General features: G+C 40.1%; 1 protein-coding gene across 1 annotated transcript; it reads left to right on the forward strand.

Annotated features, from left to right (window-relative positions):
- Nucleotides 1-22,225: 22,225 nt before the first annotated feature.
- LOC126241777 (uncharacterized) lies at nucleotides 22,226-87,695 on the forward strand. The gene is made up of 5 exons (XM_049948034.1): nucleotides 22,226-22,417; nucleotides 25,080-25,204; nucleotides 51,496-51,643; nucleotides 74,905-75,506; nucleotides 86,973-87,695. Exons 1-5 carry the CDS (start codon nucleotides 22,399-22,401, stop codon nucleotides 86,976-86,978), a joined length of 900 nt encoding a protein of 299 aa, XP_049803991.1. The 5' UTR covers nucleotides 22,226-22,398; the 3' UTR covers nucleotides 86,979-87,695.
- The last annotated feature ends 56,484 nt before the right edge of the window (nucleotides 87,696-144,179 follow it).

Genomic DNA, 144,179 nt, shown 5'->3' on the forward strand with positions numbered 1-144,179 from the left:
CTGATCCTTTTTGTGTACCATGTGGGATCAGTACCAACACTCATTACTTTCTGTGGTATGTATCTCTCAATTGTTGTCGATACTATTTCTTTTTGATGGTTGTACATGTTACGGCATTCAGCCCAGCAGCAACTGCCTTGTGTTCGCTAATCCCTGTATTCGTCATGATATTCACTATTTGTCCAAGATTATTTGTACCTAAGAGGTGAAGTATGCTTTCGCAACCATTTATGCTTCGAGTGGTCTCATGAACTAATTGTTCAAAATAATTTTCTCAGAAAGCATTCAGTACAATTTCGGATGATGTTTCGTGCCTGCCACACTGTGCGGGGTAGCCGCGCAGTCTGAGGAGTCAGTTTGCGCAGCTCCCCCTCTTGCAGGTTCGAGTCCTCATTCAGGTAAGGCTGTTTGTGTTGTCCTTAGCGTAAGTTAGTTTCTCAGATTAAATAGTGCCTAAATGTAGGGACCAACGACCTCAGCAGTTTGGTCCCAAGTCCTTACCACAAATTTCCAAATATGCCTGCCGCCGGCTTTAAACGTATAATTTTTCCAGCATATCGAGGGTAGATTGAAGTCACCATCGAATATAACCGTATAAGTGGGGTAGCTATTTGAAATGAGACTCAAGGTTTCTTTGAACTGTTCAGCAAGTATATCTTCTGAGTCAGGGGGTCGGAAAAACGATCCAATTAATAGTTTAGCCCAATTGTTAAGTGTAACTTATACTATTTCACAGGAAATATCTACTTCAATTTCTCTATAAGGCAAACTGCTTCTGACAGCAATAAATACTCCACCACCAATTGTATTTAAACTGTCCTTTCTGAACACTGTTAGATAGTTTGAAAAAATAAATAGGCTGAACTTATTTCCGGCTTTAGCCAGCTTTCTGTACCTATAACTATTATAACTTCAGTGCTTTCTATTAGAGCTTGGAGGTCTGATTCTTTCCCATCACAGCTACAACAATTTACAACTACAATACCGATCGTTTGCACAACTAACTTACTGCGTTTTACCTGGCCCTTTTAGATGGATGCCCTTTTTGTGGTTCCCTGAGACCCTCTAACCTAAAAAACCGCCCAGCCCCTTCCATACAGCCCCTGCTACCGATGTAGCTGCTTCCTGTGTGTAGTGGACTCCTGACCTATTAAGCAGAACCCGGAAACCCGTGACCCAATGGCGCAAGTCAAGGAATCTGCAGCCAACAGGGTCACAGTACCGATGAGCCTCTGATTCAGACCCACCACTCGGCTCTGCACATAAGGACCACAGTCGGTTCTATCAACAATGCTGCAGGTGGTGGCCCCGCCTTAATCTTGCAAGCAAGACTGACAGTCTTTACCATTTCCGCTAGCCGCCTGAAGCCAGACAGATTCTCCTTCAGTCCAAAGCAACATACGTCATTGGTACTGATATGAGCCACCACCTGCATTTGGCTGCACCCTGTACTCTTCATGGCAACCAGAAGCACTCATTCCACATCTGGAATGACTCCCCCCCAGTATACACATGGAGTGCACTGAGGCTTCCTTCCCCTCCTTGGCAGCCATGTTCCTAAGGGGCCCCATTATGTGCCTTACGCTGGAGCTCCCAACTACCAGTAAACTCACCCTCTGCGATTGCCCAGACCTTGCACGCCAAGAAGCTTCCTCTGGAACAGAGTGGATAACTGCATCCAGCTCAGAGACATTGTCAGTCACAGATAAAGCCCAAAACCTGTTCGTCAAACGAACCGGGGAGGCCCTACAATCAGCCCCTCAGTAAGTTTTTTCACTGCCTGCCAGACTTTGGGATGATTTCCCACTCAACCAAGGGTGAGGAATCAACCTCAGCGCAGGCAGTGCCTGGGGCAGCCACACCAGTGGGCCGATTGGGGGACATGTTGGATGTGATTGACGTCCCTCTCATCTCTGCGTCCAACCCCCCACAGTGATGCACCTTGGTAGCAGCCTCAAGCTGTGTGATGGAAGCCAACATAGCCTGGAGCTATGAGCAAAAGAATGAGAAGGTTCTGTACAAAATCTGTGAAGAAAGGAATATACAGCAAACACAGACAACGAGGAGGACTGGGTGATAGGACATGTGTTATAACATCAGGAAATTAACTTTGTGGCACTAGAGGGAGATATAGAGTGTAATAACGTAAGGGAAGACATGTTGGATTGCATATACCAAATAATTGAGGATTTAGGGTACAAGTGCTGCTCTGAGATGAAGAATGTGATACATTAGAGAAATTCATGGTGGCCTGTATGAGATAAGTGAGAAGACTCCTAAAAAAATAAAAATAAAAAATCCTCTTCCTTGTATCCAGTTCGACGGAATACGTCGATCTGTTTCCTGTTTCAAACAAAATTAATTTTAAATCGAAATTTTACGTACCCTTTTGATATAGCTTACAGAGTCGTCTAGCACGATACTCGTTTTACTAGTATGTATTAACAGGGATACTAAAACACAAGGAATAATCAGTACTCCAGCAACGATAGCATTGCCCTGTCCCATGCTGACTGCTACTGCCTTGCACAAGCGTGCTGCTCAGCCTCTAATGGATTATTGTTTATTCTTCGTGTTTTACTGTTAAACATCGATAAAACGAATATCACACTAGAATCATCCATGGCGCTATATCAAATGGAGACATGAATCTCCAATTGATATACCATTTTGTTTAAAACAGGAAACAAACCGACGCATTCCGTCGACACTAGGCCTCGCATGAAATATGTGATGAGCAGTATTTATCTGCGCTGACACCAGCGACAGGTGGCAAAACGTAATTACAAATACCTACTGGAACATCAGAGATAATGCACCTGACGACTCTTAGGAGATAAACCCGGTATAATAGCGTCTATATGCATATTATGACACACCGATGAAATTGGAATAGTTTGACACACATTTTTACTTGTTCAGTAATGGTAGATGAAAAGTATGAAACATGTTCAGCATTTCAAAGTAAAATAAATGAATTCTTTTGGAGGCGAAGGATAGTTATTCAATAAATAATTGGTTACTCCACGGTATGGAACGTAAAAGATATCTGGTGTACTTTCAAATATAATCTTTTCAATAGTCATAAAATACATACAAAACAAAACTAGTATTCCATTGTCAGAAAAGCAGCTATTAAAAGTAAGATGAAACTTTATGTATTCAATGGAATAATGTAATTTTATTTCTAATACACCTGGCTCTCAACTTTCTGATTGATTACTGAGAACAAATGTGAGTGTGGAAAGATTCGAATCTTTTTTTATGCTGACATTTCATAACACCGAAACATGGTAGGTATTACTGTGATTAAAAAAACCATGAAATTAAAGTTTCTACCCTGAATTTCTATTTTCACCTCTGTAGGTGACCCATCACAGTCTTGGACTGTCATGTTGATGATCTGGATTCAATTTGTGGTACTGTTAGTGTTTTTTTTGGGGGGGGGGGCGGGGTGTGAAGCACTCAGTCTCGTGAGGTGAAGTGAGGAGCTTTTTGAAGATAAAATACCTGCTCCAAAACTTGAAAAGTCGACAACAGCTGAGAGAGTGGTATGCTGATCACGTGCCAATTGATACCACTTCCAAATGTGACACTACTGGAGGATGATATGGCAGATGGTCAGTGTTTCGGTTGGCAGGAGAGCCAACACCGTGTTACTAGAAGGAGGCCGAAAGGCACGCGTTTTAGCTCACGCTGGCTGGCGTGAGGTCTGGAACAGGACAAGGAAATTAGAATTTAGAAAAACGGACGTAGCTGGTGGAATACTTAACTGTAATCCGTTAATGGTGAACGTCGGTCTTGGCGGTATATGAATCAACATCAATAGTAACTGATAATGGCGCCTTGCTAGGTCGTAGCAAATGACGTAGCTGAAGGCTATGCTAAACTATCGTCTCGGCAAATGAGAGCGTATTTTGTCAGTGAACCATCGCTAGCAAAGTCGGTTGTACAACTGGGGCGAGTGCTAGGAAGTCTCTCTAGACCTGCCGTGTGGCGTCGCTCAGTCTGCAATCACTGATAGTGGCGACACGCGGGTCCGACGTATACTAACGGACCACGGCCGATTTAAAGGCTACCACCTAGCAAGTGTGGTGTCTGGCGGTGACACCACATTCCTCCCCCGCAAATCGGCGTACGGTTGTGGCATAAGGCTTCCGCCCGCCGCGGGGAGGACCCCGTGTTGACGTATGCGACGAGGTGGGGAGCCTAACAACAGGTGAGGCTGTGCCACCCGCACCCTGCCATTCGGACCGCTGGGAGCTAGGAAACGCCTGAAAACCTGCTCCAGGGTGCACGCCAACATGCGGTGTATGCGCGCGTAGAGAGACAGGAGGGGCCGAAGGGTTGACCTCCATCGGGCCGGGGCACCCGACGGGCGAAGACGACATATGGTCCGGAGCGGGCAAGAGTTCCATGTCGGAGGACAACTGGTCACGGGAAGCGATCGGCAGCGTGTGACCCAGGGAGGCGCCCGGCGGTTGCAGCGACGCGTCCACTGCGGGCGTCGCCGGCGGGAGAACAGGCGGCGGCGGCGGTGTCGGCGGGGCGTCGCCATGGGGCAAAATGGAAGGTGGCGTCGGTAACACCTGGGGATGAGGCGAGCCAGTAGATGGGTCCCCAGGGCGCTGACCGGACGGCACCGTCGCTGAAAGCAGACGGCGAGCGGCAGATCCCATGCGACGACAGAGGCGCAGCTGGTTGAGATGCCGGCGTACCCCACCAGAGGCCCCCAGATACATAGCGCGTCTGAGGCAGCGAAGAATGCGCCCTTCGAGCCAACGCCGTGAACCTCGGTAGTGACGATAGTAGACAACGTCGCCTGGAGCAGAAGCAGGTGTCTGCCGCTGCACAGGAACCTGATGCGGCGGATGTAGCAAAGACATCAAAGTTCGTTGATGACGACCGTGGAGCAACTCAGCCGGCGAGCGACCATCTCGGGGCTGAGAGCGATACGAGGACAAAAAGAGCAATAACGCGTCCTCCCGAGAATGCGACTCTTTCAACTTCAACATCTGTGACTTGAAAGTCCTGACCAATCGTTCAGCGGCACCGTTTGACTGTGGTGAAAACGGCGCGGACGTCAGATGTTGAATACCATTGGCCTTGCCGGCCGCGGTGGCCGTGCGGTTCTAGCGCTGCAGTCCGGAACCGCGGGGCTGCTACGGTCGCAGGTTCGAATCCTGCCTCGGGCATGGATGTGTGTGATGTCCTTAGGTTAGTTAGGTTTAAGTAGTTCTACGTTCTATGGGACTGATGACCTAAGATGTTAAGTCCCATAGTGCTCAGAGCCATTGAACCATTGGCCTTGCAGAATGACTGAAATTCTGCGGACATGAATTGTGGGCCATTGTCGGAAACAATAGTCTGTGGAAGACCTCAATGCAAAAGATAGCAGATAACGCTTGGATGGTGGCAGATGACGTCGTGGAAGACATCCGGACAACAAAAGGAAAATTACTGAATGAATCTACCACAACCAACCATCGAGCATTCCAGAATGGACCAGCAAAATCGATGTGTAAGCGTTGCCAAGGGGAAGTGGCTTTTGACCATGCAAAGAATTTCCGCGGTGGGGCTGACTGTTGTTCAGCACACACCATGCAAGAAGAGTACATATTCGTAATCGCGGCATCGATTCCGAACCAAGTACAGTGCTGACGAGCAAGTTGTTTCGTTCTCACTATACCCCAATGTCCTTGGTGGAGAACTGTAAGACAGAGGACTGTAACGAACGTGGGACCACGACCCTGGACTGATCATTATCAGAACGCAACAGCAAAACACCACGTCGAACAAAACGTTTCTCCTTGTGAGCAAAAAATCGGCGAACCAACGGATCCCCGATCCGTGACTTTGATAAGGGCCATTGCGTAGCAACAAAACGCAGAATGGTAGCAAGGACAGGGTCGCCAGCTGTGGCAGTAGCTACACGACGAAAATCAATCGGAAAGGATTCGACCACGGCATCGGTTTCCGAATCAATGAACATGCAAGCAAGTTTGGAGGGATCGAATGCTCTATCCTCAGCAACAGGCAAACGGGACAACGCATCGGCGTTTCCGTGCTTAGCAGTGGACCGATACAAGATATCGTAGACGTACTGTGAGAGGAAAATAGACCAGTGAATGAATTTCTGTGCTGTACGTGGAGGTACAGGCTTGTTCGGATGAAAAAGCGATGTCAAAGGTTTTTGGTCTGTGATTATGGTAAAGTGACGACCATACAAGAAATCATGAAACTTTGTAACACCAAATACGAGAGCCAATGCTTATTTCTCGATATGTGAATAATTTCTTTGGGCAGATGAGAGCAATTTGGACGCAAAGGCAATAGGGCGATCGTGCGATCCATCTTTGCTCGCAAGCACAGCACCGATCCCGAAATCCGATGCATCCACCATCAACAAAAGGGGCTTCTGGGGATCGAATGGCGTAAGGCAAGTATTGGAAAGCAACTCCGATTTCAACTGGCGAAAGGCGCGTTCGCATTCCGTCGTCGACGAACGGAACACCTTTACGGCGTAAGCGATGAAGCGGAGCTGAAATGGAAGAGACATGCAGCACATATTTATGATAATAGTTGATTTTTCCCAGCACACTCTGTAGCTGCTTCAAATTCTGCGGCGAAGACAAGTCTTGTATGGCACGGAGGTGCTCGGGACTAGGATGTATGCCTTGGGCATTGAGTACATGTCCCAGGTAGGGCAAGTCACGAGCAAAAAACACACATTTGTCCTTCCGCAAGCGAAGACCATTTTGTCGCAAGACCTGAAATAATGTTCTGAGATTGGCTAAATGTTCTTCTTCCGTCTTTCCGGAGATCACAATATCGTCTAGATAGTTTGCTGCAGTAGGGACCGACGCACAAACAGTTTGTAGATATTGCTGAAACAATGCAGGGGCGGATGCACACCCGAATGACAGTCGTTTGAATCGATACAAACCAAGATGCGTGTTAACCACCAAAACGCGCTGGGATTCTTCGTCAACCGGTATTTGCAAGTACGCATCTGCTAGGTCCACTCGAAAAATATTTACCCGGGCACAGTTTGTCAAAAAGATCTTCCGGGAGGGGAAAGGAAAAGTTGCAATCACTAGCTGTGAATTCACTGTTGCCTTGAAGTCCACACAAAGTCTTAATTTTCCGGAAGGTTTTGGCAATATTACTAAGGGTGATGCCCAGAGAGAAGCCTGCACATGTTCAATTACACCTTGCGATTCCAAATCGTGTAATGTTTTTGCGACCTCATCACGCATTGCGTGGGGAACATTGCGCGCTCTGAAAAATTTCGGTTGCGTGTTTACTTTCAGTTCCAAATGTGCTTTATAGTTCTTAGCGCAACCAAGACCTGGTGCAAAAATGTCTGCAAATTCGTCACATAGACGAGAAACACTGTCTGAAGGCACAGTATGGTTCACTGATAGGACCTGATTTACTATAGACAAGTTAAACAACTGAAATAAATCGAAATCAAACAAGTTCACTGCAGAAGAAGAACGAAGGACGTAAAATGACACAAGTTTCGTGTGTCCTTTGTATGTTGCAAGAAGGCTGCACTGTCCTAACACAGGGATCTTTTGACCTGAATAGCTAGTTAGCTTAACATTTGCGGCATGCAACGGAGGTGTGCCCCGCTGTTTGTACGTGTCTTGATTGATCAGTGAAACTGCAGCTCCGGTATCGAGCTGGAATGGTATCAATTTGCCGTTAATGTCCAAGTCTACAAAAAGTTTATTGTCCTGCTGACGACAAGAGCGACTGTCTCGTGCAACGTGAACTGACACTGGTACAAAATCACTTGCGACTTGACGGGATTTCCGGCGATGTCGACGCACACTGTTTGTGGGACGAACACAGTCACTGTTAGAGAGAATGGAACTGAGTGGGGTGGAATGAACTACATGAATTTCCATGGGCGAAGTTTCACGAGCCTGAGTATCCTTGGTTCGAATTCGGCGCGAAGCAAAGGGCCTGGAATGGTTGTGAGTTTCCGATCTGAGCTTTTTCTGGCAAACACTCTGAACATGTCCTTTTTTATTACAGAAAAAGCAAATAGCCTGGCGTGACGGGCAATTCTCATGCGAATGTCTAGTAGCACACCGCAGGCACGATTTTAGCACTGCATTTGCTTGCCTGCGCGGCACACGTGGCTGAGAGCCTGGCGGCAGCGGCGCAGCGGGGCGCGAGGGCTGTTTACTGCTCCGTGCAGCTCGCCCGGCGGGCCGGTTTACCTGACACACGGCTGGTGAAGTTTCAAATGATTCCTGAGCAAAGTCAAGTGTGTCCTGCCGATCCAATATGTCCAACACTTGTTGAAGGGAGGGATTGACTAGTTTCAAAATCTGTTCCCATATACGAACATCAGAAACGTTCTGTGCAATTGCATCACGTATCATAGTATCTGAATAAGGGAGTCCACATTGACACTCAAAAGCACAATCCCTAGTAAGGCCTTGCAAGGTTGCAACCCACTCCCGATTAGTCTGACCTGCCGTACCTTTTGTACGAAAGAAGGTATACCTTTTCGCAACTACATTGACTGATTCTTTGAAATATGCATCTAATGCAGACAAAATTTCTTTGTAGGACAGAGTTGCTACGTCGCGTCGGGGAAATACACTCCTGGAAATGGAAAAAAGAACACATTGACACCGGTGTGTCAGACCTACCATACTTGCTCCGGACACTGCGAGAGGGCTGTACAAGCAATGATCACACGCATGGCACAGTGGACACACCAGGAACCGCGGTGTTGGCCGTCGAATGGCGCTAACTGCGCAGCATTTGTGCACCGCCACCGTCAGTGTCAGCCAGTTTGCCGTGGCATACGGAGCTCCATCGCAGTCTTTGACACTGGTAGCATGCCGCGACAGCGTGGACGTGAACCGTATGTGCAGTTGACAGACTTTGAGCGAGGGCGTATAGTGGGCATGCGGGAGGCCGGGTGGACGTACCGCCGAATTGCTCAACACGTGGGGCGTGAGGTCTCCACAGTACATCGATGTTGTCGCCAGTGGTCGGCGGAAGGTGCACGTGCCCGTCGACCTGGGACCGGACCGCAGCGACGCACGGATGCACGCCAAGACCGTAGGATCCTACGCAGTGCCGTAGGGGACCACACCGCCACTTCCCAGCAAATTAGGGACACTGTTGCTCCTGGGGTATCGGCGAGGACCATTCGCAACCGTCTCCATGAAGCTGGGCTACGGTCCCGCACACCGTTAGGCCGTCTTCCGCTCACGCCCCAACATCGTGCAGCCCGCCTCCAGTGGTGTCGCGACAGGCGTGAATGGAGGGACGAATGGAGACGTGTCGTCTTCAGCGATGAGAGTCGCTTCTGCCTTGGTGCCAATGATGGTCGTATGCGTGTTTGGCGCCGTGCTGGTGAGCGCCACAATCAGGACTGCATACGACCGAGGCACACAGGGCGAACACCCGGCATCATGGTGTGGGGAGCGATCTCCTACACTAGCCGTACACCACTGGTGATCGTCGAGGGGACACTGAATAGTGCACGGTACATCCAAACCGTCATCGAACCCATCATTCTACCATTCCTAGACCGGCAAGGGAACTTGCTGTTCCAACAGGACAATGCACGTCCGCATGTATCCCGTGCCACCCAACGTGCTCTAGAAGGTGTAAGTCAACTACCCTGGCCAGCAAGATCTCCGGATCTGTCCCCCATTGAGCATGTTTGGGACTGGATGAAGCGGCGTCTCACGCGGTCTGCACGTCCAGCACGAACGCTGGTCCAACTGAGGCGCCAGGTGGAAATGGCATGGCAAGCCGTTCCACAGGACTACATCCAGCATCTCTACGATCGTCTCCATGGGAGAATAGCAGCCTGCATTGCTGCGAAAGGTGGATATACACTGTACTAGTGCCGACATTGTGCATGCTCTGTTGCCTGTGTCTATGTGCCTGTGGTTCTGTCAGTGTGATCATGTGATGTATCTGACCCCAGGAATGTGTCAATAAAGTTTCCCCTTCCTGGGACAATGAATTCACGGTGTTCTTATTTCAATTTCCAGGAGTGTAATTTGACTATCACATGGTACGTGTTCACCCTGACAGATGATAACAAAAAAGGCTGCCACTCGTTACCTTTAATTCTGTTGGCGGCGAGATGGAATCCAAATTGGCGTGACCACTCCGTCCAGCTTTCCAGTGCAGCATCAAAAGGTCGAAAAGTTGGTGCAACAGCGTGTTGTGGCTGCATTAGCGGTGGAGCGGCGGATTCCGCATCGTTTTGCATTGCCCGTTGATCCTGGACGAGCTGTCCAAGGGCATCCAGCAAGGCCTGCGTCTGCTGATTCTGTAAGCTATAAAATTCGGACAGTAATCTGGAGATTGTGGCGAAGCCATTACACAAGTAAATCAGGGCAATATCGATAAGAACGCGGTTGTGCCTCGTCGCCAATGTTTTGGTTGGCAGGAGAGCCAATACCGTGTTACTAGAAGGAGGCCGAAAGGCACGCGTTTTAGCTCACGCTGGTTGGCGTGAGGTCTGGAACAGGACAAGGAAATTAGAATTTAGAAAAATGGACGTAGCTGGTGGAATACTTAACTTTAATCCGTTAATGGTGAACGTCGGTCTTGACGGTACATGAATCAATATCAGTAGCAACTGATAATGGCGCCTTTCTAGGTCGTAGCAAATGATGTAGCTGAAGGCTATGCTAAACTATCGTCTCGGCAAATGAGAGCGTATTTTGTCAGTGAACCATCGCTAGCAAAGTCGGTTGTACAACTGGGGCGAGTGCTAGGAAGTCTCTCTAGACCTGCCGTGTGGCGTCGCTCGGTCTGCAATCACTGATAGTGGTGACACGCGGGTCCGACGTATACTAACGGACCGCGGCCGATTTAAAGGCTACCACCTAGCAAGTGTGGTGTCTGGCGGTAACACCACAGTCAGCATCGTAGAGTCTTCTAGGTTTGATCAGGAAGTTTTTTTTTAGTTTGTATCAACAACCAATATACTATCACAAATTCGTAATGGAAGGCTGTAAAGACTGGCCAAAGCCCACGATCCTATGGCCTATACCAGAAGATATGTTGAACAGAGGCAAACCTACATTTATAACTTATAGCTTCAGAAAAAACCTTTTGACTATGTTGGCCAGATTGCAGTCTATCGAATTCCGAAGTTATCAGCAAAAGGTTAACTACAACTGGCATCTCTACGATTTTGAGCACATCAAAGAAAGGAAGTAACTCAAAAGAGAACAGTATAAGACTGCAGACTTGCTCCATGTAAATCAATCTGTACGATAGCCAAGCAGTAAAGGAAACCAAGAATTAATTTCGAAGGAAATTAATAACCAGGAAGAAGAAAATCATATTTGAGGTTTGCCAACGATATTCACTTTTTATCAAAAAGAGTAAAATACTGCGGAGATCAGTGGAATAAAATGGATAGTTGAACATCAACAATAGTGAAACAAGGCTAATGAAGTGTAGTCGAATTAATCAACTGAGGCTGAGCTTATTAAATTAGAAAATAAGAAACCAAAAGTAGCAGGTAAGTTTTGTTAACTGATGAGGTACTAATCTGAAACACTTCCATAATAATAGCATTTCATTCACTCTGACAATGGTGACACATCGTCACTCCACTGACATCATAAGACAACAGAAATTTTAGGGAGGCAGGCCTATCCATGATCACTCATTGCTCACAAACACGGATTTTGTGTGAAGGTTACAGAGAATTGATGGTTTTAAAAATAGCATGTCAGGTGTGCTGAGTACTATATTATTGGGGGTCAGGCTACCTTTGGTGGCAGGCATGTTCTCTCAGATCACTGATATGAACCATTTGGACTCAGTATTATAGGATTAGAACATTGCTAATCCTGAATATCCTGGACACCTGTCCTAGTATAACATGATTTACCACCAAATCCCTGTGTTAACTAATTAAGAAGGTTACCTACAAATGGTTCTCATACTGAAATATATACCACAAACCTAAACTATACTCTCCATCCTCTTCTCATCATTCATGAGCCTCATATACTTTTCGGTTGCCATTTCTTTAAGGACCGTATGCTGTGATTTCTTTGCTCTACTCACTTTCTGTGACATTAATTGAAAAGCTGATTTGTATCCAGAATTTACTGGCCACTGTCTTGATACAGATATTTTCACTCTCTTGTGGCATCTGTAGGTCTAAATTGTGACCAAAAATTTGTGTAGTGCATTATTTGTTATGCAGAAGCGACTTTGTGTTCTTTTAAAGGTTTTGGCTGTCAGTCAGGCCTACATTTAGCTTAATGTTGGCCTACGTGGGAACGCTCCCCAAGATGTAAAATAGTATATATATATATATATATATATATATATATATATATATATATATATATATATCGTGATATATTTTCCCATTACATTTCCTATTATATAAAATAGAAAATGCGTTTAAGAACGACATGCAATGTAGATGTAAAGTTATGTTACCATAAATTGTAGTTAAATACCAGTTTTGCATGGTCCGAACACATTAACCTCCTCCTATGTTTGACGTCAACGTGCGGTAAACACTCACAGACGGCAGGTGGCAGCACTAGCAGTGGAGGGTACCGAAAGTCTGTTTGGGGGGACATGGAAAAACAGTGCAATCATTGTCATATTGCGGAAACAGACAGATGGGCAGACAGATGTGCAACAGTTGAGCAACTGGCTACCCAGATGAACCACACACCTACAAAAAGAGTCTCCTCAACGACCATTCAGCGAACATTGCTACATATGGGCATGTGCAGCAGGTGCTCTGTTCATGGACGCCTACTGACAGCTGTTCATTGGTGATGAAGGCTAGAATTTACACTCCAGTACCGCAAATGAACGTCCACTGAGTGGCGATAAGTGGTCTTTCCGAACGAACCCTGATTTAAACTCCATCAGACACGTGGCCATCAGCGTGTAAGGCATGAAACATCTGACAATAAACATCCTGCAACCAGGAGCATATATCTATCCTTAGGGAACATGCCACCCCTACATGGAGTTTGTTTTTCCTCAGCACGATGGCATCTACCAGCAGCACAATGCGGCCTGTCAGTTTTATTTATTTATTTAGTATCCATATCACTGTACAAACGACACTGGACTAGTCACACATAGAAATTAAAAACATTGAATGTACAAAATGTAACATATACTAAAAATTAATAATTTCTTTGCATGGTGTACAATAAGTTGTTTCCCAGTAATAACTACATATGGAATAAATAATATTATAAAGTAGTAAGGTATAAACTGAAACATACAGAGATAGAAACTTCTCATAAGAGTTATCACACAACAGCATTACATGTATTGGAGATTACTTTGCATCCTTTCCTAGCTCATCAAGATTTTCATTTGCTGAGCAGCAACATTTAACAATTACAAATTTTCTAAGTTCTGATTTAACATTTATATCATCATTTAATTTTTAATGATTTAAGGCACTGCATTGTGGAGCTTAATATTCATATAGCTTACATGGTTCTGAGTTCATGCTCTTTTTAATTGTGGTAAGAGGAGATCATACCTGTTCCTTGTGTTATATTTGTGTTACTTGCCATTTGTGTGGAGACTGCTTCGCGTTGCTTTCGTTAAGAGTACACATTTAACTATATAGAGTGATGCCAAAGTAATTATTCCTAATTTCCTGAAAAGTGATCTGCAGTGAGCTTGTGTGGGACTGTGGGTAATTATTCGAACTGCCCATTTTTGTAGGGCAGAAATTTCATTTAAATTAGATTTTATGCTGGCCCAGAATTCTATTACATATGAGGCTATGTGTAAGGAATCTTACAAGATGTTTCCAATTCATTACTTCATATATGCACATTCCTAGCAGTTTTGCAAACTGCACTCTTTTTACTCATCTGTCATCCAGTTCTAGTGTGTCTTTGTCCTGAATCATTTTACCAAACTGTCTGTTTTCTTTGCATTCTGTATAAATTTATTTCCATTGAAACAATTCTCAATATTTCTTACGATTTTATCATTAGTGGAACATAAGGAGTTTTTAAAGTCACTCACACATGTATCATCTGCTTGTAATACAGTTTTGGCTGTATCACATTGTAAGTGTAAATCTTTCACATATATGGGAAAGAGCAGTGACCCTAAAACGCCCGCTCTGGGGTACTCATAAAAGAACTTCCTTTGCTTGAAACTAACTTTTTTATTTCAATTATAAGTGGTGAGCTCTACAATCTGGGATATGACTGAAGCTGCATTTTAGCTCTTTCCCTAATAACTATTGCTTCCAACTTTCCAAGGGGTTTTCATGGCAGACAGTACTGAAGGCATTAGACAAATATAAATTGATTTCTACTACTCTCTTGTTTTTCTCCAGATTTTTAATTATTTCCTGGGTATAGTGTATGACTGCAGCTTCTGCACTGCATTTTACACGAAAACCATGTTGATTATAATTCGAAATCAAATTGCTGTTTAGGTAACTAGTGACTACTCTCAATTTTTCAGTTCCTCTAATATTTTGGAAGAAGCAGAGAGAAGTGATATGGTACAGTAGTTTTCTGTTTTATGTCTGTCTCCATTTTTAAACTGTGCTGTTACTTTTGAAACCTTTGTTAACTAAGGAAACTCATCTTCACAACTGTATAAATTTGTAACATGTGGTACAGGTTTTGCAATCTGCACTGCAGACTTTATTATGATTGGAAGTGGCACATCATCTATCCCTGTTGCCTTTTTTTGGTTTCAAGCTCCTAGAGGGGTTCGTGGTCTGCACATTTGTTGAAAGTACTATCCTGCAACTTTTCCTGTCCTGGGGTCGCCATGGCTCCACATCACTTTTGGTACCTTCCAGAACGTCAGTGAAAATCTTCCTATACGTCTTGCACTGCAATAGGTAATTTTTCAGGCATCTGACAAGTGGTCATATCAATGAGACTGAACAGTGTACAGCACTTAGTGAATCGAAGTGGATCTCATGCTACTGCTTGTTGCCACATTGTACAGATGAGCATAGACATCGCGATAATATTATATTTAAGAAAATTAAGGAAAAACAGACAATTATGGAGTAGTATACTGCTGAGAAGTAATTTTTATTCTCTATAACAGACGCAGCATCACGTCAAATAATATTGCTTAATTCTGCAACCACCAAGCACAGGGAAAAATTACACGTGCCCTTTTCTTTTATTGAAAAATCATAACAAATATTGTGGGTGGTGGGTAAAATTTATATAACTTTATTTTTGTTGTTAGTTTACATAGTACACCGTCGTTCTCACGTGAGGCTGGTAACTACTTTTGTGGTCAGCTGGAAAGCAACTGAGAACATACTGACCATAGTTTCCAGTCTGCACGTCCACATTCTGCTCCAGCCCACGAAACAAATGTTTCTGTTCTCTTTCTAGTTAGCGGGATCAGGTCTATGATTATAAATGAAGGTATAAAGTTCTAGTTCATACATATATTTAATAAAGTATCTCATGCACAATGATTTGAAAGTTACTATGTTCAATTGACAGTAAATCTTTCTATCCTAAACAGCACTATTATCAGTTCACAGGCGATCTATACAGTATGTTCCTAACGAATTGTCTTTCTCCCTGACTGCTAATACTCAAATAAATGTTCGCCACAAAAGTGGAAATAATAGTCACTACTTGCCACATGGATTTGTAATTATCACGAATGGCACACTAACAGATACATAAGCAAAATCTAAGCAATCCAGGATGGTGTACAGTCCTCGCAAGTTCACTAATGGTTATTACAGAAAATCACCATTTTGTCACAGTCCGTCCCTGACATCATCCAAGACAGCGTGCAATCTGGTGTTTGACAGACATGGATCTTAAGTAGCTGAATGCGAAAAGAATCTTTTTCCTGCCTCTCGGACTGTATTTATATATGTGCCGCAGTGCACAGCCAAGGGAACACCAACTGTCATCTGCCTTACGCACACAGCAACAGTCCCTGAATGACCGCTTTCTTGGACACATAATCTTTAATAACAAAGTTATGAATTAATTTAGAATGTTCTTAATTTTTACCTGCATTCAGGTAAGTTGCTTGAAATCACAGAAAAATTTTCAGCTTTCTTGAATAAAAAATTTGCCTTCTAGAATTTGTAGAGTGGAACTGATGGTAGAAGGTTACCTTTGAACTATAACTTTAAAAGACCTTATATTGGTTGTTATTAATATTTCGGTCCTAAAATTTGTTATAGCTGTATTACTTAATAAGTTTTCTCATGTGCTGTAACCAAAATTTTATACCATTAAAATTACACGTACTTAATCTCCTACAAATGGGTATGTTTTAGTTACAAATTTGGCTTTCATTAAATTACTCTAAAACTATTTGAAGTAGCTTAATGTGCTCTCTTAGTTATTATTTTTAGGTTGAACTGAAGCATCATACAAACTTTTACTTTTCTGATATTTAGCGACTTCAATTTTTCTTAAAAATATGGATTCTGACTATAAATTTTATTCTATCCTGTTGACATGCATTGGCATATTATGACCAAATTCTGGCTTTCTATCTTTATTATTTAGCGACACTTATTTTTTCTTAAAATGGTATTTTTATGAGAACTAGTAATTTAATTACTTTAAGACTTGACATTTAAAACATTATTACATTAAGTTACATACTGACAAAGTTTGAGTTAGAAATTTTGACTTTTAATTTTATACTTAATTATGGTGCAAATACTTGTGCACTATGTGCAGATGCATTAAGGTGACACGGCGCTACTAGCAGTAAAGTGGGTACGTCCCAGCACACTCACTCGCCTCTGTATCTCACACGCTATTCAGCCCTGTTTTGCTTCACCTTTTGTGTTTACAGGCCATTTATATTTGTCTTTCTCCTTATAAAGTACTATACTGAAAATTTCAATGGTTAAAATTTTGAAAATTGCAAATAAAAAATATAAATTTTATGCCCAAGTGCATATTTTGCCCTGGGTTGGTTCTACTTCCAACCTTGATTTTATTGTCTGCCCACAACCACGAAGCATGGAGAAAAATTGCCCATACATTTTTCTTTTATTCAATGTCATTTAGTAACCTTCAATGTGAGTATTGCAGTACCTTTTTAGAGTCTAACTGTTGGTGTTTCATTTGCATTGTTGATTACTAACCATTATTATTAGCAGCTTCTCACACTAGAGCATACACTATCCTTGTAAAGTACTTTTTTCTAAAATGAGTTATACAGGCTTGACCAACGCAGAAATTCTATTTGAATTTTTAGTAGACAACGAATTATCAGATTCCAATGATTTTCAGTTGGATCACTCAGCAGTAGGAGAGAATTCAAATGAAGAAGCAGAGGAAAATTAAGAAACAAACCATGCAGGCAACACTCAAAACAAATATGTTACAAGTTCTGGTGGAGCATATCTCGCAGAAGATCTGTGACATGGTAAAAGGGATATTGCCTAAACAGTTCATGAACATCAGGATATGATTAATGCAGGTAAAGTAACAAGTGTATGTGAACACCAAGAAATTTTTCACTCCTGAAATAATACATAAAATTGTTGACCATACAAATGAAGAAGCTAAGAGAAAACTGTGTTTCCTGCTAGTATTTCTGAAATAAATGCTTTGATGGGAATTTTAATTTTAATGTAAATTTACCAGGACAGAATATTTCGTCATCTGATTTATGGTCAAATTTATTGAGAAGAGTCATATATAGAGGAACTATGAGTAAGACATGAGCATATTAGCTACTGAAAATTCTTCACTTTGACGATAAAGGCACCTGGGCAGAAAGACGTGTAAGTGACTATTTGTGCCACTGTGGGGAAGTATTTTAAGAACTGAATGGAATCTTCCCAAGATACTTCAGAAGTGGAACTCACAAAACAACTGATGAAATGCCATGTCTTTTCAGAGGTCGTTGTCTTTTCAAAGGTTTCCTCATAGCAGACATGGAAAATGTGTAATACTTGTTACAATTCTTACTGGTGCAACTGAATAATAAATAATAAAAATAGAAGTGTATGCTGGAAAAGACAGTAGACCTGCTTGTGAACAAAGTCCTTTTGAGATTGTGAAGAGACTGGTGGAGCCAATAAAGAATACAGGCTACTATATCACGACTGACCGTTTTGTGTAATTGGTAGACATTCTGTATGAAGATTGCAAACTTACATTAGTTGGGACACTCAAATCCAACAGAAAATACACACCACAAGAACGTAAGATGATAGGAGATGGTGAACTGTACCATGTTCCTCCAAATTTTCATTCACAGATTCATCTACTATGAAGCCTACAGTAACAACTGTCTGTCACATCACACAGGAAAATAAATAAATAAAAATCTGTTGATGCTGTCAACACAACATCGTGATGCAGGAGTAGAAGTTGATACACCAAAAAAGAAAACCCATATAAACTTACACTATAATTCCGCTAAGTGAGGAGTGGGTGGCATGGGTCAAACGGCTGGGGCATATTCTATAAAAAGGGGTATGAGATGATGGCCACTGTCAATGTTGTACTGTCTACTTGATACAGCTACAGTAAACTCATGCATGCTATTCAGGATGAATGTGCCTAAGTGGAATAAAAGGAAATCAAACATGAGAAAACTGTATCTCCATAAATTAGGCCTTGAACTTTATGAAACCATATATAGAAGAGTGATCCAAGAACTTGAAAGGACACCAGTTGATCGCAGAGATCCTTGGAAGGAAATTAGAGGTAATTAAAATTGCTCCAAATGAGGAACTAATTAGCAAAACAAAATGCTACCGTAAAACAGGGTGAATATCAACAAATTTGAACTTTGGTTGAAAAATTTACTTGCTGTTTTTCAAGTTTAAACAAAAAATACTACACAAAACTCAGGTCTGTATTGCTCTTATCAGCTTAATCACCCTACAGATAGGGGTGAATAGAAACAGTGTTATAAAACTATCACTGTTTCTTTTAAAAGCAAAGAGAGGTTGATAAAAGCTATGAAATATATTTTTTCTATTATTAAATAAGCAGACAAACATTTATTTCAAAAGATAATGTTTTATTAATTTTAAAAGTAAGTAAAATATAGAAAAATGTTTGTGTCACATGGTTAATCTATTCAAATTTAAGGTGATCAAACAGAACAAAGCTGTTTACCTTGAGCCTAGTACTGTGTTATTAATAAATGGTTAAATAAGACAGATCATCCACAAAACATATCATGTCTTTGTAAAGAGCATTTGAAAAGAGCACCGGCGACAATAATTTTAGAATGACATCATTTCTTGAGACAAAATATCCTTCTTCAATCATTGTGAACTTTTAGGTTTGAGGAACTCTTTTTTAAAAATGTTCCAACAAAACCATCGTCAATAAGGGAATTAGCTTTGCAAACATAACCTCAAAAATATGTTTTACCATTTACTTTGATCACCATATAGTCGTCTTGGTTTATGGAGATAACAGTACTTTCTTCTTGATCTGAAGAATCTGAAGAAGACAAAATCAAGTCTTCATCACTGTCGTGTACTGAGTATGCATCTTCATCCTCTGATGATGAATCGAGACGTTTTCTGTTTTTATTGGTATTTTTTTCGTTGTTTTGGCTTGTTTGGATGTACATGGGCTTGGACTACTGTAAAGTGAAAAATCTGGTGTTACATCTTCCCCATCCACGTCCTGAAAGTCATTAACACTAACATTTCAGCCATATTGGACATTAACTTTTGTCCTTTTTCTCCTTTGTTCAGGAGTCTGGTCTTGTCTAAGGCTCTGGAAGAGTCACTTCAAACTGTTGTCAACAGCGTTAGAGGATTCTTCAAGATTGTTCTTATCCTGGCTTTCATTTACTGGTATACCAGTACCAGTACCTAGGAGCGCAGACAACACTTTATTGCGGTCTAGAGGCACAATCCGACATTTCCTGCAATAACATTTTGTTCCTTCAAAGAGTCACACAACTTTTTCAAAGCAGAGGAAATTTATCCTTGGGAACTGTTTCCTCATTTCTTCCTGGACCTTTCTTCCATTCTTCTAATATTTGGCTCCAAGTAGTTTTAAGAAAAAATGCCACATCCCATGGTTGTATCAAGTGTGTTGAATTTTCTGGTAGGAATATAAATCATGTTATTGTCCTGCCACAGCTTACTGTCCAACTTTTTCAGGACAGCAACTATAAGAACCCAATCGTCGAAGCAGAACGAATCGAACCAATCAGATTTTGTCCGATTGTATCTTGCATATTTTGGCCCACTTTCGGTCCAGCTTTGGTATAAATGCAAAGCCTTATACATGACATAAGGGGACAGTATAGTGCCATCTGCAGCAGCTGCAAACATTATGGAGATTGATGCCTTTGAGGAGTTCATGACCCTTTCAGGATATTTAGTTCCTGTCTGGGTGACTACCTTTCATTTTCCTGGATTATCTGTAAGGTTCATCTGATCATAATTTATTATATTAGACAATGGCACATTCGCCAATTCCTTTGACAGTTCATCAAAGTAACTGTCGATAGTTGGTGGTGTATCACCATCTCTGGAGCATTTTATGTTTTGGCACATTTGCACTGCCAATTGATCTTTGTGTTGCCTCATAAATGATTCCACAAAATCACGACCAGGGAGATTATTCGTAAACCCTCTCACTTCCTTCTCCCTTCTGTCCAGAGAATCCTTTAATACATGTCTTAAGATAGCCCCATTCGCTGCATATCTTCAATCTGTCTACAAACAGCTTCTCTTCTTCAAAAGACAAGGCAATTTGTCTGCCTGAAGTTTAATGTTGGCACCTCTTTTTAGGTATCTGTATAGTACACCAAAATGAATCCCATGTTTTCAGCTGCTTTCCGCAAGCTAATCCCCGATTTGATGTCAGAGAGAGCATTGTTCATATGATTAGGTGTGTGTTTTTTGTAACCACCTCCTGTGATGGGTTTGTAATTCTGTGGCATATTTGAACAGCAACTTTGAAACAAGGAAGATATATTACTTCTGCATGTAACATAACTATAGAATTATATAGTATTAATATGGCATACTAATAGATTTTTGAGATTATTATTTACGGGTGAATAGAAACACCAGAATTCGTATGTTTCTATTCACCCCGGGAAGTTTATAAACATAAGCTAAAAAATTTGAAAATTCACAGACCTGATTTCATTGAAAGTGAAACAGAAACCAACCCTTATTGTTTTATATAGATGTTATACCTAGTACTTAGAATGCCATTAATTGTCGTATGTAGAATACGTATTTACTTACCAGAGAATTTCGAAGTAGATAGGAAAACAACTTAAAAACTATGGACACAGACACAAGGATAAACGTCAACCTACAATGCTGCCAACCCCACGAAACATAATTTCCTTGTTAGTCTGAAGTGTTGCCAAACCAAAACCAATAATAGTTAACATTAATGTCTTGTACAACCTTATAGTTTTCAAAGTAATTGCGTATATGAAGTTTTGTTTCTGTTCACCCTGCTGTTTCTATTCACCCCGTTTTACGGTACAAATACTTGAAGGATGCAAGTAACCAGAGAGCCAGAGACAACATCACGAAAACCACCGGAAGTTGTGGTCTTCATCTGTGTAAGCGTCATTCAGAATCAACCATTTTGTGTGCAGGAGGTAAATGTCATCTGTAAATGACAGTATTCTCTCCAAGCAGTGAGCGTTTTCTTTGAAAATCTTGAATGTACCATAACCTATATTTATGCATGTGTTTTTATTTCTGTTTTTGAAGCTTTCTATCAAGGATAAAACTGTATTTATCAAAGAGTGCATAGAGATTCTGGACAGCCTGTGTACTCAAGTACAGACTTTATGTTTATACTTTATATCAACTTTCATTGTCCAAGATTCGACCACTGTTGCTTGTTATATTCAAAATATATGATCAAAAAATTAAGTTTTTAGTTAGGTTGTCACTATTTGCTGTTAAACTGATTTCACAATGAAAACTCAGTTGCTTAAATTAAATGCATAATACAGGATTTACAGCTTGTTGTGACACGGGAAAAATTTTCGCTTGGTTGCTGCTCCGAATAACCTAAAATACCTTGGTTTCCTAGGGTTAAACTAAACACACTTTATATCCTGGAGATCTAATTTCAGTACCCAGTAACTTTTAATATTTTGTTATTGGAGGCAAGCTACCTTTATTGAAGTACTTTGCTTCTATCAAATAATAATTCCGTAGCTTACCAATATCTATGCAATTAGATGCGTAAGATCTTTGAGTAACAAGGTACAACATGTGTGTGTGGGAAATACGAAATGGTGTTTGTAAACTTGCAGTGTCAACATATTCTTTCTCAGGTATTTGAGTTTCATTTAGGGAAACTAAATACCCAATGGCTCTGTAATACAAGGAAAGAAATAAACTGTATTTGTAAAGTCTGTGTGTGAAGTTTGTCAGCATATAATATGTTTCAGAACCCATCCGGTAAGTTTAGCTTTTAAGAGCTACAAATTCTGTAACACAGTGCGGGACGAATATTTTTATTAAGTTTCTCGGTGTATGAAATTATTCTTCACAGTGATATGCTACTTGAAAGTCACAGCGCGTATAGTTCACGTGCATATTGGAATTTTTTAAAACCATTTACTGTTTTGGACCCATACTAATTTATGAATTCCGAGACTTGGGAAATTATAGAAAAATTTAATGTCCTGTGGTACTGGCACATTTTCATTAAAAAAATCTGTGATGATAGCTTTATAAGTATTGTAGAGCAGGCGCTGTTTCTAGTGTTTGTATACCCTTCTGTAGTCAAATACTATTGCTTTTGTTATCTTCTTCGATACTCATCAATGAGTTTATGAATGTAAAGTTTTTTGTATTTGCATCCAGATATTAGTGAATATTCCCCCGTATAAAATGAACAGTAGATGCTGTAGCATTATTTTGTGGTTCTCACTTGAGATTATATCTGCCTGTTGGAGATTATTTGCCCAGAACAAGGTGCTACGTCATGCCTGTCATGAAATTTTCAATCTGTACACAAATGTAACCGCATTCCTCACAGTAGTATTGTAGTTGTAATGAGTCACAAACTTGGCGGCATTAAAAACCTAACATTTCTCATGAATAAATTCAGTATGTAAATTTTATGACAATGTAGAATTCAGCTGTCGAGTGATCCATGTTTGCATAATTTCTGTATGCCTTTATGGACAAAGACATTATGTTTGAACCTAAAATACAGTGTACACTTTCATGACAAAACACTGTTATTGGTAAAAGAAAGTCGTTTCGTATAGCGAAATTTTTCATCTTTATCGCCATATTATATGTATTTAGATGTCTCCTTTAGTTAATAGGAGAAAGGCTTGCTGTTGATTTTGATATATAGTATGGAGTTTCCATGTAGATTGTATAAACATCCAGAGATGATGGAGAACGGTATGTGTGCCAATTTGAGGTCAGGGACCCTTGTCTGGAAAAGACAGAGTTGAAAGTTGCAGGTGAACATTGTTCTGGTACCTCTGACAGTGGGCCTCTTGGGATAACGGTAGCATCCGATTCCACCCCTCTGCTTTGACCAATGACGTCACCAATATGGCGGAAACGACCATTCATAGCAGCTCCCATAGCCTCCTATAACGTCATCACGTAAACATGGCACCAAACACGAAAATAGATCGAAAAACCACCAAACAGATATTTATCCAAAAATATAATGAGAATAACGGGACAAGTGGGGGAGATTGGGGGTTTTTGGGTGGGGACAAACTAAATGTAAATACACGCCACTACACCAAACGACAAAAAACACTAAAATAACAAGACTCTACAGCCTTCTCAAATTCCACTATACACAAAGTCCACTGGGATCGATCACTTCCGTAGACCGATATAGGTCAACATAAACTACCGATACCACACTATAAACCTCTACACTTTCAACACCGTCACACTTAATCCTACCACAAAAAAGGGCACCTAGAAAATCAAAATTGGAATCGAACACTTCCCTTGACCTGTTATCCTTATGACAAATCCACATATAGCCATCCCTGGTCTGAGACGCCGGAACTTTAGTAAGCCTCATTTCTTCACGACACACTGAATAGTTCTTGACTTTAGCCAATAGCTGAAGAAATTTTATTAGTGACAACGCACTGTCCCCCATCATCGCCGACAACCGAAAACTGTTGTCCTTGTCAGTCATATCAGTACCTACCAAAGACATAAACAAAGCAATTTATCAAAATTTACACTCGACGAACAGAAAAATAAACTACAATTACGTCGACATAACAAAACCAAAATCGTTAACTCACTGAAAAACATTCGCTGAAAGCACAGTCACCACCAACACCACACACGTGCAATGCTACCATGGAAATGAACCCCTTATGCCACATAACACACTACCCATAAACACACCACCAGAGAGAACCACCGACCAAAACAATACACCACCTATAAACATGTCACACGCAAACTAAACCAAAAGCATCATCAATCACACCAAAACACCCACAAACACTCTCACAAACTAAACTCCGCGCCATTGTGATATCACAAACCACAACAGCCTTACGTCATCGGTCAAAGTCAATGGGTGGAATCGGACGCTTCCATTGACCTGGTCTCTTCTACTGCAAGCTCTTTGCTTTCCATATTTTGGTAGGAGGTAGTGTGGACCAAAAGGAGAAAAAAAATGTCTAGTAAACATGAGCTCCAAAGTGCATACCTCAAGAGACTATAATTTTTGACTTGGTCTTTTCCAGACAAGAGACCCTTACCTTCAAGTGAAACATGTACACTTCTCCATCATTCCTGAAAGTTTGTAACATCATCACGAAGTATGCTGTATATTCATTGCAGTTCTGGGAGTGTAGGGAAATAAACATTCTTCGGTGCCTCTGCCAAAATTAATAGGTGGTCAGATTTATGGATCAGTTAATAACAGGATATTTCAGAAGCATTGATAGGTATTTTCTGGAGATTATAGATTAAATCTTACTGTTTTCTTTGTCCTGCAGAAGTTGGGATGTAAAAGTGACTTAATAATGTGCACACTATTTACTTGTAAATGTTAGTCACTTGCATTGTTTACTTACTAGTATTATGTATTCCTTTTTTTGTCTGCTAACAGAAGAACTGAAAGAGAGGGTTAAACTTGCCCTTGCCATAGCCATAGTCAGATCAAAACCAACAAATATCACAGCAAAACAAGTAGCAGTATCACTTAAAAAGAAGCTTGAAACTGAACAATCTACTGTAAGTACGTCAATTATAATTTTTTTTAGTAATTATAAAGTTTTAACACAAAACATTGTTTGTCTCTTGAAATGAAAATATTCATCAATTCGTTTACTATTACTTTGTTTCTAGGTCTATGTCATTTACAGTCGTGACTGGAGAGGGTTACAAATATAAGATTTGGTTACAGTTTTATACAACATACAGAAAAGTATTCACAATAAGGGCAGATATAACATATTAAGACAATATTATTTTGTCCATTCACATTGGTCAATATTGAGAAATTCTCCAGTGGAATATAATGAGTGTTCTTTCAAGTCATGTGCAGTTGTCCTTTTGAACAGTCCTAGCGGCAGTGACTGCACTTCTCGGTCCAGTGTACTGAACATTTTTAGGGCTACTACTGGAAAATTGTGTTGTGTTCCAATCAGTCGACAACTTGGTACTTCAATGTTCCTCTTGATGCAGGTTTACTGATTATGAATGTCTTTCCTTGTGCTGAAATCACCTTGGTTTTCTTTTACACTGCAGAGGCATAGAAACACATATTGGGCGAATACGGTCATTATCCCTAACCTGGTAAATATAGGTTTGCAGTGCTCCTGTTTGTTTCTTGCTGTAATGATCATGACAACTTTGTGTGAGCATTAACACTTCCTTACAACCTGCAGAGTGTTCCCATAACTGCAGACCATAATTAATATGGCTACGAAAGAGTGCATAATAAACTATTATTAGGTATTGGTCAGTTAATACACCTTTTAGTTTTCTTACCAGGTGTATAACATGAAAGAGCTTTGAATACACATACTCGGTGTGCTTGTTCACTGTCAGTTTGCTATCTATCATGAAACCTAGTAGTTTGACAGCCTCCATGTTATCCTGGCAGCCTACATTGCTGATGTGACTTCTGAAATTTTCCCGGCGTATTTCGTATATCATGTGTTGAGTTTTCTGCTGCCAACAGAGCTCATTCAGCCGTTTTTCCCTTTGCAAAGAATGTGGTATCAGCAGCAAACTGTAGAATGTTGTAGGTACAACCTATATTATTGACATAAATAAGGAACAGGAGAAGTCCTATGACGGATCCCTGGGGTACACCATTTTCCGACTTTTGCTGTTGGGAGTTTGCTCTGTGGACTGGTACTATTTGTCTTCTGTTTTCAAGATAGGATTGAAGAGTAGCTAGGACCGCACCTTCAATACCATGACACTTCAGCTTATTAATCAGTATCTTGTGTGAGATGCAACCAAATGCTTTGCTCGGGTCGCTGAGTGTGAATGCCACACTCTCTCTATCTTCAAACCCCTCCCTTATCTTGGTGATTAAGTCCAGTACCACTGTGACTGTTGGCATTCCCTTGCGAAAACCACGCTGTGTGTCCTGGAAGTGTTTATTGTTTTCAAAGTAATTTTGTATCTGATGTTTCATTACGGACTCCGTGACTTTAGCAAGAATGGGTATTATTTAAATAGGTCTGGAGCTGGACACTTTGCATGGGTCGCCTTTTTTGTAGACTGGTACTGTCCATGCCACCTTCAGGAAATCTGGGAAGACACCAGAAAATAAACACTTGTTAATTACTGTGGCTTGTGGCTGAGCAAACTCTGGTATTATTTTCTTCAGTACTGTGCAGGGCACACCATAGATGTCTGGAGTTTCTGAATGCTTATAGGACTTCACGATTTTTACAAGGTCCTCAGGGTCTATTTCCTCCCAGTTTTTAAATGTGCAGCTTACATTTTTTATATTGACCGTGGGATCTAAACCTGAAACTGGAGTTTCCTTTACCATACTTTCCACTATGCTAACAAAGTACCGGTTGAAGGCATCAGGACTACTGGAATTTAAGATGGAATTAGGGTTCTTCCTGTACTCATTTACCAGATTCCCTGCTGCTTTACATAGATTATGAGCCTCTTTAATGAGCTTGTCATTGTGTCTCTTTTTTGAAGCCTCCACTGCCTTTCTGTAGATTTTTTTTCCCTCTCTCTCTTAAATAGTTACTGTGAAGCAGGTCTTTAGTTGGAAGATCTACGGCTATATTTGTATGGTCTCTGAATATTTTGGTGATGCATTGTAGTTTCTTTATCTCAGGTGTATACCATATCTTCCCTTTAATGGGTTTTTCCCTTCCTCGCGACTTATTGCAGGGTTCATCTTGGGGACTTCTGGGAAAATGTCATCAAATTTTGTTCTTAATGTTTGGAACAGACATTCAAATGAGTCACTGTACCCCATTTCTGTAAGTTTCTGTTGCCAGTTTGCACTAGACAGTGCTGCTTTAAGGCCATTAAATCTTTCTTCTTTGATAATCCTTTTACTGATTGTGTAACTTGAGTGCCATGAGATTGGTTGCAATTTACTTTTACTCTCCATACTAAGCTCCATTACTAATGCACTGTGGCCTGCAATCATTGGTTCAACTACACTGATATTATATTCACAAGTACTGAGTTTGGTGACAACTGTGTCTAGACAGGCAACACCTCTTGTTCGGAGCTGGTTTGCTACAAACATCCCATAGCTGTTCATTAAGTTCATGAAAACCCTCTCTTTAGTACTTCCACTTCCTATGTGTATGTTGAAGTCACCACACGATGCGAGTTTAGACTTAAGGTGCATAGGGTAAGATAAACAGTTAGCCATCAGTGCAATAAAGTTTTCGAAGTTATCATCCGGTGAATGATGTACAGAGATAAAAGTGAGATCAATGTTTGGTAACGAACGCTCAGCTGCATGGCATGAGTCAAGATATCCATTGGAGAAGTGAATCAGCTGTTCAAAACTATCAATAACTGACTATGGTTCAATTACTTTAAACTATTTCTGCTTACTGAAGCTAAATTTAACATTCAAAAACTGATAGAAAAGTTCCTACTGTGAAAAAGCCATTGCTTTTACAGTGAAATAAAATGCTTGTTGGTGATCTAGAGCCTGTTAAATATCTATGTGATAACACCAATATTTATCATAGTTCTTTATGCTGTTGTAAACTGCTAAGACTTTTTCTTCCTTAATTAATTCGAGTGTTGTATTAGGTGAAGTTTTCCATACTGTTTGGCCTACTTACAACCAAACTATCACCTTTCGATCTAAGCTACATGTTGGGCTGTGTTACAGATCAGCCTGCCACCGCAACCTAAGTTCAAAATATTAATACAGACTCAAAATAAGTATTGTAGTGTTTTCTTCTCATAATGTTTATGCACATATGAGATCACATGATCATTATGTTGTAGAACGAAGCCAACATTCATTATAGTTATGTTCAGTTGCTCCTGATATAGCCTGTTGTTATGTTATTGTCTTTTTCTCCTCAAAAATTTGGTCAACCTAAGTGCTTTCTCATAGTTTCATTCAAAAAGTTACTGGAAGACATGAAGTACAGATTACTGAATTAAAGATTTTTCTTGTAATGATGTAAACTGCTATACCTGTTCATAATTCTACCACTTGAACACTCTCCATTATCAACAGTGACTGCTTTTTTCTGGCACTCCCTCAGTAAAAGTTTAAATATTTAAAATCACATGTGCTTATTACTAATTCTGTAAATCCCATCTTGAAGGAGAGCCTTTAGGAATGTGGAGTGAGCTTTAGGAGATATAATGCCATCAGCAGTGTCACAAATACTTTTCTAGAGCAACCCGAGATCTACGCATTGTTGAAGATTCATGAGACATGTTATTTTTTCCAATCATTAATGACTGCAACTGTTTGACACGTTATAATCACAAAGCCTGTCAAAATGGCTCACTTATTAAGAATTGTTTGTCTTAAGTCCGAAGACTGGTTTGATGCAGCTCTTCAAGCTGCTCTATCCTGTGCAAGCCTCTTCATCTCTGAATAACTACTGCAATTTACACCCCTCTGAATTGCTTCTGTATTTGTCTCTTGGTCAGTTAATCTACAAATGTATTTTTTTCACATTTGGCACAAATAGATACTGTGAGAACATCATAGAGGAAACTCATGATAAACACAAAATAACAAAGAGAAAAATCAGTGACAGATTGTGTTCAGCACATGTACAAATATTTGTGACACAATGGGAACATTTATCCATGGTTTCACTACATGCAGGGTTAAATGTTGTTCTAATATACATGTAAGAGCATGAGATGAATGAAATTTTAGTGACTGAGTTTCTGGAAAAAGTTAAAGGCCGCAGTTGCTTGTGAGACAAGGTCTGTGATGAGTACACCAGTAGAGATGCATGAAATGAAGCACTTATTTCATTTTTTGACGAATCCATGATGGTTTCATGTTGTACATAGAGTGAGTAAAAGATTTCTATCATATGAATAAAAGTCTCTCGACCTTCTGTATTTCAGTTTTCAGGTTTTCTTAATAACACTTATTAGAAGTGGAATCTAAACACTGAAATACAGACAACCTAGATCTTAGATTTGATTTTCAGTATGTTTTGGAAATAAAACCTAAAAACCAAAATGTAGATAGTCAGTTGTCTTTTATTCATAAATGCTCTATATTTGCTTCTTTGTTACAAGTGTTTAAAAAAATCCAGTCTATATCCAAGCCTTCATCTATGAAGAGCAAAGGGTAGAATTTTTTGTACAGTTCTAACAGTTGCTAAGTGCTTCATTCCCTGTATATCTGTTGTTATATTTGAGTTGCAGACAACCATGCTGAAAAATACTTTTACAGATGCGCTTTCGGCCAAAGCCTTCATCAGAAAGGAAAACCCATTCACACAACCAAACAAATCTCATGCACACACGACTGCTATCTCTGGCCTATTTAGCCAGAAGGCAACTATGTCGCAATCAAGAGTGGGGCACAAAGGGAGGAGGGATAGTAGGGTATGGATGGGGGGGAGAGAAGTCATTGATGCCTGGTGGAGCATGCAGGGACTAGATGGTTGGGGGGAGGGCAGAATTGTAGAATAGCAGTGAAGGGGATAAGACTGGTGGGTGCATTCATAGAAAGTGGTGCACAGCGAGGGTAGAAGGACGTGAGCGTGGAAAATATGATAGGACATGGCGGGGGGGGGGGGTTGGAAATATTTGGGTGGAGGCTGTGAGGCAGTAGGTTTTAGGTTGAGGCCAGGATGATTTCAGGAATGGAGAATGTGTTGTAAGGATAACTCCCATCTGTGCAGTTCAGAAAATTGGTGATGGGGGGGGGGGGGGGGGCAGTTCCAGATGGTGTAGGGTGTGAAGCAGCCATTGAACTCAAGTATGTTGATCATGTTGATTGGAATACTCTCTTTCAAATTCTAAGGGTGTCGGGGGTAAAATACAGGGAGTGAAAGGCTGTTTACAAGTTGTACAGAGTTATGAGTCGAGGGGCATAAAAGGGAAGCAGTGGTTAAGGGAGTGAGACAGGGTTGTAGCCAGTCCCCGATGTTATTCAATCTGTATATTGAACAAGCAGTAAAGGAAACCAAAGAAAAATTTTGAATAGGAATTAAAGTCCAGGGAGGAGAAACAAAAACTTTGAGATTTGCCAGTGACATTGTAATTCTGCCAGAGACAGCAAAGGACTTGGAATAGCAGCTGAACAGAATGGACAGTGTCTTGAAAGGGTGATATAAGATGAATATCAACGAAGTCAGAATGAAAATAATGGAGTACTAGATGAGTTTTGTTATTTTGGCAGCAAAATAACTGATGATGGTCAAAGTAGAGAAGATATAAAATGTGGATTGGCAATGGCAAGAAAAGCGTGTCTTAAGAAGAGAAATTTGTTGACTTCGAATATACAGGGTGTACCAAAAAGAATCACCTATTTTTTTAAAAAATTTGTAACTATTATGTTATTTGAGATATGTGTGTGAGCAACATACTGTTAGAAAGAGCAAACTCTCAAGCTTTACATGGTTCCCGCTAGGTATCAACAGTGTGCGCCACTTCAGTTCTAGTAAAAACAGTGTTGGAACAACAGAAAGTGTTTCGTGTACTACGTTTTGCACAGTGCGGGTCAGTAATAACAGTTCATTGTAACTTTTGTACAGCATGGGTCTTCCTACAGCACAGAGCATTAGATGATGGCATGAACAATTCCAAGAAACATGTTTGTGTAAAGGCGAATTGCCATGCTGTCCCTGATGTTTGACAGAGACATTGAACGATCCGCCATAGTTTCACAAAGAGTCCGCAGAAATCTATTTGCTGTGCAGCTCCACAGCCCAGCAAGCCCCCAGTGTCCATTTGGCATGTGTTGCATTGACGTTACCACGTGAAACCATAAAAAAATTCAGCTACTACAAGCTCTTCGTGAAGGTGACAAACAACAGTGTGTGGAGTTCTTTTATTTCGTCCTTGGCAAGATGGGGGATGATTGGTTTTTTTCCATGCTTAGTGACGAGGCAATATTCCATTTAAATGGAGAGGTGGACCATCATAATGTGAGAATATGAGGTATGGAACAACCACCATGAAGTTGTACAGCATGAGAGGGACTCTCCAAAAGTTAATGTGTTTTGTGCAGTTTCATGGAAAGAGGTGTATGGTCCATTTTTCTTTGCCGTGAACACTGTTACAGGGAGCAAATATCTTGATATGCTGGAGAACTTTCTTTTCCCACAATTGGAGACTGATTCTATCTACTTCATTCACTAACAGGATGGGGCACCGCCACACTGGCATCTGGAAGTTCAGGAATTTTTAAATCAAAGTGTCACTGAACAATGGATTGGTCGCACTGAACCAAATGATTAAGCCTTATGAAAAAATTTTTTGAGTTTCCCGTTCATCAAAAAACAGAATTCACTGTATGTGTTTATTAGTTTCAGAAATATAGACATGTTAAATCAGATGGTTCTTTTTGATACAGCCTGTAAATTAAAGTCTCAGGAAGTCTTTTCTGAAAGTATTTGTATGGAGCACAGCCATGTGTGGACATCAATGCTAAACAGTTTAGACAAGAAGATAATAGAAGCTTTTTAAATGTGGTGCTACAGAAGAATGCTGAAGATTAGATGAGTAGATCATGTAACTAATGAAGAGGCACTGAATAGAATTGAGGAGAAGAGGAATTTTTGCACAACTTGACTAGAAGAAGGGATCGGTTGGTAGGACACGTTCTGAGGCATCAAGGGATCATCATTTTAGTATTGGAGGGCAGGATAGAGGGTAAAAGTTGTAGAGGGAGATGAAGAGATAAATACAGTAAGCAGATTCAGAGGGTTGTAGGTTGCAGTAGTTACTCAGAGATGAAGACGCTTGCACAGGATAGAGTTGCATGTTCAGCTGCATCAAACCAGTCTTCGGACTTAAGATCGCAACAACAACAAAACAACAGTACCATTGTAAATTGATAAAGTGTACAGGGAAAATATCATGCACACATGATAAAATAGAGAGCTGGAGTAGCACCTATAATATTAAATTAAACAATGGAAAATCCAGAATGGAATGTGACAATATTATGTAGAGGAGATGCTGAGTCACAGATAGGCACAACAAAAAGTCTGTCAGAAAGTAAGCTTTCAGCTAAGAAGGCCTTCATCAGAAATAGACAAAAAACACAAACACAACTCACACACACATGGGCACAGCCTCTTTCCCAATCATGTAAACACCATCTTGGTCAGTGTCAGGAAGTCCTTCACACTGTCTGGATAAGATGTTACAGTTCACTGTTTCACAGCGTGATGAATCATCTCGGGTCTCTCACTCTGACTGCAAGATGGGCTGGGCATCTTTTTCCATTTGAAAGGAAGTCCTTGCTTACTTCATGGTTTGAGCAGATTATTCTAACTGTCTCCCTTATTTTCCAAGGCAGATCGAAGGACTCTGATTTAGTCAGGTTAGGTCAATCTATTCTCCTTATGTTGCTTGCCTGATCTATATTTGCTCCCAGTAATATCTTAGCCCATGAATAAGTTACACAACTGTTTTTATTGCTTTCTCTGGATATCTGTTTGTCACATGTAACACATCTGGCCAGCTTGGAGTTGACTTGTATTTTCTTATAGTCAGTATTAAAGCTTCCTACTTTTTGAGTTTAGGTGGACACCACGTAGCCCCCCCCCCCCCCCCCCCCATGCAGTATGGAGTACGTATCCGAAGGCGGGGGGGGGGGGGGGTGTTGGCGAGAGTTTAAGTGGATTACAGTGAATTCCTCCGCATCTAACGGCACGGGCCGTGTGGGAGGAGAGTGTGGAGCTAACCCTGGAATGCTGATGCTGAAGTCTTGAAGCGACGTCGGCGGTCGTAGTCGGCGGCCAGTGTGGGAGTGCTGGTGTGGAAGGGTGTCGTCGGCAGGGAACCTAATGATCACCTTTCCACTAGGCCTAATGTAAGCACATAGGTTGCCACACGTAGCACTTCAAGAGATTTTGAAACGCATCACTACACGTTGTGACACACCACCTAACGAGTCACACGAATCGTCACACGCAAGCAGCACTAATGCAGTATCACCACTAACTATGACAGATAAACCACAAATGTCATTAGGCTGGAGGTGGGTAGAGAGCTCATAAGTGGCAACTGCTAACGGAGAGGTATGCTGAGCCGGTCGGGTGGGGAAACCGTAGCACGGTGAGGGCGGTGTGCTGCGAGTAGAGGGGTGAGTGTCAGACGGTGAGGTCTGAGTGGGCATGGCAGGAACCTGCAGTCTGCACCAGTTAGAAGAGCGGCACGGTGTGCTGTCGCACAAAGATGGAACTGTTATATTAGAGCCCTAGGAGCTGGGGCCTCTGCTATGGGAGCCGGGAGGTAGAAAACTCCGGAATGAGTGTGGGCTCGTTGACGGGGCCGGTGGAGGCATGAGTTTACTCGAATCATGAGCAGAGGAAGAAGACCAAGGGTGACCAGAGTGCGTGGTCTCTTCAACAGTGGGTGAGGTAGGGGAAAACTTGATGCGAGCGGGTTTAACCCTGCTGAAGGAGACAGTAATTACTGCGCCCTTAATTACGATGTCCATTGTATTACTGGTTCGTTTGACAACTCTGTACGGGCCTGTATAAGGGGGCTGTAACGGGGCATTTACAGTGTCGTCGCGAAGGAACACAAATTCGCAAGTGTCGAGCACCTTGAGAACATATGCGTACAGCGGAGTGTGGCTGGAAGGGGGCGGGGCTTGAAGCTTGTTATAGTGTAACCTCACCCATTTTATCAAGGGCGGCAGTTCGGACGGTTTGGTGACTGGAGTAGGAGCAACAAGTTCGCCTGGCAGTGTAAAGGACTGGCCGTAGACGAACTTGGCCACTGAACCTTTAAGGTCTTCCTTGAAAGTGGTCCACAAACCGAGTAAGATGAATGGCACGGCTTCTGTCCAAAGGAGGCCATGGCAATGTAGGACCGTCTTAAGCGTCCTATGCCAACGTTCCACGAGGCCATTGCTTTAGGGGTGGTATGCTGTCGAATGAATTTTCATGATGCCACACAGCCTACATAGTTTACAGCAAGTAGCACAGTTTTGTGTAGTCGAATCTTTTCAGTAGCAAGACAAGATGGAAGTAGGGAAACATCTGCGCCCGTGTTGATGAGAAAGTTTGTGCCAGAGTTAAAGTTGCGGACGTAGACTCCTCCATTCGAAGCATTAGAGTTGGACACCGAATGGAGCGTGGGACGGTGCCTGTTGTTTATGTCGCAGGAGGTGGCACCGCTGCCTACCTGCAGTTGAAGTTTGGGTAGGTGCATGCCGGTTTACAATTGCGTGCTTGTTCTTTGAATTTTGAATGGAAGAAACAGTATTTATGGGCGGACGTCTGCTCCTGCGAGTGGTCAAACGGCGGCAGCCCAGAATCTTCTGTGGAGTCAGATGTGCTGTTGTTGTGTGGAGATGAAGGTGCCAGTAGTTCCACGTTGGGGCCCTGGTTGTGGTCGGAAACTGGTGTAGCTGCCGGACTGCTGGGCACGGCGTTCACGTAGTAGAGCGGAGTAAGCTCGGTCGGCGGCACACAAGCATTCGCTATTTGGTCTATCTTTGTAGGTGGAGATGGCCGTTTGGACAGACAGCGGCAGCTTTTCCATCCAAATCTTAGTGAGCGTACGTCTGGCATGTTGCATTCACCGACGAGAAGTCGAAGGCATCGCCACAACTGGGACGGAGATCTGTCGCCGAGGCGTTCTTCATAGACGAGCTGTCGAACATTTTCTCTTCTTGTCTTGGAGACACGTTCCAGTATTGCTTGTTTAGCTGTAGCGTACTTCTCGTTCGGAGGAGGTGACTTAACCAGGTCATAAATTAAGTTGACATGGTCGTGGAGGTGGTTCATGAGGCATGTGAAACGGGCATTGTCATGAAGTGCACAGACACTGAAAGCTTGCTCGACCGGGTTGAACCAGAATTCCAGGTGGACAGGTTTGAATGCCGGAAATTTCGGTAGATTCGACGAACTGGCGGTCGAAGAATGCGGTCAGCCACTCGCCAATGCAAGAGTAGGCAAGTCAAAGCTAACTCTGCATCATGAGGACGGTAGAGAGGAAGCAGACGTGCCAGCTGTGTTCATAGTAGCTGGAGGGGAAGCGAAATCTGTTAGCAGGAAGCCCGGCATGGAGCAAAGCGGGACCGGTTGTTGCGGCAGAAGGTCAAAGTGGTCATGGCGGTTGCTCGACAGGTTATTATGCGATTGGTCCTCCACATCTGCAGCGAAATTGTCCATCACAGACTCACTGATGAGCTTGGTGGAACCTGACACGCTCAAATTACTGCACTGATGAACACTCGGAGTAATAGGCCGGCGAATATCATTCACGTAGTGTGCAACTGGCGCGGAGTGATGCACACATGGATCTTGCACATTCAAAAAGGCGTCCTGTTGTGGCACATTATGAAAACTATGCTCCCCCCCCTATTTACAGTACTTGCATTAAAGTTCGGTATCATTGTGTAGTGGTTTCTTGTACTGCTGTGCGGTGAAAACTGAAGCACTTCAGGGCTAACAAAGCCGGAGTCGGAGATCGCTGGCATCATGTTCAAAACTACTGCACCTGACGAGGTCCCTGGGTTCTAGAGGCTATAGGACTGAAATTCACGTCAGGCACCGACTACAGCTGGCGTGCTTGAATTTAGTTGCTGTTGCTGGTGAAAACCGGGCAGTGACGGCGTGTTGTAGAAGGCCATTGTATAGCGGACAAAGGTCCATGCGGAACGCGGAAGCCTGCGCGGTAGTCACTTTGTACTCGATTCGACGGATTATTTGAACTTCGGGGTCACCACTGAAGGAGATATCAAGGTGGTAAGGTAATGACCATGGTTCTCTCTTCTAATCATCAATACTTTTACTACACGACAAACGTACAGGTCGAAGACTGGGCGGGAACTGAGGTCCCGGAAGTATGCAAAAACAAAGATCAACTCGAACACATAATACACATATGATGTTTTGGCCTATCGATCCGTGGATCGACGCCACACCTTAATGTACATGGAAGTTTTAATTAAAAAAATATCATGTGACTGACGGAAATGATTACTGCTGCAGAACCAGAGTTGCTTTACAAATGAATTGTATTGCTTTTTCTGATAAAATAGATATATAATTAATACTCTTTCTGGCTGAAGCCACACAAAAATGGTAGTCGTAAAAATATACTAATATGTTCTTAAACTAAATCTTGGATTTTGTTAGACTCTATTTTTGTGACACATCATCTGAGTAGATGTATGTCATACATCCCATGAGCACAAGTGTACTAGTGTTGTTGTAACATATGAGAGACATCTGTTTATTATGAGTGTTGAGATTGCTAATGCCAAAATGCAAGCAGAACACATCTAAAAGCCACAGTCCTGGTATGAGTAGGTTGTGATTCTAGTCAACAACTATCAAAGATAGTCTGTGGTAAAATCTAAAGTGGAAACAAGTACGCACTGAAATGCTTGGTAGAGAATTCGAGGTGAAGTGTATGGTGCAAGCAGGTCAAATAACAATATTGTGAAATACTACTCTCCATCTGGGAAGGCAATAATCAGATGGCTGCTTTTCTGTGCCACCCTTACGTACTGTCATCAGTAAAGAGTTGATTTAGGAGCACCCTTTTGATGGTAGCCATCTCTAATTCAGCACGGTTATTGTAGTATTGCTGGATGCTAAATCTGTGCCATCACATAGGACTGCAAGCTTCCCACCCATTGGTGACTTCAGCAAAGTGACAAGGATTCGGTGCATAGATTTTCAGATTCGGAACATCATCCTGAACTTCGGAATCAATATGTATGGAGATCTTATTAGCATAGTCAAACCACTGATCAGAAAACACATTATTGCCTCTGTGTAGTATCACACAGAGGCAATAATGTGTTTTCTGATCAAAATATCAGTTTGCAGGAGCTTGTTTTGGTTTAAAGGGCCATGTGTATGGTACTGTGTTCCTGTGGGTCATGATGTCTTGTGCCTGGGAGTGCTGTCTATGGAATTTTCTTTGGTGATTCTTGTTATAACCTACTGCCCACAGCAGACATGAGTCATGTCACTATGGCAGGCGTATTGCATACCAACATTCAAACAGCATGCTCACAGCTACCTGAAGTGGCTGCCAGGTGCAGACCGATCAGCAATCGCAGTCCTGTCCCGCCATGTGTGCGCAACACGACTTCAGTGACACCAGAGAGAGCCAGTGTCTTTATGATGCCATGTCTGGGCATGTAGGCTCTCATTTGTCAAATATACTTATTACTTGTAACTACATCCAGTGTATTCTTGTTGTTGTCACTCCATGACCTAACAAACCATAACTGTTTTATTATTATGTTTTTCCTTATTATCTTATTTAGAATATAAGAGGTGACAAGTGAGGGTAGGATTTTTGTGTGTTTCAGACCCTGTGATTTTTCTTCCATTTGGCCCTTTCATGGAGGCTTTACTCCAGTCACTACTGCAACAACAGTAGATCAACATGGCTGACAAAGTTTACAAGTCAGTTGTCCATTCTGTTACATAGCTGGTGATTAGTGATGCGAGTACCAAAAATTTGTTTGCTACTTTCATCACAAATTGGGTTCCTTGTATTCTGAATTTTGGACCAGTTCTGTAAAGTGTTACGTTGTGCACACAAATTTGCTGAACACATCACCTATAAACCCTCTACCGGCCCTCGCTTTTTACAGGCACGACCAGTACCAGTAGCTTCCCGCAACCAAGTCAAGGTGGAGCTACATCACTTAATTGGGAGAGCTTAGACAGATTTCCTCAAGTGACTTGGTTGCACTATTAGTGATTGTGAAGAAGCCGTCCTGTCATCTTTATCCCTTGGTGACTTCAAGGTCACTATTAATGCACAGGTAGTCATAGACACATACCCCCTACCTTGACCGGAGGAGTTACTATCAATAGGGGGGGGGGGGGGGGGCAATTCTGTTTGAAAATCGACTTGGCCAAAGCCTATCTTTAAACTCAATTGTACAAGGCATCAAAATAGTTGCTTGTTATTAATATGCCTTTCAGCCTCTGTAAGTATCAGTGGCTAATGATTTGGGTTGCTAGTGTGTGTGCCATCTTTCAAAATTTTTTAGAAGACATTAAATCAGTTGTCTGTCAGTGCATTAAGTATCTTGATGATACCATTGTGACAGATGCTACCTTGGAGGATCACCTCCATAATCTCTGTTCTTTGTTTACTGTTCTGCAGACTGCAGGCCTCACATTAACCTTGCTAAATCTCACTTTTCCAACCTTCCATTGTTTATTTGGGTAATGAAATTTTGTGGCAGGGCTCATGCTCCTTGGTACATGTCGCCGCAATTATGGCTTTACCCCATCCATCTAATCTGTGAGAACTTCAGACCTTCCTCGGCATAGTGGCATACTACCACTGGTTTGTTCCCAGGGAGGCAAGTATAACCCACCCTTTGAATCTGTTGCTACAGAAATGTGTTTTTTTGTTTGGTCATGTGAGTGTGCTTTGATGCAGAATAAGGATATCCTTGCTCCACATTGAGTCTTGCAACTTTTCACCCTGGCAAGCATCTAGTCCTGGCCACGGATGTGTCTGAGTACAGGGTGGGGTCGATCCTGGCCCACCGTCATTCAGATGGCTGTGAACATCCTATTGCCTTTGCATTGAAAATACTCAACTTGGGTCAGTAACATTATTCTTAAGTGGAAAAAGAAGCTTTTGGTGTTGTCTATGCCTTAAAGAAACTTCATGTGTTCTTGCATGGTACAAAGTTTGATTTAATTGAGGACCATAAATCCTGGTTTTCCTGTTTAACCTGTTGATGTCCTTACTTTATAAAGCTGCTCGTTGTCTTCAACATTGGGGTGTATTTTGTCCTGGTACAATTATGAGATTCATTTGTGCCCCATGTCACAACATGAATACACGAGTGCTCTGTCCCAGCTTCCCATTGGCCCTGACACCTTGGTAGATCAGAGGAACTGCTTTGTTTTCAATTGAATACAGAGATCAGGCACAGGTTGAACGGGTTCCCCATCACCAGCTCTCATATTACTCCTGCTGTGGTGCAGATCTGGTGCTCTGGCAGGTCATTTTCATGATAAAACAAGGGTGTCCTGACCATCCACTGGGCCGGGCTTCAGACCAGCTTCAGAATTTTTACGATCTGCGCCATCGCCTCTCCCTCTTGGATGGTGCTATTCTCCTTTCAACAGAAAAGTTTGACTCCCTGTATCGTGCCTCCAGCAGCTAAGGTGGGCATAGGTCTTACCCTTATTACATCTGGTTCAGTGGGTAATCTCTCTCACAAAACTACTGACACACCACCATGTATTTTGACCAGGCATCACTCAAGAGGTGAAACACCTTGTCATGGCCTGTCACCAGTGTTCAGTCAGCAGGTGATGCCGCGCACTGTTTCTTTGCTGTGGCTGGCACCTACACAGATGGGAAAAAGTCCATGGTGATTTCAGTGGTCCTTTTTTTAGATGCTTCCATGTTACTAGCTATTGATGCTTTTTCTGCTTTCCTGATGTCATTTGCTGTTAGTCTGCAACAGCAGATGCAACTGTTAAGACCCTGTCGAAGTTATTCTCAGTTCAGGGCTTGCCTTGCACCCTGGTTTTGGACAATGGTCCTCAATTTGTGGTGCAGTCTTTCAAGGACATGGCAGATGAACAAGTAGGTAAGATGATTTCCTGGCCAAGGAGGCTCTCACATTTTTTTAGAACTCTTATAGAACAATGTCAATTTGTGCCAAGAGTCCCGCCAGACTTCTCACCCTCGAGCTGCTGAGCAGACATCCCTCAGCAGTGCTGGTTTTGTCGACGTTTGTGCCTGGTGTGCCAGTCTTAGCCAAGGGATTTGGATGGTGCTCTCAATGGTTTCCAACTGTCATCCACAGCCAGCGTGGTTACTGTGTCTTCATTATTCGCACCAAGAGCAGGCTCAGCCACACTCAACTAACCCAATGGTCGGGGTTCTGTCCGCAGTGACGATAGGTTTGCTTTCTGTGACCAGTGTCAGCATGTCACAGTGTATTTAGCTGATGCTGCCATCAGCAAGCATGGAAACACGTCTTCGTTTCCACAGGCTCTCCTCTCCAGTCTGCCATCGTCGTTATCCGTACCAATGGCCTTCATTGTGGACTAATGTCCAGATGCCTCCTGCCCCCCTGTTCCATCCTGCCCACCATCGTCCCAGGATCAGTTGGTAGTGGGGGCTGCCCTCGTCCCAGTCACTTTTGTTCACACACGGCAATCCAAGTGGTTCTGGAACTTTTTGCACCTTTGGTCCCTCCCCCCCCCCCCCCCCCCCCCCCCCTCACGTTGCCACAGACACCATGGACGTCTCTGCAGATGGTAACACCTGGTGATGTTGCCTTCTGCACAGTTGTGATTGGATTCCTGTTACTGTTTGTCTGGAATGACCAGCTAATGCTTCAGTATTCACTTTTTAAGTAAATCTTCTGGGGAAAAATTATTAATTGATCTATTTGATTGCTACCAATTGGTACCAACAGTTTAATTTCTATGTTTGGGGGGAGTAGCATAGTCATACTTATCTTCATGTATTTCCTGCCATATTAAAATAGTATATTGTGCCAGGGCTCAGAACCCGGAACCTTGCCTTTCACAAGCAGTGCTCTTACTGACTGATCTATCCAGGCATAACACACAGTCTGCCTTAAAAGCCTCAATTCCATCTATCCCTCTCGCTCATGTTCCAAATTTCATATAAGCTCTCCTACATATCTTGTTGTACTACCTTTCCTGGAAGAAAATATCTCACAGAGAAATCTTCTCTTGAAGTGTGGAAAGTAGGAGAGAGGCATTGCTAGAATTGAAGTTGGGACAGTAGATCGTAAATTGTTTGGATAGCTTAGTTGTTAGGAATATTGTCTGCAAAGAGCAAGGTCTCAAGTTTGAGTCCTGGTCCAGCACACAGTTTTAAATTATGAGAAATATTCAAAACAGTGTACACCCAATTGCATAATGGAGGATTCATTCTGAAAACAACTGCTAAGCTTTGGCCAAACCAGTCTCTGTGATATTCCATCAAACTAGGTGGCACAGTGTTAAGTCGCTGGACTCTTACTTATTTCCTTCCCCAATCTGAGTTTGAGATCCATCTGTAATGAGCTCATCATCAATGGAATGTTAAAACCCAATCGTCCTTTCTTCCAGGAATGCTAGTCCAGCAGGATAAACAGGGGAGTTTGAATATCTAATGGCATTAAAATGTTGTATAGGGGAGCTGTCTCATATGCTAAGGACAACACAAGCCCAGTTACTGAATTTCATCACAGACAAACTGCAAAATGGGGAAGAATGTCATTAGGCATACTAAACAATGCTTATTTTAGGTTGATAAAATCAACATATTACTTGTAGGTAAAAATTATATTTGCTGATGCATTTCAGATATCTGCCAAATGAAACAAAATTGCCATGAAAGTACAAGGTCAGTATATATATATGACAGTAAGAGTAATTTACCATTAAGTTTACATACCATATTAAGTGTCTTTATATGTATTACATTGTGGTATAATTACATTTTCAACATTGGCACTCAGTGATGACAGTTTGACATTTCAAAAACAAACTACTAATACATAGATGTAGTGGCATTAAAAGTAGAGTGATAAATTATAATGAAAACAATATTAGTAAAAAATGTAAAGATAACAGGAACAAACACATAGGGAAAATTAAAAACAATAGTCAAAACTGTATAAGCAAAAGTATGTCATTGCATAACATGATTCATTTGGAGGCTGATGGGAAGGAAAGGAAGGGCGGGAGGAAGGAGGGGGGGGGGGGGGCTACTGGAATGGTCACAAGCCAGTCGTAATTCATATAGATGCCAGTATCATTCAGCGAAATCAGATCTAATATTATAGAAGAAAGAATCACTCTGAGCTCTTTAGGAAACACACACAATCCACTGTGGGGAGAGGGAGGAGGGGAGACATCAGACAGCGGAGAAGTATCTTTCTTGACTTATGATGCTACTGTATTAATAAAATTTTCAAAATTTTGATATATCATAAATTGTCAAGTAGTTCATGAATTTGAAAATATTTTTTAAAAAGTGTTGACAATATTAATCCCACAATGACAACCATAGGGAGTCACTTTTGTTTGATAAACCACCTCATTCATATTGGAGAAAAATGAAATTATTGTGATATCAGGATAGGAGGGGGAGCAGACAAAGCTGCCTCAAAAACTGGGATCTAGGGGAGGGGAGGGATGGATGGAATGAAACATCTTTAGTCATTTGAATGTCATTGCACCAACAAGGTTAATACACAATACTTACATTTAAAATATGTATAAAAATGTTTACTAAAAACAAAGCAGTAATGAAAAAGGCATAATGTTTAACAATCCTTATACTATTGAACAAATAAGTACAAGGGAAATTATGTACATTTGTGAAACTCTACAAAACATGCTAATGTTACAAACAATCTAAGGTTTGGCAAGCCCACCAAGCCACATAACATTTCATCAATAATCCAAGAGGCTAAAAACCGGAGCGTGCTTCAATTTGATTGGATACATCCTAAGTTAGTTTCATGTTGCTTGGATCATTTTGCACAATTAATCGTAAAAATGTGGAATGAGTCATTTTACATTCACATTGCAAACTAATTTGTACGTATGGTTACATACTGAACAATTCTCAGCATTTTTTTCACCCTCTCTAGTTCAAATTGATGTGGATACATAAGAATTCTGAAGTTTCCTCATTATTTATTATTTCATCACCATGTGTTACGGTTATCATTGGTATAGTACCGCTAGATGTGCAGCATGAATATATTGTGTCTTTTTAAAATTGAGGGTTATACTATTCCAGAAAACCAGTCAACGATACTTTTAAGAAATTTGATTATAATATCTTATGTTTCTGTATGCATGCTTGGATTGATTAATATACCAGTGCCATCTGCAAAAAGAACTATTTGTACTAGTTGTATATTTCACAGAAGATCGTTTACATATATGAGGAACAGTAATGGACCCAAGATTGAGCTTTGGGGAACCTCATATGTGATTTTTCCTAATCAGAATAATATCCCCGGACTATATTGGTTGAGTTACTAAGTACAAATGTTGTGTTCCTTTGGTTAGATATGACTTTATCCATTGATTGGCCATACAACCAATTCCATAAAACTCCAAATTACCTAGGAAAATACTGTGAACATTGAAATGGCATTCTCAGTAGAGTAATTCTTCTGAAAAGCAAACTGTGCTTTCTTGAGGATATTACTGTTGTGAAACCATGTAGGATCAAAGGGATCTGTAAGGGCATGTTAAAAGCAGGTTGAGCTGACCAGTATATGATCATGCATATAGGAATGTAATAGACGTACTAGGTATGATGAAATATATTCTGACAGAAAAGAAGGACACAAGAATGCGCCAAGGAATCAGTTAGGTAATGTTAAAAGTCCCCTATATGGTGAAACTTAGCCAAAATAGTGATGCAAAATGCGTTGGAACATTTTGCACAGCTATAGGGTTGACCAATTATAGATACTAGCTCCAAATGTGAGCCTGTCATTCCATTGCTTGGATGGGTTAGGCACCAGAACATGATGTACAGTAGATACAATGGACATTAGGACTAAATCAATTAAGCAATCATATATCATTAGTGAGGAAACTAAGGGAGAGAGACCACATTTTGTCAGAAACTCATCAAACGTATTAAAGAAGTAATGTTGACTGGAGCCTGCTAGTTCATTGCTAACTGCATTAGGATTGGTTGGCCAGTGGTCAAGAATCTCTAATTCTTATAGAAGTTCTAGAACCCTTCCCTTAGGCTCAGAAGGCAAGATTGTCACATCCTCATCTACAAGACACATCACATATCCTTTGCCCCTTAAGTGGCACCCAAGAGCAGTGTTACTTTTGTTTGTATGTTATCTCTATCTGGTCGCAAAATCTCTACCCATCAGGCCAATACAGACACTGTTTTAAGAGCCACAGTGAATTCTGTGGACTCCCAAATTTTTAAATTTGTCTATTTTATCATCAAAGCTTTGGCACAGAATCAATCCAAGTTTTGTGGGTGCAAAAATCTACTCATACCCTAGCATTCTTAAAGGTGTATGCAACAAGGGCTGTGGTAAGACATGGATACGTATTTAAACTTGTCAGTACTATTGAGGCCAGACACTCCTTTCTATTAAGGATGTGCAATCCTGTTTCCCCGCTACATTTTTTTCATCCATTGACCACCCTTCCACCTGTATGATGATGTCAATTTCTGTATTATTATCTTCCATATTAATCCCCAACTTAGTTAACTGACTAACCATGTAAGCAAAATAGGCACACTTACTGGTGTCAGAATGTCATGAATCTACACCAGTAGTCATATCAGTGGCGGTAGGCTTACAAAAATTTTGTCGGTGACAACTCCTTCAATAAAATTCTTCAGGGTATCAGACCGCATCGTCATTATTTTAAAATGCGCCAACGTTTCGGCCAGCGTTGCAGCTAGCCTTCATCAGGGCCTTACGTTAACTGCTAAATGAACACACTTGGTTCCTTAAATAGCTGCACGAGAAAACCGTGTCGTTACTTGATTGGCTGTAAAAGGAGGAGGAGGAGGGGTGAAAGGTATGCTTTATTGGTGTTTCCTTTATTATCAGTCATTGGCTGAAATAGCTGTTTTCTATTGGTCTTTATATTAATCCGCCCCATTGGAGGAGACGGACGAATAGCGAACAGGTGATGGCTGTGACATCACACTGTTTCCATGCTGTCCAGAAGCCGGCTGCGGCGTGCCATTGCTTTGTGTGCTCGCGACCACTACTGCGGCTCTCCGTGTGTCTGCATGGGCCGCCACGGCTCTGCCGCCGCTCCGTAGCCCTGCTATTGCAGGCAGCCAAGACCTCGGAAGCTTCTACCCATCCTCTCTATTCATGTTGGCGGGTCTTTTGGCTATTTCTATCGCCTCTCTAATCTTTCTTTTGAAAGTGAGAGGCTGTTTCACCAGGACGCGGGCTTCTTGAAAAAATATTGGTTTCCCGCACTCGTCTCTGTGTTCCGCCACTGCTGACTTAGTGTGTTGTTTCAGGCGGATGTTCCGAGAGCCTTGTGCTAATTGGACGTCCCGTCTCACCTATGTAGACTATTCCACACGCACAACCAATTTCATACACGCCAGCTGTGTGTAGTTTGTCAACTGCATCCTTGGTAGAACCGAGCATGTCTGATATTTTCTTTCTGCTTCGGAAAATTGGTTTGATGTCGGCTTTTCGTAGAATTTTGCCAATACGTTCGGTGACCCCTTGTACATATGGTAACACAGCAATGCTCTGTGCCTCCTTCTCCTCTTCCCTATTAGTCTTCTCCCTTGTCGACATGGTGCTGTCTATCATCTGCTTCCCATAGCCATTAGTTCCGAAGATGGACCTGAGGCGTTCAAGTTCTGTCTTCAGATGTTCTTCGTCGCTTATCCTGTACGCTCTCTTCGTTAGTGTGTGCAGGGCGGACTTCTTCTGCGTGGGGTGATGGTGGGAGGAGGCGTGAAGGTACCTGTCCGTATTGGTTGGTTTCCTGTACACTTTGTGGCCAAGTTTACCATCAGGTTTTCGATAAACTTCCACGTTGAGAAAAGGCAGCACCCCATTCTTCTCTGTTTCCATTGTAAACTGAATTTTCCTATGCTGTTGGTTAAGGTGCTTGTGGAAGTTCTGTAACTCCTCTTCTCCGTGGGGCCAGATGACGAAAGTATCATCGACATAGCGAAGCCAACAATTTGGACGTAATGGTGCGGACTGGAGGGCTGTTTCCTCAAATGCCTCCATGAAAATTTCTGCTGCGATAGGCGATAGGGGTGAGCCCATAGCTACACCGTCAGTTTGTTCATAAAATTGACCTCTCCACTTGAAATAGGTGGTCGTCAGACAGTGGCGCACAAGCTCACATATATCAGGTGCCATGCGTTCTTCTAGGATGTTCACAGTATCTGACACTGGGACATTCGTGAATAGGGATTTGACGTCGAAACTAACCATCAGATCTTGGTCCGTAACACGCATTTCCTTTAGGAGAGACATGAAGTGAGTGGAATCCTTAACGTAGGACTCGGTTTGATGCACTAGGTGTCAGAGCCTAGGTGCCAGTTCTTTCGCTAGGTAGTAGGTCGGCGAATTTATACTGTTTACTATGGGCCTTAAGGGGAAGTCGGTTTTGTGTACCTTCGGTACACCATATATCCTTGGTGCCTGTGTCACTTGCGGGATGAATCTTCTGGCCTTGTCGAAGTTGATTCTAGAGTGCTTGAGCAGTGCCTGCGTCGTTTTGATTACCTTGGCCGTCGGATCTCCCTGAAGTTTCTTGTAGATAGGTTCTGCGAGAATATCTTCCATTCGTTTGTTGTAATCAGTTGTGTCCAAGACTACAGTCGCGTTGCCCTTATCTGCCTGTACCACTACTAAGTGGGGGTTGTCCCTGAGTTCCTTGATGGCATGGTATTCCTCAGCGTTGATGTTTTGCTTCAGTGGCTTAGCTTTATTCAGAACTCTGACCGTTTCCTGCCGGATCTTCTCCGCCTCGGCCTGTGGCAGATGACATACCGAAGCCTCTACGGATTCTATGATATCTTCTTTTGGAACTCGCTTAGGTGCGACTGCAAAATTCATCCCCTTGGCCAGAATTGCTGTGGTTGCTTCGCTCAAGGTGTGGCTGGAGAGGTTGACCACTGTCCGTCGCCTGTCCAGCGTCAATGTTTCGTCCGTGGAAATAGCCAAAAGACCCGCCAACATGAATAGAGAGGACGGGTACAAGCTTCCGAGGTCTTGGCTGCCTGCAATAGCAGGCTACGGAGCGGCGGCAGAGCCGTGGCGGCCCATGCAGACACACGGAGAGCCGCAGTAGTGGTCGCGAGCACACAAAGCAATGGCACGCCGCAGCCGGCTTCTGGGCAGCATGGAAACAGTGTGACGTCACAGCCATCACCTGTTCGCTATTCGTCCGTCTCCTCCAATGGGGTGGATTAATATAAAGACCAATAGAAAACAGCTATTTCAGCCAATGACTGATAATAAAGGAAACACCAATAAAGCATACCTTTCACCCCTCCTCCTCCTCCTTTTACAGCCAACCAAGTAACGACACGGTTTTCTCGTGCAGCTATTTAAGGAACCAAGTGTGTTCATTTAGCAGTTAACGTAAGGCCCTGATGAAGGCTAGCTGCAACGCTGGCCGAAACGTTGGTGCATTTTAAATTATGACGATGCGGTCTGATAACCTGAAGAATTTTATTGAAGAAGACAACGGCCGTGGAAGCCTACGCTTACATTTGTCGGTGACAAGTTTTGACACCTCCCTCATAATCTTTAAATTGGAAATGTTCCTTCCCAATTTCCACTTTAAAATGTGTGTTTCCATGCACTCCATTAACGGCATACATTGAAAGTGGCTGCTTGGCACTAGAGGTGTAGGTGGCACAGTAGGTGTTTGTACTGTTTCAGAGCGGGGGGAGGACTTTCTGTTGTGGAATGGTGCACGTTGTCAAAATGGAAATACCCCGTCAGTCCAAATAGTTTCAAGACTTCATTAATAATAAACAGAGGTAAGTCAAGATGGGGTTTTAATGCTTCAGGTGTTCTACATAGTCTTCCTCTACTTGACTACAGAGCACAAAATGTTCATAAAGTCATGTGAAACTATCAGAAAGGCCTATCATTGGGATTTTGTTCAACTCACGCATCACATTGGTTGAATATCATTTATGTTGTCAAAGTGTTGACACATCATGTGTTTCTGCACTTCATCATTTTCCGGTAGGTTTGTATTGATAACACCAAGCCTTGTCACCCAATGTACATTATACTAAAAAAGAATTGCCTCCATTTTACATTTCAATCAAATTGTGGCTGGTGTCCACACATTGATTTTGTTTGGGAGTGAAACTTTACATACATTTTTCTTTTCTTCAAAACATTCTGGAAAATGTCTTGATGTTTGATTTACACTTCACACTGCATGCTTACAACTGACTGGATAATCAGATCTGTTGTTTACAGTTATTAGTTTGAGCTGCCACTATAGCTACTGTGCGGAAGTCACGTAAACTCCAGGAATAAAATCAGTCTTGGAACTTTTCCAAGGGACAGTGTGTTGTTGATGATAGATATGTTTAATGTGAATTGAACCTCCTGTGGAACCACCCATGAAGTGGAGGTAGTCATCCAGAAATTTTTCTTACTGAGACAAGGAAAACCAGGTTAAACAAATGAGAGAGACATTTTGAGATTCTAGAAGAATCAGATCATAAAGGTACCATCAACAAATCTGAAACTGTTGATGGACTAACAGCTATGGGTAGAAGTCATAGATTCTTCTAGATACCATGTGAACAGTGTTTCCATAATTATTTTAATGAAGAAATGACTTTTACTGTGTAATTTGTATAGAATGCTGTAGCACGTTACAGAAAAAGTAAAATGATAACAGCATTATTTATAGCCAAATAATTAAATTAGTCCTCCTCCTTGATTTTCTTGGAAGCTAATGTGACAAGTTTCTTTCCACCGACAAATTTTTAACTTGTTTGAATAACAGTTGGAAGATTTTGACACTGTGGCGTAATTTGAATGTAACATAAATATTGCAGTCAGTCACTAGCTGACTGTGTTTAAAATGACTTGTTTATGTTTGATTTCTTCATCTGTCTGAAAAATGTTGAATGGTTGACTTCATGTTCTATAAACATCAGGTACAGTCCTTAGAGTACACGAACATCACAAAACACTGATATAACAAATGTTTGAGTTGTAGGCACAATTGAAATACTCACATGTTTTAATTTTTATTCCAGTCTTTTCTATCATTGTTCTCTTGATCTGGATCTTTTGACAGATTTTCGCATTTTATTATATAAAAATAGCTAATTGATGTTTCATTTGCTCCTTTCCTCTCTTCACCAAAACTTTGGGTCTTAGCTATCGTAATTTATGCTTGTGGGGCTCCTTTTCTGTTGATGTGTTGTGTTTTTATCACCTGTTGTTTATTTGACAATATTATGAAAAGGAAAATTGCTCCTCACCGTATAGCGGAGTTGCTGAGTCGCAGATAGGCACAACAAAAAGTCTGTCACAAGTAAATAAAACACACACACACACACACACACACACACACACACACACATATGACTGCAGTCTCAGGCAACTGAAACCACATTGGGAGCAGCAGCACCAGTGCATGGTGGGAGTGGCGACTGGGTGGAGGTAAAGAGTAGGCTGGGGCAGGGAGGGGGAGGGATAGTATGGTGGGGGTGGAGAACAGTGAATTGCTGCAGGTTAGACAGAGAGCAGGGGAGAGATGGAGAGGGTGAGGGGGGGGGGGGGGGAGGTAGTGGAAAAGGAGAGAAGTAAAAAGACTGAGTGGGATGGTGGAATGATGGTTGTGTATGTTGGAATGGGAACAGGGAAGTGGGTGAGGACAGTGATTAACGAAGGCTGAGGCCAGGAGAATTATGGGAACATAGGATGTATTGCAGGGAGAGTTCCCACGTGCGCAGTTCAGAAAAGCTGGTGTTGGTGGGAAGGATCCATATGGCACAGATTGTGAAGCAGTCATTGAAATAAAGAATGTCATGTTTGGCAGGGTATTCAGCAACAGGGTGGTCCACTCGTTTCTTGGCCACAGTTTTTCGGTGGCCATTTACACTGACAGACACCTTGTTGGTTGTCATGCTCACACAGAATGCAGCACAGTGGTTTCAGCTTAGCTTGTAAATCACATGACTGGTTTCACAGGTAGCCCAGCCTTTGATAGGATATGTGATGTTCGTGACCAGACTGGATTAGGTAGTGGTGGGAGGATGTGATCTACAAGCTAAGCTGCAATCATTGTGCTACATTCTATGTGGACATGACAACCAGCAAGCTGTCTGTCCATGTAAATGGCCACCAACAAACTGTGGCCAAGAAACAAGTGGACCACCCTGTTGCTGAATACCCTGCCAAACATGACAACCTACATTTCAATGACTGCTTCACAGCCTCTGCTATATGGATCCTTCCCACCAACACCAGCTTTTCTGAATTGCTCAGGTGGGAAATCTCCCTGCAATACATCCTATGTTCCCATAATCCTCCTGGGCTCAACCTTCATTAAGGACTGTCCTCACCCACTTCCCTGTTCCCATTCCAGCATACACAGCCATCATTCCACCATCCCACTCAGTCTTTTTATTTCTCTCCTGTTCTGATACTTACCCCCACCCTCGCCCTCTCCATCTCTCCCCTGCCCTCCGTCTAACCTGCAGCACTTCACTATCTGCCATCCCCACCATACTATCCCTCCCCATCTCTGCCCCAGCCTCGTCCTTATCCCCACTCAGTTGCCACTTCCATCATGCACCGGTGCTGCTGCAGTGTGGTTTCAGTTGCCTAAGACTCCAGTCGTGTGTGTGTGTGTATTGTTGATGAAGGCTTTGATGGCCAAAAGCTTTATTTATATGTGACAGTCTTTTTGTTGTGCCTAACTGCATCTCAGCATCTCCACTATGTAATGAGTAGCATAATTTTTATAATATTATTACATTCCATCCTGAATTTTTCATTGTTTGATTGTTGTTTATTTAGATTATGTCTACATGATTTTGTTACAACTGGTTACCAAATAATGAATTTGTTTGTCTAACTGAAGACTTTTTATATTATATACAGGTTTGAGAGTGATTAAAGGTAGTAATGACGTAATTTTATATCAAGATCATGTCTAAATAGTCATAAAATAATTGTAAATAGACTGCTAAGGGTCACTACAACCATTTTATTTGGAGGATTAAAGAAAGTCTGAAGACTGCTGTACAATTATACATTTTCAGTAAAGCAGTCATAGTAGATCAAAAAGTCTTTTTTTGTATTCTATAGGTTAAGCAGTGCTATATATTTTGGGAAAGAAACATTACTTTAAAATATTATTATCTGCCTCATTTGTTAGGTTTGGAGGAGGAAGACAGATTTAAATCTAAGACAGAGAATACACAAGCTGAAACATGAGCTACTTTACAGTGCTCTTCCATCAGAATCAACAAATGTATCGGATTTCCCTTTGGGTGGAGACATTCCTGGTAAAGATATTCCAGATGGTAAGTATGTGAAGTGTGTTTCCTTTTACCTCAAATCCATGCAGTGGTTTAATGGCCACAGGCTGCTACATTCACCAGTCTGAATGTGCAGTTTAGGCAGTTACTCATGCTCATTTAGGCAAAGCTGAGATTAGTCCCAAATTATGCTCCAAAGAATATATTATACAAAAAAAGAAAATGCGATAACACACACAGCAAAGTTTACACAGTTCACAGACAGATGGTGCATATTGCTTCCCTCCCTTAGGTTAACTTGACAATTGTGGCCCCAGGAAGGGCATCCAGCCACGGTGTGAAATACAGCAGAACTACAATTATCCAAACTACCACTATCTGAATCACCACTTATCCAGATAGCTTTGAGGAGAAAGAAATTTCTACTGTACGACTAAAATTTATAGTTATTTGGTATACAGTACACTTTGCATTTGTTTATCATTCTAAAATCAGTTAGCAGCAAAAATAGTAAAGGGCCAAAATCTTCCAGCGAACAATAAATACATTATCTGCATTGTTGTACATGCATTATTGTACATGTAATACATACACTGTTGCATTTATGGTTTCTGTCATTCAGTGCAGCCTACATCAGTCTGTGTCATGATTTTAACAGATACATTGATTTGTCACTGTAGTTCTTCCTTCCATGTCTTTTTTGGTTTTGTGTGTATGTTTTAATTTAATGTGTGGAATATGTCTTCTAAAAGGAAATGTGTTGTCTGGAAGACAGAATAAAAGTCCTTGAATACTTAGACAAAGGTGTGAGTGGTAAAGCAGTTAGATGAGATGTTTAGCATGGGAATATCAACAATAGCAGACATACAAAACAAGTCCTTAATTGTAAACATTGTGTTTGTTCTTGAGAATGCAGTGGGAGTTCATCAAGAAGGGTGATAAAAGTGGCAGAGAACAATGGGCTTGAAGAGGCTGGGTGGTTTCTGCAGCAGCAGGCATTGGAAAGACCTCTTCCAGGGCTGTTTGTTTGTGAGAAAGCATAACTTTTAGCCAATAAAATCAACAGTTTGTCTTCATTTAAAGTGAGCAGTAGCTGGCAATGGAATTTGAAGGCACGTCACAATATTTGTGAGTTGGGTTTAAGTGGTGAAAACCTATCAGCAGACCCCAAGCAGAAAATTTTATTCAAAATTTAGGCAGGATCTTATGACCCCGAATTTTTAAGCAACACAGATGAGACAGGACTTATGTAAAAAGCATTGGTGAAAACATCTGTAGTTTCTAAAACGGAAACTAGTGCTGTCGACCATATGGTTATTAAAGACTGGGTTACTATGCTGAACTAGGCAACGGCCTTGCTGCAGTGGTAACACCGGTTCCCATCAGATCACCGAAGTTAAGCACTGTCGGACTTAGCTAGCACTTGAATGGGTCACTGTCCAGGTCTGTCGAGTGTTGTTGGCAACTGGGGTGCACCAGCCCGTGTGTGGTCAATTGAAGAGCTACTTGATTGAGAAGTAGTGAGACAAATCGCGGAAACTGACAATGGCTGGGAGAGCAGTGTACTGACCACACGCTCCTCCATATCCACATCTGGTGATGCCTAAGGGCTGAGGATGATATGGCAGCCAGTGAGTATCATTTGGCCTTCAGGGCCTGTTCAGATCATATTTGTTTGTTTTATTATGCTGAACTGTGCTAACTCTATGGAAAATTGCAAAATACCCCTTCCCTCAATAATAAAAACGAGAAACCCCCAGGCTTTGAAAAATGTTAAAAACTTTGCATATTTTACAATAATCAACCAAAGGCCTGAATGACTGCACTTTGTTTTGGTACTGGCACAGTTCAGTTTTTGTACCTGATGTAAAAAGAATAAAATACCATAAGGCCATAGGGAAAGAAGGTAGTAAGGTGATGTTAATTCTGGACAGTTCACTCACCCACCCCACAGAAAGCCTTCTCGATAGAGAAGATGGCTGCAGCCAATGGACGAATCAGTTATTGAAACTGTGAAGCAACATTACAGAAGACAGCTGTTGAGGAAGCTTTTGATAGAAGATGAAATTCAGAAGGCATTGTCTCTTGTCATCAAAATTGAATTTAAAAAAAAAAAAATGCTGTCTCATGGTTGCGGAAGCAAGGAATTTGGTCAAGACAGCCCAGTTTAAAAAGACTGTGGACTAAATTAAAAGGCATTTCAACCAAAATTGAGGTACAGAAATATGAAGATGAAAAGAAGAAGTGTGGAAACAAAGGGGAAGAAAGAGAAGCGACAGAGGATGAAATATTACTTGAAAACATAAGAAAGATATTAAATTTCCTGGCAGTTTAAAACTGTGTGCCTGACCAAGACTTGAACTCGGGACCTTTGCCTTCCGCAGGCAAGTGCTCTACCATCTGAGTTACCCGAGCACGACTCATGGCCTGTCCTCACAGCTTTTACTTCTGCCTGTACCTCCGCCTCCTACCTTTCAAACTTTATAGAAGCTCTCCTGTGAACCTTGCAGAACTAGCACTCCTGAAAGAAAGGATATTACAGAGACATGGCTTAGCCACAGTGTGGGGGATGTTTCCAGAATGAGATTTTTACTCTGCAGCAGAGTTTGCACTGATACAAAACTTCCTCGAAGATTAAAACTGTGCCTAGGCAAAGGTCCCGAGTTCGAGTCTTGGTCTGGCACAGTTTTAATCTGCCAGGGAGTTTCATATCAGCGCACACTCCACTGTAGAGTGAAAATCTCATTCTATAAGAAAGATACTTTTTAAATTCCAGGACATTCCAATAGCAGTGCAGGGCTTTGCTTGTGATTTTTTGGACTTGGATACCAAATTCTCATTGACGATGAAATCGTTGAAAGGATAGATTGATACTCACCATGTAGTGCAGATGTTGAGTCAGACAGGCAAAACAAAAAGACTACTAAACAAATAAATCCAAAAGGCTTCCTTCTGAATTAGACAACATAAATGCACACATTTATGCAAACTCAGCACACCACTGTCTCTGGCTGCCAGATAAAATGTTAAATGCAAACATCCAAATGTGGACGCATTGAGTTGTGCAGGTGCTGGATGTCAGCCTGTTGCACTTGGTCAATCAATACAGGGATGGTTTATACTGTTTGTGGATAATGCTGGAGCTGTTCGATGATGCCCCATAAGTGCCTGAATTGGAGACAGATCTGTCCTCAAGCAGGCCAAGGCATCATGTCAAAAATCTGTAGAGAATGTTGGGATACAACAGCAGCATGAGGGCGAGTGCTATGCTGTTGGAAAACACCTCTTGGAACGCTATTCTTGATTGGTAGCACAACATATCAAATCACCATATTGATGAACAGGAACCGTGAGAGTGCTCCTGCTATCATATGAACTTGAATCTCTGATCGTAACTGCAAGTGTAGGTCCAGTATGTCTAGCACGCAGGCAGGTTGGTTGTGGGCCCTCAACTGACCTCCCCCTAGCCAACACAGCAGCCATCACGGGCACCAAGGCAGACCCAGCTTTCATCAGAAAACTCAACAGACCTCCACTCTGTGGATATGATGTTGGCATTTTTGAGATCATTATATATTATTATTATTACCACCAGCAGCATCAGCACCTGCATCATCATCCAGATTCCAATTAAGAACAACTGTGGTATTTTCCTGTTAGGCAGAGGCACCACAAGATCTTCGTTTTCCACAATGCACAGAGCCACTCTCTCTCTCTCTCTCTCTCTCTGCTGATGTTAGATGTGAGAGATGCCATACCACCTGATCACACTCCACTAATGAACTCCACAATAGGTACGTGTAGGAGCGAAATTCAATCCATTAAGGGCTGAAATGGCTCTTTGGTCCAGATCCTTGTTTAACAGGTTGATGACAATGTGTGCCATTCCATGAGAAGTTACTGATATTTACATGGTTGCAAGTTGCTCAAATTACTTTTGTTTCTTTTATATTGCTATGGTGAGCTCTTTGATCAGCTGCCATCGACATTTTGACCCACTCCCAGTTGACAGATGAGAAAATGGTAGGTTAAAAGAGATGGCAATTCTATAAACTGCATGCATTGCTACCAAGTTTGTACCTTGTGTGTTGTATCCTTTCTGTGACGATGACCAGGCAGTCTTACATAAAATATTATTCACTCCTGCTGACCTTATGTGAGCACAGATTCACAAACAAACTTAAAATACTGTTTGAATAAACAAAAGTTTTGTCCCAGGCTCCTCCATACTGGTATTCTTTAATTAAAGAGGCTGTAGAAAGAAGAATGTGTGAGAAAATCTTCAACTGTGACAGCGGATGTAATCTTAGTGTTTCATGGGATGAGCTCTTGATTCAGAAAAGAGCCAGAGATATTCTTTTAAATGTTTACACTTTGGTAGGAATGGTGGTGCCACCAACACAGACATTGACACCACCTGCAACACCATGATGTAATTGTCAACCAATCAAAAGCCATCTTTGGGCTATATAAGGCCATCATAGCAGTAGTTTTGACAGTCAGTTGCGCCCGATAAAGATGGTGGATGTAATCGTCAAAAGCTCGAGGTTTTACCGTGAATTGACACGACAACAAGTCCAAGAATGTTTATACAACAGTGCCATCACAAAAGACTTCATTCTGATACATCAAATGTTGCTCAAAAGTCTCTCATACTCTACTCACTAATCCTTAGAGAATGTTTCACTTTTCCCATGGCTCACTTAGGTGGAATATTGAAACATGAAAGGGGCATCTACCTGCTTCTATTCACATAGTCTGAGCCTAATTGGTGAGCCCCGTCCCACACTCTCTTATTGTTAGATTTAAATTTGGAGTAGGTCTACCTAACTCTTTAACTCTCACTTTCCCCTCCAAAGATCTACTGGGAAAGGTCCTCTTTAGCAGATCATCTGCAGAGTTCACCATGTTGCTTGCACAAAACTTTAGATGACATTCAAAGAAAAATACTGACATGCTGCTGTGAACAGTGTAGCACTCTGTGTCAGCAGGGATTACGTCCCATCAGAGCATGCACAGTTAAAACAGACAGCTGTGTTCCTTCTCTGAGTTGATCATAATGTTGCTGACTATCATTTCACCATTAGACATTGATTTCTAGTTATTGCAGAGACAGCACTATAAAACTAATTTTTGTCCATTTTATTTGCATACAAGCCTGCATTCAAAGAGAATGGCATAATTTTAGCATGATTTCTGGTTCATATTCTAAGGTACGTGGCATAACTTTAGTGTGATGTTTACAGTGTGCACTAGCACTTCAGTACATGCTCACTGACCATCATTGATCCTATCAACTGGTCCCTTCTGTTAGTCAAGTTGTGCCAATTCAATTCAGAACCACCTCAGTAGTTATTTAGTGTACTAATCAAATATTCAGCATATTTCAAAAGCTTCTGTTCTCTTTTTGACTGAACTGTTTATCATCCACATTTCCCACCCATACAAAGCCACACTTGTGACATTCACCTGCTTTGTTTCTTCGTTGATAGTCCTCTATGTCAACGTACTGCATTGTTATACTGGCTGAAAAATGGGGGGTGGAAGTTCAACACTGACTGCTGTAAATGATGTAGCCGACAGTTGCACAGTTGCGTTTCACAGTTCTTTACTTTAACTGTTCACAACCCCCTCAATATTACACAGTTACATGGCCAGTTCACTATTGGTTAACTTTTGATTAGCCTCGTTAATAATTTGCAGGCAAACGTCAGCCTACTGCTACAATAGTTAATCGTTGTACATCTATGAGCAGTAAAAACCTAACTACAGAGTTCACAGGCTTTCGGAATAATACGGTACGTGTGACACTATTGAACAGACAGTCATTATTTTAACATACAGCCTATTTGTGCTGCATTTATTTCACGGTCAAGTTGATGGATTGTTATTGCCCCTAACCAATACAGGTTCCTTGTCTGAAAATTGGCCATGGACTGACTGACTCAGGACCAAAACTTCGGCTTTTATATATCCTCACAATAATAGGTACTGAAACTACACATTGTTTGATGTTTTTAGTTACAGAAATTACAATTAAAACATAACTCATTCAATTAACTGAATATATAGAAAAATTCCTTCTTTTTAACAGTTTCTTCTACTACAAGGGTTAGACCAAATTATGTGTTTAAACGATGAAATTAACAGATATATTTACTCAAACAGTGCTTTTGACAAACCTGGTAATTATTTTGGAATTAATTAAGGGTGGCTTTGCTAATATTTTTTTCAAATAGAGCCAAATAAATACTTTAAGAATGCTAGTGGTGCTTCTTCTTAATGTTTATAATTAGTACACAATTTATATTTGTTTGTAAGTCAACAATAGGAATCTAAGCTATGAAAAAATTGCTGATTTCACCCTATAACAAAGTAGTTACCCAGGAATAGTCAAACAAAATTAGGAAATTAATTACCTACACAAAACTAAGCACAAAATTAGATCTGCTTCTATATTTCTTAAAACTGAGGGCCAACCTTTCTCTTTTATGAAAATGCAGATTATACTCATTAGTCAAAAATGGAAAAACCAATTTAAGGAGGCAAATGGCTAAACAAGAGAGAAAGTGAAAAGATCCCAGCTTACTTTGTCACACATTCCACACAGATACCTTCAGAAAGGACTTGCTAACACTTAAACTGATATTAGATGTTAGCAAATTGTTCTATTTCAGAAATAATTTTCTTGCTGTTAACCAATTTGGATTTTATATCCTCTTACGTACACTATCATCAGTCATTTTGCTGCCCAAATAACGAAACTCGTCCACTACTATTAGTGTTTCGTTTCCTAATCTAATTCCCTCAGCATTGCCAGATTTAATGAGACTACATTCCATTACTATTGTTTAACTTTTGTTGATATTCATCTTATAACCTCTTTCCAAGATACTATCCAATTACTATTCAAGTTGTTTGCCTCCCTGATAGAATTGCAGTTTCATCAGCAAACCTTAAAGCTTTTTTTTGTCTCCCTGAACTTCAGTTCCCCTTCTAGATTTCTTCTCGATTTCCTTCACAACCTGCTCATTGTACATATTGTCTTACACTGGTGATAGGGTACAACGCTGTCTCCACTCCCATCTCAACTACGGCTTCCCTTCCAATGTCCTTCACCTCTCGCAACTGCAGGCCTTTTTCTGCATAAGTTGTAAATAACATTTCTCTCTCTGTATTTTATCTCCACTAACCTCCACACTTTCAGGGAGTGTATTGCTGTCAGCATTGTCAAAAGCTTTCTCTCAGTCTACAAATGCTGTGAATGTAGGTTTGTTTTTCTTCAGCGTATCTTCTAAAATAAGTCATAGGGTCAGTACTGCTGTGCTTCTTCCTACCTTCCTCTGGAACATAAACTGAACTTCCCAAGGCTGGCACCTTCCAGTTTTCCCATTATTCTGTAAATCATTCATGTCAGTATTTTGCAGTCACGACTGATTAAACTGGTGGCTTAAACAATGGAAACTCTTGGTAGGATATCAACAATAAAGGAAAAGGTAGATTGCTATGTATCATAAAGAAGATATGTTAAGTTGCAGACAGGCTCAATTAAAAGACAATCACACAAAGCTTTCAGCCACAGTTGTCATCAGCAAAAAAGAAACAGAGAAACACACACCATTCATATGCACAAACAAGCACACCTCATGCATACATGACCGCCAATTCTGGCAGCTCGGGCCAGAACGCAGAATGCCTCGTGCATCCTCTTCGTGCCCTGAAATGAGAAATGTCCTATCCACACTCCTTCCCCCCTTCCCACAGTAATATTCCTCTGCCCATGAAACCTACACAATATTCCCATCCATCCCTTCATAACTCCTTCTCTCAACCCTTGCCTCATGGATCATAACCCTGTAATAGACGTAGATGCAAGACCTGTCCCATACACCCTCCCACTTCCACCTACTTTAGTCAAGTTGCAAGCATCACCTGTCCCATCAAAGGCAGGGCTACATGTGAAACTAGTCGTGATGTACAAGCTAAGCTGCAACCATTGTGCTGCATTCTATGTGGGCATGACAAACAACAATGTTCACATGAATGGCCACCAACAAACTGTGGCCAAGAGACAGCAGGACCACCCTATTGTTGAGCAAACTGCCCAACATGATGTTTTTCATTTCAATGACAGCTTCAGAACCTCTGCAGTCTGGATTCTTCCCACTAACACCAGCTTTTCTGAACTGTACAGATGGGAACTCTCCCACCAATATGTCATACGTTACTGTCAGCCTCCTGGCCTCAACCTTCATTAGTCATTGTGTAGCGGTTCTGCCTACTTTGTTTCTTCTTTTGTTGTCCTCGGTGGCGACATACCGCGCTTCTACACTGGCCGAAAAATGGGGTTTGTAATTCCAACACTGACTACTCTAAATAATGGAGCCGACTGTGGTCATGTGTGTGAGTTGCATTTGCGTGAGAGTGCACGTGTGTTTTCTATTTCCAACAAAGGCCTTGTTGGCCTAAAGCACACTTTCTGACAGTCTTTTCGTTGTGCCTATCTGCAACTCAGTATCTTCGTTACATGGTAACAATTATTCTTTTCATAGTACAAGAATTTATTAAAACATTTGCATAGGTAGATTAGTAGAGAATTGTTTGTAGCTTGTTGGGGTAGCTATCTGGTGACAGTAATAGTAGTTGATCCCTGTTGTTATCCTAGTTGAGTGTAAAAGTTGTTTTGCCATCTTATGGTTTACTGCTGAAGTTGTCTCAGATATTGTGACTGGTTATATTTCAGAGACAGGTGTTGTAAACTGTTAATATTGTAACCCAGTCGTGTTATTATTACTGTCACCAGATAGCTACCCCAACAAGCTACAAACAATTCTCTACTAATCTACCTATGCAAATGTTTTAATAAATTCTTGTACTATGAAAAGAATAATTGTTACCATGTAACGAAGATACTGAGTTGCAGATAGGCACAAAGTTTGGATTTTAGTTGTTTTATTTAATGGAAGACAATTTTGTATTTATTGTGTGGAGCCCTGTTTAAGGACCTTTACAGACTACAGGAATATTTTGTTTTATTCAAAGTGTATCTTTATTACATTATCAGAAGCATTCTGATTTTTAATGCTGTAGTGAACGACTGAGCCAATATGATTGAATTGACATTATTTTAAGCACGTACCTGTTAGATTTCACAGTTTGCTATAATTCTGCTACAAATGTGACTCGTTTGTGACCAAGAAATTTTGGAAGCTCAGAAGGAAGAAATTGCTCAATATCTCACTTCGCACTTTTTTCTTGGTAGGATGATTATACTTTATATCAAGATTATTTCAAAAATTGAAATCCATCAAAGAACTGAAGTAAATATGAAAAATAAATCTTTAAGCTTGGCCCTTTACCGAATGTACTACTCTTGAAAATACATCAATTACTTATGTGCCAGTACTGCTTTAAAAAAGGCATAAATGGCTGGTTTCCTAGGCCCAATATTCTTGTAAGTGGCCTTTCTTCAAACTGTTAAATGTAATGAAGTTGTTGCTGTGGTCTTCAGTCTGAACATTAGATTGATGCAACTCACCAAGAGCTAGTCTATCCTGTGCAAGCCTCCTCATCTTTGCATAACTGCTGCAACCAACATCCTGCTCAACCTGCTTGTTGTAGGTAAACCTTAGTCTACATCTACAATTTTTATCCCCCCCCCCCCCCCCCCCCGACACTTCACTCCATTATCATTATTCCTTGATGCTATGCTATCTTGTTTTGGTTAAGTTGTGCCATAAATTTCTTTTTTTCCCAATTCAAGTCAATACCTCCTCATAAGTAATTTGATCCAGCGTATAATTTTAGGCATTGTCCTTTAGTGCCACATTTCAAAAGCTTCTGTTCTCTTCTTGTCTGAACTATTTATCATCAACATTTTTCTTGTGAGCATAGGGCCACCCACACCCCAGCCAAATACAGCAATATCTGTACTCCACAAGCCATTTCCTTTAGTGCCACATTTCAAAAGCTTCTGTTCTCTTCTTGTCTGAACTATTTATCATCTACATTTGTCCTGTGAGTATAGGGCCACACCCCAGCCAAATACAGCAGTATCTATAATTCACAAGCCATTTTACAGTGTGTGGCAGAGGATACATTTTATAACACTTTTTTTCCCACCTTTCCTGTTCCACTCGCGAATCGTACATGAGAAGAATGATTGTCAGTAAAGCTCCATATCAACTCTTAATTTATCTTATTTCTCATTGTGATTGTTTCCCAAGATATATATGGGAGAAGGTAGTATGTTCTCAACTCTGCTTGGAATTTTTCTTGAAATTTTGACTACAGACCTCTCCATGATGCATGAGGCCTCTCTTGCAGTGTCTTCCACTGGATCTCATTGAGCATCTTCATAATAGTCTTGCATTTACTAAACAATCCCATGATTAAACTCACTGCTCTTCATTAGATCTCTGCTATCTCTTTTATTGATCCATGTAAGGGCCCCAAAGAGATGAATAATATTCAAGAGTCACATCTTTCATGGATGAATTACATTTTCTTAAGATTCTCCCACTGAATCTTACCCTGACGTCCCCTTTTCCCACTATTTGCTTTAGGTGGTTTTTCCACTTTCATTTGCTCCAGTTGGTTATTCCTAGATATTTCATGGTAGGAGCAGTTTAGTGTAATCGAACTGTTAGGGGCTCTCATGACCTATTAAAGCACAATACATTACATTCAGGTTCAACTGCCACTCTCTGCACAAATCATCAGTCCTGTGAAGGTCTTCCTGTATTTCACTGCAGTCTTCTGTCATTGCAAACTCATTATATACAACAACATTGTCAGATAATTTGAGAAAAAGTTTATGTTAAAATTTATTGGGTGCGTCTCATATTTCTCTTCTTATGGTCATTTTGGCATCAAACACCTTTCGTTTGTCAAATAGACTTTGACTTCATTTAAATCTCTCTCTCTCTCTCTCTTTCTCTTTCTCTCTGTCCACTGCAGCTTTCTAACATGGCTGTTGAATCATGGTGAGTCTTTTCCATCCCTCATAACCTTGCTCAGTTCATACTTGCCTAAGGGATATTGTACAATGATTTTGAGTTTTATCCATTTGCAATCTATATCTTCATCCTCCAAACTAAATATTCAATGTCGACTACTTAGATCTCTGCAGTTTGTATCCTGTCTCCCATGCTAACCAAAAGTAATTTTCTACCTATTGCAATATTCCTTGTAACATCCATAATCATTGATGTTATGATAGCCTTGTGAGGACCAATTTCTTCCTCGACCTTCAGAAAAGACTTCCTAATGCTTAAAATTATATTTTTTTCCACAAACACTTTCCCTGCTATGCACAGTCTGCTTTGGCAATCATCAATTATTTTATAGCCCAAATATCAAAGCTCATCCTAATCTAATTCCCCAGCATCACCTTATTTGTTTCAACTACATTCCATTGCGCTTCCTATAACTCTCATTGACGTTCATCCCAAAAATTCTAATCAGCATACTTTCCAGTCCCTTCAACTGCTCTTCCAAGTTCTTTGCCATCTGACAGTGTTGCATTCAAACCTCAAAGTTTTAATTTCTTCTCCCCAATTTTCCATACCCTTTCCAAATTTCTCCTTGGTTTCCTTCACAGCTTGCTCAGTTTATGATGGCTGTGGCCTGTATGTTTAAGAAAACAGAACAACATGTAAATTAATTACCTTGCAGGTCTATGTAACATAGATCAGTGGATACAATGCAGGATCAGGACTGTACATAGTTCATCACATGGTAAATACGCTGGAGGCACCATTCTTCGTTCTCTGGTCTGATACACAATATTGAGCGCTGCGGCACATTGTGGCCTAGAGCAAGTGTGTTTTTTCGTAGTAGATGACATTGGTATGATGCTAGTTAAGATGAGTGGTTTTACGGTTGTTGTTTTGAAACTTTTTAGGTAATGTTACCTTTTATATACATCTCATTTTATATAAAGGCAATATTGTAAGAAGCCTATGCTATTTTATAGTAGCAATGCCTGCAGTAAATTATTTTAAAACTGAGGCTTATTAGAATATATTTAGTGAATTTATGTAATTCAATGGGAGTTTTTTCAGATTAAATACAAAATGCATGTATCTACACAGTTGCAAAAATGTAGTCCATAGGCCAGCTGTTAGTTGTGATGCTAGGGCACATAAGATAAGTTCTAATTTGGATCATACTAAAAAAAACTAATGTTGTGATGAGTTGACTAAGTTAAGTGACACGGCATAGGGCTATGTTCCTCTTAATTACTTCCGTGCTGTCTGTTAGCAAAATATGGGCACAATGTAATTATTATTATATATGAAAGGCTGTACAGCATAGAAATTCCCCGTAAGTGCTTTGGCATCACTAATGTGACAATAAACACATTTTTCTATAACTATTTTTTTGGTGGTAGCTGTCCAGATTAGATGTAGAATGGAAGAGCATTTAGACTGCAATATGAAATCATAGGTTGAACTATGGAACCGGTGCAGGGGCACGTGAACCGAGAGCTGGATCATACTTTCACGATAATCAGATGTGCCAGATACCCATCATATGGTAACCATAGGAATGACAGCTGTGTGACAAGGCACTGTTGTGGAAATAACACTATTCAGATGAATTGTGTGTTCAGATTAATGACATATTTGAAAAGGATATAGACAGGCAAAGAAAAAAGAAAAAAAAAACTAAACTGTCAAACAAATAAGCTTTTGGCCGAATGGTCTTCTTCCGAATGACACACATACACTAAACTCCCATTGACATGACCACTGTCTCTGACAGTGAGACAGCTGGAAACAGTGGTCATGTGTATGAGTTGTGTTTGAGACACTGAGTTGCAGATAGGCTCAGTGGAAAGACCATTGTGCATTTTGACTCTCACCCAAAGGCCTTCTGAAGCAGGAACACACACACACACACACACACACACACACAAGCACAACTCACAGACACAATCACTGTCTCTGGCCGCTGTGGCCGAACTGAGTTGTTACTGTGGCTAATGGGAGCAGCAATGTGGTGATGGTGATAGAGAGAAGCTATGGGGCAGGGAGGGGGGGGGGGGGATTGGATGGGGTAGAGAAGGTCTAGTGCTGCTTGTGGGAGCATACAGGGACATGGAGAGAATGGTATAGGGCTACTAGGTGTAGTGGGGAGGTTTTGGGGAGGGGCAGGGATGGGGAGAGAAGAAAAGGAGAGAAGTAGAGAGGGGAAAAGGACTGGTGAGAGTATTACGTGAAATAGAAGGCTGTGTTGTGCTAGAACGGGGGCCCGGTACTGGATAGTGCGATGGTACCTAATCTATTATAGCTGAATGGTTGCTCTTCCAAACAGCAGTCCAGCTGCAAACCAGTTGCATCTTTACCTGTAGTGACTTATACTTTCCAGTTGCATCTTTACCTGTAGTGACTTATACTTTGGGTATTTGGACTTTGCATGGCTCTGTTTAAAAAGAATAGACGTACGGTCAAGTCACGCACATCTGCTTTTGTACCCACAGTTAATTTGCTGAAAATTTTCACGTTTGGCTGTGATTCTGCAGTCAAGTATTTTATGCCTTGGCTAGAATTGTGAACTAATAAAATACGCAGATCTACAAAATAAAAGTTAAATGAATAATTTAATAACAAGGGTTATATTCTAACATTTGTAATTGATGTAGACGACAGAGAATTGTGTTGAATAATTTTTATTCAAAAAATGACTACTCAAATAAATGGGAAACGGTCCTACGATATTCAGTTAAAATACAGACAGAAAATATCCTTATCAAATGCAGTAAAGTTACATTAAGAGTGGTATGAGAATGGTAGCAAAAATCCCCAAACTAAATAGTCATCAAGTCCATCTTGTTCTCACAACACATGCAATATTCATCAGCTCAAAACAGGTCAGTGTCCAGTATGATGTTTCACAAATTAACACACACGATACCAATAATAGTAACTCATACTCTTTCTATTGTCAGTTCTGGAGCACATTCAGACCTTTCGAATTGTAAAGTCCCTTGAGAAGTATGATTGCGGCCATTCATCTCCCAGAATCAATCACCTGTACGACCAAATCATGCATGTTACCGCAGGCAAGTCAGCCTTCTTCCAGAACTCACATAAACATGTCTTTCAAGATCTAATCAAAAAGTGCCCTAAAAAGTTAGCCTCATAGCGGCTGCTCACAGTCCAAAATCTGTCACCCAGTCCAAAATGTGTCACCTATAAGTCCGAATTGCACATGTTACCATAGATATGTCCGTCTTCTTCAAGCACAAAAGTAAAAGTGTACAGAATCACTTCCTTGAGCTCTTCACTAGAAACATCACAATCTCCCCTTGATTCCAGCAGTGTTCTGCCACGGTCCAACTCTCATTGGCTGAAGGCCAACCCCAACAAAAATACATCATTTTCAAGCTCTGCGGACATTATTTGAGCTACTTGACAACTTTTCTGCACTAAACTAATATAATATAACAATGTTTAAGTAAAATAAATGTTATGAACATTCGGTTACATTCAGAGCATTTACAATAAATACAGAGTGTTTCAAAATAAATATATGGGTTTTAAGGCTTTGTAGTATATATTACATTCACCTTACAATTACAAATAATACAGCAAATGAAAGAGAAACACAAACAGTTTTTCTTACAGTTATTCAGTGTGAACACAGATCACAGATGGAGTCTATAGGTAAGTTGTTCCGAAACCTTTAGCAATGTGTCAGGAGTAATTGTTGCAATAACACTGTTTTTAGACTCAGATAGATCAGCTGGTATCGGAGGCACATACACATGGTCGTGTCAGATCGTGTGTGAACGTGGTCATGCATAAAATGTGTCAACTGGCCCCTTGCGCCCAATCCACCAGTCGGATACATCATCATTTAACCAGTCGCGTACTGAGCTATGCCAGTGAGGTGGTGCACCATCTTGCTCCTAAATAAACATGTGTTCAGTTTTTTCCCATTGAGGCATGGGCCATAGCTGTAGCACGTCAAGATAAGAAACATCAATTACAGTTGATTCACTGAGAAAGAAAGGCCCATAAACTTTCCGCAGGGATATTTCTTGGGGCTAAGCGTGAAAGACACGTACTTGTTCAACACATTTTTGACTCAGTCTTTGTCATTCCATACCCATCCAATTGTGCACAGGTATACAAACAAAACTGTTTGAGTTGCTCTTTCATTTGGTGTATTATTTACAATTTTAAGTTGAACGTAATAAATGCTACTGTGCCTTAAAACCAACCGGTATGTTAATTTTGAAACACCCTGTATAATACATAATGGTTGGTTCATAAACAAATATACCAACATTCTTGTGCAGGTGTGCTCATGTAAATGATAGTGATTTGTCATTAAATATAGTTTAAACAATTGTTTAGGCCTGCTTGTCAGGAGTGTCTTGTGGCATTCTTTCACAAAGGTGCTGTCTGCTAACACATGTGATTGGCCACTTTTAAATTGCCACAAGCTTTTAATAGCACTTGGAATCGCCATTTAAATAAAATTACTGGCAAAATAGTAAAGTATTCATTAAATAAAATCACAAGTATGATAAAATATGAGGTACGCATGCTGCATTCATTTGCTGTTCTGACAAACATTTTCATAATGAAAAGATGTGTAATATCTCATAAATCAATAAATAAAATAGATAAAGATATGAAGCGTTCAGAGATGATAGCCATAATGCAGTGCCATCATCTGAGATAATGTTTGTTGAAATTTCACGAAGAGGTTAAAAGTTGTTAATTCAGAGGTCATTGTGAAAATTTTTATTTGCTGTGAGATATTAAATTCTATAGTTTTAAAAATATTGAGATATTATTGTGTGATTGGGTGCACTTTATTTTTCTCAGACTGCAAGTGTATTCAGATTTGCATTAATATTTGACATGAGTTGTTGTTGAATCCCAAAGAGCCGTAACTTGACCATCTTTAAGAGTGTCTGAAACTCCACCATTTCCTGTAGCATATTCTGCATAATGACAGTGTAAACATCAGTTGTCAAAATTCCCAGCACTGGGATTTACCCATTTCCGGTGACATGCTCATTGTCTCTGCACCTCAGCTCACCTGGGCGCAAATGTTCAACTAGCCAGGCTGGTTGCAGTGCGCCCTGTGGCCTGGACCTGCTAGTGTTCAGCTGTTCTCCTCTATATCAGGCCTAGGTGCATGAATAATTTGCCCAGATACTCGTAATGATTCATTAGGTAAGTGGAGGACAAGAACTAGCAAAGGTGGAGGCCAGGCATGGAGGGGGGGTATGTGAATGTAGGATACGATGCAGGGAGAGTTCCCCTTGTACAGTTCAGAAAAGCTAGTGTTGATAGGAAGGATCCAGATGACACTGGCTGTGAAGCAGTCATTGTACTTAAGGAGATTGTGTTGGGTAGCATGTTTAGCAACTGGGTGGCCTAGCACTCTCTTGGCCATAAATTGTCGGAGGCCATTCATGTGGACAGATAGCTTGTTAGTCATCACACACACATAGAAAATGGTGCAGTGCTTGCAGCTTAGTTTGTATATCACATGACTGCATTCACAGGTAGCCCTACCTTCGACTGCACAAGTGGTAGTTGGATGTATGGGACAGATCTTGCATCTAGGTCTATTGCAGGGATATGATGCAATAGTTTGGGAGTAGGGATGGACAACGACATTGTGTAGGTTTGGTAGGTGGCAGAATATCACTGTGGGAGTGATGGAAGGATAGTGGGTAGGATACTCTTTATTTGAAGCCAGCTATCATCTACATATCTACCATAGGGCTGCAAAGGATTACTCTCCTTATGATTGAGTACCACCCAGGACTGGAGAAACTGAGTTACATTCTCCACCAGGGTTTCAACTACCTCCTGCTGTCCTTCCCACCCCTCTCACGGTGATATTCCGTAATATACTTGACCATTCCTACTCCACCCCTGCTCCCAATCCCCTTCCTCATGGCTCATATCCCTGTAATAGCCTCAGATGCAAGACTTGTCTTGTACATCCTGACACCACCACCTACTCCAGTCCTATCACAGGCAACTAGGGTCCCATAAAAGGTAGTCACGTGATCTGCAAACTAAGCTGCGAGCACTGTCCTGTTTTATATGTGGGCATGATGACTAACAAGCTGTCAGTCCATATGAGTGGCCACTGACAAATTGTGGTCAGAAGACAGTTGCATCACCTAGTTACTGAACATGCTACCTAACACAATGTGCTGAACTTCAATGACTGATTTACAGCCTGCACCATCTGGATTTTTCATACCAGCACCAGCTTTTCTGAATTTTACAGGTGGTAACTCTCCCTGCAAAATATCCTATACTCATTAACCCCCTGCCCTCAACCTTTGCTAGTCCCTGTCTTCAACATACCTATCCATTCCCTTCTCTCATTCCAGCACAACACAGCCCTCTGTTACACCAATGCACCCACTAGTCTTTTTACTCTTCTCTACCTTGCTTTTTCAAACCAACAGCTCAATTCATGGAATCAATACTAGAAATAAGAATAATCTTCATTACGATTTAAAGTCAGTTACTCTTGTGTAAAAAGGTGTGCATTATTCAGGAACACACATTTTCAGTAACTTGCCAGCAGCCATATAAAACTTAACAAGCAATGAAATTCATTTTAAGAGAAGCCTAAAGGATTTATTGGTGGCCAACTCCTTCTACTCCTTTGATGAATTTCTCTGTAGAACCAACTGATTTGTGTGTGTAACTTCTGCAGCATTGTGAACCCCTTTTTGTGCTAAAGATGACCTCAATGTGGAGTAATGAATGTCATTTTTCCTTCTGGTATTGTAATTATGCACATCATTGTTCCTTTTGAACTGTTGTGGATTAGTTACAATACACTTCATGGATGAATAAATGTACTGTGAAGCATTAGTCAAATGTCCAACTCTTTAAACAGATGTCTACAAGAATATCATGGCTGAGCAAAACATATTATTCTTACAGCAAGTTTTTAGGTAGTGAAGACATTCATTCTTAAAGATGAGTTAGCCGAGAAAATTAATCCATATGAGTTTATTGAATGAAAATATGCAAAATATGTCAGCTTATTGATTTTCCTCTCCCCAAGAATGGAAATGATTCTAATTGCAAATGTTGGTTGCATTAAGTTGTTTTAGGAGTTTCAAAATGTGCTTTTTCCAGTTTAAATTGTAATCAATACGGACACCTAAAAATTTTGAAGTTTCCTCCCTATTTATTATTTCCTCACATTGTGTTACCATTATCATTGGTGTAGTACCTCTAGATGCAGAATGTAATATGTTATGTCTTTTTAAAACTGAGTGTGAGACAACTTGCAGAAAACCAATCAGAGATACTTTTAAGAACATTGTTTACCATTTCCTCTGTTTCAATATGTGTGCTTGGATGATTACAGTACTAGTCTCATTTGCGAAAAGAACTAATTCAGTGTGTTGTAGATTGGACAGAAAATCATTGACATACGTGAGAAACTATAGTGAACCTAAGATTGAGCCTTAGGGAACCCCATACATGATTTCTCCCCAGTCAGAATTACGTACCTGGACTACATTTGTTCAGTTACTGAGTGCAACTTTCTGCACTCTTTTGGTCATATATGATCATCCATTGGTTGACTATACACCATCAGTCCCTTAAAACATCAATTTGTCTTGGAGAATACTGTGATTCACACAGTGAAATGCATAAAAAGATCACAGCAAATATCAGCTGGCACTACTTTATTATTTAACGCTTGTAAAATCTTGTGAGTGAACATGTAAATGGCATTCACAGTAGAGCAACTCTTCTGGAATCCAAACTGTGATTTGCTGAGGATATTACTGCATTCAGGTGAGATACTATTCTTAAGTGTGCGGCTGAACCTTGACTGCGGTGAAGCAGGTGGTGCTGGTGGCCATTGCTGCAGCATTAGAGATACTGCAAGTGGAGGGAGCTGTGTCAGTGGCATCGCGGGACTGAAGGGAGTGGGGAGTGATGATGAGGATACCGTTTGAAGACAGGTGTGATGATAGGGTCACTGTGTGTCAAGAATGAGATCATTATTGACTGTTTTCATGCTGAGGTTGTCCTAATGGAATTCATGGACACTGATAGTGATGACTGGTGCAGAGTTGTCACAAAGTTTAGTTGCCATTGTCAAGCAGTGACGTGTTTGAATTCTCCACATCAGTGTCGGCAGGTTCTTTCAATACCCACACTGGCTTAAATATGTGGAGGGATACTGTAGTCACGTTTCTCTTGATAGCAATGTTGAAGGTGCGTGGCCCTCATTTGATGACTCAGAATGGTCCCATGTAAGGAGGCTATAATTATGGGCGAACATTATTGTCACGGAGCATCACGAATTCACACTGTGACAGCACTTTGTGCACGGTTGTTATTGGTATTGTGTGTGCCATTGGGGATGGAATTTGAGAGGTACAGATGTGTTGTTTTATGTGTTGTACCAGAGCTGGGAGTTTGGTCGACATAGGTGTTCGTGCTGGTTGTACGAAGTCTGCAAGAAGGGTGAAGGTTTCCCCATACACTACTTCCACCAGAAAGGACAATAGATCTTACTTAAAGGTATGAATACCGAGCAAGACCCAGGGCAGTGCTTCTATCCAGCTATCTGTGTAGCATATGAGTGCAGTCTTAAGCGTTTGGTGCCAGCGTTCCACCAACCCATTACTTTGTGGATGGTACACTGTTGTTCAATTTCATTTTGTGCCACAGAGGGCAATAGAGGGCTTCAAAGAAACTAGACTCAAATTGACATCTTAGTCAGAAGTGATTGTCTCAGGGCAGCTCAAGTGGGATACCCATACTTCAATGGATGCACGGGTCATGGATTCACTCATGATATCTTTGAAAGGGATCCTAGCATGAGAAATGGTCGATGACTGATAATATGTATATAAAGCCTTCTGATTTGGAAAGTGTGTGATGATCAGATCCATATGAATATGCTGCAATAGGGTGTGTGGTACCTTGAAGCAGCTGAGTGCTGGTGGTGCGTGGTGCCCAATCTTTCTGCATTGAGATGGCAGGCAGGTCTGTCCCCACCTATGGCAGTCCCATCTGGCATTAGGTCACACGAATCGTTTGGTCATCAGCTGTATTGTCGCTAAGACAGATGGGTGAGCCAGGTCATTAATTTGGTCGAAAAGTGCGCGGTGCATGGAATCTGGTATGGAAGATCTCATTTTATTTTGTGACACATCACTCAGTAAGCAGACATCAGTGCCTGACATGGTACTCTGATTGATGCATGAGCTTGATATGTTGTTGATAAAGTCAGTGATCAATGGGTCAAGTTTTCGGTCATAAATGAGAATGATGTAGCCTTATGTGGAAGCATGGGTCTGGAAATGTATGCTTTCTGAATAATAATAAGTCTAATAAACATGGATCCAGAAATGCATACTTTCTACAATAAATATGTGTTTACAGGAGGTGTTCAATGTGGCATCCATTCATGACTATGTACGCCTCTGCTGTCCTGCATAAGGAATGATGCAACGTTTGAAGTATACCTGGTTGTTGTTGTACCTGCTGGCATTCATTGAAAATGTGGCCCTGTAGCTTCGCACATTGTTGACTGGCGTGGCGTTGACCAATTCCGTTCCCATAACAAAAAGTCTATGGGATTGAGGTTGGGGGGGGGGGGGAATGACCTGACCAAGGGGTGTCCCCCCCCTCCCCCCCCCTCCCTCGTCTCCTGACCAAGCCAGTGGTCCTGATATGTCTGCGTCAGATATTTGCGCACATTGTGACGAAAGAGTGCTGGTGTGCCATACACATGAACCACATTTGTATTCATTGCTGCAACACTACAGCCTCCCACAAGGTAGGCAATACATAATGAGAAAGTCCAGGTAATACACTAAATTATCCTTTTTGGTAACACACATGGCCCTATTAATCTATCGTCAAGTATACCAGCCTGTCTGTTGATTGAGAATCTGTGTTGATGCCCTCTTTCCTGTATTGCTTGGAAATTTACATCTGCCCATAGATGGTGGTTATGAAAATTCACACCTCCATCTCTTGTGAAAACTGCCTCATCGGTAAATAAAATCTTGGATGTGAACATTGGATCTGTGGTACACTTCTGCAATTCTGCAACAGACATTGATAGAACCGCCATCTGCCATGACAATCTTGTGGCGTTAGGGCCTGAATGCACTGTGGATGATATGGGTAAAGCAATTTCTGATGAAATACCCCCCAGACAACAATGTGAGACACACCTGCTGCTGCTACTTGTCGCACACTGGTCCCAGGGGTTTCTTCCACTGAACATAGCACATGCTCTTTCATGTCAGGCATGTGGACTGTCCGGGGCCTTCCACTGTCAGTCTTCTGAGGTGCAAGTGTACCTGTGTCTTTTAAATGCTGGAAAAGTCTGCTGAACAGCTTATCAGAGGGCACTCTGTGCTGTGGATGTTTCTCAGCATAGAGAAGACGGGCTCACAGGCTACGTCCATTTGCTAAACCATAGCAGAATATCATATCTCCCATTTCACTTGTCTAGTAGTATGCTGCCATCGCTAACAAATGGTGGAAGAGAGAAAATGTTACTTTTCTACACCATCTGTACATACATACATACATATCAATATAATAGAGGGAAACATTCCACGTGGGAAAAATATATCTAAAAACAAAGATGATGTGACTTACCGAATGAAAGCGCTGGCAGGTCGATAGACACACAAACAAACACAAACACACACACAAAATTCAAGCTTTCGCAACAAACTGTTGCCTCATCAGGAAAGAGGGGAAGGAGATTGAAAGACGAAAGGATGTGGGTTCCTTCCCCTCTTTCCTGATGAGGCAACAGTTTGTTGCGAAAGCTTGAATTTTGTGTGTGTGTTTGTGTTTGTTTGTGTGTCTATCGACCTGCCAGTGCTTTCGTTCGGTAAGTCACATCATCTTTGTTTTTATATCTAAAAACAAAGATGATGTGACTTACCAAATGAAAGTGCTGGAAGGTCGACAGACACACAAACAATTTATTTTTCCTACGTGGAATGTTTCCCTCTATTATAACCATATCATCATTGTTTTTAGATATACATACATACATACATACAGACAGACAGACAGACAGCACAATAACAGTAGATATATAAGTGAATCCCCATTTGGAAGAAAGTAAAACACCATGATACGTACTCAGGGTTAGCAGGACTGTACAATGAGGCACATAAACATAACGAAAACTAACATAGCCTACATCATGACTCGAACCACACAACTGACTGCAGACCACCTAATGATAGGTAGAGTACTGTGAGTAAGACATCATAATACCCTGATGACGCATTTGACGGAGCACCATTGCAGTGACTGTGCTAATATCTGCAACCAAGCTTCACACAGCCCTTTCTATAAACACGTTTATCTCGGAAAGTATGCCTTTCTGGACCCTTGTTTATTGGACTTATTTTCCTTGTTTTGATGAGTACTACCACCTTTCAAAGTATTTGACACTTTTTTTGAACTCCTGTATATAAAAAAAGTATATAGCTTATGTCCCTCTGAATGTTTATTAGAGCATATATAAACATCTGAAGTAAATTGGTCTAGAACATTTTGAGATTTTTGGTAACAATGTTAAACACTGACTTGTCTTTATACAGTAGTATACAAAATATATTAATTATATACTGTACATATTAAAATATAGCTGATGTCTGTCTGAACATTTATTAGAGCATCACTTACTCCGTTATTAAAGTATTGTGTAGAAATTTGAAGAAAATCAGTCAAGACTTGCCATTATGTAGTAGGATAGAATTAAAATAAATATGTAAATAAAAGTGAGATTGCAGAAGTTAAAAAAAAAGGAAAAGCAAGAATCAGATCCACGTGTTGACACTGCACCTGTGTTCACCAGGGTAAAATTTCAAAGTAACTTCCTACTGACAATAGTGCTACTTCTATTTAAAAATGATTGTTGCTAAACTAGATAAATGTGGAAAAAATACCACATATAGGGCTATAGGCAACCTACCATCTTGAATGCAGGTTGTGGAGAGTGCTCAAAAGGTAGCGAATAAGAACACATAAGCCTAAAACATCTTGAAGATCTAGAAATAAATCAAAGATAATGATTAAAGGGTTCTGTTGAGAGACAAATCAAGAGAGTTGTTCATCAGCAGACCTATTTGGTTTTTAGATTCATAATTTTGTTTCAGTCATAATCTATGGAGGCTCTACAAGTAATATTTATAAGTAAATTCATTTTGATGCCTAAATATATGTTTTGTTTAAGAACTGATTCTGAAATAGTTTTTCTTATATACTACTAACAAAAAGTTGTGATTTCAGGAGCTGAAGAAGATGCCACAGAGGAGACTGAGTTTCATTTGATGTTCATTCAGTCAATGGTGCAACTGAAATCAGCTGTTAGTACTTGTACATTTCTGAGGGCATCTGTCTTGAAAACAATTGTTAACTCCATGGCTACAGATGTCTTATATCCTGGCAAAGAATTTGGTGCAGAACATAACACTTCCATTTGTGACGTGGAATCAGTATATTCTTTAAACACCATGCAAAGTGGGCCACAAATGACTGGGGACTCAGGATATGGTAGTGTTGAAGTAGGGAAGGAAAGTGACAGGAAAATTCCAAGTAGTCTTTTGAAATACATATTGTGTGATTCTGATGCCAATGATCTCATCGTAAAATCTGTTGAGACAGTGCTTAGTTATTTGGAGAAATCATTGTCAGGTGATGATGAAGGAATTCTGGAAAAAATTGTAAGAGACTGGAGGAATTCTCTCCTTGAAGATGCTGTAAACATTTTAACTGATACAGTAAACATATTAACTCAGTATGACCAAGGTTCTGGTGAATGTCGTTCAGCTTGCTTCGGTTTTATCAAAAAACAAATCCATAGGATACTAACTCCATGTAAAATATCAAAGGTAAGTCATTATTATTTTACTTGGTTTTAAGTGTTGTGGTTTATAAGTCTCTGTTGTTGAAGAATATTTGCAAATTAATAGCTTAACAAAACAACCTTTAATTCTTAAACTATGAATAATTTTAGAACACCAATGACTTTTTGCTAAGATATTAAATTAGACAAGAGACTGTATGAGCTGTGAATATATGCATGCATGTGTGTTGAGGTCCGCTCTCCCTTGGATTTGAAGAGATCATAGGAAACATATCTCTCAATGAACTATTCAATTTATCCCAACCCCCTTGATCAGAAATAAAAGAGTGGCTATCAGGGAACAAAGGTGCCAAAAAACTAGTTAATATATGAAGCCCAAACATGGGAACTACTGAAAACACCTTCAAATGCAGATGAAACCTATACTATGCTTAATATAACTAATGATGATGTGAGATGAAACCAGTTACAGCTTAGGAATCGCACACAAACTGCATGTGCACAACTTCAAATGCAGACAAAACCTGTACTAATCTCAGTATGGCTATCTTAATGTGAGATTGAACTCATTACTGCTTAGGAATTGTGGTTTTGGTGTAGCCAAATAACTGGCTATCAAAAGCAGATCTATAGACAAAAATTCAGGTTTTCATGAAGGAGATTTAGGATTAGGTGTTTCCTATAATAAGTCACTGAAAATTTAGTAAGTAACATGTGCAGAAGATGTGGTTCTTTCTCTGAAAGTTTTAACCACATTATTTATAGTTGTACATCATTCACACAATGGGACTATGAGGTAGTCAACATACTAGGCCAAGAGATTTTGGACACTTCAATAAAAGGAAAAATTAAAATGACCTGCTGAAAATGCAAACCATTCCCTGACTTTGAAAACCCAGATTTCCAGATGTATGCTGACCATACAGTTCCAACCCACTGGTCAGTCAGTCACAGTAGGATATCATTATAGTGACAAAAGAATAGTATCTTCCTCATAAGTAACAAAAACATTTAGTAAAAAAATTAAAAATATTCAAACAAGACCAAGAAACAAGTGGACCACTCTGTTGTTGAGCACTCTGCCAAACATGACATCCTTCATTTCAATGACTGCTTCACAGCCTGTGCCATATGGACCCTTCTTACCAACACCAGCTTTTCTGAATTGTGCAGGTGGTAACCTTCTTGGCAGTATATCCTATGTTCCCATAACCCTCTTGGCCTCAACCTTCATTAGTCATGTCCTCTCCCATCCAGCCCCTTCCCTGTTCCCATTCCAGCACTACACAGCCCTAATTCCTCCATTGCACCCAGTCTTTTTACTTCTATCCTTTTCCGCAATCCCGCCCCCATCTCCACTGCCCTCCGTCTAACCTCCTGACTGCTCATAGTTGCCCTACCCTCTTTCCACCTCGTCCATGCGCGCTCCCCAACAGCATGTCACTGTCCGCCACCTCTACTATCCCTCCCCCTTCCCGCCCCGACATCCTCCTTACCCACACTCAGTCACCACTCCCATCATGTGCTGGTGCTGCTGCTCGCAGTGTGGCCTCAGTTGCCTGAGACTGAAGTCGTGTGTGTGTGTGTGTGTGTGTGTGTGTGTGTGTGTGTTACGGCTGTGCAAGTTTTATGTGTGTGTGTTTGACGACTAATTTTGATGCGGGCCTTACTTGCCAAAAGCTATATTTTCAACAGTCTTCTTGTTGTGCATCTCCACTATATTGTGAGTAGCAACTTTGCTTTTCACAGTATTGTTACATTCCATCCAGGATTTTCCATTGTTTGAAATGTTCAAGCATGGCATTCCAAATAAAAAATAGCAGGAGTTAGTGAACTTCATATACTTCCAATAATTATGTCAAGCACAGGAATTATCCAGAAGAGATTTCCGGAAAATCTGAGACTGACCTCAAGAACAGCCCCGCTGTACTCATTTAGAAGTCTGTATTCCTGAGCGCCTATCAAATTGTTCACAACTTTCTTCAGAGCAGCTATACAGTGCTATATCCTAATGCTACATCCTTTGATGTTTTGCTGCTAGTAATGCTCTTTTTACTATTAGTCCGTTACCTTTGTTTTAATGACATCTATGTGCCTGTCAAAATGCTTTTGTGTCATTTTTCTGTCAGTATCTTTTCTTGATGTTGTTGCAAACTATGTGAAACTAAGATTATAACCTTTTTAAAGGTGTGAATATTGAATTAAAGGGCAACAGCAAGGACAATAATAATAAAAACAATTATTTATTTATTATTGTATATTTTGAGCTTAGCATTTACGGGCTGCTTCTTGACAACCAATCTCGCTTTCACTTTCAAGATATTGTTTGTCAGCCAGATTTGACATCCTGCCAGCATCTTGTGAGTTAATGAATTAGTACTTTCTTTTGCTCCTCCGGTAAAAGCCTTCTCCAGCTTTCAGTTTCTGGTTCCACCACAAAACCCTGATAGCTTTTCACCATTTTTCTGAAGCTAAACCTGTCATTACTTGATTCAAGAATGCCCATATTGTATTTCTCACTTTCTTGGAATTACCTTATCTTAAATGGCTTTGTTTTAGCAAATTCTATATTTTCTTTTGAGGCATGGAAAATCCTGATGGAAGATGTGCCCATATAACAGTTTTCTTCTTCTTCTTCTTCTTTTTCTTTTACATCTTGCTGTAAATTTTTTTTACTGGATATCAGTTAAACTTGCCTGTGAGCTCATCTGCTGCCTAAGAACTTTTGTAGTGCCCTACATTATCTCTTTAAGTTACTGGCTGAGTTGTCCCCTTCAGTTCATTCCCCGAAGCCTACAAACCTTTGGGTTTACAAGAGTGCAGTAATGTCTTAGCTTGGATGTTCTTAAACTTCAACACCATCTTATTATGGATGGTTTTAGTCAATTGCTATGCTTTGATTTCTGGATACTAGTTGCCTCTTGTTCTAGCCTATTCTGTTGGATTAATTCACCTGGGTACTTAAACTTCTTGACTCTTTCAGTCCTCCTGTGGTCCGTTATCATCCATTGTGGCCCATTGCTGTTTTTCAACGTATATTCTTCTTCTTAAGAGAAATTTGTAGTCCTACTATCTCTGCTGTTTATTTAAGATGCTATATCTTCCTGGTTGCTGAACCGTTGTGATGCTATATCTTCCTGGTTGCTGAGCTGCTGCTGTTGACAGAAATAGTCAAGTCATCCAGAAAAGCCAGACTGCCAGCACACACTCCTTTGAGTTTGGGACCTAACCGAAACTGATCTTCATTTCCTCCTCCTCTGTTATTTTCTCCTTTCTCAAATGACTTTTTCTGAGGTACAGTTGTAAAGAAGAGGATAAAGTCTATTTCCTTGCCGGACACCAGTCATTATGTCAAAGATCTCTCAAATATTGTTCTTGACCTCTGCTATTGTGTTGGCGAGAGTTCGCGTAATCACATTTCTGGATGCATCGACCAAATCAAACACTTCCATAACATTTCATAATCATTCTTGGTCAATGAAGTCATATACTTTTCTTAAGTCAATAAACACGAGCACATAGTCAAACCCTCCAGTCTTCTCGTGGTAATCTTCAGAATGGAAATTTGTTCTGGACAGTAAATCATCCTTTGTTATTGACTTTTGTTCCATGTTACTTGTGCATGTGTAATAATCACTCATGCTATGGAAGACATAGTCACGAAATGATGATTATGTATGTTTTATTCAATATTCTTTACTACTTTTATCAACAGTTTTGTCGTTGCAACTGTTCCCAATTATTATGCCTAAGCACTTGAAGTGTTGAAGCTGCATATCTCTTCATGAGGCATCCCATGTTTGTATGTATGAAGCCCATGTATTGTGTCTTATCATAATATATTTGGAAGCCAGTTTTGACAGCAGTTTCATGAAGCTTCTCGTGGGTATGTCTAACTTCAGAGGTAGCATCAGTAATTAGTGCTAGACATTTTATATTGGTTTGTTTACTTTTTGTTCTCATATTTATTCCATGTATTTCTTTCTGTCATATTTTGACAACTATTACCTAGAACCAAAGTTAAAAAGAGTGGAGATAGCACATCACTTTACCTTGTGCCTGTTGGTATTTTATAATATTTGGAGATTTCATCAACGAATTTTACTTTAGAGTTTATCTTTCTTCAAGTGTGTAGACTACGTTGGTTGTTTTGTTATTGGCACTGCATTCATGTGGAATATTAAGAAGGGTGGGCAGTCACTTCAGTGTCATAATGACAATAATATGAAAAGGATAGATGGCTACTCACCATATAGTGGAAATGTTGAGACACAGATGGGCACAACAAAAAGACTGCTAAACAGGTAAACTTTCAGCCAAAAAGCCTTCTTCTGAATTAGTCAAACAATACACACACATATTCATGCAAATGCAATTGTGATATGTGTAACCACTGTCTCTGGCTTCCGAGGCCAGACAATGTGGCCTTGGCAGCCAGAAATGGTGATCATGTGCGTGAGAGCTTTATTTGTGTGTGTGTGTGTGTGTGTGTGTGTGTGTGTGTGTGTGTGTCGGGGAGGGGGGGGGGGAGTTAATTCAGAAGAAGGGTTTTTGGCTGAAAGTGTACTTGTTTATCAGTCTTTCTGTTGTGCCTGTCTGTGACTCAACATTTTTTTAGAAAAAAATCTCCAAACACAATCACTGTGATATCAGTTAGTGGTGGCTCATCTTAAAGTTTCGTGTACACAATGTAAGTCCTATCAAAAGCCCACCTGAAATTCAATGATTGTCCACTTCTGCCTGTTGCTCTAATCTGCCAAGAAGGGCACTGGAGAATATTTTGTAGGTCAGTGTCAGGAAAGTAATGTGTAAGTAATTGTTTCAGTCCATATTGTCTTTTCTATGTTTTGGATGAATCACAAAAAGTTGTGACAATCTGTAGGAATATCTTCACTGTTACACATAGTCAAAAATGATGGCTTGTAGTCTGTCAGCCATGAGCTTGCCTCTCATCTTGAACATCTTAGCTATTACACTATCTTTCCCCAGCCATGTGTTATTTTTGTGATGTTACATATCTCACTGTGTGTCAGTAGTACTTAGTCTTCATTAGCTGTCATAGATGTGTTGGGAAAGTACCAGAGTGCCAAGCACTAATATAAAGCATCAATGCTCAAATTGTTATAGGCACCGAAGCCAGAGATAAGTTCAGCCAAAATTTTTGCAAAGAGGCTAATGGTGTTCCAAAAGGATACGCTAAACAAAATGGGTCATGTCTTGTTTGTTGCTGTTAGAAGTAGTTTACCTTGTAGTGAAATGGTAGTTGATAGTTCCTGTGTGTTAGTATGGGTAGAGGTCATTCTTGGCAACTTGAGTAAATTAATAACTGGATTCTTCTACCGACCTCCCAACTCAGATGGTACAATAGCTGAAAGGTTCAAAGAAAACTTGAATCTAATTTCAAAAACGTACCCGACTCATACAGTTATAGTTGGTAGTGACTTCAATTTACCCTCAGTATGGCAGTAAAAATACATGTTTTAATTTGGAGATAAGCACAAAACTATATCTGAAATAGTGCTAATACATTCAGAAAATATTTTTAGCAATTGGTTCATGAGCGCACTCAAATAGTAAACAGTTGTAAAAACACACTTGACCTCTTAGCAACAAACAATTCTAAGCTAATAATGAGTGTCAAAACGGGTACAGGGATTAGTGAAGAGAGGGTTGTCGTAGTGAAACTGAATATTGTAACTGAAATTCTCCAAAAATAAATGAAAAATATACCTATTCAGAAAAGGAGATAAAAATTCACTTGACATTGACAGCAGTTGAGAGATTTATAAATTAACAAATGATAGAGCTGATGCCCCTTGGTACACAAAATAGGTTGCAGAAAGTGTTGCAGGAACAATGAAGAAAGCATGCCAGATTTAAATGAATACAAAATCTCCAAGATTGGCACTCTTTTACAGAAGCTCAAAATTTAGTGTGGACTTCTATGCAAGATTCTTATAATAATTTGCACAAAAGAACTCTGTCTCAAAATTTAGCAGAAAATCCAAAGAGATCCTGGTCATGTGTGAAGTATGCTAGCACCAAGATATAATCATCGCGTTCTGTGTGCAATAACATTGGAAATACTGTTGATGACAGTGCCGCTAAAGCAGTGTTACTAAACACCAGAGAAGACAAAATAAATATTCTGAAATTCAAATCAAGAACAGCTGCCAATATGGGTAACTTAGAAGCAGATATCCACGGAGTAATGAAGCAGCTTAAATCACTTAATAAAGATAAGTCTTCCAGTCCAGACTGTATACCAATTAGGTCCCTTTCAGAGTACACTGATGCAATAGCTCCATATTTAACAATCATATACAACCACTCACTCAACGAAAGATCTGTACCCAAGGACTGGAAAGTTGCACATGACACACCAATATTCAAGAAAGGCAGTAGGATTAATCCACTAAATTACAGGCCCATATTATTAATGTCTATATTGTTGTTGTTGTTGTTGTGGTCTTCAGTCCTGAGACAGGTTTGATGCAGCTCTCTATGCTACTCTAACCTGTGCCAGCTTCTTCATCTCCCAGTACCTACTGCAACCTACATCCTTCTGAATCTGCTTGGTGTATTCATCTCTTGGTCTCCCTCTACAATTTTTACCCTCCACGCTGCCCTCCAATACTAAATTGGTGATCCCTTGATGCCTCAGAACATGTCCTACCAACCGATCCCTTCTTCTAGTCAAGTTGTGCCACAAACTTCTCTTCTCCCCAATCCTCTTCAACACTTCATTAGTTATGTGATCTACCCAACTAATCTTCAGCATTCTTCTGTAACACCACATTTCGAAAGCTTCTATTCTCTTCTTGTCTAAACTATTTATCGTCCATGTTTCATTTCCATACATGGCTACACTCCATACAAATACTTTCAGAAACGACTTCCTGACACTTAAATCTATACTCGATGTTAACAAATTTCTCTTCTTCAGAAACGCTTTCCTTCCCATTGCCAGTCTACATTTTATATCCTCTCTACTTCGACCATCATCAGTTATTTTGCTCCCCAAATAGCAAAACTCCTTTACTACTTTAAGTGTCTCATTTCCTAATCTAATTCCCTCAGAATCACCCGACTTAATTCGACTACATTCCATTATCCTCGTTTTGCTTTTGTTGATGTTCATCTTATATCCTCCTTTCAAGACACTATCCATTCCATTCAACTGCTCTTCCAAGTCCTTTGCTGTCTCTGACAGAATTACAATGTCATCGGCGAACCTCAAAGTTTTTATTTCTTCTCCATGGATTTTAATACCTGCTCCGAATTTTTCGTTTGTTTCCTTCACTGCTTGCTCAATATACAAATTGAATAACATTGGGGATAGGCTACAACCCTGTCTCACTCCCTACCCAACCACTGCTTCCCTTTCATGCCCTCAACTCTTATAACTGCCATTTGGTTTCTATACAAATTGTAAATAGCCTTTTGCTCCCTGTATTTTACCCCTGCCACCTTCAGAATTTGTAAGAGAGTATTCCAGTCAACATTGTCAAAAGCTTTCGCTAAGTCTACAAATGCTAGAAACGTAGGTTTGCCTTTCCTTAATCTAGCTTCTAAGATAAGTCGTACGGTCAGTATTGCCTCACGTGTTCCAATATTTCTATGGAATCCAAACTGATCTTCCCATAGGTCGCCTTCTACTAGTTTTTCTATTCGTCTGTAAAGAATTCGTGTTACTGTTTTGCAGCCGTGACTTATTAAACTGATAGTTCGGTAATTTTCACATCTGTCAACACTTGCTTTCTTTGGGATTGGAATTATTATATTCTTCTTGAAGTCTGACGGTATTTCGCCTGTCTCATACATCTTGCTGACCAGATGGTAGAGTTTTGTCAGGACTGGCTCTCCCAAGGCCGTCAGTAGTTCCAATGGAATGTTGTCTACTCCCGGGGCCTTGTTTCGACTCAGGTCTTTCAGTGCTCTGTCAAACTCTTCACGCAGTACCATATCTCCCATTTCATCTTCATCTACATCCTCTTCCATTTCCATAATATTGTCCTCAAGTACGTCGCCCTTGTATAGACCCTCTGTATACTCCTTCCACCTTTCTGCTTTCCCTTCTTTGCTTAGAACTGGGTTTCCATCTGAGCTCTTAATATTCATACAAGTGGTTCTCTTTTCTCCAAAGGTGTCTTTAATTTTCCTGTAGGCAGTATCTATCTTACCCATAGTGAGATAAGCCTCTACATCCTTACATTTGTCCTCCAGCCATCCCTGCTTAGCCATTTTGCACTTCCTGTCAATCTCATTTTTGAGACGTTTGTATTCCTTTTTGCCTGCTTCATTTAATGCATTTTTATATTTTCTCCTTTCATCAATTAAATTCAATATTTCTTCTGTTACCCAAGGATTTCTACTAGCCCTCGTCTTTTTATCTGCTTGATCCTGTGCTGCCTTCACTACTTCATCCCTCAAAGCTGCCCATTCTTTTTCTACTGTATTTCTTTCCCCCATTCCTGCCATTTGTTCCCTTACGCTCTTCCTGAAACTCTGTACAAGCTCTGGTTCTTTCAGTTTATCCAGATCCCATCTCCTTAAATTCCTACCTTTTTGTAGTTTCTTCAGTGTTAATCTACAGTTCATAACCAATAGATTGTGGTCAGAGTCCACATCTGCCCCTGGAAATGTCTTACAATTTAAAACCTGGTTCCTAAATCTCTGTCTTACCATTATATTCTAAGATTTCTTAAGGGAACTGCTGCAGAAGAAAAGAAAACATTTTCTTTCAATAGCATATTAAGTGAACTGGGAAAAGGGTAAGCAAATATATAAAAAGGAAATTGTGTGCAGACATGTTACAAGATACAGTCCTCACATTTACCTCAAGGTAAAGTGGAAAATAGTGTAAAAATATTTCACTGATATGTGACAACTGGATTTGGGCCCGCATTGTCTTATGGTGGTAAAACACAAGTCATATGCATAGTAGTGTGTTCTAAATGAAAATATTCATTCTAATTACAACACAGCACATTGACAAACTGTGCACAGAGAATCCTTAAGCTGGATAACACATAACCTGATGATCGGGAACTTCCTGTACTCTGGATCGATGGTAGGTTTTTTATACAGGGTGATTCAAAAAGAATACCACAACTTTAAAAATGTGTATTTAATGAAAGAAACATAATATAACCTTCTGTTATACATCATTACAAAGAGTATTTAAAAAGGTTTTTTTTTCACTCAAAAACAAGTTCAGAGATGTTCAATATGGCCCCCTCCAGATACTCAAGCAATATCAACTCGATACTCCAACTCGTTCCACACTCTCTGTAGCATATCAGGCGTAACAGTTTGGATAGCTGCTGTTATTTCTCGTTTTAAATCATCAATGGTGGCTGGGAGAGGTGGCCGAAACACCATATCCTTAACATACCCCCATAAGAAAAAATCGCAGGGGGTAAGATCAGGGCTTCTTGGAGGCGTGCTACATTTTCATCACTCGTTCTTGGCCGTCCAGAACTTTTCTCTTTGCACAAACACCCATCCTCTGTAAACTGTTTATACCAACGTTTAATACACCACCTATCAGGAGGTTTAACACCATACTTCGTTCGAAATGCACGCTGAACAACTGTCATCGATTCACTTCTGCCGTACTCAATAACACAAAAAGCTTTCTGTTGAGCGGTCGCCATCTTAGCATCAACTGACGCTGACGCCTAGTCAACAGCGCCTCAAGCGAACAAATGTACAACTAAATGAAACTTTATAGCTCCCTTAATTCGCCGACAGATAGTGCTTAGCTCTGCCTTTTGTCGTTGCAGAGTTTTAAATTCCTAAAGTTGTGGTATTCTTTTTCAATCACCCTGTATTATGTCCAGTTAGATTTGAAGTGGGTTGTGATTTGTGAGAGGTGATAGTCAGTCTCTATGTAATATTTCTGTACTTGCACCATCATGCTTTCCAGAGATTATTTGGTGGTGGGTGATCTGGTATTCACCTATGTGACCACATTTCCATGTGGTCTTTTTCTGTAAGTATGTCTTAAATTACATGGACATTGAAACTTCCTGGCAGTTTGGGACCTTTTTCTTTCATGGGCAACTGCTCTACTTCCTGAGCTACACAAGCACAGTTCCCGAACCATCCTCACAGCTTTGCTTCCACCAGTACCTCGTCTCCTACCTCCCAAACTTCACAGAAGCTCTCCTACGAAATTTGTGGGACTAGCACTTGTGGAAGAAAGGATGTTGCAGAGACATGGCTTAGCTGCAGTCTGGGGGATGTTTCCAGAATAAATTTTCACTCTGGAGTGGAGTGTGCCCAAAGGCTTAGCTACCTTTCAGTGTCTCCTGCAAGTTTCGCAGGAGAGCTTCTGTGAAGTTTGGGAGATAGGAGATGAGGTACTGGTAGAAGTGAAGCGGTGAGGGTAGGTCATGAGTCATGCTTGGGTAGCTCAGTTAGTAGATCACTTGCCCTCAAAGGGCATGGGTCCTACGTTCGAGTCTTGGCCCAACACATGGTTCTAATCTGCTAGGAAGTATCATATCAGTGTACCTTCTGCTGAAGAGTGAAAATTTATTTTATGTACATGGACATTATTTGATGTTTGGCTGTACTATATGCATTTATTAATAGCTATACATTAGTATTTATCATCTTGTGTGCTGAAAAATTCCCAGTGCCATATTTGTGTTTCCATTCTTTGCCAATTTGTGCATTAATGTGTCATAGGATCTTAACATGGCACTTTGGAGTGTTCATTCAAGTCCTGATTAGAACTTCCCAACTTTGCTTTTCCTCAGGTTCATTGTTCCTCAGGTTCATTGTTCACTAGTGCTTTTGGAGCATGGAATGTCTCATGTGTGTAGCTCCAACTATCATTCCATGTTTGAAGTCTGTTAATTTGCATAGTGTGGCCATAATTACATTGGGAACCTTTTCACATGGATCACCTGAGTAAAAGTGACAGCTCTGCCAATGCACTGCTCTTTTATACCTGGTGTACGCATTGCTACCACCATCTGTATCTGTGCATATTGCTAATCCATGACTTTTATCACCTCACTGTATGTCTTTATAATGAGAGAAGTGGTCTTTGTTGTATGTGTGAATATGTGTAGGGCATCATAAAAACATAATTACAAAGGTGAAAAAATGCATCAGTTATGGCAAGAAGCTTTATCCTGTAATGATTCGTATGCAGAACCATCTGTATGGAAGGTCTGGATCGTATACAGTCAGTGACAAAGACTTCCATTAAAATTGTCCTGTCCCCTCCTTCCCCATCTCCCCCTCAACTCCATATAGTTGCTGTTGTTTATCTATAGATTACATACATCTTTTCACTTTGAAGCAAATAGAATACTGCATGTCAGTAGTGTAAATTGAAAAAGTGAAATTTTGGAGATGATTTGTATCTAGAATCTACAGGATTCTAATGTTATATGGTCTATTTTTATGCCATTAAGAGTATATTGATGTTTAAGAGCATTAGTAAAATGTATTGTTTGGTATTTGTTTGTAGGAATAATCACTCCATTGACGTCAGTGAGAACAGATGAGCAGAAGGAGATCCTTCCCAAAGGTGGATGTGGAATTGGAAATTGGTTCCAGCATGGCAAGGAAACAACTGGTTAACACATCATCACACAGGCAGCACAGTGACAGAAATTCTATGCAATAGCTACTTTACTCATGTTATTACTTGGAGCACAATCTCTACCACACCCTCAATCCCTCTTCCTTTGATTTCCTCAATACCAGTCCTCTGAAAAACAAATTCTTTACTCAGTTTCATTTTTCATACAAATCCTTTTTATACTGGAGTTGATGAGTAAAATGCATTAAAAACAAAATAATATTCAGCTGTTCGTAGAATGACCAAATAGTCTCCTCAACGTCCATTGTTGTTTTCTGGCTTATGGTGTTGCTATTTTCTTTCATGCAAGGAAAGGAAAGTTTTTGTAAATTCATCTAAGTTTAGAGAACCATCCTTTTTTCACTGCTGTAGCCTGCGCTCATATGAAGCTTTCAGGGTGAAAGACATTCTATCATTCCCACAGTCATTTTATTACCATTTACTGAAATTACCTTTTGTCATAAAGCACTGCTACAATAATTTTTCTCTTGCATATTATTCTTCTTTATTCATTCTGTATTATGCTTCAGCCTAGTGTAGATTTAAGAAAAAAAAAACTTTTATGAAAATTACAAGTTATTGCAGTGCCATTAGAATACCTCAGCGAACTTCTCCCTGTATATCTCATTGGTTTCTCTTTCTTTCAGTTTCCAACAATTGATGATTTTTGTGTGTCTTCTCCCCCCCCCCCTCCCCTCAATATGTACCTTTTCTGAATTTCTTCAGTGTCCCTGTGTCCCCCACCAGTAGTCTCTGGTCACAGTCGAGATTAATGCTTGGCGTCACTTTCACTTCTTATGTCTTCAGTTATTATTATATAGTCTATTATGGATTTCACTTCCAAATTCCAACTGTATCTTGTAAACTTGTGACCATCTCTTTTCTTATACCATCCATTACCAATTATCCATTTATTTCTCAGACACATGTCTGTGATCTTCTCCATGGCTTCCTATGACTGTTTCATATCCTCTTCTGTCATTCCTTACTCTGACATTAGAGACTCTTATAGTCTTGTTTGATGTTAGAGCATCTTCCAGTTTAGAACAAGTTATTCCTTTTCATCTGTTTGACATCCTATTTGAGGAGCATAAACTGGAACTACATCAAGAATATTTCCTTCCATCATCATCTTAAATTTAATTATTCATTCACTGCTTTTGTCTCCTTCTGACCACCTTACTATCTGCCCCTTTCTCTCTTACCTTGATTAGTCCCATTATTGGTACGTTCCTTTCCACCATTATCCATGTGATTTCCTCATTTCAGTCATTCTTTCCTAAGGGTACAACATTAATAGTCCCAATTCTTATATATTTTGTTGGACAAATCTGTCTTTCATTGGGACCATGTTGACCACCATACCTGGCAGATCTCAAAGGCTTTGTCACCTTTGTTATTGGTTTTAGTCTGAGGCACGTTTGATTGCTGAAAGCAGTTGGGTTTGCACTACTGGCTTGCTGGGTCTATTGTAGCTTCACTGGAGATCCATTTGTCATCACTTTTTTGAGTTCCTTTAGGGCCATCACAGCTACCGTAGCAGTCTCGGGGCACACACTGTCTCCACTGTACTTTGCTCCTACAGGCAGTCCCCTAAATCATGCCATTGCCCATATCCCATGGTATGGAGGAGGGGCTGGACTTGTTTATATCTACAATGATTACCATCCAGACGTAATGTAGGAACAAGTTACCATCATCATCATCATCATATATACATTTTTGTTTTAGATAGCTTAGCTTGTTCTGAAATCAAGCAGTTTAAAACTGATCATACTCTCTTCTTCTACCCTTGAGTTTGTAATCAGAGGTTTTCCTTGGTATTCAGCTTTGACCCATACTTAGTAGTTAGTAATGACATTCCTTTCTCTTCTCTTGGATCTTTTCTGCTGTTCCTGTAATGTGTAGCTCCTCTCTTATATCACTGTTCCTCTTACTATCTTCTAATTTGTATCCAACCAAAGATTTAGGAAATCTCACTTCTGCTGCTTCAGTTCTCTTTAATCATTTGGTCACTAAAGTCCGTACTTCAGATCTATAGAGCAGTAAAAGTTCAGTCATAGCATTATAGAATTTATGTACTGTCTCTTCCCTGGTTTTGTTCAGGAGCCTTCTTTTGATTGTACCTGTCATGTGTAAGTATCTTTGTAGTTTCTTTTCAGGATCATTATAAAAAATGTAAGAAATATCACAGACCAGGTAGTTGAATATATGGAGTTAGGAACAAGTTCTGACACATAAAAATGTTACGTAAAGGTAAAAAAAAACTTCAATAAATTTTTTTAATAATTGAGATCACAAGTAAATAAGATTAAGTGATGACCAGTTCCAGCTGATTATTTGGCAAACTTCAGGTCCGGCTTCAGGAGTGCGTTTTTCCATTATTTTATCTTGGTTTTCCTGGGAGTTCTTGACTTGTCTGACCAACCATTTCTTCCTCATCATTTCTAGATCCTGATTCTGGATTAGATTTAATCACTAAAAGATCCAAATCCTAAAAATTTTGTGGATCCAGTGGCCAGACTCCTGTTCTGGAAAAGTCACTGATAGTATTTTCTGTGGTCACAACCCTGCCATATGAAACTCCTAACAGCTGAGCAATCGTTGTATGATATTCCTGTCAGTGTTTGTGTGAAGCTATTTGTCAACTGCTTGGTTGTATTAAGCTGCAAGTGGCTAAAAAGTGCAATGTCTAGTCACTGTTGCCTGTGATGGTGCTTGGTGGCAGACAAAACATGATTACACCATTATCTCTAGCTGAAGTTGTAGCATGCAGATTTTTTGTGTGTGTTGCATGTTCATCTAATATTAGTAATGCCATTCTGTTAAAATCAGATTTTACAATTTTTATGAAGTGCTCCATCCACTGAACAATTTGTTCACTAGTTCTCCAACCACTGTCTGAAACAGGAAATTTGGCAGCAATCGGAGCTCAAGGTTTTTAAATTTCCAAACCCAGGAAGAACAATGTGGCTTCACAGCTGATAGATCATGTGTAGACCACATTTTCACATTACAACACATCTTAGAGAAACGCAGGGAAAAATCAGAAAACATAGGATTAATTTTCGTAGATTTAGAAAAAGCATGTGATACCGCCACAAGAAAACTACTTTGGAGAGCATTACGTAAGGGGAACATAAAGGGTCCTTTAATTACAATAATAAAAGTAATATATAAGTATAACATATATCAAGTAAAAATTGGTAGTACACTTTCACACACGTTTAGAACAAGCAAGGGTGTGTTCCAAAGCTGCCCCATGTTACCAACATTGTTTAAAATCTATATTGACTTACGTCTTAAGACATGGTGCCATAAATGCAATGGGAAGGGCCTAGAAATTGAAGATGGAGTTCATTTACACACCTACTATTTGCTGTTGATCAAGTATTTATAGCACAAGACAGGAAGGATGCAAATCGTATATCTAACTGGTTAACAATGAAATGCGGAAACTGGGGATTGCAGATTAATTATCAGAAAACAGAATACTTCACTAATGATCCAGATGACTTACACATAGAGAGAAAGAAAATTAAGAAGGTCACTACTTTCTGTTATTTTGGATCCATTTTAGAGCTGGAGGGGAAATCAGACGTACAAATTAATAAAAGAGTTAGCAGTGGAAGGATGCTCAACTCAACCTTATGGAGCAGAAATGTAATAAACTGAACCAAAAGAATCTGTGACAGAGCAAGCTGGGATAGTTTTAATTCCCCTCTTGTTTTGCCATCTGCCTCCTTAAATTCATTTTTTCATGTTTAACTAATTACCATCAACATATGTGAATATAACCTGCATTTTCATAAAAGGGAAAGATTGGCCCTTAGTTTTATAGAATATAACACAGATCTAATTTAGTGCTTGGTTTTAGGTATGTAATTGATTTTCTGATTTATTTAGACCATTCCTAGTTAGTATCTATTGTTATAGGGTGAAATCAGTAATTGTTTCATAACTTAAATTCTGTTACTGACATATAAACAAATTAAATTCTGTACTAATTATAAGCATTTGGAAGATGAAATACTAGTAATCTTAAAGTATCTATTTAGCTCTATTCGAAAACATGTTAGCAAAGCCAGCTCTTAATTGATTCCAAAGTAATTAACAGTTTTGTCAAAAGTATGGTTTACTTAACTATATTTGTTAATTTCATGATTTAAACAAATAATTCGGCTTAACCCTTGTAGTAGAAGAAACTGTTGAAAAAGAATTTTTCAATGTAGTCAGTTAATTTAATGAGTTAAGTTTTAATTGTAATTTCTGGTAATTTAACTTTATACAATGTGTCATTTCTGTACCTATTATTGTGATGCCCGATTTTTGGTCATGAGATAGTCACTCCATGGCTGAGTTTCAGACGAGAAACCTATGTTGGTTAGAACAACAATAATGCTTTGACTTAACAGTGAGATAAGATTAGAGATTACATTAGATTAATACTAGTTCCATGGATCATGAATACAATATTTCATAATGATGTGGAACGAGTCAAATTTTCCAATACATGACATAATTAAGTTAATTTAACAACATAATTAAGTTAATATAACAAATTTTTAAATTTTTTTAAATTTTTTAATATTTTTTTGTTTTTTTTTTCCTTTTTTCTTAATATATATCTAAAAATTCCACTATGGAGAAGAAGGAGTTGTCATTCAGAAATTCTTTTAATTTCTTAAATACTTGTTGGTTATCTGTCAGACTTTTTATACTATTTGGTAAGTGACCAAAGACTTTAGTGGCAGTATAATTCACCCCTTTCTGTGCCAAACTTAGATTTAATCTTCAATAGTGAAGATCATCCTTTCTCCTAGTATTGTAGTTATGCACACTGCTATTACTTTTGAATTGGTTTTGGTTGTTAATAACAAATTTCATAAGAGTATATATACTGAGAAGCTACTGTGAATATCCCTAGATCCTTAAATAAATGTCTGCAGGATGATCTTGGGTGGACTACAGCTATTATTCTGATTACACGCTTTTGTGCAATAAATACTTTATTCCTCAGTGATGAATTACCCCAAAATATTATGCCATATGCAAGCAATGAGTGAAAATAGGCGTAGTAAGCTAATTTACTAAGATGTTTATCACAAAATTTGCAATGACCCTTATTGCATAAGTAGCTGAACTCAAACGTTTCAGCAGATCATCAATGTGTTTCTTCCAATTTAATCTCTCATCAATGGACACACCTAAAAATTTTGAATATTCTACCTTAGCTTATATGCTTCTGATTAAGGTCTATATTTATTAATGGCGTCATACCATTTATTGTACGGAACTGTATGTACTGCGTCTTATCAAAATTCAGTGAGAGTCCATTTACAAGGAACCACTTAGTAATTTTCTGAAAGACATTATTGACAATTTCATCAGTTAATTTTTTGTCAGGTGTGATTACTATACTTGTATCATCAGCAAAGAGAACTAACTTTGCCTCTTCATGAATATAGAATGGCAAGTCATTAATATATATTAAGAACAACAAAGGACCCAAGACCGACCCTTGTGGAACCCCATTCTTGATAGTTCCCCAGTTTGAGGAATGTGCTGATCTTTGCATATTATGAGAACTGCTTATTTCAACTTTCTACACTCTTCCAGTTAGGTATGAATTAAACCATTTGTGCACTGTCCCACTCATGCCACAGTACTTGAGCTTGTCTAGCAGAATTTCATGATTTACACAATCAAAAGCCTTTGAGAGATCACATAAAATCCCAGTGGGTAGTGTTCGGTTATTCAGATCATTCAAAATTTGATTGGTGAAAGCATATATGGCATTTTCTGTTGAAAAACCTTTCTGGAAACCAAACTGACATTTTGTTAGTACTTCATTTTTACAGATATGTGAAGCTACTCTTGAATACATTACTTTCTCAAAAATTTTGGATAAAGCTGTTAGAAGGGAGATTGGACGGTAATTGTTGACATCAGATCTATCCCCTTTTTTATGCAAAGGTATAACAATAGCATATTTTAGTCTATCAGGGAAAATGCCCTGTTCCAGAGAGCTGTTACACAGGTGGCTGAGAATCTTACTTATCTGTTGAGAACAAGCTTTTAGTATTTTGCTGGAAATGCCATCAATTCCATGTGAGTTTTTGCTTTTAAGCAAGTTTATTATTTTCCTAATTTCAGAGGGAGAAGTGGGTGAGATTTCAGTTGTATCAAATTGCATAGGTATGGCCTCTTCCATTAACAGCCTAGCATCTTCTAATGAACACCTGGATCCTACTACATCCACAACATTTATAAAATGATTATTAAAAATATTTTCAACTTCTGACTTTTTGTTCGTAAAGTTTTCATTCAATTTGATGGTAATACTGTCTTCCTGTGCTCTTGGTTGACCTGTATCTCTTTTTAATAATATTCCAAATTGTTTTAATTTTATTATCAGAGTTGCTGATTTCAGACATGATACACATATATCTGGATTTTTTACTAACTTTTCTTAATATAGCGCAGTAGTTTTTATAATGTTTGATAGTTTCTGTGTCACTACTCTTTCTTGCTGTCAGATACATTTCCCTTTTCCGGTTACAAGATATTTTTATACCCTTAGTAAGCCATGGTTTGTTACATGGTTTCTTATGAGTATATTTAACTATTTTCTCGGGGAATCAGTTTTCAAATGCATTTACAAAAGTGTCATGAAATAAATTATGTTTTAAATTGGCATCAGGTTCACGGTACACCTCATCCCAGTCTAACTGCTTTAGGCTTTCCCTGAAATCTGCAATCGTTAAATCGTTGACTGAACATACTACTTTGGAGGACTGTTTAGTACTGCTGAATGGAGCTATGTCATATATTGTAACTAGCTTGGCACCATGATCAGAAAGACCATTCTCAACAGGCTGAGCATTTATCTGGTTAAACTTATCTTGGTCTATAAAGAAGTTATCTATCAGTGAGCTGCTATCCTTTACCACCTGAGTAGGAAAATCAATAACGGGTGTCAAATTGAAAGAACCAAGTTATACATTTACAGTGTCTGCTCCGTATATTCCTTTCTATTCTTCAAGAACTGTGAACTTTGTGTTTAGGTTTTTACTGCTCGTAGATGCTCAGTAGTAAACTATTGTTGCAGTATGTGGAGGTTTGCCCACAAACTATTAATGAGTCTTATTGAAAGTTAAATAATAGTGCACTGGCCATACAACTGTGTATTATTTGGGGGGGGGGGGGGTTGTGAACTGTGAAATTAAAGAACTGTGAAACGCGACTGTGCACCTGTCGACTACATGTCTACATTATTTACAATAGTCAGTGTTGGAATCCACAACGCATTTTTCAGCCAGTGCAGCAGCGCAGTACGTCGACACTGAGGACAACAAACGAAGAATAAACAAAGGAGGCAGAACTGCTACAAATCATATATAAATTGATCCTAGAAAGCATAGTTATATATAGAATGGAAACTTGGACTACTAATCTGGAACATGTAAAAAAATTGCAAGCAGTAGAAATGGACTTCTGGAGAAAATCAGCAAGAATTTCTAGGAAAGAGAAAATAAGAAATGATGAAATGATAGAGAGAATGGAAGTAACAGAGAGAATACATGGCATGGTGGATAGGAGGAAGTTACAATGGTACAGGCATGTAAGAAGAATAGAGGAAGCCAGAATACCAAAAATGGTCCTGGAATGGGAACTGGAGGGAAAGAAGAGAAGAGGTCATTCTGTGACCACCTGGCTCCAAAATGTATTATTAACTATGAGAAGACTTGGCGCAAAGGAAGAACATACACAAGATGAAAATACTGGAAGGGACATCCTGAGGAGGTAAATTAAGATCTTATGTAACAGATGTAATAATTTCTGGAACTTGTTATGTTGGAGAAAAACCCTTTGTATAGAGGATAATCTCAATAACTAAAAAATAAAAACTCTTTTCTCTCGAATACTGGCATTGGGGAGGCACATACACACCAGAAGCACTGAAACAATTAAGGTATATGGTATTTGTCCCCCGTTCTACATTAGTGAAACCCCCACTTTGTGCTTCTCTCTTTGCACTTTTGTTGTTTCTGTTCTAGACTAGTCTTGTCGATATTGAATATCTGATCTGCGTAGCCTGAAAGCCATATTTGGTGTACTAAATAGGAAATAACTTGAAAAAATTGCATGATAGCTTCTTTGTCAAAGCCAAATGCTCTAGTTGCCGAAGTAGCTTCCAGTTGGTGCAGAGATAATTCAGGATGCCTGAACACGAACCTATAACACCATTGCCCACCTATCATCTCATTTTTGTATATATGTTTAATTCCATATGCTTTTGTCAAATTAAAGGCTAGCCTAGCCATTTCAAGTGAGACGTATGGGATTTATGTAGCAGAATGTGACCCACCAGTTTGTTTGCAAGCTCCACAGCTAGGTCTCTGTTGTGTCCATATTTCTTCATAGTGGAGGATGGGAAAGAATATAGCTGTCAAATCTGCAAATAAATTGGCGAAAGAAGATTGGGTGAAGTTGCTACAATGTAGTGTAGAGTAAACAAATTGTCATATGCAAATTTGCAAATAACATTGGGCCCATCTACGTGCATGGAAATCAGTACTAGGAAAGATGTAGGGGCAAAGTGTTGATTTATCTGGGTTGTACAGATAAATAAATGATTGGACTACTAGCACGTAAGGTTGGAAAACAGATGACAGTGTGAATGAGACAGACGACAACAAAGACTGACAAGAGAGTTACATAAGAAGGAAGGGTGGCAACATGGGCTATTATAACAATATAAATAATCAACACACACAACCCTGGGTCAAGGGAGACTTACTGGATGGGATGAGAAGGAAAGGTTGATTGTTGGGGACTGCACTGGATGAGATTTGAAAATCTGAGAGCTTAAAGGTGGAAGACAGGTTAATTTGCAAGACAGTACTTGTCACTCAGTATTATCCTGGCCTTGATCGTATTAATCAGCCAATTCAACAAAGCCATTACTTCCTAAAATCATGACTTGAAATGAGATCCATTCTATCTGAGCTTTTACCCACCAAACCTAGAATGGCTTTTTGTCGCCCTCCCAATTCCACAATATCTTTGTCAGACCCTATGCTCCTTCTGCATCCATCTCCCTACTGTATGGCTCGTACACCTGTGACCATCCCGGTTGCAAGACTTGCCCTATGCACCCTCCTACCACCACCTATACCAGACCTGTAACTGGCAAAACATATACTATCAAATGGCAAATGGAGAGCCCCCTGTGAAATGACACGTCATATACCAGCTGTTATGTAAACACTGTATGGCCTTTTACATCGGCAGGGCTACCACCCAGTTATCAGAAAGAATGAATGGGCGTAGGCAGGGGGCATATACTGGGAACACACAATATCCTGTTGCAGAGGATGCTGTACAATATGATAGTCGTGAACTCAGTGCCTGTTTTACCGTCTTGCACTTTTTTTTTTTTTAAGCTCTCAGGTTCTCAAATCTTGTCCTATGCAGTCCCCAACAATGAGTCTTTCCATCTCATCCCATCTGGTAATCTCTCTTGACCCAGGGTTATGTGTGACCTTTCTGAACTGTACCCCTTTTCCTAAGCCACTCCAGTGCTTTTTCTTCACCCCTCTTCCTTCCCCAACAACCCTTCTGCTGGAAGAACGAGCCACTGACTCCAAAATCTTGCAAAAGTTAAACCTTTTTGTGTGTGTGTGCGCTCCTGCCACTGCTTGGTGAATAGATTTTTTTATCTATCGATCATATGATTTCACATTTTTACTCTCCAGTCTTCTTTAAAAAGTGGGCTTTGGAACACTGTATGTACTGCATATTTCGTGTTTGCCATAATTACCATTTTAGGAAGAATTAGTGCCCTCTGCATGTCTTTTTGAGACTGTAAGCCATATATCTTAGGTGTCGCCATTTGAAAAACTTGTAGTTTTGTAAGAAAAGTGACAACCTGATAACATTATATAATTCGTCTCCTGTGCAGACCTCTTCATTTCAGAATAGCACTTGCACTCCACATCCCTAATTATTTGCTGAAAGTGTACTTAAAACCCTCTACACACTGCTCTAGCACTATGGGTGCTATTTTCTGATGCCTTACACATGTGCTGTCATCCTGTCCCTTCTTCTTGTTAGTGTTTTTATGTGTTCCTTTCTTTGCCAATTCTTTGGACAACCTCTTCTGTAGCACCACACCTCAAAAACTTCGATTCACTTCTGTTCCAGTTTTCCCACTGTCCTAGACTTCTCTTGACAAGGAATGCACTCTTTGTCTGTGCTAGTTTACTCCTTGTGTCCTCCTTCCTTTGTCTGCCTTAAGCTGTTTTGCTGCCAAGGTGCCAGAATTCATTAACTTTGTCTACTTTGTAACCACCAATTTCAATGTTCAGTTTCTTACTATTCTCATGTCTGCTACTTCTCATTACTTTTCTCTTTCTCTGGTTTACTCTTAATCCGTATTCTGTGTTCTTTAGACTGATCATTCCATGCAGTCCTATAATTCTTCTTCACTTTAATTGAGAACAGAAATGTCATCAATGAATTGTATCATGGATATCCTTTAACCTTGATTTTTTAATCCCATCTCTTGAATGTTTCTCTTATTTCCATCATAGCTTCTTCAATGTATAGGTTAAACAGTAGGGATGAAAGACACATGTCTGTCTTACACCCTCTTTAATCTGAGCACTCCATTTTTGGTCTTCCTATCTCTTGATTCTTGTATATGTAGTATATTGCCCATCTTTCCCTATAGCATGCTCATATTTTTCTCAGAGTTTTGAACATCTTGCACCATTTCACATTGTTGACTGCTTTCTCTAAATTGGCAAATGTTATGAATGTATCTTGATTTTTCTTCAGTCCTACATCCATTATCAATTGCGAAGTCAAATTGCCTCTCTAGTGTGTTTACCTTTCCTAAAGCCAAACTGATTGTCATGTAACAGATCCTCAATTTTCTTTTCCATTCTTCTGTACATTATCCTTGTCAGCAGCTTGAATGCATGAGCTGTTAAGTTGACTGTGCAATAGTTCTTGTCATCCTCTGTTTCAATGCCATCATCACCCCAGAGTGTCTGGATATGCTGTTTCGAGCCCCTTACTGATTTAACGTAAGACCAGAACTTTCTAGGATTTTTCTGTCAAGTCGGTACATAGAATTTTACTTTCGAATTCACTGAACGCTTCACGCATAGCCCTCCTTACGCTAACTTTGACATCGTTTAGCTTCTGTTTGTCTGAGAGATTTTGGCTGCGTTTAAATTTGGAGTGAAGCTCTCTTTGCTTTCGCAGTAGTTTCCTAACTTTGTTGTTGAACCACGGTGGGTTTTTCCCGTCCCTCACAGTTTTACTCGGCACATACATGTCTAAAACGCATTTTATGATTGCCTTGAACTTTTTCCATAACCACTCAACATTGTCAGTGTCGGAACAGAAATTTTCGTTTTGATCTGTTAGCTAGTCTGAAATCTGCCTTCTATTACTCTTGCTAAACAGATAAACCTTCCTCCCATTTTTTATATTCCTATTAACTCCCATATTCAGGGATGCTGCAACGGCCTTATGATCACTGAGTCCCTGTTCTGCACTTAAAGAGTCGAAAAGTTCGGGTCTGTTTGTTAACAGTAGGTCCAAGATGTTATCTCCATGAGTCGGTTCTCTGTTTAATTGCTCGAGGTAATTTTCGGATAGTGCACTCAGTATAATGTCACTCCATGCTCTGTCCCTACCACCCGTCCTAAACATCTGAGTTTCCCAGTCTATATCTGGTAAATTGAAATCTCCACCTAAGACTATAACATGCTGAGAAAATTTATGTGAAATGTATTCCAGATTTTCTCTCTGTTGTTCTGCCACTAATGCTGCTGAGTCGGGAGGTCGGTAAAAGGAGCCAACTATTAACCTAGCTTGGTTGTTGAGTATAACCTCCACCCATAATAATTCACAGGAACTATCCACTTCTACTTCACACAGGATAAACTACTACCAACAGCGACAAACACGCCACCACCGGTTGCATGCAATCTATACTTTCTAAACACCGTCTGTGCCTTTTTAAAAATTTCGGCAGAATTTATCTCTGGCTTTCGCCAGCTTTCTGTACCTATAACGATTTCAGCTTCGGTGCTTTCTATCAGCGCTTGAAGTTCCGGTACTTTACCAATGCAGCTTCGACAGTTTACAATTACAATACCGATTGCTGCTTGGTCCCCGCATGTCCTGACTTTGCCCCCACCCTTTGAAGCTGTTGCCCTTTCTGTACTTGCCCGAGGCCATCTAACCTAAAAAAAACGCCCAGTCCACGCCACAAAACCCCTGCTACCCGTGTAGCCGCTTGCTGCGTGTAGTGGACTCCTGACCTATCCAGCGGAACCCAAAACCCCACCACCCTATGGCGCAAGTCGAGGAATCTGCCGCCCACACGGTCACAGAACCGTCTCAGCCTCTGATTCAGACGCTCCACTCAGCTCTGTACCAAAGGTCCGCAGTCAGTCCTGTCGACGATGCTGCAGATGGTGAGCTCTGCTTTCATCCCGCTAGCGAGACTGGCAGTCTTCACCAAATCAGATAGCCGCCGGAAGTCAGAGAGGATTTCCTCCGGTCCATAGCGACACACATCATTGGTGCCGACATGAGCGACCACCTGCAGATGGGTGCACCCTGTACCCTTCATGGCATCCGGAAGGACCCTTTCCACATCTGGAGTTAGGTTTAGGTAGTTCTAAGTTCTAGGGGACTGATGACCATAGATGTTAAGTCCCATAGTGCTCAGAGCCATTTGAACAAACGAATATTTACTTCCTCAGAGCACAAAATAAATAGGAACCACTCCACACCAGAATTCTTAGTGGCCTGTCTAACATACAACTGCTAGACATGATCTAAAAAATAATTCTGTCCAACAGGCAGCATCACCATGCAGATAGTTTGCTAGATATGGTATGGTACAATTTGGAAGGCAGTGCAGTTAAGTGTATGACTTGTAGAAAAATAGACCTCTGATATGGGAAGTTAAAGCAAGATTCAAGAGGAGGAAATAGGTGGATGGCTCATGTCAAGAGACATGAAATGAAAGAGAACAGAAGATTAAGACTTCAATCAAACAACAAGTTTACTCTTACAATCCTCAGCTTATTTATTTTCACAATACAATTCAAGGGTTAAACCTCCATCATCAGGTGAATTATTTTCAATTAATATGGTGTGTATATGGCTGTGGAGTAATCTGTGGCACTGTCTCATAGAGAAAAAAACAAACCACTATTTCAGTTCGTGGCTCATAGTTTTGTGGAGGTCTTTGATTGAAAGAATGAACAACAGCATAAATGTGGAAGTAAAGTAAATGAAATAAAAATACCTCCAGTTTTCACAGGCTCCATTCTTGTGAACACTGGAGGTACAGAGATGGCACCTACAATCTAATAAATGCAAAGAACATATGGCAAAATGAAACACTATTTTGAAGCAAGTCTCAAAGTGTTGTTGACTTCTTTGGTTGTATAAATGAATAGAAATGTAAGTGCAAATATCTTCACTGATCACAGAATCTTTTCTGTCAAGTTTATTCAACTTGTAACGGTAACACCAGTCGTGCCTTCTTAAAGGACAATCAATGCTAACATTGTACTTCTGCGAGGAATTTTTGAGAAGTTGTGACCGTTAAATAGCATGATGGAAACAGAACAATCAAACTTGGATTTGTTTCCAAAACACTCCAGCAGATTATAACTAATAGTAAACAAATGGGTCAGGAAACATATATTCCCCTAGCACAAAAGCAAGTTGTAACATTACATATTAACATTGGTTGCCAGCCTAATTAGCCATTCTTATGTCAAGCAATATAAAAAAGCAGAAGGCAATGCTAAGGCCAACCTTTCCTTCTCATCCCATCCAGTAAGTCTCCCTTGACCCAGGGTTCTGTGTGTTGATTGTTTATATTGTTATAATAGCCCATGTTGCCACCATTCCTTCTTATGTAACTCTCTTGTCAGTCTTTGTTGTCGTCTGTCTCGTTCACACTGTCATCTGTTTTCCAACCTTACGTGCTAGTAGTCCAATCATTTATTTATCTGTACAACCCAGATAAATCAACACTTTGCCCCTACATCTTTCCTAGTACTGATTTCCATGCACGTAGATGGGCCCAATGTTATTTGCAAATTTGCATATGACAATTTGTTTACTCTACACTACATTGTAGCAACTTCACCCAATCTTCTTTCGCCAATTTATTTGCAGATTTGACAGCTATATTCTTTCCCATCCTCCACTATGAAGAAATATGGACACAACAGAGACCTAGCTGTGGAGCTTGCAAACAAACTGGTGGGTCACATTCTGCTACATAAATCCCATACGTCTCACTTGAAATGGCTAGGCTAGCCTTTAATTTGACAAAAGCATATGGAATTAAACATATATACAAAAATGAGATGATAGGTGGGCAATGGTGTTATAGGTTCGTGTTCAGGCATCCTGAATTATCTCTGCACCAACTGGAAGCTACTTCGGCAACTAGAGCATTTGGCTTTGACAAAGAAGCTATCATGCAATTTTTTCAAGTTATTTCCTATTTAGTACACCCACACTAAACTCTTTCCTTGTACCTGTTCACACTACAACACAGTAACCTAACCTTGCAGATAAATGTGCTACTGAGTACTAAGTTAAATGAGCACATGGTCAATGAGATAGCAAACAATAATATATGCCTCTCAACAACACATACCTTAAATGAACTAGATGCAGAAGTTTACAGAGCCAATCACCAACACATATGAAACTAATAGCGATATTAAACAGGGCAGAGCATAAAATCATTCTGATTTAAATGAGGGGGGTCTGTTAATGATCATACTCTATAACATTATTGCTTATTACAGGGTCTCTATGCTATAACGCACAACAAACTATAACTCTTTAAACAACAAATCTGCTTTGTTAAGCAGTGTTTTAACCTACTCAAAATAGAATTGGCTGTTCAAATGACAACACCGTATTAAAGTCAAGTTCAAGCACTTTCTCATGAAATGAACACTGATAAAACTTCGTAATTCTGATACAAGTGCATAAATGCTACAATTAGTAATCTTTTTCATTTCATATTAAATTTACTATTTTCAGGCAGCTTTTCAAGTAACTGCAGATTGATTTTAAACTGCATTGGAAATGGGTTATCTCTCAAACTATAAAACTGAACTTTAAACACTATAGCTCCACATGTTAGAAAGCAATCATAACTATTTTACAGGTGCCAAATAAATCTTTACATAATAAATTAGGGCACTCAGAATTAAATTCACTAGGATAGGATTCCTATCTGGGTTTGTGATTTGGAATAATCACAGGTATAAGATAGAGTTTTTAGCAGCACCACGATTATTCATAAAATCAACCAAATTTCACAGATACCTGGTCCATTTACAGAGTGCCAAATGATAACAATTTACTGAAAGGCTGGTGGTACTGGTGGCATAATTTGCAGTGGCTATTAGTGCGGCGGCGATGCAGTCATGGCAGTACTATTGGCCTCGCCCTGTTACATATCTTCTTGGTGTCGGAATTATATTTTTACAGGGCCAAAAACCACGTCATAACAATAATATCACTAAATGAAGCATCCGAGGCCCATAAATACTGCTCTCTATCTCTTCTGGCCTCAAAACTCCAAGAATAGTAGCCACAATGATCCGCTACTGTTATCAATATGTTAACCACAATACTGTTCATCTCAGGTTCCTTACCCGTCACAAAGGACGAGTTGCCACTTTTGCAGCAACCACACCTTTTCCACTCCGCCAGGCTACTTCCGGAGCTGCAGGGCTTCCCCACATCTTTTACATTCAATCCTACATTTCCTAACTATGGACCAAGTCTGTTACAGTACATTATATAACGATCATTTCAGTAGTTATTTAAACAACATCGTTCAAAAGTTTCACATAACTGAAACAAGTATACATAGTCAAAGAATTTACATGACAGATAGAACATTCCATGTAAGTTACACTACAAAATGACTTGGAAGTATCAATACAGATTTTTAAAAAAGGTGTTAGAAGCTTAATACTTTGTATGCATAAAAGTAATCAGGGTGATATGTTAGAAAAATTAGATGTAACAGTTATATTGCTAACAGTGGAAGAATTGGTGAGATTCGGTTATGCGAGAGCTGTGGCTTTTTAAGATTTCATCTGATACTTGCTTATATCTAACAAGGGAAACTCCCTATTGCACCCCCAGCCCCCCCACCCCCCCACCCCTCAGATTTAGTGACCAGTGGGCAGTCTGTCAAAAACTCAACAGAGATAAAGCATGAAAACAGGAAGAAGGTGTACTGAACTGTGACAAAAGAGCAAAATAGAAGTGGTGAACAGTGTAAGACTAACAAGTGCAACATAGAGCAGTTCTAAAGAGCAACAGCGTCATCATTATGTGGTCACGGTATAGACTGCCAAGTGGGAAAGTCATGCTCAAACCTCCCTCATGCCAGTTACTCCCCCCTCCCTCCACCACCACATTATGACTCTGTCCCCTCACTGATCCCTCACTGATATGTTTGTCCACTTTCTATGATCTTGGCAGTTCTCTGTACATTGATTGTAGAATATGAGTCATGCAGTAAGACTACATTACCGTCACAAGTAAATGTGATGAATAGTGAGAGCACGCGAGATACCATATAGATGTTGCACGGAAATGAAAACAACAAATGAATGGGTGGAACTATGTTAAAACAAAGGAATTAAAGAGTCAAAACGGGATGAAACTTCAAAAACATTAAGAACAGGTGTTTTGACAGACCACAGAGAAACCGGGTAATTGTGAAACTGTTATGTTTATTTGTTGTAGCTTATGTGACAAATTATTATGTTTTCATTTCCTTGGGAGTGATCACACTCACATTCATTCAAACACTTAAACTGGGCAAGGAGGCATATCTCACTCACTAACATCTCACTCACTAACCAGGCATACAAATTAGGTGTGTCAGTAAGAGATTCCTATCGTATGACACACATACTGTCACTAATGCCGTGTGTGACACATCAGACATGTTTTCCATTGGAGGATTCAGTTGACTTGTCACCTTGTCATCAAATGTTTCCAGTTCCCATTCGGAAGCTACTTCCTTTTGGCTGCTAATACAGTATTTGTGTAGGACCAACTGTCATTATAGGTCCCTTTCTTACACCTCGCTGTGCAAACAGATGTTACAACACGACACAGTGAACAGTTTGGGGGGGAGGGGTTTGAAGGTTGGCACCAGGGAAGTTTGGGCACGACTCACCTGCTTGGCAGTCTGACACCGTGACCACATAACCACGATGCCGTTGTCAGACATTTCAAATAATATATTATGCAGATAATGGAAAGTCCAGGTTAGAATATCAGTAATATTATGAAAAGGGTAGATAACTACTCACTGCTAAAGTGACTTGTTTAGTTGTAGACAGTCACAAAGAAACAGTGCTTGTTGCAGTGAGTGGTAATCTGTCCTTTCTGCAAATTGTTTATATTCTGAACTCTACTTTCCATTGTGTGATTTTACCTAATGGCCTTTATTCTATCCCACAAGTGTGTAATGTTTTCCTCTGTTAATATTCTCTAAAGCATTACTTTATGCAGTGGTTGTTCTTTCTCTCCTTTCCTGTGGTTATTCCCCCCCCCCCCTCCTGTCACCTTCCAAACCACTCAGGCTCTGACATCCTAGTCACAATGCCACAATGTATCAGTGGTCTCGTCTGCACACAGCACATGGCTGCATTACTGTGTGGATTGTTGGTGCAGCTTCTCATGCCCCAAATTTTTCCCGATAACAATCATAATTATTCCTATTGATCACATTTTCTCCCTCATCCTTGCATATTTTTGGGTGCTATTTTCCACCCTATCTGTGCCACATGAACTTGTGAACCATGACCTAACTGATCCTTTTTCTCCCTCATCCTTGCATATTTTTGGGTGCTATTTTCCACCCTATCTGTGCCACATGAACTTGTGAACCATGACCTAACTGATCCTAAACGTGTCCTCTCTCTCTCTCTCTCTCTCTCTCTCTCTCTCTCTCTCTCTCTCTCTCGCTCTCTCTCTTTATCCCATCACACACATATTACCATACCTCACCCATTCCATTCTTTCGTCCCATGTTTTTGCACATTTTTTACTTATTTGTTTGCATCTATTTTAATGAATTTTCACTTATTTGTGCATTATTTACTTACGTTTGTGTGTCTGTACATATTTTATGCCTCTGTTTCTGTTATCCAGCACCCCTCACAAACACAGAATGCCTTCATTTGCCCATTTCCTATGTCATTTCCCATTTCCCCAATGGCATTCTTGCCACAAGGGATCCCTACTGCATCTTTTTGCATGAGTTGCAAAATGTATCCCTTTCCCTGGCTAAATCCCAGCCGCACATCCTGTTCCTTAATGCTGCCTAAACCATGAAATGCCCCCCACCCTCCCCACCAATGGCCTAACCACTAAAATTCCTTTCTCTGGATCACACCCCGTCCTTTCACAATAGACTTCACCTGCCATGATTCCACCAGTCCGTTTTCATCACAAACCTGCAAAATGCCATCACCATTGCACACACATCCCGAAACCACTTCTGCTCCCTCCACAAAATTCTGGTACTGTGCAATCCCTACTACATGCATCACTTCTCTGAAATATAATCCCTTGCTCTCCAGCACCTGGAAGACCATTCTAGACACCCCCTCCATGAGTCACCCAATCTGCTGACATTGTACTGCACCTTGGGGCACCACTATCTAGCTCCTGTCCTACCCACACTGTTCTTCCTCATCAACCTCTCAGTACCCAGACTCTTCCTAAATAACCTTATCAACTTTCCACATTCCTCAAAACTCCTCACCAATGCTCCACTAAATCCGGAGCTGAAAAAATCCCGGAACAGTGTTGTTAACTTTACTATAAAACTCCTCAGCCCCACAGAAGTTTCAGTCCTATCCAAAGGCCTTACCTTCAGCCCTAAACCCAAATTTAACTCTGTTGGAGTTGTCAAAGATCTACTCTCTTTCTGCTGATCCCTGCAATGGAAACACTTTTTTTACCACCAATCCCTCCAATAAAAGTCAACCTACTCCCAACATTGAACCCTGCCTTTCCCAGTCCACACCACCATCCAACATGATCCTCCCATCAAACCCCTTCTCTGCCCCCCCCCTCCCCCCAGTTACCTTCCAGAAATTCCTTACCTCGATCTTGGCCTCACTGTCCTTTCCCAGGACTCTTCCTAAGAACACCAATCTTTCAGCATAAGAAAGGACAGCCAGCACAGCCTCAGAATAGATCCTGACCTAATTATGCTACCTGCAGACAAAGGTTCTACCACTAGCATTATGAATTGCAGTGACTACCAAACGGAAGGCCTCTGCCAATTATCTCACTCCTCCACCTACAAGCTCAGCCCATCCCATTAGTTCAACATTACCCCCAAGCCGTGCTTGAAGTCTTTAGGCCGGCCGCGGTGGTCTAGCGGTTCTAGGCGCTCAGTCCGGAACCGCGCGACAGCTATGGTTGCAGGTTCGAATCCTGCCTCGGGCATGGATGTGTGTGCTGTCCTTAGGTTAGTTAGGTTTAAGTAGTTCTAAGTTCTAGGGGACTAATGACTACAGATGTTAAGTCCCATAGTGCTCAGAGCCATTTGAACCATTTTTGAAGTCTTTAGGGCCTTCCCAGAACCTCTCCCGTGAATCCATTTCCCTCTTCCCCCTCCCCCCCCCCCCCACACACACCTTCCATAAGTCCCCAAAAATCCACAACCCCACGATCCTGGACATCCTATTGTAGCTGGTTATTGTACTCCCACTGAAAGAATGTTGGCCTCCATTGACCAACACCTCCAACCAGTTGCCTAAAATCTAGCTTCCCACATCAAATATACTAACCACTTCACCAACTCTCCACCATCACCACCCCTACATCTTGTAATCATACCCTCCCACGCATCACCATTAAGTTTCTCCATCTCTAAAAATTTCGAAAGCTTCGAGAGCCGTAAGATATATAAAAGAAAAAACTTTTTACTTATCTTCATTTTCTCTTGTTGGTGACTGCAGTTCTCACGTCTAGGAGTACATTCATGAGGCTGAAATTTTGATTTTATAGGTTCCTGTTGATGTGAATAATGTTTGAAGATTTGCCTGTTTTACTCTTGAATTTTATTTTGTGTCACATTCTTCAATATCACACTGACTTTACAATTTTCATTTCTATAACACCACAAACTACATAGTTAGTGTCAATCACAAAAACATGTCCATTCCCATCAGAGGCATGCCCACTACTACTTACATTCTGCGGTATTCACAATATTCCAAACGGTTTACAAAGCAAAAGATTTTACAAACTTTCTCGACGAAGGAAGAATCATCACCAAGATATAACATTATTTTATAAATGAATCCAGAAATAAATTTAATAATTAGCATTAGATTGTGCAATTAATAATATGAATTTTAAATATGCCAGATATTTCATAATTTCCAATATTTCTAAAAGAGGAATAATTCCAATGATCATTGTGGACAGGCTTATCATGTCATCACACCAGAAATGGTTGTGAAGGAAATGCTTTAGTCTTGGACAAGTGCAGAATCACCATGGACGAGATCCATTGGTTACTGGGTATTAGTGTGGGTACTGCCCCACCATAATGCATCAACACTTGAAGTTTAGAAAAATGTGGTGAAGACGACATTGCAGCAGTTTCAGTGGGAAATGCTAGAACATTCACCCTACTAAGTTCTGACCTTTCCCCGTGTGACATTAATGTGTTTGGACCTCTAAAACAAGCTATTTGCAGACATCGATTCACAACGAACGACAAAGTGTGTGGGTCCAGGCCTGGATCCGAGAGCAGCCTATCGTCATCTTCAAAGATGGAATCAACCAACTAGTGTCACAATGGGATAAATGTTCCAACAGTTTTGGCAACTATTTTTGAGTGTGTGTACTGTGTATAACCACATTTTGGAGTTAATAACATCATTAACATTACTTTACACTTGTGACTGGGTTTTATTTGCATGCCCGTTTTATAAAAAGCCATGCAATGATTGCAGTAGAGCTGGTACACGACATGAATGCTTTCACTGGTGACCCTGGCTCTGACGGAATAGGATAAGCCTATGACAGCAATGGAATAGGAAGTGCTTGATGGATGGATTGGACAGGTCTTACATGTGGCTCTTCCTAGGGAATTTTATCCCTGTGGCAAGGGGAAGGGATTGGGAATAGCAAAGAAATTGATTAGGATGATGGGGAGGTTGGCTGGGTAACAGAACATCACTTTAGGAGGTGTGGCAAGGATGTTCTCCTGATCAGGGCATGATGATAAACAATCAAACTCCTGACAAAGATGTGGTTCAGTTATTCCAGTCCAGGACAAATCTGTGTAGCTGGTTCTTAGGGTGGTTGGGGGAGAAGGGCGTTTGTGGGGGGATATGGCATGAGAAGGGCTAGGTCTGTGGGATAGTGCCTGTTCATGAAGGCCTTTGTGAGACCATCAGCATACTGGGCAAGGGAATTCATGTCATTGCAGATACACCATCCCTAGGTGGCCAGGCTGTATTGGAGGGATTTTTTGGTATGGAAGGAATGGCAGCTGTTGAAACGCGGGTACTGTTGGTTGTTGGTGGGTTTAATGCGGACAGACGTGTGGATGGAGGCATCGGGGAGGAGGGGGTCAACATCCAGAAAGGAAGCACACTGGGTTGAGGAGAATCTTGTGAAACAGATGGGAGAGAAGGTGTTGAAGTTGGAAGGAGTGAGGACAGGGTATCTTGGCCTTGAGTTCACATCATGCAGATATTTTCAATGAATTTGAACCAGACAGGGGGTGTGGGAGTCTAAGAAGGTTCCTCTAGATGACCCATAAACAGGCTGGCATAGGAGGTTGCCATGTGGATGTCCATGGCTGTGTCGCGGTCTTTGTCTGTATACTTTCCCTTCAAAGGAAGGACACAGTTAGGAAGTGTATGAGGAACAACCGACATAGTGGGTTTGGAGTGTGAAGGACATTGGGAGAGGTAGATCATGGGCATGAGGGATGTTGGTGTACATGGAAGTGACGTCAACAGTGACAAGTAGGGATCCAGGAGGTTGTAATGGAGCACCCTCATCTAGCAACACCTTTCGTTATAGAAATGGTGGTACCATAGAAGTATTTCCGAATCGTGTATAGGTTAAAATTGTCTCAGCTGTTTCAATAAAAGAATTTCATTTGATTTTGTATAAAGTTTACTATATTTCAGGCTAAAATGTATAAAGAGAAATTGATTTGTTACACTCTGTGTACAGTTGGAATATTTTCAACTTTCACAGACAACTTATGCAAGGCATCAAACATTAGCTTCTATTAAACATATTTATAATAACACTGGTCTAACAAGCAAATGATTTATGGACATCACATACATCTTGCCTCGTACAGGGCTAAGACATGAAGTAAGAGAAAAGTCTATAATCAATTGTTCGTTTGTCTTTCTACAATGATCTCATTCACTAACACAGTAAAGAATAGCCTATAATTACTCTGTGTTCTTTCACACAGTGTCTGTGGCGCTAGCGGCAAGCACTTGCTGTTGTCAGTGGACTGCCACTCTTACAGTCTTCTCATAACAAACTTCCAACCTGCATACAGAAACAGATGGCGTAGTAGATAAGCTTCCACTCTCCCACTTATATTTAGAATACCGTCTGTTCGATATGGTAGAAGGACAAGTGGTTCTAGAATTTACATGGGAATTCTTGAAGGACTATAAAGCCTTGCCTTTATTAAGTGATTTAAGCTGCTTTGTGACACCAAGGATATCTACTTCTGTGTTTCTCATCTTGGCAGTTGGTCTCGATTGGAATACAGAAATATTTATTTTGTGTTCTTTGGTGAAGGAGTTTCGGAAAACCATGTTTTACAAATCTGCTTTAGTGGCACTGCCATCAGTAACTTCACCGCTGTTATCGCGCTGTGAAGGTATTAATAGTGTCTTGCCACTGGCGTGCTCTATGTATGATCAGAATCTCTTTGGGTTTTCTGCCAGATTTCGAGACAGAGTTTCATTGTGGAAATTATTAAAAGAATTTCGCATTGAAGTACATGCTATATTTCAAACTTCTGCAAAACTTTGGCAGTCTTGGGGATTTTCCATTCTTTTAAATTCGACATGCTTTTTTGCTGCTTCTGCAACAGCGATCTGACCCATTTTGTGTACCATGGGGGATCAGTACCATCACTTTTTAATTTATATGGTATATATCTCTCAACTGCTGTCGATACTATGTCTTTTAAATCATTCCACAACTTTTCTACGCTTATATGATGAGATCAGAAGGAGTGAATAATGTCTCTTAAATGGCCTTAGGAGCATTTTAATAAGTGTTTTAAATAGACACACTTTGCGTTTCTTTTGGTGGTTGTAGGTGTTACGGTATTCAGCGTAGCAGCAACTGCCATGTGGTCACTAATCCCTGTATTCGTCACGATACACAGTATTTGTCCAGGATTATTTGTTGCTAAGAGGTCAAGTATGCTTTCGCAATCATTTATGCTTCGAGGGGCTCATGAACTAATTGTTCAAAATAATTTTCTGAGAAAGCATTCTGTACAATTTCGGATGACGTTTTATGCCTACCACCGGCTTAAAACGTATAATTTTCCCTGCATATCAAGGGTAAATTGAAGTCACCACTGATATAATTGTATGAGTGGGGTACCTATTTGAAATGAGACTCAAGTTTTCTTTGAACTGCTCAGCAACTATATCTTCCGAGTCAGGGGCTTGGTAAAATGATCCAATTAATAGTTTAGTCCGATTGTCAAGTATAACCTCTACCCATACTATTTCACAGAAACTGTCTACTTCAATTTCAGTACAAGGCAAGCTACTTCTGACAGCAATAAATTCTACACCACCAACTGAATTTAATCTATCCTTTTTGAACAATGTTAGATCGTTTGAAAACATTTAGGCTGAACTTATTTCTGTCTTTAGCCAGCTTTCTGTACCTATAACTATTTGAGCTTCAGCACTTTCTTTTTGGGCTTAGAGCTGTGGTTCTTTCCTAACAGAGCTATGACACTTTACAACTACAATACCAATCGTTTCTACAACTAAATTACTGTGTTTTACCTGCCCCCTTTTAGACAGATGCCCTTTCTGTGATTTCCTGTGACCCTCTAACCTAAAAAAAAAAAAACGCCCAGTCCCTTCCATAGTGTAGCCAATTCCTGTGTGTAGTGGAGTGCTGACCTATTAAGTGGATTCCAAAAACCCACCACCCAATGGCCCAAGTCAAGGAATCTGCAGCCTATACGGTCACAGAACTGCCTAAGCCTCTGATTCAGACTCTCCACTTGGCTCTGCACCAAAAGACCTCAGTCAGTTCTATCGACGATGCTGCAGATGGTGAGCTCTGCTTTAATCTCGCAAGCAAGACTGGCAGTCTTTATCATTTCCGCTATCTGCCCAAAACCAGAGAGAATCTCCTCCGATCCAAAGTGACACACGTCATCGGTATAGACATAACCACCTGCAGTTGGCTGCACCTTGTACTGCATTCAGAAGCAGCCTTTCCACATCTGGAATGACTCCCTCCGTTATCCACACATAGTGCACACTGGCTTCCTTCCTCTCCTTGGCAGCTATGTTCCTAATGGGCCCCAATACCTGCGTAATTTTGGAGCTCCCAACTACCAGCAAACCCAACCTCTGTGAATGCCCAGTCCTCGAAAGCTGAAGAAGCTTGCTCTGGAACAGTGTGGATGACTGCATCCGGCTTAGAGACATCATCAGCCACAGATAACGCCCGAAACCTGATCGTCAAACGAACCAGGGAGGCCCTTGGAAAGTTTTTCGCTGCATGCCAGACTTTGGAATGATCTCCCACACAACCATGGGTGAGGGGTCAACCTCAGTTCAGGCAGTACCTGGGGTGGCCACAGCAGTGGACCAATCGGGGGACACGTGGGATGTGCTCAACGTCCCTCATATCCCCTTGTCCAACCCCTCACAGTGATGCCCCTTGGCAGCAGCCTCAAGCTGTGTGACGGAAGCCAACACAGCCTGGAGCTGTGAGCGAAGGGTTGCCAACTCACCTCACGTCTGTATACAACAATCACGGTTCCTATCCATTACTGCATTTGCTCCTGTTTGAAGCTCGTAAAAACACACTATGCGATAAAAAGTATCCAGACACTTGGCTGAAAATGACAAATTCGTAGCGCCCTCCATTGGTAATGCTGGAATTCAATACAGTGTTGGCCTACCCTTAGCTTTGATGACAGCTTCCAATCTCGCAGGCATACGTTCAGTCAGGTGCTGGAAGGTTTCTTGGGGAATGGCAGCCCATTCGTCATGGAGTGCTGCACTGAGGAGAGGTATCAATGTCGGTCAGTGAGGCCTGGCACAAAGTCAGCATTCCAAAACATCCCAAAGATGTTCTATAGGACTCAGGTCAGGACTCTGTCCAGGCCAGTCCATAACATGGATTTTATTGTTGTGTAACCACTCCACCACAAGCCGTGCATTATGAAAAGGAGCTCGATTGTGTTGAAAGATGCAGTTGCCATTCCCGAATTGCCCTTCAACAGTGGGAAGCTAGAGGCTGCTTAAAAGATCAACGTAGACCAATGCTGTGATAGTGCCATGCAAAACAACAAAGGGTGCAAGCCCCCTCCATGAAAAACATGACCACACAATGACACCACCGCCTCCTGATTTTAATATTGGCACTACACACGCTGGCAGATGACGTTCACCAGGCATTCGCTATACCCACAACCTGCCATCAGATCCCCACATTGTGTACTGTGCTTCGTCACCCCACACAACGTTTTTCCACTGTTCAGTTGCCCATTGTTTACGCTCCTTACACCAAGTGAGGCGTTTTTTGGCGTTTACTGGCATGAGGTGTGGCTTACGAGCAACTGCTCGACCATGAAATCAAAGTTTTCTCACCTCCCACCTAACTATCATAGTACTTGAAGTGGATCCTGATGCAGTTTGGAATTGCTGTGTGATGGTCTAGATACTAGGTGTACCGGTATGAAATGAGCATTTTTTTGAGAAAATGAAACACTAATTTTGAATTGAAAAGTAAAAACATTTTATTCAAAGTACTGACCATTGCTTTCTGTACATTTTGACCACCTTTCTGGCAATTTGTGGACACCAGGCCAATAGCAACGTTCGTCTTTTGAAGCAAACCAGTCAGACACCCAATTTTCGACTTCTTCGTAGGAATTGAAGTGTTCTTCAGCCAATGCGTGTCCCATTGATGAAAACAAATGGTAGTCGGAAGGGGCCAAGTTTGGTGAATACGGTGGGTGGAGTAGCAGCTCCCAGCCAAGTGTTTTGATTGTATCCTGAACCAGTTTTGCTTTGTGTACAGGTGCATTGTCGTGTAAAAAAATTACTTTGCCATGTCTTCTGGCCCAGTCTGGTCTTTTTTCGATCAATGCATAGTTCAAATTGATCATTTGTTGTCTGTAGCGATTAGTATTCACAGTTTCACCGGGTTTTAAAAACTCATGATACACCACACCTGTCTGATCCCACCAAACACAGAGCATTGTCTTCTTTCCGAATCAATCTGGTTTTGCAATCGATGTTGATGGTTGTCCTGGATTAACCCATGATTTTTCCCGTTTAGGATTATTAAAATAAATCCATTTTTCATCGCCAGTAGCAATTCGATGCAACATTTATTTTCTTTCTTGTGTTTGAAACAAAATTTGACAAATGTTTTTTTTCGGTTTTCCATCTATCTTTCATTCAATTCATGTAGCACACATTTTACACACTTTTGGATCTTTCCCATAGCTTTCAAATGGTCAGAAATTGTTTGTTGTGCAACATTTAGCATTGCTGCCATTTGCTTCTGACTCAAAGTATCATCTTCATCCAATATTGCTTGCAATTCGGCGTCTTCGAACTTTTTTTTTTTTGGTGGTCTTTCACGTTCTTCATTTCTTACGTCAAAATCATTATTTCTGAACCGTTGAAACCATCTTTTGCATGTTGCTTCTGATAGAGCATGATCACCATATGCCTCGACAAGCATTCGATGTGACTCTGCAGCACTTTTTTTTTTTTTTTCCAAATAAAAATAAAAAAATTAATGCGTTCCGCAAATCATCAGTTTCTGGTACAAAAATTTGACATTGTTAACACGATGAAAACATATGATGTTGTTTGTTCCATGACTTGATGTATACTAAATATCTTTGACAGATGTCATACCAACCAAAGAAACAAAAAATTAAGGCTTGTTCACAACAAATGTTCCCTATCGACACATTTGTATCTTAACACTCATTTCATACCGGTACATCTGGTAGATGTCTGCCTATTACACACTATGACCCTCTTCCACTTTTGGCGGTCTCTGTCAGTCAACAGACGCTTTTGTGCTGTACATGTCCCTTCACGTTTCCACGTCACTATTACTTCAGAAACAGTGGACCTAGGGATGTTTAGGAGTGTGGAAAGCTCAAATACAGACGTATGACGTAAGTGAAGTCCATGAGTTCCACGGAGCACCACATTCTGTTCTCTCAAGATGTGTAATGACTACTGAGGTCACTGATATGGAGTATCTGGCAGTAGGTGGCAGCACAATGCACCTAACATGAACAACATATGTTTTTGGGGGTGTTCGGATACTTCTGATCTCATAGTGTATGTAACAAATGATTGGTGTTCTTAGCTTACTGGCAGCAGGAATTCAAAGTGCTCTCTCACTAATGGTCAAAACGACACTGAGCTTCACTAACCAAAACAATCAAAAGCCTATACGATACAAGGGTCGATAATATGGCGGTGCTGTACACTACACTAGCTTGTCCCTAGTAAGAATTCAAACATACAATAAATTACAAAAATAATCTAGTAACTACACAGGTATCAGTAAATAAGTCACTCATGTTGGAAGCTCATAAAAATATATAACAAATGAATGTTGTACTCGCTGTATTAGCAGCAGGAACACGAGGTGCTCTGTCTCTGACAGTCTATCTGACACAAAAGATGGTATAGGTGTGTTAACCTTATTCTTCAGCAGCTCATTGAAAATATAGCATTCACATTTGAGCAGCAAGTTGATGACCATTTAAGTAACAAATAATAGACACCAGTTTTAAATTTATCAGAAAACTACCAATATATTACACCATTTCTGTTAGTTATGTAAACTGTATATGTACACAAATGATGACACCAATTGGATTTTTAATGCCTTAAGACGGATAATAAAATAAATAAATAAACAGTACCATCCACAACACCTCTTGTCATCGCAAAGCTCACAAAATGTCAGCATTCTGGTATATGGTCAACAGGAACAGCCAACTACACTCTCTAAAGTTAAATACAAGCAAGGAATGGAAATAATAAAATAAACAGCCATTGCAAATGGCTACAGTGGCTTCATGGTAGACACATTGAAACGCACAGTAATGATGAACAATCACAACACAGAAAATACCCAAAGAATAAGATCTTCCACACAACCTGGTTCCTGGGTAACATTTCAAATCAGGTTTCCAAAGTTTTCAAATGCAAAGGCATAAATATATCTTGCACCACAGACAACAGACACCAAGGCTGATCAGGAATTACCTCACAAGAGCAACATAAGAAACCCACTACACCATAGAGGTGCAAATTGAATGTTTGGACTGTGATTTTTCTACATAGGTCAGTCAGGTAAGTCATTTGAGATTATATTCAAGGAACACACAGCAGCACTAGGAAAGAAAGTAATAACAAACTTTACCAATAGCCACCTGCATCCATGACACAAATCACCATCTCAGCAACACATTTATCAGCATTCTACATATCCAGGCTAAAGGCACAAAACTAGACGTACTTGAAGTGTATTAACAGCAAAGAAAACAGCGTGAGCCAGTCCTATATTATCATCTCTTTTGCCTATGATAAATGGAGATATTTTTATTTCATTCAGTTTACTTTCACACTTGTATTTTCATTCATACTTTTGGTCAAAGACCTCCACAGAAATACAGGCTATGTATTGAAATAGTGTTTTTTCCTCTGTTAGACAGTGCTTAGTTTACTTGGAAGTTGTAACATAGCACATACAAGCCACATTAATCCATATAAATCTACCTGTTGATGGGGTTTTAAATTTTCGAAACACATTGTGGAAACAAATAAACAGTGATAACTGTAAATATGTTGTTTTATTCAATATCAATAATGGTCATGGTAAAGCCCAACCAAAAGTGTTTGCAGTTAAAGATGAAGACTAATGATAGAAAATCCAGGATGGAATAATTACAGTACTACAAAAATGGTAGATTGCTACTCACCATATAACAGAGATGTTGTATCTCACACAGGCACAACAAAAAGACTGTGGCCTCAGCGGCCAGAGACATTGGATCAAGTGTGTGTGTGTGTGTGTGTGTGTGTGTGTGTGTGTGTGTGTGTGTGTGTGTGTGTGTGTGTGTGTGTGTGTGTGTGTGTGTGTGTTGTTTAGTAGGCTTTTGGTCGTGCCTGTCTGCAACTCAGCATCTCCATTTTACGCACGTGGTTTCATCAGAAACAGTCTGAAGAGTTTGTAAGGGTGTTGCTGGGGAAGTTGTGCTGTCAAATAATTGTTAAGAAAAGAATTCAGTATGTTGCAGTGTTTTCAAGTTATTTAGTGTTGAAGCTAGCTGATCAAGTCACTGTGCCTGCAGACTCAAGAAGCCTGCCAGAGACAGTGTTGCCAAACTTGTTCTTTGTTTGATTTCCTCAAACAGAACAAACATAGCTTTTGCTCACCCTTAAATTTATCACCTCTGAAATAGGCACATTTTAACTGATAATGAGCATTTGAACTAGTGGCACCTCAAAGACCCACAAATATCTCTCAGTTGTGCGTGGAAGTGCTTGCATTAGTGCATGCATGACTTGATTGACTAACTTCAATATTAAATAACTCAGAAAGGGCACAATATATTGAATTTTTTCCTAACAACCACATCCTAGCACAATCTCCACAGCAACACCCTTACAAGCTTGTCAGGCTGTTTGTGATCACCTTGTGTAATTGAAGTTCGTGATATGTCATTTCACTATACATCCTGACACTTTCTTACAGGAACATATATTCACTGTTATGTCATTTTCAAGTTACACTAATAATTGTATAATGAAACTGGAAATAATAATAAATATATTAACAATTTTCATAAGATGATGGAATGATGTGATCATTGCATAAACATATGTAAAATTTATAGTATTCAGCGTGAAATGGAAATGGAAATGAGCGTTTGGCGTCATTGGCCGGAAGGCCCCTTACGGGGCAGGTCCGGCCCCTTTGGTGCAAATCTTATTACATTCGACGCCATATTGGGTAACCTGCACACTAGATGGGGATGAAACTATGATGAAGATGACACAACACCCAGTCCCTGAGTGGAGAAAATCCCCGACACAGCCGGGAATCGAACCCGGGCCCCTTAGGACAACAGTCTGTCATGCTGACCATTCAGCTATCATGGCCGACAGCATGAAATGAAACACCTTTATTTGTAGAAAATGATATGGATTTGATACAGTTAGTGCTATTGTAGGTAATGAGAATGGTTGATGAAATCTTACATATTTGTATATTAGTTGTTAAAGGAATCTATTTTCACAAAATTACATAGAAAGACTTTTGCTTCACAATGCAATTTCCTTAAACTCTGTTTGTTATTAATTCCTGCTGAATATGTAATCCACTAATTAATATGCACAAACTTGTTTGCATATTAAATTATTGAAAACTGGAATCACTATAGTATAAAAATAGTTGCACTTTTTCATGAATGTATATAAGAGCTATTTTTCGGGCAAAGCAGTTGGTGCGAGTTAGTTCAAGTCGGTTGAAGTCGGCGCAATTGCGAGTTGTGAGGCAGTAGTTGTTGAAAGTGAAAAATGTTAACCAAAAAAGAACTTATATAAAATAGGCATTGAAATTTAGTTGAAAAAATATAAAATCTTTTCCACATCATGTTTGTAGTTAATAAATGAAAAATCCAAGCCCTCACAGCAAAACAAGAGTCGATCCATTCGAGCTAAAAATTTGAGAAATTATGCTATGTTTCTTGCTTCAAAATTCTTAAGATATTGGTAAAATTTCATCAGAAATGGATCATATTTCCTCATTGTGTGGTTTTTCACTTCTGAGTTGGAAGTAAGATGCATTATAATATTTCTGATTAGTGTCGGTGTAGCTTTGTCCTCACAAACATACAAAGCAACTCCTACTTAACCTATGTAGATCAGCAGCCCAGTTTTCATAAGACTTATGGGAACACTTTTTCCATTGCCAAAATTCTAACCTGTCTGCAGTATCATTCAGGTTAACCCTGGGCTGACTTTATGCAGAATTTGTCACATCACATCGTTGCAACAAGCACCCTCTGGGCTGTTGTGCTACAGATGACAATAATGTTGCCCCCACAGTGGTTTCCACTGTAACATCACCAAAGGCGTTTACACTGTGTAGAGTATTAAAACATGTTGTTGTTGTTCTGGTGGTCTTCGGTCCAAAGACTGGTTCAATGCAGCTTTCCGTGCTACTGTATCCTGTGTAAGCCTCTACATCTCTGAGTAACTACTGCAACCTACATCTTTCTGAATCTGCCTAGTGTATTCGTATTTTGGTCTCCTCTCCACATTTCCCCACAATACTAAATTGATGATCCCTTGATCCCTCAGAACATGTTCTACCAACCCATCCCTTCTAGTCAAGTTATGCCACAAATTCATTCCCGCCCCCCCCCCCCCCCTCCCTGCCCAAAAGAAATTCTGTTGAGTGCCTCCTCATTAGCTACGTGATCTACCCATCTAATATTCAGCATTCTTCTGTAGCACCAGATTTCAAAAGCTTCTATTCTGTTCTTGGCGGAACTTTTTATTGTCCATGTTTCACTTTCATACATGATTATAATCCATACAAATACTTTCAGAAAAGATTTCGTGACACTGAATCTATACTCGATGTTAACAGATTCCTCTTCTTCAGAAATGTTTTCCTTGTCGTTGCCAGTCTACATTTTATATCCTCTCTACTTCGAGACCATCGTCAGTTCTTTTGCTGCCCGAATAATAAAACTCACCTAGTACTTTAAATGTCTCATTTCCTAATCTAATTCTCTCAGCATTTTAATTTGACTACATTCCATTATCCTCATTTTGCTTTTGTTGATGTTTCTTATATCCTCCTTTCAAGACACTGTCCACTCCATTCAACTGCTCTTTCAAGTCCTTTGCTCTGTCTGACAGAATTACAATGTCACGGCAAACCTCAAGATTTTTATTTCTTCTCCCTGGATTTTAATTCCTACTCCAAATTTTTCTTTTGTATCCCTTACCACTTGCTCAGTATACATATTGAATAATGTTAAGGATATGCTAGAACCCCCTGTCTCACTCTCTTCTCAACCACTGCTTCCCTTTTGCACCCCTTGACTCTTATAACTGCAATCTGGTTTCTGTCCAAATTGTAAATAGCCTATCACTCGTATTCCAGTCACCATTGTCAAAAGCTTTCTCTAAATCTACAGATACTACAAATGTAGGTTTGCCTTTCCTTAATCTATCTTCTAAGATAAATCATAGGCTCAGTATAGCCTCACGTGTTCCAACATTTCTATAGAATCCAAAGTGATCTTCTCCGATGTTAGCTTCTTCCAGTTTTTCCACTTGCCTGTAGAGAATTCGTGTTAGTATTTTGCAGCCGTGACTTATTAAACTGTGGTTTGGTAATTTTCACACCTGTCAACACTTGCTTTCTTTAGGATTGTAATTACTGTATTCTTCTTGAAGTCTGAGGGTAATTCGCATGGCTCATTCATGATGCTCACCAGATGGTAGAATTTTGTCAGAGCTGGCTCTCCCAAGGCTATCAATTATTCTAATGGAATGTTGTCTACTCCTGGGGCCTTGTTTCGACTCAGGTCTCTCAGTGCTCTGTCAAACTCTTTATGCAGTACCATATCTCCCATTTCGTCTTCATCTACGTCCTCTTCCATTTCCATAATATTGCCCTCAAGTACATACATTGCCCTTGTATAGGCCCCCTATATACTCCTTCCACCTTTCTGCCTTCCCTTCTTTGCTTAGAACTGGTTTTCCATCTGCACTCTTGATATTCGTACAAGTGGTTCTCTTTTCTCCAAAGGTCACCTTAATTTTCCAGCAGGCGTACCTGTGTTACTTCTAGTGATATATGCCCCTACATCCTTACATTTGTCCTGTAGTCATCCCTGCTTAGCCATTTTGCACTTCCTGTCAATCTCATTTTTGAGATGTTTCTATTCCTTTTTGCCTGCTTCATTTACTGCAGTTTTATATTTTCTCCTTTCATCAATTAAATTCAATATCTCTTCTGTTACCCAAGGATATGTACTAGCCCTCATCTTTTTACCTACTTGATCCTCTGCTGCCTTCACTATTTCATCTCTCAAAGCTGCCCATTCTTCTTATACTGTATTCCTTCCCCCTGGTCTACTCAGTTGTTGCCTAATGCTCCCTCTAAAACTCTCTACAACCTCTGGTTCTTTCAGTTTATCCAGGTCCCATCTCCTTAATTCCCTGCCTTTTTGCAGTTTCTTGAGTTTTAATCTACAGTTCATAACCATTAAACTGTAGTCAGAGTCCAAATTCACTAGTGGAAATTTCTTACAATTTAAAACCTGGTTCCTAAATCTCTGTCTTACCATTATATAATCAATCTGAAACTATCCAGTGTCTTCAGGTCTCTCTCATGTATACAACCTTGCTTCCTTATTTTTAAACCATGTTATTCTCTGTGCAAAATTCTACCAGGTGGCTTCCTCTTTCATTCCTTACCTCCAGTCCATATTCATCTCTATTCGGGAGGACGACAGTTCAATCCCATCTCCGGCCATCCTGATTTAGGTTTTCCGTGATTTCCCTAAATCGTTTCAGGCAAATGCCGGGATGGTTCCTTTGAAAGGGCACGGCCGATTTCCTTCCCAATCCTTCCCTAAACCGAGCTTGCGCTCCGTCTCTAATGACCTCGTTGTCGACGGGACGTTAAACACTAACCACCACCACCACCACCATATTCATCTGTTACTTTTCCTTCTCTTCCTTTTCCTACTATCAAATTCCAGTCCCCTGCAATTATTAAATTTTCATCTTCGTTAACTATCTGAATAATTTCTTTTATGTCATCATACATTTCTTCAATCTCTTCATCATCTTTGGAGCTAGTTGGCATATAGATTTATACTACTGTGGTAGCTGTGGGCTTCATGTCTATCTTGGCTACAATAATGCGTTCACTTTGCTGTTTGTAGTAGCTTATACATGTTCGTATTTTTTTTATTTATTTTTATTTATTTATTTATTTTTTTCATTATGAACTCAGATTTAAGTAGGGATTAGATGTCTTCCTCTATGCCAAATAGCATGGATTTCAAAAACACTAGTGACATGAATCCCAATTCATGCTTTTCTCACATTGACATTCTGATAGGCGTGGATGAAGGCAAGCATTTGGATGCAGTTGAATTTCCAAATAGCATTTGACTCAGTAGCACAACAATGTTTACCAATGAAAGGACAACCAAATGAGGGATCAAGTGCAATTTGTGACTGTTATGGAGATTTCCTTGTAGAGAGGGTTCAGTGTTTAATCTTGAATGGAGTACTCAATAGGTGTAGAAGTACTGTGAAATACAGGAAAACCTGAAGTGTGTTGTCAAACTTATTGCTAGTGTTCTAAATTATTGTCCTATTAGACTACAAATAGTAACCTCATAGTTTTTCAAGTGATACATTTATCTACAGGGTGTCCATAACTAAAGTTCCAGTTTCAAAAGAAAGAGAACCACTGTTCAAAATGATGTCAAATTTGAACAGCATATTACAGACACAGGGAGAAATGTCAGAGAAAAACAAGAAGAAGAAAATTTTGCCAATAGATGGTGCTGTAAGTGTCTGAATTTCAGTGGGATCAGCTACAAATGACAGATGAATGGCAACACAGTGGCTGTGGTTTGAGTTGCACATTGCAGCATCCATAATGTTCAGTCTGCATGACTGCACAAGTCTGGCAGTCAGTGGTTGTGACACTGTTGGTTAGGTGAGCCAACTCACCACAGCAAGCTCATACCAAATCAGATGGGAAAAATTATTTTTTAATTGTCCTGGCGCCAAAAACTGCATAAAATGCAGAAATGACATTGCTCTCTAACTCTTGTGAGACAGGCACAAGACATGTTCAGTATGCTGTCCGCCATTTTCTGCCATGAGTTTAAATCAAGAAACAGCTTATTCCACAACAGATCAGAGTGTCTCAGGTGTCACATTCAGAATGTATTGTGCAATGTGTGTGTTCAGTTCAGCTACATTCGTAATTGGAGAACTGAACATGACATCTTTCAGATAATCCCGCAGCCACAAGCCAAACGGATTAAGAACAGGTGACTTGGGCAACCAGACTGTAGGGAAATGATGGCTGATGATTCTAGCATTTACGAAATGCCTCTGCAGCAGCCGCTTCAGTGGCTGTGCAATGTGTGAAGGAGAACAGTCTTGCTCAAAAATGATCCCACTCAACCATCCCCATTGTTGAAGGATTGGAATTACATTGGCGTGTGAAAGCCTCTCATGATAATATTATGAAATGATGTAACTCACCATATAGTAGAGAGTTATTTATTTAGTTACGTGTTCCATTGATCAATAGCACGGAAAAACCGTTATGATGTGAAACGTGTCACATGCACAAGAAATGCGATCAGGAAACAAGTTTTTTTACATTATAGTGTTATACATAAATATTTCTATTATCTATCCCATTCCCTTAAATGACACAAAATGCATATATATTGTTGTTTGTTGTTGTGGTCTTCAGTCCTGAGACTGGTTTGATGCAGCTCTCCATGCTACTCTATCCTGTGCAAGCTGCTTCATCTCCCAGTAACAACTGCAACCTAAATCCTTCTGAATCTGCTTAGTGTATTCATCTCTTGGTCTCCCTCTACGATTTTTACCCTCCACGCTGCCCTCCAATACTAAATTGGTGATCCCTTGATGCCTCAGAACATGTCCTAACAACCGATCCCTTCTACTAGTCAAGTTGTGCCACAAATTTCTCTTCTCCCCAATTCTATTCAGTACCTCCTCATTAGTTATGTGATCTACCCATATAATCTTTAGCATTCTTCTGTAGCACCACATTTCAAAAGCTTCTATTCTCTTCTTGTCCAAACTATTTATTGTCCATGTTTCACTTCCATACATGGCTACACTCCATACAAATACTTTCAGAAACGACTTCCTGACACTTAAATCTATACTCGATGTTAACAAATTTCTCTTCTTCAGAAATGCTTTCCTTGCCATTGCCAGTCTACATTTTATATCCTCTCTACTTCGACCATCATCAGTTATTTTGCTCCCCAAATAACAAAACTCCTTTACTACTTTAAGTGTCTCATGTCCTAATCTAATTCCCTCAGCATCACCCGACTTAATTCAACTACATTCCATTATCCTCGTTTTACTTTTGTTGATGTTCATCTTATATCCTCCTTTCAAGACACTGTCCATTCCGTTCAACTGCTCTTCCAAGTCCTTTGCTGTCTCCGACAAAATTACAATGTCATCGGCAAACCTCAAAGTTTTTATTTCTTCTCCATGGATTTTAATACCTACTCCGAATTTTTCTTTTGTTTCCTTCACTGCTTGCTCAATATACAGATTGAATAACATTGGGGATAGGCTACAACCCTGTCTCACTCCCTTCCCAATCACTGCTTCTCTTTCATGTCCCTCGACTCTTATAACTGCCATCTGGTTTCTGTACTAGTTGTAAATAGCCTTTCGCTCCCTCTGTTTTACCCCTGCCACCTTCAGAATTTGAAAGAGAGTATTCCAGTCAACATTGTCAAAAGCTTTCTCTAAGTCTACAAATGCTAGAAATGTAGGTTTGCCTTTCCTTAATCTTTCTTCTAAGATAAGTCATAGGGTCAATAGTGCCTCACGTGCTCCTATATTTCTACGGAATCCAAACTGATCTTCCTCGAGATCGGCTTCTACTAGATTTTCCATTCGTCTGTAAAGAATTCGTGGTAGTATTTTGCAGCCGTGACTTATTAAACTGATAGTTCGGTAATTTTCACATCTGTCAACACCTGCTTTCTTTGGGATTGGAATTATTATATTCTTCTTGAAGTCTGAGGGTATTTCGCCTGTCTCATACATCTTGCTCACCAGATGGTAGAGTTTTGTCAGGACTGGCTCTCCCAAGGCCGTCAGTAGTTCTAATGGAATGTTGTCTACTCCCGGGGCCTTGTTTCGACTCGGGTCTCTCAGTGCTCTGTCAAACTCTTCACGCAGTATCATATCTCCCATTTCATCTACATCCTCTTCCATTTCCATAATATTCTCCTCAAGTACATCGCCCTTGTATAGACCCTCTATATACTCCTTCCACCTTTCTGCTTTCCCTTCTTTGCTTAGAACTGAGTTTCCATCTGAGCTCTTGATATTCATACAAGTGGTTCTCTCTTCTCCAAAGGTTTCTTTAATTTTCCTGTAGGCAGTATCTATCTTACCCCTGGTGAGACAAGCCTCTACATCCTTACATTTGTCCTCTAGCCATCCCTGCTTAGCCATTTTGCACTTCCTGTCGATCTCATATTTGAGGCATTTGTATTCCTTTTTGCCTGCTTCATTTACTGCATTTTTATATTTTATCCTTTCATCAATTAAGTTCAATATTTCTTCTCTTACCCAAGGACTTCTACTAGCCCTCGTCTTTTTACCTACTTTATCCTCTGCTGCCTTCACTACTTCATCCCTCAAAGCTACCCATTCTTCTTCTACTGTATTTCTTTCCCCCATTCCTGTCAATTGTTCCCTTATGCTCTCCTTGAAAACTCTGTACAACCTCTGGTTCTTTCAGTTTATCCAGGTCCCATCTCCTTAAATTCCCACCTTTTTGCAGTTTCTTCAGTTATGCATATATTATATCTCCAGATTTATGTACTGATATTCAAGAATTCATCCATGGTATAGAAGGAGTTGTCAAGTAAGTATGATGTGACTTTGTTTTTGAAACCATTTCTGATCTCTGTCAGACATGCTATTTCATCTGGTAATTTATCAAAAAGTTTTATAGCAGCATATTATACCCCTTTCTGTGCCAAAGATAGGTTAAGTAAATGATAGTGTAGGTCTTTCTTTTTTCTGGTATCGTAGTCATGAATGTCGCTGTTGATTTTAAACTGGTCCATGTTGTTGAAAAAAAAATTTCATTACTGAGTAAATTTACTGTGAAGCAGTTCTAAGAATTCCTAACCTTTTAAACAGACGCCTGCAAGATGTGCGACTATGAACTCCACACATTATTCTAACTACTTTTTTTTGAGCAGTGGATAACATTTGCCTAAGTGTTGAGTTGCCCCAGAAAATTATTCCATATTACATCAGAGTGTGGAAGAATGCAAAGTATGTTAACTTACTAATTTCTACATCCTCAAAATTAGCAATTATTCTGATTGCAAAACTGGCTGTACCTAGTCGCTCTAGGAGATCCAAAATATGAATTTTCCAATTAAGATTCTCATCTATATGTACACCCAAAGACTTAGTATGCTCTACTCTGTCTACTTACTTCTTTTAACATGTTATGTTTATTGAAGGAATTATACTTTTTGAGCAGAAAATTGGATGTACTGTGTTTTTTCAAAGTTCGGAGCAAGCCCATTTGCGGAAAACCAATTAATAACTTTTCCAAAGACCTTATTTTTATCATTTTCTATCGGACTTTCTTTTACTGGATTAATAATTATGCTTGTATCATCAGCAAACAGTGTCAGTTCAACATCTTGTTTCACATAAGAAGGGAGGTCATTCACATACATCAAGAACAGTAGGGGACCCATGATCGAACCTTGTGGAACACCTAATGTAATTTCACCCCAGTTAGATGAAGTGGCAAACTCCGTTGAATCACTTGAAGCATACAAAGAGACTTTTTGCTTCCTATTCTCTAGATATGACTTAAACCACTCATATGCTGTTCCATTTATACCATAGAATTATAATTTATCTAACATAATGTCATGGTTCATACAATCAAATGCATTGGATAAGTCATAGAATATTCCTACTGGTGACATTTCGCTGTTTAAAGACTGTATTATGTGGACAGTGAAATTGTTTATTGCTGTCTCAGTGGAACAGCATTTTTCAAATCCGATCTGTGATTTACTAAGCACCCTGTTACTGTTGAGATGGCTAACAACTCTTGAGTACATTACTTTCTCAAAGATTTTTGAAAATGCTGTAAGCAAGGATACTAGCCGGTAATTATTGTTGAATTGCAGATGGGCACAATAACAAGACTGCTAAACAAGTAACATACACACACACACACACACACACACACACACACACACACACACACGAGACCACTTAGAAGCAATCTGAGTGGTGGGAGTAAGGATAGGCCGGGGCGGTAAGTGAGAGAGATGGGTGGAGAGAAGGTAAGGTAAGATTAGATTAATACTAGTTCCATGGATCATGAATACGATATTTCGTAAAGATGTGGAATGAGTCAAATTTTCCAATACATGACATAATTAAGTTAATTTAACAACTTTTTTTATTATTTTTTATTATTTTTTTTGTTTGGTTTTTTTCCTTTTTTTTCTTAATTTATGTCTAAAAATTCCTCTGTGGAGTAGGAGGAGTTGTGATTCAAAAATTCTTTTAATTTCTTCTTAAATACTTGTTGGTTATCTGTCAGACTTTTGATACTATTTGGTAAGTGACCAAAGTCTTTAGTGGCAGTATAATTCACCCCTTTCCGTGCCAAAGTTAGATTTAATCTTGAATATTGAAGATCATCCTTTCTCCTAGTATTGTAGTTATGCACACTGCTATTACTTTTGAATTGGGTTTGGTTGTTAATAACAAATTTCATAAGAGTATATATACTGAGAAGCTACTGTGAATATCCCTAGATCCTCAAATAAATGTCTGCAGGATGATCTTGGGTGGACTCCAGCTATTATTCTGATTACACGCTTTTGTGCAATAAATACTTTATTCCTCAGTGATGAATTACCCCAAAATATTATGCCATATGCAAGCAATGAGTGAAAATAGGCGTAGTAAGCTAATTTACTAAGAGGTTTATCACAAAATTTGCAATGACCCTTATTGCATAAGTAGCTGAACTCAAACGTTTCAGCAGATCATCAATGTGTTTCTTCCAATTTAATCTCTCATCAATGGACACACCTAAAAATTTTGAATATTCTACCTTAGCTATATGCTTCTGATTAAGGTCTATATTTATTAATGGCGTCATACCATTTACTGTACGGAACTGTATGTACTGTCTCTTATCAAAATTCAGTGAGAGTCCGTTTACAAGGAACCACTTAGTAATTTTCTGAAAGACATTATTGACAATTTCATCAGTTAATTCTTGTTTGTCAGGTGTGATACTATACTTGTATCATCAGCAAAGAGAACTAACTTTGCCTCTTCATGAATATAGAATGGCAAGTCATTAATATATATTAAGAACAACAAAGGACCCAAGACCGACCCTTGTGGAACCCCATTCTTGATAGTTCCCCAGTTTGAGGAATGTGCTGATCTTTGCATATTATGAGAACTGCTTATTTCAACTTTCTACACTCTTCCAGTTAGGTACGAATTAAACCATTTGTGCACTGTCCCACTCATGCCACAGTACTTGAGCTTGTCTAGCAGAATTTCATGATTTACACAATCAAAAGCCTTTGAGAGATCACAAAAAATCCCAATGGGTAGTGTTCGGTTATTCAGATCATTCAAAATTTGATTGGTGAAAGCATATATGGCATTTTCTGTTGAAAAACCTTTCTGGAAACCAAACTGACATTTTGTTAGTGGAAAAGGAGGGAGTGGAAAAGGTGAGAAGCATTGGTGGAATAGAAGGCTGTGTAGTGCTGTAGTGAAAACAGGGAAGGGTAGAGGTGGGCGAAAGACAGTGACCACCAAAATTTGATGCCAGGAGGGTTATGGGAACATAGGCAGGGAGAGTTTCCACCAGCACATTTGATAAAAGCTGGTGTTGGTAGGAAGGATCCAGATATCACAGGCTGTGAAGAATTCATTGAAATGAAGAATGTTGTGTTGGCAGTGTGCTCAGCAACCAGTTGGTCCAGCTGTTTCTTGGCCACAGTTTGTCAGTGGCCATACATATGGTCAGACAGCTTTTTGGTTATCATGCCCACATAGATTGCAGCACAGTGGTTGCAGCCTAGCTTGTAGATAACATGACTGGTTTCACATGTAGCACTGCCTTTGATGAGATAGGTGATGCTCGCTACCAGATTGTAGTAGGCAGTGGTGGGTGGGTGTGTGGGACAGGTCTTGCATCATGAGGCAAGGGTTTGGGAGGAGGGGTTAAATAGGGATGGGTGAGGATATTGTATAGGATTGGTCTACAGCAGAAACCACTGTGAGAGGGGTTGCAAGGATATTGGGTAGGACATTCCTCATTTCAAGGAATGATGAGAGGTAGTAGAAATCCTGGTGGAGAATGTGATCCAGTTGCTCTAGTTCAGGGTGATACTGAGTCACAAGGGGAATGCTCCTCTGTGGCCAGACGGTGGGACTATGGGAGTTGGTGGGTGACTGCAGCGATGGGAGATCTGTTTCTGTACAAGGTTGAGAGGGTAATTACAATTTGTGAAGGCCTCAATGAGACCATTGGTATATTTGGAGAGGGACTGCTTGTCACTACAGATACGATGGACATAGGTGGCTAGGGTGTATGGAAGGGACTTCTTGGTATGGAGTGGGTGAAAGCTGCCAAAGTGGTGGTATTACTGGTGCTTGGCAGGTTTTATATGGACAGAGGTACTGATGTGGCCATCTTTGAGGTGGAGGTCAACATTGGGGTAGGTGGCTTGTTGGTTGAGAATGACCAGATGAAGCAAATAGTGGAGAGAAGGTGTTGAGGTTCTTGAGGAATGCGGATAGGGTGTCCTGACTCTTGACCCAGATAACGAAGATTCATCAATGAATCTGAACCTAGTGAGGGGTTTGGGATTTTGGGTGGTTAGGAAGGATTCCTTAGATGGCCCACAAATAGGTTGGCATAGAGTGGTGCCATGTGGTTGCCCGTTGCTATACCCTGGATTTGTTTGTAGGTGAGCCTTCAGGTCAGAAGGCAGCAACTCCTGAACATCGTTACTTGTGTATGGATACCAATGCAGGATTTTGTGCACCGTGCTCACGGCATGTCCAATATTTGGGCAATTCCCCATGCACTGCATGTTTGCGCACCTCTGCTTGAACCCTCCAGCATTGTTGTGGCCACAAGTTAGACTGTCGTTGGACCAATTGATTTCCTCCTTCTGTGACATGCACTTCAAAAGAGTCTTCCTTTTCACGTGTCATAATCATTTTCTCCACACACATAACAGACATTGGAGGAATGCCTATTTTCATAGCTTTGAGTGTCTGGAACTTCTGCAGGGTTACTGGTGTGTCATCACCATTCTTGTAAAAAAGCTTTACCAGCAGTTTGCAATTCTTTACAGAGACAGTCATTTTGAGCATTCGGATGCAAGCTAAGGAAGAGACCTGTTCATATTCTGATGCTTGCAACGCCATCTGTTGGTCAAATTGTCATTAAGGGTTTTTCCCCCCATGATGTTTCCCCAGCATCAACAGTATGCTGTCCAAATTTGACGTCATTCTGAGTAGTGGTTCTCTGTCTGTGTCATTTTGAAACTGGAACTTTAATTATTGATACCCTGCACAATGAAGTACTAATTAAAAAGCTACACAAATATTTTGCCAGGTCTTGATAAGATTTATAAGTAGTCCAAGTGACTAGCATCTTACTTTAGATGTTCAGAAATGTAAAACTGTGTGCTTAAAAAATGCATAAATGTTGTATCCAAATACTGCATTATCAGTGAGTCATGACTGAAATTAGTCAAATTGTACAACTACATAGGTGCAACAATATTTGAGGTGAAGTGTAATGGTCACATATGCTAAATCATAGGTAAAGCAAGTGACAGGCTTCAGCTCATTGATAGGATAAAGGGAAACTGTAATCAGTATATAAAGAAGACTGCTTAAGAAAGCTTGTGTCACTCATGTTAGAATATCATTCAATTTTGTGACACTCATACTGAATGGATATGACAGGAGTTTTGAACATGTACAAACAAGGGTAGCGTGAATGATCACAGGTTTGTTTGACCCACAGGAGAGCATCCTGCAAATACTGAAAAAGCAGGTGTATGAAGATAGGCATCAACTACCCTTCAAAAACCTACTTACAGAATTTCAACAACCAGTAGCAAGTGAGGGAGTCTATAAATATAATACAACCCCCTGATTATCACTCCCAGCCGGTCGGTGTGGCAGAGCGGTTCTAGGCGCTTCAGTCTGGAACCGCTATGGTCACAGGTTCGAATCCTGCCTAAGGAATGGATTTGTGTGATGTCCTTAGGTTAGTTAGGTTTAAGTAGTTCTAAGTTCAAGGGGACTGATGACCTCAGATGTTAAGTCCCATAGTGCTCAGAGCCATATCACTCCCATAGGAACTGTGAAGGAAAGATTGGGCTAATTGCACAGTCCCTTTTTGGGTGGATTGAGAAGAGTCAGCTACAATGCACAAAACTGCACATGTGCAGCACTTGTGTGGTCTGTGGACCAGCCTGATTTGGCAGTGTACAGTATGTATTGGCTTTGCTCGGGACTTTCTCAGTAGTTGTCAGTAGAGGGTGACATTTCATTAGACAGTGCGACACCCAGTTTTTGACCAGCAAAACTTTCTTCACTTTGGAGAATCATGGTGCCAGCTCTGTTCACCCTTTGCTGTTTGGTATAAAGGAAGTTCACAGATTCAGAGGCCATTTGCTCAAAAAGAGGCAATCTAGTGGTGTATCATCACAAGTCTTTAAAAGTGAATGGAAATCACAGAAGAGAAGAATGAGAATTTTCATTATCTATTATGCAGTTGCATAGTCGTTGGGTACAACAAATTGGCTGTGGAATAATATTACAGTACCATACAGAAAGAATTTCAATATTTAGTTGGTGATGAAAGAGCTAAAAATTATGATTGACACATGTTTTGTGTGGGATTCATTGTTCTGCACATGAAGTAGCAGCTGTGTTGGCAGGGAGTACATAATGAAATTGATTGTATGAATAGCAAATTTTATGAAGTTCGACACAATAGTACACTGTCAGTTGCAACAGTTTTTAATGGTAGTGAACAAAGAATATGGAAACGACATATATTACTGCAACGTATGTTGGTTAGCCAAGGGTCACACCTGGAATGAATTTTTGATTAAAAACCTGTTATTGTTGAATTTGTGAAGGAAAAAGGAAAGCAAGAATGAAAAATTGAACATCCAGATTAGTTTCCAGAACTCACATTGTAAGTGGATGTAAGTAAGATTTTTCAAGATGAGAAATAATTTATTTGTGATTTGATGGGGATGTATTTAAAAAGAACTGCATTGTGCAGGGATGAATTCTGACAGAAAAAAGTGTCGATTTCTGTAAGCTCATTGCTGTTAAAGAAAATTAGAATTTTGAAGAATTCAGTGTGGTGTTGAAAGAATTACAAAGACAGTTTTCTAAATGTTTTGAAAGCATTGCCAGTCATAAATCTGTTTTTGAGCTGTTTTCAAGACCGTTTGCTGATTCAGTTGAAAGCACCCCTGCGCATGTTCAGGTGGAACTGGTCAATCTGCAGTGTAATGCACGTTTAAAAGACAAATTCTTTTTGTTAAAACTCTCCAGGAGCTGTATGTCATTTTCCCTGGGAAGAGTTTCCACATCTCCATAGTGAAGTTGCAAATGTGACGCAATATATTGTTCAACATATTTGTGTGACTGGCTTTTTTTGATTAAGAAATGAAATAAGTCATGATTATGTGGCTGCCTGGGTGATAAAAATTTGTGAAATTTTCTGCATCTGTCTGTATGCCGACAGTTTGTACGAGATAAAAATAGTATTATATCTTCAGTGCACCAAAAAATAAATAATACTGTAAATTTGTTTTGTTTGTGATCTTTGTTGTTATGAAATATGAAAGCAGGCTGTTCAGTGTTCCTTGCATGATTACATTGACATCTAAATGCAGCACAGTCACAGTTTCCCTTCTATGACTCAGACAGGCTGGTGTGGGAGTGGGGGAAATGTGCAACCAGGCGACAGCTCCGCACATGTGCAAGAGCAAAAAATGCGTGCAGATTTCTTGGCCATCCCTGCTCTAATATGTTACAGCAGGAAGTACCCTTTGCCATGTATTTCACTACTTTTTGTAGAGTATGGATGTATTTATAGATCAGGGTTGGTCACAATGTGCAAAACTTCGCATTTGCACGATGTGCTGCAGCTGTGCAGTCTAGGGCTCAGACTGTCTCGGCACTACTTCGCTCATCTCAGCTTTGGTTGTTTCCTTTTGGAACTTCTCTGTACTGCATGTCAGTGTGTTGTCATCACTGCTTACACTTCACTTGTAATATAAAGAAGTTCACAGGTCCAGAGGTTACTTTCACAAAAAGAGAAAGTCTAGCGATCTGTTGTCACAAGCCTTTAAAAATGAATGGAAATCATAGTTCTTTTCCAAGAGAAGATCGAGAATTCTCATCTGTCCTTTATGCAGTCACATAATCTGTGGTTTGTGACATTTGATATAGAACAGTGGTACAATGCCATGAACAGAGAATTTATAATGATCAACAGATGATTTGTACAGGATTCGTTGTAGTGTTGCACATTGGGCTAAATTTGCTGGCATGGAGCACAAAATGAAATTCGTAGTACGAACAGCAAGTTTTCTGAAGTTGTATAAAATATTAGATTATCATTTGCGACAGTTTTTGATGGTACTGAACAAAGAGTATGGAGATGTTATATGTTTCTGTGGAATACATTGGTGAAATCAACAAACAACTTTTTTTTCATTTAAGACCCACTAATGTTGAATTTCTTAGGCAAAAAGAAAAGCAGGAACAAAATTAAGATCCTGAATGGACTGCAAATCACGCGTTCGAAGAGGAATTAACTGCACTCTGCACTCAGGTAGACACTGCAAGTTGAAAAGCAACTTATTTCTGTTTGGATGGGGACGGTGAATGCATTTAGAAAGGAGAAAGAAAGCTCACTGGCATTAAAGAAAACACAAATTTTGAATAATCCCTTGTGGCATTGAAAGAATGAAATAAGCAGTTTTCTAAACATTTTTAGGACACTGTCAGTATCACATATGTTTTTGAGCTTTTTGCCATTTCACTCGAGAGTGCCACTGTCCATGTGCAGACAGAACTGACCAATCTAGAACATAATGCCCATGTAAAAGACAAATTCTTTCACATTAAACTGTCCAATAGTTCTAAGTAGTATTCCCCTGGAAGAGCTACTACATCTCCATAATGAAGCTGAAAACATGAGATCAATATTTTGATCAACATGTGTGTGTGAAAGGCTTTTTTTAATTATAAAACTAAATAAGTCATGATTACATGGCAACCTGAGTAACAAAAATCTTCAAAACTGCATGTGTGTGTCCATATGCCCACAGTTTGTGTTACACATAATTTATTTATGTCGTCAGCAGACCAAAAATAATAGAAAATACTGAAAATTTGTTTTGTCTGTGATCTATGTTGTTGAGAAATATGGAATATGAAACTATGTCGCAAGGAAGCTGTTCAGTGTACCTTGCATGACTGCATGGCCATCTAATATGACACTTTTTCAGTTTTGCCATCTTTCCGTGTGCAGCATGGTAGGGGGGGGATATAAAGCCGGGAAAGAGAAATGTGCTCATGTGCAAGACCTCCACAAGTGTGCAGAGTACCTGAACACTTTGGTGTTGATTATATGGGGCAACAGTTTGCCTGCCTACAGAATATATCTTATATTAAGGCTTTGAGAATAAGATGAGAGAGACTGGGACACCTACCAAAGCAGACTGTCATTGTTCTCTTTGCTCCGTGTGTGAATGGAATAAGAAAGGAAGTTGTTAATATTAGTATGAAGTACCCTCTACCATTCAGTGTACAGTAGCTTCTGAACAATACATTGTGTACACGTATAACTTGGCACAATAATGGTGTGCCACATATGCAGCTCTGTATGTAGATCCATATAATGAATATGTCACTGTGAACCATTCACTTACAGGCAACAACGACATTTGCAAAATAAAATGTTTTTTCTGTTCATTATACCTATTCAAGCACTTTCTTCGATTTTTTACCATTGTAGTGTACACTTCATGATGTTGTTGTTGTTGTTGTTGTTGTCTTCAGTCCTGAGACTGGTTTGATGCAGCTCTCTATGCTACTCTAACCTGTGCAAGCTTCTTCATCTCCCAGTACCTACTGCAACCTACATCCTTCTGAATCTGCTTAGTGTATTCATCACTTGGTCTCCCTCTACGATTTTTACCCTCCACGCTGCCCTCCAATGCTAAATTTGTGATCCCTAGATGCCTCAGAACATGCCCTACCAACCGGTCCCTTCTTCTTGTCAAGTTGTGCCACAAACTCCTCTTCTCCGCTATTCTGTTCAATACCTCCTCATTAGTTACGTGATCTACCCATCTAATCCTCAGCATTCTTCTGAAGCACCACATTTCGAAAGCTTCTATTCTCTTCTTGTCCAAACTATTTATCGTCCATGTTTCACTTCCATACATGGCTACACTCCATACAAATACTTTCTGAAACGACTTCCTGACACTTAAATCAATACTCGATGTTAACAAATTTCTCTTCTTCAGAAACGCTTTCCTTGCCATTGCCAGTCTACATTTTATATCCTCTCTACTTCGACCATCGTCAGTTATTTTGCTCCCCAAATAACAAAACTCCTTTACTACTTTAAGTGTCTCCATTTCCTAATCTAATTCCCTCAGCATCACCCGACTTAATTCGCCTACATTCCATTATCCTTGTTTTGCTTTTGTTGATGTTCATCTTATATCCTCCTTTCAAGACACTGTCCATTCCGTTTAACTGCTCTTCCAAGTCCTTTGCTGTCTCTGACTGAATTACAATGTCATCGGCGAACCTCAAAGTTTTTATTTCTTCTCCATGGATTTTAATACCTACTCTGAATTTTTCTTTCGTTTCCTTTACTGCTTGCTCAATATACAGATTGAATAACATCGGGGAGAGGTTACAACCCTGTCTCACTCCCTTCCCAACCACTGCTTCCCTTTCATGCCCCTCGACTCTTATAACTGCCATCTGGTTACTGTACAAATTGTAAATAGCCTTTCGCTCCCTGTATTTTACCCCTGCCACCTTTAGAATTTGAAAGAGAGTATTCCAGTCAACATTGTCAAAAGCTTTCTCTAAGTCTACAAATGCTAGAAACGTAGGTTTGCCCTTCCTTAATCTTTCTTCTAAGATAAGGCGTAAGGTCAGTATTGCCTCACGTGTTCCAACATTTCTACGGAATCAAAACTAGTTTTTTCATTCATCTGTAAAGAATTTGCGTTAGTATTTTGCAGCTGTGACTTATTAAACTGATAGTTCGGTACTTTTCACATCTGTCAACACTTGCTTTCTTTGGGATTGGAATTACTATATTCTTCTTGAAGTCTGAGGGTATTTCGCCTGTCTCATACATCTTGCTGACCAGATGGTAGAGTTTTGTCATGACTGGCTCTCCCAAGGCCGTCAGTAGTTCTAATGGAATGTTGACTACTCCCGGGGCCTTGTTTTGACTCAGGTCTTTCAGTGCTCTGTCAAACTCTTCATGCAGTATCGTATATCTCCCATTTCATCTTCATCTACATCCTCTTCCATTTCCATAATATTGTCCTTAAGTACATCGCCCTTGTATAAACCCTCTATATACTCCTTCCACCTTTCTGCTTTCCCTTCTTTGCTTAGAACTGTGTTTCCATCTGAGCTCTTGATATTCATACAAGCGGTTCTTTTTTCTCCAAAGGTCTCTTTAATTTTCCTGTAGGCAGTATCTATCTTATCCCTAGTGAGATAAGACTCTACATCCTTACATTTGTCCTCTTGCCATCCCTGCTTAGCAGTTTTGCACTTCCTGTCGATCATATTTTTGAGACGTTTGTATTCCTTTTTGTGTGCTTCATTTACTGCATTTTTATATTTTCTCCTTTCATCAATTAAATTCAATATTTCTTCTTTTACAAAAGATTTCTACCAGCACTCATCTTTTTAGCTACTTGATTGTGTGCTGCCTTCACTACTTCATCCCTCAAAGCTACCCATTCTTCTTCTACTGTATTTCTTTCCCCCATTCCTGTCAATTGTTCCCTAATGCTCTCCCCGAAACTCTTTACAACCTCTGGTTTAGTCAGTTTATCCAGGTCCCATCTCCTTAAATTCCCACCTTTTTGCAGTTTCTTCAGTTTTAATCTACAATTGATAACCAATAGATTGTGGTCAGAGTCCACATCTGCCCCTGGAAATGTCTTACAATTTAAAACCTGGTTCCTAAATCTCTGTCTTACCATTATATAATCTATCTGATACCTTTTAGAATCTCCAGGGTTCTTCCATGTATACAACTTTCTTTCATGATTCTTGAACCAAGTGTTAGCTATGATTAATTTATACTCTGTGCAAAATTCTACCAGATGGTTTCCTCTTTCATTTCTTACCCCCAATCTATTCACCTACTATGTTTCCTTCTCTCCCTTTTCCTATTCTTGAATTCCATTCACCCATGACTATTAAATTTTCATCTCCCTTCACTACCTGAATAATTTCTTTTATCTCATCATACATTTCATCAATTTCTTCATCATTTGCAGAGCTAGTTGGCATATAAACTTGTACTTCTGTAGTAGTCGTGGGCTTTGTGTCTACCTTGGCCACAATAAAGTGTTCACTATGCTGTTTGTAGTAGCTTACCCGCACTCCTATTTTTTTATTCATTATTAAACCTACTCCTGCATTACCCCTATTTGATTTTGTATTTATAACCCTGTATTCACCTGACCAAAAGTCTTGTTCCTCCTGCCACTGAACTTCACTAATTCCCACTATATCTAACTTTAACCTATCCATTTCCCTTTTTAAATTTTCTAATCTACTTGCCCGATTAAGGGATCTGACATTCCACGACCCGATCCGTAGAACACCAGTTTTCTTTCTCCTGATAATGACGTCCTCTTGAGTAGTCCCCACCCGGAGATCCGAATGGGGGACTATTTTAGCTCCGGAATATTTTACCCAAGAGGACGCCATCATCATTTAATCATACAGTAAAGCTGCATGCCCTCGGGAAAAATTACGGCTGTAGTTTCCCCTTGCTTTCAGCCGTACTGTATAATATTCCAAAAGTGGACCAATATGCTATTAAGAAGATGGTCACAATGTTTTGTCTGATCAATGTAACCTGAAAAGAAAAGAGTGAAAATTTACATTACAGGGTAGCTAAAACCTGACTAAGAATGCAGTAGACACATAATAAGGTACAAAAGCACTGAAAAGCACAAATGACAGTAACGAGAAATGAAGAAGGTCGAATATTTTAAGCCCACATTGATGAAGATTATGTCATATACTGGATGGTGTGTTTCACAGGAGATTCCAAATCGCAGCTACAAACAAGCATCACAGTATCCTGTTGTATGTATTGTATGGTATCGGAAGCTGTCAGTAGAAGCAGTTTATGAGTACCCATTAATTCTAATAGCAACTTTTGCAGTTGAAAGGAACTATGTAATACTGTCACGGACTGTGGTAAATTACTCTGGAATTTGGCAACCAAGAAAATTAGGAAAGGATTATAGGAATAGCATAGCCTCTTTTCTGGACCTGTGTAAAGAAACCACAACCTGCTTGGTGTACACCACAAAGGTCTTCCAATGACAGACTTATGAATGGCACGATAACCCTCCACAGATATCTCTATGGTAGACTTTCTGGCAAAGATGGCGGACATTGGCTGTTGTTTTGGAGGTCACTGGTGGAAAAACAGAAAGTATTGGAGAAGCTAATAAGTGCTCAAATGAACTTGATTTGTCTGCAAGGAAAGGCCGAGATGTATGGTATACAGAAGGGAAAGAAGATGACAGTTCATTTACACTAACATTTAGCCCGAGTGAACAAGAGTGATTCAGGCTCCATACAGATTGCAGAGGAAGTAAAACGTAATGATACATCACACTGACACAAGTATGGCACTTTGTGTGGCTCAAAGTTTCAAATTCTTCAAAAACTTGACACAGGACTGTATAACAATCTTTGAACTAGAGGTGGCACACAAATTCAATGGTACATGACAGACAGAAAGTGAATGTTGGACCAAGATTCTTAACTGGAGCTCTGAGTCTTATGAAGAATGCTCTACTAGCAATTGCAACACATATACGCCTCAACTCAATACTTCTCCTAATCTTTCACATTCCACATACAACTGTTTCTAACAAGAAGGGTAATGAGTTTTGTAATACTTAAGAGACAGATCCCAGTAGGAATCGTAGCTCAATATACAGGCTTTGTAATTTTGAAAGTGCTGGGTTTAATTTAGAAAATTTCTACTTTTATCAGAACAGTTCTGAAACAGTAAAAGGGAGTACTATAGAATATAAGCAATTTCTGAAAAATGCGTTCTCAAGACATGACCGTGTAGACACACTGGATTGATTGGAAGTACTCATTGCTGCAATTAAGAGGGAAGAGGGGGAAGGGTAAGGAGAGAAAGAGAGAGAGAAAGTGGAGGCAGGGGGCCATTGGATTAGACTTGGTTTAAAAAAAAGAGAATGAACTACTAAAATTGTTCACGTATCATGAAGGAAATTTTCAGTCTTTTCTTTTTAGGTTACATTGATCAGACAAAACATTGTGACCACCTTCTTGGTCCACTTTTGGAATATTATACAGCAACAATTTTGTTGGAGATGGATTCAACACTTTCTTGGCAGGTTTCTGGAGGTGTATGGTACCAGACGTCCACACAATTCCCATAAATTACAGGCAGCTGGTGCCCAATAGCATACCAGATGTGTTCCATCAGGTTCAGATCGGGTGAATTTGGTACCCAAGTCATCAATGTGAGCTCACTATCATGCTCTTCAAAACACTGTAACCTCACTATGGCCTTGTGACATGAACATTATTCTGCTTGAAGATGCCATCATCATTGGGAAAGCCATTGAGCATGGAGGGATATAGGTGGTCCACAGTATTTTACACATAGTCCACAGCTGTCACCATGTCTTTGGTTACTACCACAGGCTCCACGGAAGCCCAAGTGAATGTTCCCCTTAGTATAATACTGCCCTTTCCAATCTGCGTCTGTGGTATGGTGCACTTTTTGAGCAATCATTTGACATGATAATGGCATAACCAGACATGATGTAACAAGAAATTGATTCATCTGCCCAGGTAACATGTTTGCATTGATCCACAGGCCAATATCAATGAGCCCATGCCCATCTGCTACATAGCCCCATTTTCAGCAATGTGCATGGTACGCTATGCTCCGAAAAATTTGCATGTGCACCATCATTGTTCTCTGTTGTCAGATTTGTCACAGATCACTATCTATCCTGCTATACAGAACAGATAAGCCTCCAACCTATATATTCTGTGAAGAGGCGTGAACATCCATCACTGTCCACCTGTTTTTGGTTTCATCACCCTTCAACAACTATCCTTAGATGCTCCAATTGTAATACATGAACAGCCAACCAGCATTGCCATCTCTGTTTTGGGGTTGGATAACCATGACTGTTATATTAATTGGAACATACCTACCCAAATCACTTCTGATTAATTTTTAGAGGTATTTTGTTTGTTTCAGTTGATTATCTGTTTGTAAACTTTTCCTGCACCTCCTAAGCCCTCGCTGATTTATATCCCCTTTTCGTTATGTATATTTACTGTTACGTTTACCATGTAAGGTATTATTTTATAGTTTCATGACAAGCTTCAGTTAATCTGTTGTTCTCAAATTTTCAGTACACAACTTGTGAATGCCGCTGTCTAATTGTTTGCGAAATGTGTAACAGCTTATACCTCTGTTCGGACACCGTTGAGTTCCTGCTGGACAAAGTGATATTGTTATCTAGAGAGACAGTTACTGCTTGTGAAGCAGACCTAGACGAGTATGTTGATGGAGTCTTAGTTCGGGAAGCAGACCTGAATTTTTATGTGTTTTATTTGTTAGAAACTCTCATTGTAAAGTACTTGAAACTGGTCAAAATTATGAAGCAATCATCACACAAGTTAAAAGAAAAACCAAAACCAACTATGAGAAATATATTAGAACTATGGAGAAACAAATTTTGTGATAAATCTGCTATTGAAAATACAAACTATGAAGAGGAAGATGAGCATTTATCAAGAATAAATGTGTGGAGCTCTTCATTAGAACAATGCCTCATCAAATTTTCAGAATCCAATCCAAAGTTGACTTTTGCTGTCTGGACATCTTTTGAGAAACTGAAGGAAAATATTCAGATGTAAGTCTATATCTCCTTTTAAGCACTTGTTTATCTCCTTACATTGTAATTTAGTTGTATCCTTTATTTAGACACTCCATGAAGCTAAAATTCATGAGAACTGTTCTCAAATGTGGCGCTAATGCATATATATTTATTGTGCCGTCTGTCAGTTGCTGTGGTAAGTGAATGTGGTGCAATGTAGCTTTGCATCCTGTGTAGCCATGGATTTGGCTGTATTCTGACAATTAAAGACAGTAATGGTTGAGACTAATTCTGTATGATCAGATTGTCTGAGTTAATGGATACTTAAGAGCAACTGAGTTGTGCAGCTTGCCAGTAGTGTGCAGCGTATCTTTTCATCCTGATGGCACTGGCATCTCGAGTCAAATCATTGGGAAGGTAACCTGGCCTCTCAATTATCACCCACAACTCATGAATATTTGCTAAAGTTATTTTTAAGGTCCACACATCTCACTTAATAGTGCTCTTATTGTGTTCAGCTTTAATGACTGTATTTTGCTAGAACCTGTCTCTCTACGAGTGGAATAAATGTGTGTTGGTATTTGCAGACACAGATGTATAGGCTTGCCCTTGTGATACAATAATGACTCTGGGGGGGGGGGGGGGGGGGGGGAGGGAAACCAGTCAAACATTTGATGGCTGCCATGGGTTTTAAATTGCAGTAAAAGTTTCAGGTTTATAAGCAAGCTAATATCGCATAAGTCTCATGAAAGCAGGAGCTTGTATTTCCAAACTGATTAGGTCAGTTGTCAATTGTGTAAAAGTCTTGATTCAAATAATAATAAGTCCATAATTTTTTTAAATTGGCCATTCAAATCATTGTAGCTCCGTAATCTGCATTACAGCATGTAGCTTGCACGATGTGGTCCAATGACATATTTTGGAACATGCAAATGGCCTCCAAGTTGTCGAACATAACCATTCCCAGTTAATGATCAGTTCAGTTGGACCAGAGGACCCAACCCATTCCATTTAAGTACAGCCCACACCATTCTGGAGCCACTACCAGCTTGCACAGTGCCTTGATGACAACTTGGCTCCTTGGCTTCTTGGCATCTGTGACACAATCAAACCCCACCATCGCTCTTACCAACTGAAATCAAGACTTATCTGGCTGGGCCGAGGTTTTCCAGTCATCTAGGGTCCAACTGATATGGTTACAAGTCCAGGAGAGGCACTGCATGCTATGTCATGCTATTAATGAAGGCACTCACAGCGGTTGTCTGCTGCTAAATCCCATTATTCATTGTACATTCCACATTGACTTCTGCGTTTTTTTTTTTCATGTGGTGTTGCTTGTCTGTCATCACTGGCAACCCTATGTAGTCCATGGTCAAAAATAGTGGCTGAAATTTGGTATTCTCGGCATCCTCTTGACTCTGAGGATCTTGGAATATTGGGTTTCCTAATGGTTTCCAAAATGGAATGTCCTATGCATCTGGCTCCAACTACCATTCCACATTCAAAGTCTGTTAATTCCTGTCATGAGGCCATAATCATGTCGGAAACCTTTTCACATGTATCAGCTGAGTACAAATGATAGCTCCACCAGTGCTCTGCCCTTTTATACCTCATGTGTGTGATACTATTGCCATCTGTATATGTGCTATCCCATGACTTATATAAAAATGAAAATTATAAATTTCTGACAATATAATGTAATTGGATAGATAAAAAATCTATTCATCAAGTGGCGGCAGGAGAACACACACATAAAAAAAGGTTTAAGTACGCAAGCTTTTGGAGCTAGAGGCTCCTCCTTCTGGCAGAAGGGTTGAAGGTTAAGTAAGAGGGATGAAGGAATAGGACTGGAGAGGTTTAGGAAAAGAGTTAGAGTTCGGAAAACTCGCCCAGAACCCCAGATCAGGAAAGGCTCTCTCCTTCTCATCCCGTCTGATAAGTCTCCCCTGATCCAGGTTTTGGATGACTTTTCTGAACTCTAACATTTTTCCTAAATCTCTCCAGTCCTATTCCTTCACCCCTCTTCCTTCCTCTTCAACCTTCTGCTGGAAGAAGGAGCCACTGGCACCAAAAGCTTACATACTCTGAAAGCTTGCATATGTAAAATGTGGTGTTTTTTTATGTGTGTTCTCCAGCCACTGCTTGCTGATCAGATTTTTTATCTATCCAATTACATTATCCTATGACTTTTGTCACTTCAGTGTATAGCAATAATAAACAAGCCACATAGGCATGACTTATCTCCATGGTTGTGGGTAAGCCGGCCGTGGTAACCGTGCGGTTCTAGGCGCTTCAGTCTGGAACTGCGTGACCGCTACGGTCGCAGGTTCGAATCCTGCCTCAGGCATGGATGTGTGTGATGTCCTTAGGTTAGTTAGGTTTAAGTAGTTCTAAGTTTTAGGGGACTGATGACCTCAGATGTTAAGTCCCATAGTGCTCAGAGCCATTTGAACCATTTGGTTGTGGGTAAATAAATGAATAGATGGAACAAACAGTAACATTAATGAAGTATGCAGGCAAACAATGTGTAATAGGAAAAATCGTTACTGAAAGAAATATACAGTAGCATAAGGAAATTCCAAACATTTTAGATAAATGTCTCATAAAAGTTGATGTTCAAACAAAAAGCAGAGCAACAAATTTTTGAGGATTAAATTACTTCTAAAGGAAGCCTGTGTTTCGAAAGGAGTAACACAAGTAAACTCAAAACACAGTAGACAGATGGCTGATAAGGTGGTCACACATTAAAGCAGATCATGTTTTTTTAGTGAAGCATGCTGTGTAACAGGAAAACTTAATACTGAACCTAATTGTGCATACACTATAAAGATAATTCAATTTTTTTTCATTTGACTATCTGAAAGTTAAGTGCAGATGATACTGTATGACGTGTGGCAAATATGGAGTGAGATTGCTTGAATTACTAAGGAACTGTTTGTTGTAGTGTTAGATTAGATTAGATTAATTATTCATTCCATAGACCCATAAAAGAGGGAATCCTCCTGGGTGTAGATCATGTCAGATAAACACATTACAAAAATGTAATTAGAAAAACTTGAGTTTCATTAATTTTACTGATCCTCAGTCAATAAACAGTAAAATTATGTACATGAATTAAATTTAAACTTCTAATATTTACAGGTTTAATATTTACATATGCTTTCATTAAATGCATCATTCAGACATTTGCTAGTTTCTTGGCTATTTGAGTGTTACTGATTGTAATCGTGAATTGTGTCCTTCTGCTGTTTGCATGACATTAAAATTGATTAACTCACTGGTTATGGATGAGCAGTTAGAACAGATGTGTTACTGCACTTTTTTAGAATATGTTTTTTTTTTCAAGATACGACTCAAATATGTGTATACCACATATGTTCAGTGGTGGTCTTCAGTTTCAAAGTAGTGCTTACTTGAGTCTATAGACTTCTGAATTTGTTCTTTGTACTGCTCAAAATATTTCCACATATAGGTATCTACAAGACAGCACTGTAATTCCACTGTTTTTGCCTTTTGGTGAAGGGTGATAATATGTGTGTAATAAACTGCTCATCCGTTGCCACTTTGGTGATCAGTATTCATGAAATGTTGCACTATGTGGTCACAGGCTG

This window comes from Schistocerca nitens, chromosome 1, assembly GCF_023898315.1.
Source record: "Schistocerca nitens isolate TAMUIC-IGC-003100 chromosome 1, iqSchNite1.1, whole genome shotgun sequence".
Taxonomy (NCBI): Eukaryota; Metazoa; Arthropoda; class Insecta; order Orthoptera; family Acrididae; genus Schistocerca; species Schistocerca nitens.

What these genes read in the sequence shown, in the direction of transcription:
- LOC126241777 (XM_049948034.1), top strand. An exon ending in TTGAAACTGAACAATCTACT is followed by an intron (nt 25,205 to 51,495) that starts GTAAGTACGTCA and finishes CTCATTTGTTAG; the next exon opens with GTTTGGAGGAGGAAGACAGA. An exon ending in TGGTAAAGATATTCCAGATG is followed by an intron (nt 51,644 to 74,904) that starts GTAAGTATGTGA and finishes TTGTGATTTCAG; the next exon opens with GAGCTGAAGAAGATGCCACA.